The sequence below is a fragment of the Ricinus communis genome, chromosome 2, assembly GCF_019578655.1.
Source record: "Ricinus communis isolate WT05 ecotype wild-type chromosome 2, ASM1957865v1, whole genome shotgun sequence".
NCBI lineage: Eukaryota > Viridiplantae > Streptophyta > Magnoliopsida > Malpighiales > Euphorbiaceae > Ricinus > Ricinus communis.
In genome coordinates this window covers 5,035,001-5,170,012 of record NC_063257.1, presented here as the reverse complement: position 1 = coordinate 5,170,012, position 135,012 = coordinate 5,035,001, and the positions used below count along the sequence as shown (strand labels likewise).

The 135,012-nt window shown below is 34.7% G+C and overlaps 20 protein-coding genes and 1 pseudogene across 42 annotated transcripts in view; 11 read left to right on the top strand and 10 right to left on the bottom strand.

Moving 5' to 3' along the window:
- The window catches only part of LOC8268410 (histone H3-lysine(4) N-trimethyltransferase ATX1), a 3,589-nt gene extending 1,332 nt beyond the window's left edge, over nt 1-2,257 (bottom strand). The window contains exons 1-7 of one of the 4 annotated variants that reach the window (XM_048371189.1): nt 1,691-1,874; nt 1,121-1,296; nt 942-1,030; nt 810-852; nt 645-701; nt 465-519; nt 1-50 (exon numbers count right to left, since the gene is read on the bottom strand). The exon at nt 1-50 is cut by the window's left edge and continues 745 nt beyond it. In XM_048371189.1, coding sequence (XP_048227146.1) covers nt 1-50; nt 465-519; nt 645-701; nt 810-852; nt 942-1,030; nt 1,121-1,296; nt 1,691-1,694 — 474 coding nt within the window. In that variant the 5' untranslated portion in view covers nt 1,695-1,874. The other 3 variants (XM_002513990.4, XM_048371190.1, XM_048371188.1) reach the window with 3 other exon arrangements.
- Nucleotides 2,258-4,235: 1,978 nt separating this feature from the next.
- Nucleotides 4,236-10,555, bottom strand: LOC8268411 (MADS-box protein SVP). Of its 2 annotated transcripts, XM_015715969.3 has the most exons (9): nt 10,400-10,555; nt 9,875-10,074; nt 6,192-6,270; nt 5,989-6,050; nt 5,762-5,861; nt 5,644-5,685; nt 5,197-5,238; nt 4,906-5,063; nt 4,236-4,656 (listed from the first exon to the last, which is right to left on the bottom strand). In XM_015715969.3, exons 2-9 carry the CDS (start codon nt 10,054-10,056, stop codon nt 4,644-4,646), a joined length of 678 nt encoding a protein of 225 aa, XP_015571455.1. In that variant the 5' UTR covers nt 10,057-10,074; nt 10,400-10,555; the 3' UTR covers nt 4,236-4,643. The 2 variants fall into 2 exon arrangements, with proteins under 2 accessions (XP_015571455.1, XP_002514037.2); XM_002513991.4 differs by lacking the exon at nt 4,236-4,656 and having other exon boundaries at nt 4,902-5,063.
- A 6,454-nt stretch (nt 10,556-17,009) lies between these two features.
- LOC8268412 lies at nt 17,010-18,575 on the top strand. The gene has a single exon (XM_002513992.3). It carries the CDS (start codon nt 17,206-17,208, stop codon nt 18,301-18,303), a length of 1,098 nt encoding a protein of 365 aa, XP_002514038.1. The 5' UTR covers nt 17,010-17,205; the 3' UTR covers nt 18,304-18,575.
- Nucleotides 18,576-20,241: 1,666 nt separating this feature from the next.
- LOC8268414 (probable ubiquitin-like-specific protease 2B) lies at nt 20,242-30,171 on the top strand. Of its 4 annotated transcripts, XM_048370737.1 has the most exons (17): nt 20,242-20,500; nt 21,815-22,152; nt 22,265-22,355; nt 22,455-22,504; nt 23,111-23,296; nt 23,380-23,446; nt 23,960-24,068; nt 24,543-24,602; nt 25,049-25,177; nt 25,493-25,693; nt 25,784-25,839; nt 25,916-26,009; nt 27,213-27,303; nt 27,987-28,106; nt 28,442-28,867; nt 29,030-29,642; nt 29,718-30,171. In XM_048370737.1, exons 1-17 carry the CDS (start codon nt 20,362-20,364, stop codon nt 29,978-29,980), a joined length of 3,033 nt encoding a protein of 1,010 aa, XP_048226694.1. In that variant the 5' UTR covers nt 20,242-20,361; the 3' UTR covers nt 29,981-30,171. The 4 variants fall into 4 exon arrangements, with proteins under 4 accessions (XP_048226694.1, XP_015571551.2, XP_015571550.2 ...); XM_015716065.3 differs by having other exon boundaries at nt 22,265-22,352; nt 29,030-30,171; XM_015716064.3 differs by having other exon boundaries at nt 20,243-20,500; nt 29,033-30,171.
- Nucleotides 30,172-33,986: 3,815 nt separating this feature from the next.
- Nucleotides 33,987-37,758, top strand: LOC8268415 (O-fucosyltransferase 31). Its single transcript, XM_002513995.4, has 10 exons — nt 33,987-34,430; nt 34,538-34,600; nt 34,712-34,796; nt 34,910-34,980; nt 35,065-35,153; nt 35,242-35,445; nt 36,011-36,272; nt 36,633-36,860; nt 37,009-37,206; nt 37,402-37,758. Exons 1-10 carry the CDS (start codon nt 34,302-34,304, stop codon nt 37,630-37,632), a joined length of 1,560 nt encoding a protein of 519 aa, XP_002514041.1. The 5' UTR covers nt 33,987-34,301; the 3' UTR covers nt 37,633-37,758.
- Nucleotides 37,759-38,221: 463 nt separating this feature from the next.
- On the bottom strand, nt 38,222-45,011 carry LOC8268416 (mechanosensitive ion channel protein 2, chloroplastic). 5 transcript variants are annotated; one of them, XM_048370738.1, is made up of 14 exons: nt 44,582-45,007; nt 44,063-44,250; nt 43,884-43,949; nt 43,472-43,623; nt 42,757-42,880; nt 42,542-42,639; nt 42,347-42,460; nt 41,905-41,965; nt 41,219-41,368; nt 40,844-40,954; nt 40,446-40,613; nt 40,218-40,331; nt 39,605-39,661; nt 38,222-39,250 (listed from the first exon to the last, which is right to left on the bottom strand). In XM_048370738.1, exons 2-14 carry the CDS (start codon nt 44,138-44,140, stop codon nt 38,432-38,434), a joined length of 2,112 nt encoding a protein of 703 aa, XP_048226695.1. In that variant the 5' UTR covers nt 44,141-44,250; nt 44,582-45,007; the 3' UTR covers nt 38,222-38,431. The 5 variants fall into 5 exon arrangements, with proteins under 5 accessions (XP_048226695.1, XP_002514042.1, XP_048226696.1 ...); XM_002513996.4 differs by having other exon boundaries at nt 43,472-43,629; nt 44,582-45,005; XM_048370739.1 differs by lacking the exon at nt 40,218-40,331 and having other exon boundaries at nt 43,472-43,629; nt 44,582-45,011.
- A 4,988-nt stretch (nt 45,012-49,999) lies between these two features.
- On the top strand, nt 50,000-58,080 carry LOC8268417 (kinesin-like protein KIN-4C). Its single transcript, XM_002513997.4, has 27 exons — nt 50,000-50,470; nt 50,566-50,723; nt 50,826-50,972; nt 51,065-51,217; nt 51,310-51,569; nt 51,713-51,891; nt 52,054-52,178; nt 52,527-52,563; nt 52,687-52,778; nt 52,864-52,980; nt 53,059-53,172; nt 53,283-53,360; nt 53,460-53,667; nt 53,799-53,899; nt 54,209-54,307; nt 54,383-54,496; nt 54,562-54,678; nt 54,762-54,914; nt 55,014-55,107; nt 55,197-55,228; nt 55,341-55,426; nt 55,686-55,757; nt 55,897-56,124; nt 56,288-56,432; nt 56,545-56,640; nt 56,774-57,343; nt 57,495-58,080. Exons 2-27 carry the CDS (start codon nt 50,595-50,597, stop codon nt 57,819-57,821), a joined length of 3,873 nt encoding a protein of 1,290 aa, XP_002514043.2. The 5' UTR covers nt 50,000-50,470; nt 50,566-50,594; the 3' UTR covers nt 57,822-58,080.
- A 701-nt stretch (nt 58,081-58,781) lies between these two features.
- LOC8268418 (kinesin-like protein KIN-4C) lies at nt 58,782-63,048 on the top strand. The gene is made up of 12 exons (XM_002513998.4): nt 58,782-59,107; nt 59,589-59,708; nt 59,800-59,925; nt 60,043-60,123; nt 60,487-60,558; nt 60,668-60,761; nt 60,848-60,879; nt 60,979-61,052; nt 61,330-61,392; nt 61,532-61,670; nt 61,868-62,272; nt 62,458-63,048. The coding sequence occupies exons 1-12, from the start codon at nt 58,964-58,966 to the stop codon at nt 62,641-62,643; spliced, it is 1,536 nt and encodes a 511-aa protein (XP_002514044.2). The 5' UTR covers nt 58,782-58,963; the 3' UTR covers nt 62,644-63,048.
- A 333-nt stretch (nt 63,049-63,381) lies between these two features.
- LOC8268419 (argininosuccinate lyase, chloroplastic) lies at nt 63,382-67,197 on the bottom strand. Its single transcript, XM_002513999.4, has 6 exons — nt 66,737-67,197; nt 65,896-66,276; nt 65,278-65,426; nt 64,554-64,845; nt 64,082-64,246; nt 63,382-63,964 (listed from the first exon to the last, which is right to left on the bottom strand). Exons 1-6 carry the CDS (start codon nt 67,100-67,102, stop codon nt 63,701-63,703), a joined length of 1,617 nt encoding a protein of 538 aa, XP_002514045.3. The 5' UTR covers nt 67,103-67,197; the 3' UTR covers nt 63,382-63,700.
- Nucleotides 67,198-69,166: 1,969 nt separating this feature from the next.
- On the top strand, nt 69,167-72,789 carry LOC8268420. Of its 4 annotated transcripts, none has more exons than XM_002514000.4 (3): nt 69,167-69,357; nt 70,149-70,630; nt 72,143-72,789. In XM_002514000.4, the coding sequence occupies exons 2-3, from the start codon at nt 70,168-70,170 to the stop codon at nt 72,190-72,192; spliced, it is 513 nt and encodes a 170-aa protein (XP_002514046.2). In that variant the 5' UTR covers nt 69,167-69,357; nt 70,149-70,167; the 3' UTR covers nt 72,193-72,789. The 4 variants fall into 4 exon arrangements, with proteins under 4 accessions (XP_002514046.2, XP_048227092.1, XP_015571624.2 ...); XM_048371135.1 differs by lacking the exon at nt 69,167-69,357 and adding an exon at nt 69,388-70,015; XM_015716138.3 differs by lacking the exon at nt 69,167-69,357 and adding an exon at nt 69,388-70,048.
- A 932-nt stretch (nt 72,790-73,721) lies between these two features.
- Nucleotides 73,722-77,630, top strand: LOC8268421 (protein NETWORKED 2A). Its single transcript, XM_002514001.4, has 2 exons — nt 73,722-74,397; nt 74,794-77,630. The coding sequence occupies exons 1-2, from the start codon at nt 74,304-74,306 to the stop codon at nt 77,487-77,489; spliced, it is 2,790 nt and encodes a 929-aa protein (XP_002514047.2). The 5' UTR covers nt 73,722-74,303; the 3' UTR covers nt 77,490-77,630.
- A 436-nt stretch (nt 77,631-78,066) lies between these two features.
- On the bottom strand, nt 78,067-83,107 carry LOC8268422. 2 transcript variants are annotated; one of them, XM_015716017.3, is made up of 6 exons: nt 82,314-83,107; nt 82,019-82,214; nt 81,843-81,929; nt 80,585-80,968; nt 79,432-79,585; nt 78,067-79,268 (listed from the first exon to the last, which is right to left on the bottom strand). In XM_015716017.3, exons 1-6 carry the CDS (start codon nt 82,388-82,390, stop codon nt 78,337-78,339), a joined length of 1,830 nt encoding a protein of 609 aa, XP_015571503.1. In that variant the 5' UTR covers nt 82,391-83,107; the 3' UTR covers nt 78,067-78,336. The 2 variants fall into 2 exon arrangements, with proteins under 2 accessions (XP_015571503.1, XP_002514048.1); XM_002514002.4 differs by having other exon boundaries at nt 82,019-82,211.
- A 140-nt stretch (nt 83,108-83,247) lies between these two features.
- LOC8268423 (NADPH--cytochrome P450 reductase) lies at nt 83,248-89,465 on the bottom strand. Its single transcript, XM_002514003.4, has 18 exons — nt 88,781-89,465; nt 87,883-87,942; nt 87,712-87,788; nt 87,565-87,622; nt 87,383-87,466; nt 87,228-87,264; nt 86,968-87,037; nt 86,634-86,825; nt 86,457-86,549; nt 85,503-85,728; nt 85,324-85,407; nt 85,066-85,217; nt 84,881-84,977; nt 84,582-84,731; nt 84,424-84,501; nt 84,211-84,333; nt 84,010-84,123; nt 83,248-83,802 (listed from the first exon to the last, which is right to left on the bottom strand). Exons 1-18 carry the CDS (start codon nt 89,081-89,083, stop codon nt 83,722-83,724), a joined length of 2,079 nt encoding a protein of 692 aa, XP_002514049.1. The 5' UTR covers nt 89,084-89,465; the 3' UTR covers nt 83,248-83,721.
- A 1,563-nt stretch (nt 89,466-91,028) lies between these two features.
- LOC8268424 (protein ECERIFERUM 2) lies at nt 91,029-94,892 on the bottom strand. The gene is made up of 2 exons (XM_002514004.4): nt 94,049-94,892; nt 91,029-92,183 (listed from the first exon to the last, which is right to left on the bottom strand). The coding sequence occupies exons 1-2, from the start codon at nt 94,478-94,480 to the stop codon at nt 91,305-91,307; spliced, it is 1,311 nt and encodes a 436-aa protein (XP_002514050.2). The 5' UTR covers nt 94,481-94,892; the 3' UTR covers nt 91,029-91,304.
- Nucleotides 94,893-97,165: 2,273 nt separating this feature from the next.
- Nucleotides 97,166-101,543, top strand: LOC8268425 (VIN3-like protein 1). Its single transcript, XM_002514005.3, has 5 exons — nt 97,166-97,697; nt 98,765-99,434; nt 99,860-100,179; nt 100,338-101,178; nt 101,356-101,543. Exons 1-5 carry the CDS (start codon nt 97,643-97,645, stop codon nt 101,408-101,410), a joined length of 1,941 nt encoding a protein of 646 aa, XP_002514051.3. The 5' UTR covers nt 97,166-97,642; the 3' UTR covers nt 101,411-101,543.
- An 891-nt stretch (nt 101,544-102,434) lies between these two features.
- LOC8268426 (protein SICKLE) lies at nt 102,435-106,736 on the bottom strand. Of its 4 annotated transcripts, none has more exons than XM_025156399.2 (5): nt 106,501-106,736; nt 105,566-105,673; nt 104,871-105,133; nt 104,081-104,336; nt 102,435-103,498 (listed from the first exon to the last, which is right to left on the bottom strand). In XM_025156399.2, exons 2-5 carry the CDS (start codon nt 105,579-105,581, stop codon nt 102,804-102,806), a joined length of 1,230 nt encoding a protein of 409 aa, XP_025012167.2. In that variant the 5' UTR covers nt 105,582-105,673; nt 106,501-106,736; the 3' UTR covers nt 102,435-102,803. The 4 variants fall into 4 exon arrangements, with proteins under 4 accessions (XP_025012167.2, XP_048227064.1, XP_048227063.1 ...); XM_048371107.1 differs by lacking the exon at nt 105,566-105,673 and adding an exon at nt 105,296-105,384; XM_048371106.1 differs by lacking the exon at nt 106,501-106,736 and adding an exon at nt 105,296-105,384 and having other exon boundaries at nt 105,566-105,659.
- A 6,076-nt stretch (nt 106,737-112,812) lies between these two features.
- LOC8268427 lies at nt 112,813-113,619 on the top strand (annotated as a pseudogene).
- A 290-nt stretch (nt 113,620-113,909) lies between these two features.
- LOC8268429 (double-stranded RNA-binding protein 1) lies at nt 113,910-117,613 on the top strand. 2 transcript variants are annotated; one of them, XM_015716041.3, is made up of 4 exons: nt 113,910-114,218; nt 115,046-115,153; nt 115,586-115,848; nt 116,511-117,613. In XM_015716041.3, the coding sequence occupies exons 2-4, from the start codon at nt 115,138-115,140 to the stop codon at nt 117,303-117,305; spliced, it is 1,074 nt and encodes a 357-aa protein (XP_015571527.2). In that variant the 5' UTR covers nt 113,910-114,218; nt 115,046-115,137; the 3' UTR covers nt 117,306-117,613. The 2 variants fall into 2 exon arrangements, with proteins under 2 accessions (XP_015571527.2, XP_015571525.2); XM_015716039.3 differs by lacking the exon at nt 115,046-115,153 and having other exon boundaries at nt 113,915-114,218.
- A 347-nt stretch (nt 117,614-117,960) lies between these two features.
- LOC8268430 (geranylgeranyl transferase type-2 subunit alpha 1) lies at nt 117,961-122,632 on the top strand. 3 transcript variants are annotated; one of them, XM_048370732.1, is made up of 9 exons: nt 117,961-118,218; nt 118,297-118,459; nt 118,619-118,779; nt 118,858-118,962; nt 119,240-120,034; nt 120,128-120,302; nt 120,842-121,028; nt 121,236-121,658; nt 122,025-122,632. In XM_048370732.1, exons 1-8 carry the CDS (start codon nt 118,103-118,105, stop codon nt 121,622-121,624), a joined length of 2,091 nt encoding a protein of 696 aa, XP_048226689.1. In that variant the 5' UTR covers nt 117,961-118,102; the 3' UTR covers nt 121,625-121,658; nt 122,025-122,632. The 3 variants fall into 3 exon arrangements, with proteins under 3 accessions (XP_048226689.1, XP_015571478.2, XP_015571477.2); XM_015715992.3 differs by having other exon boundaries at nt 122,018-122,632; XM_015715991.3 differs by having other exon boundaries at nt 121,979-122,632.
- A 1,166-nt stretch (nt 122,633-123,798) lies between these two features.
- LOC8268432 lies at nt 123,799-124,767 on the bottom strand. The gene has a single exon (XM_002514012.4). It carries the CDS (start codon nt 124,590-124,592, stop codon nt 123,948-123,950), a length of 645 nt encoding a protein of 214 aa, XP_002514058.1. The 5' UTR covers nt 124,593-124,767; the 3' UTR covers nt 123,799-123,947.
- Nucleotides 124,768-125,029: 262 nt separating this feature from the next.
- Nucleotides 125,030-133,098, bottom strand: LOC8268433 (serine/threonine-protein kinase CTR1). 2 transcript variants are annotated; one of them, XM_002514013.4, is made up of 15 exons: nt 131,663-133,096; nt 131,269-131,567; nt 131,034-131,178; nt 130,668-130,783; nt 130,067-130,269; nt 129,259-129,681; nt 129,100-129,140; nt 128,027-128,095; nt 127,431-127,531; nt 127,258-127,342; nt 127,079-127,177; nt 126,928-126,996; nt 126,251-126,382; nt 125,932-126,026; nt 125,030-125,541 (listed from the first exon to the last, which is right to left on the bottom strand). In XM_002514013.4, exons 1-15 carry the CDS (start codon nt 132,536-132,538, stop codon nt 125,445-125,447), a joined length of 2,850 nt encoding a protein of 949 aa, XP_002514059.2. In that variant the 5' UTR covers nt 132,539-133,096; the 3' UTR covers nt 125,030-125,444. The 2 variants fall into 2 exon arrangements, with proteins under 2 accessions (XP_002514059.2, XP_025012189.2); XM_025156421.2 differs by lacking the exon at nt 126,928-126,996 and having other exon boundaries at nt 131,663-133,098.
- Between the last annotated feature and the right edge of the window lie 1,914 nt (nt 133,099-135,012).

Sequence of the window (135,012 nt, the reverse complement as noted above, 5' to 3'; positions counted from 1 at the left end):
TGACATGTGGATTTGATTATGCGGTGATGAAAGAACATCTTCAAAACTATCTGAATGTTAGAAAATAATACATACAGTAAACTATAAAATATAGAGGCGAAGTTGAGTTCAATAAGTATCCAACATTGAAGCATAACATTTAAAACCTCAATCTCTCCAAATGCAACCATAAATAAGCAATTATTTTAAACCTTTTTGACAACAAATTTAAAATAGCCAGGTTCTTAGGAGATCCACCTACTTCCAAACTAGTTGGGATTGGATACAATAATCAAGCTCAATTCAGTAATATCCATTGGCATCGTGACATAAGACCTTGCTCTCTAGCTATGCATAAAGAGAAGATGTGATGAGGATTTGTGCCTTATTTTTCCATGTATACAATATATAGCACTATGCGGCAAGAGGAAAAAAATTAGAGAAAATACCATGTGAAAAGAAAAATGGGAAGAAATATAGCTAACCTTTAGACTTGGATACTTTCCTTTTTACTTGACCAGATTTTGACCCAGATTGGTCCTATAGCCATATCCAAGCAATTGAACAAACCAAAATTACTAGAATGTATTGTCTGTTTGCTAAAGGGGTAGCTTCCATGACATCTTCTTACGAGTAGATTCAAATGAAAGGTCAAAAAAGGTTACCTGCTCCAAAGATTTCCTAAATATTTCTTGATAACAGCCATTGTTCTGCTTGAGAATCTAAGGATTCAAGGATACAGAGAAAAAGAGGTAGATAAATAAAAGCTGTTGAAACTACATACAGTATACATAAAATACAATAAGAAAGAGTTCTATATCAGTACTTACAATCTGAAACTCAAAATGCCATTTAAAAGGATCCACAGACATGCTACAAATGGAAATACAAGACAAGTTAGTCTTTATATATAGATTTGCCAGTAAGCACAGCAAACACTTAATATGGGAAAAAGCACCGACTATTTATAGCTCCCGTAGAGCCTAACACGAACATTCCCCGTTAATCTATCACCAGATCTATTGCCCTTGTCGAAATTGTTACCAACAACCTATCAGAAAAATAATTAGTAAATATTCCAAAGGTTTGTGAACATAAATGTTGCAATAAAACCAGTAAACACTCTATGCAAGCCTACTACCACTGCAGGCCACCACAAGCTCCTAGGAAGCTTGATCCAAATTACATCCCCAATCGAGGGTTCCTTGTCCAAGTTCTCAGCTGCAACTTCTTTTACATCATCATCATGGTTATCATGAGTTTGGCTACTTGTACATATTTTTCCTTCCATAGCCTTTCCTTTTAATTGATAATGATCTAGATTCAAAAGCAAATAAGTCCATTAATACAAAAGTCACTATCTTTCAACGACAATAACATTGCACATTTTTACAAAAACAGCACTTATGTGCAGCAATTCTTTTTATTTTTTTTCAAATAATAATACGTTTGCGTTGTTATATTTAGAATACACTGTCAAGGTTGCAGATTGCGAAAGATTCTACTGCTATACTAAACAACATATGATCTATTAAAAGATACTCAGATTATCCCTGTAAGAACACACAAACAACAAGAGTCGTGTCCTGTGATAAGCGATCCACCCAAAGATTCAAAACCCAGAGCACCCAAAACGCCAAAACTACAAATTTGACCAGCTAATAAAAATACATCACAAACTCGAGAGTTTTCAATCAAATGAAGCACAAACCCATTAGCTTCTTTGTATGAGGAAGACATTTCTTCTAAATGATCATCTTAAAAAATAAAAAAGAAACTATGTAATGAACTAAAAAGATCCCATCTTTATAAACACAAATACAGAGAAGAAAGCCAAGGAATTCAATCAAGATCACAGATCATATTTTTTCTTCAAAAGAGAAAACAACAGGAACAATGGGTACTTACCACTGACAAAACTCTGAAGTGAACTTAGTAAAACAGGTACTGAATAGTTGAAGTCATGTAAAAAACGTGAAGATCAGTGGAGATGGTGGAGAATAATAGTGACTTTAGACACTGACAGTAATGGAGATGGTTTTTTAATTAAAACAATAAAGAGAAAAATGATTTTGATTGGTGGTGCAGAGTGACAGCTTAATTTGATGACAAAGTAGGTTCCTAATAAGGCAATCAAGGTGAAATTTTAACATTCTAATCTCTCGTTTTCTTCAAATAATTAACTCTCTTCTTTTGGTTTGCGTCTTCTGGTGTTGATACCCAATCATATTCTCTTTTTTCTTTTTTTCTTTTCTAGAAAATACCTCATCATATTCTTAACTTTTATTTTGTAAATTCACACCGACAACTAAATAAAAAAATTACATCATAATCATATATAATCTATAGATGCTTTGGCAAATTATCAACAGTGAATTCGTGATGGTAAAATATGCAAAACATAAATTCGACACGTATATGGAAATTTCATTCAATAAATAATATTTTCAAAGTCCAACTTTTTTTTACTGAATAAGAGTTCTTAGACAATTAAAATGTTATATCAAAAGACAAATTCAAGAGCCAAAACAACTATTTCACCTCTACACCATCTTTAATCAAAATCAGATTATCAATAACATATTAAAGTTGAGATCTTGACTCCATAAAAAGATAAATCTCTCGTAGTAGAGAGAGATTTGTTCCGCTATGGGAGCTCTAAAAAAAGCACATCATATTTATTTATAATATACTTTTAATTAAGAAAATTCAATTAATTAAAAATATATATATAATATGTAACTTTAGTTTCTAAACATCTATTTTATAAAGCAATTTAATGATTTAGTTATTATTTCTTAAACAAATTAATTTATGAAATCAATGACTTGACAAAAAATATTAATTGAGCACAATATATAGTGGTATATACTTAAGATATTATTATTCTTTTAACTTTAATATATTATTCAGACAAATATATATTATTAATCTATATTTTCTCAAATCTCTATAATTCGGGCTGGGCTAGAATGAGGACTAGGAAGCAGGTGGGCCTGGGCCTGATTACAGTTGGCCCTTGTATAAACAATAATTACTACATCAATACTATACTTGTCCACATTCATTAAATATAATAAATTTTTTTCTTTAAATATGACAAAATGTTAATGTGTTGGTCCGAGCAAATTAAATATAGCGGTAAGACCATTCAAAATTCAGATTTTTATATATCAAAATTATTTTTTATATTAAGAAAATTAAAATTTAATATTTTTTTTAATATTTTTATATAAATTTAGTGTATATATTACAGTAAATAGTTAAATGATGATAAGCATTATGAGTATTTTATATTTTATTATTCGATGATTAATATATATTTTATTATTTAAAATTAATAAATATATATCAATTATCTACTAAAAAAAGATATTTCAATTTATTTTAACTTTCATTAGTGATGTTTTTACCCGTCTCTTCTCTTGGTTACACAGTTTAGACAGGCCCTTAGATTAGAGTTTCATAAAGAGAATTACTATGGTGGCTTCCACGATCAGCGGAAAGTCGCAATTTTTGTGTATTTCGCGTAAAATATCTATGAATGTGCGTTAGTTTACTGTTTGTTTTTTATCTTTTAGTTTGTGGTAGTAAAAGCACAGCTTTGAATCTGATTAGATCCGACTCTCTTACCAGCTTAAACCTTTTGGTGCCGCCTAGCAACAACAACTGTTAGGGAAGGAAAGAAGACGCTGGCAGTGGTGATGAGATTGGTGCAACAGAAGCCGGTGACTATTGATGCATATTCATATGCCCCAAATGAGTTATCAATTTGTCAAACACAGGAATCCCCCAAAACTAATCAAACAGCAGCACATTCACTAAGAACTAATCGCTCCAATACTCTAACTTGATGATCACCATACACATTACTTATATTGTCGTAACATTCATTACATGGTTTTTATGGAAAACAAAAGGAAAAAGATATAATCCATATTCTTATATTTCCTTAGAAGGTAAGAAATCGTTTAGCATCACTAAAATGTTCATCAAGGGAAGCAATTCCTGAACCATTTTTATAATCTTTTGGCATATCTAATAATGTTCAAAATCATTAATTGCTAAATAGATCATAAAACTATACATCTCCACCATTATACGCCCATGACTCTTGATGTATGGAGATGGTGAACACGTCCTAATAACAACTATCAATCTCGTGATATTCGACTCCTAAATTTTCTCAGGATCGTTGGGATACTGGTTTGAAATCGAATCCAAGCTCAATTAACTAAATAAAATAACAGCCATCATTATATTAATACATATATTTATATAGAGTCTCGTGGCTTTCATCATCTTAATTCATACAAATATTAGCAAAGTTCGATAACTAAATCGAAGTCCTAACTGTAACATTTATAATCGGACAAGCTAGCCCTGTTTTACGTTTGATTTTTCTCATACATATACTCTCAAAGACAGGTCGAATGAGAGGGAGACTAATAATCCACAGGTAAGAGAACAAAGTGATCGATCTTCACCTGTATGAGGATTCAAACAAACATAGAAATATATATATATATATATATATATATATATATATATATATATATATAGCAGAACCACAGAAGGCTTTATATCTTCAAAAGACAGTGGCCGGGCTATCTTTATTCCTTGTCAGAATCTACATATCTTCACAGCACCAGATCCCACTATCTTCAAAAGGGCAGCCTGCAAATGGGTTCGAGGAAAGTTTCACATTCCACAGCACCAGTTCTGTGAAAAAGAGGACTAACAATAGAGAGGAACAATATATAATTGCATTCATATTATTGCAGGCTCGTTTTCTTCTTTTGTTATTCCTTTTTTTTTATTTTTAATCCCCTCAAGAAGAAGAGGAAGAGCTGATCAACTTGTGTAAATATGTAGGCCTTGAATGTGAAGAAAAGTGGATGTAAAGCAGATTCTTGGTAGGCTTACCCTAGTTTGAGAGAAGTATCAGAACTATCATCATCAAGAGGAGGGCCACTGCTGCAGCTGCAAACATTGGTGACGGACTCCGATGATAAACCTTCTTCCTGGACAACAATATCTGACTCCAAAAATACAGGTCTTTTTCCCTTGCATAATGCAATCATCTGCATGAACGTAGAAAAAACAAAGAAAAAGGAAGACGAAGCACCTCAGCTCTCATGTTAGCCTATCAATTATATATACGTTAATTTACGTATCAGTAAACTTAAACCAGAAACAATATATAGTTATCCTTACTTTCTGCTTTAGCTGTTTATTCTCTTCTAGCAATTGTGCTCCCTGTGAAGACACCAGGCCAACAAAGAAACAAATCAGAATTTTATCACTTGCTCATCCATTTTATGCAAGAAAAAGAAGTGTAAAGATGAACTTTAATTTAGAGTTCTCCAGTGTGCAACAAATTGTCCAATCAACTATCAGCTCCATCATGTGCCTTATGGCAGTGTGTGTTAGCTACTTATTATTAGATTGTCATCTGTCTCGTGATGTCGGGGTCATGAAGCAAACCCTAAAATCTCCTTTACAATGCCTTTCAAGTGACAAAGGTGTTGTACAAGTAAAGTTCAAGAGTACGATCAACGTCCACATGCTACTGGTATATTGAAATCTAATTACAGATTAAGAAATCAGTTCAGAAATATAAAAAAAAATAATACCCAAATACGACCAACATTGCTCTCTAACCTTCTTTTCAAGTGTAGAGATCTCATTCATAATCCGTTCTCCCTGAGAAAGAAGGAGAAATGGTGATGCAGAAATCCACGTTTACAAGCGAAAAAATGCATAGAATACGTGTGCAAACCTTAGTTTGAAGTACACGGGTAAGTCCTGATTCAAGCATCTTCTCCAATTGTTGCAATTCCTCTATACTTAGTCCTTGCAGATCCTCTCCCCTCATCTGCCTATTACCAAAGGAAAACTCCCGTTTACAATTACCGTTCTGATAATAACTGATCAAATGTTAAATTTAAGGAAAAGCCGATCTGAATATATCTTTATAACAACCGCACAGAAGACATATTTAGCTACCTTAGTTGATGGGTCTTATCAGCAACCTCCTTGCTCAACCGGATGTTATTGCTATTTTCTAGCTATAATTGTAACAATGGAAAAATAGAAATACACAGACAAAGGAACGAGGAAGAAAGAAATTAAACAGTTTGCTACATCAGATAGATGGTAAAAAAAAAAAAAAAGAAAAAAAAAGACACAACTGATAAAGAAGTTGTTACCTGCAATTCAAGAGATGGCTGATCAAGTTTGTCCAGGTTATTGGAGTGCAGATTATACCTTGTAATTGTCTCCTTCATACTTCAAGAAAATTATACAGTTAATATACATCCAATTGTTTACCATATATATCCTTGCAATTATCTACAATCATTTTACAGCCTGCAAACAATTTTACATGATGATCGCTGTCATCATCATATATTTATTTTAAAAAATTCTTATATAGACTTATGTATGTTTCTATATACATTAAATAAATAGATGATTGATATATATTTATTAGTTTTAAATGATAGAGGATGTATCAATCATTTAATATTAAAATATAAAACATTCATGCATACGTATTACTCTCTTATTAATTGTAGTGTATACACCAAACTTATGTAAAAATTTCTCATTTATTATTGGTTAACTACGGGTAGTTATATTACTATATTTTATATTTATTCTTCAATTACATTTATTCCTATTCGTTATATTTTTTTATAAAATAAATAAATAAATAATTTTCATATCCTGTTTATTAATTGATATTCGAAAAATTCTAATTTCTCTATCAACAAGTTATACTATTCTAATCTCTTAGACTTCGTAGATTTTTATTTTCATTATTTGAATTCTAGTTACTCATTTCCTAAAATTTAAATTTTATATTTATTTTTATTATATATTAATTCTTATTTATACTATGTGTATATACTGCTAATATAGTTACAGATATTTATTGATTTAATATATAAATGGAAATATAATTTAAACAAGACTTAGAAAATTGTATCCTCTTAAGTATGGTGAGGTATTAGAAAATTATTATAAACAATTTTAATTATATAATTTAAAATTAATGGTTAAATTTAATTAAAAATCTAATTTTAAACTCTGAATGAACGGTTAAGGATTGAAGGATAAAAAGTAAATCATTCATTTTGAATGAAATAATTGAGTCTTACAAGTATAATTTTTCATACTGACTTATATATAAGAATTTAAATATTTATTTAATACATTGCCTTAAAAATTAAGAATTTTAGTTCTTTTAAGAGAGTTTTTAATAATATTTTATTATTTAATTTGTCAAAAAGTTTAAATTCTTCCTTCAAATTATCTAAAGGTTAACAAACTTTTATAAAACCTAACAATTCATAATTTCTATTTTAATTTCCTTTGGAAAGAGGAGACCCTAATAGAAAAGGCTATACCATGAGTGTTTTTTAATTATAATTTCTATTCATGAAATTAATTATTGATTTAAATATAATAGACATATATATATATATATATATATATATATCAATCCGTTTAATTGTAAGTCAATAGGTAGCCATCTCCTTATAAACCAATTAAATTAAGTCTATATATGTAATTAGCATCTTCTCAAAAAAGAAAAAAGAAGTCTAGATTGAACCATCCAATTCATTAATAGCACTTTATTTCCTTTAAGTATCACCAAATATAATTTAAATGCTAAAAAACAATCAAACACATAATTATTTCAATATGATGAAAGGATGATATATAATATCTTATTTGCTATTATTATTAGACGACCAGGATAAACCATAATTCAACATTGATACATATGGCAAAAAAAAAAAAAAAAAAAAGGGAAAACCTTTTACTATAATATCAATGCAAACCAAAACTGGGATGCAAATTTGAGGATATCCATTCACAAATTAAGTGATATGAAAATTATTACATAGTTTAATAAGCATAAGATTCTCTTCAGGAAAGTTTTATAATTTATACAGGAAAAAGAATATCGTATCCCCATTGTATTTTGCATAAAAGGGAGCTAACCCATTTGTACAAAAGAATTTAAGTTTACAAAAAGAATTTAGATATACATATTAAAGCTAAATCAAATGCCCATAATTTAGGGGATCATAATCTAATCCTAGTGTCATTTTATATTACATTTCCTTTAATCTTCTCCAAGTCCGATCAAAATGTTTGGCCATAAGCCAAATAGAAATTGAAATTGTTGCTGAAGAAATTTTAGGTAGATTAAGTCTACCCACTATACTAAGACAAATTAAATTAAATATGGATATGTTACTTTATTTATTAAGTGTTATATTTGCATTGATTGAGTTATTTATTACTATCACATTTATAAATTAACCAATACAGATACAACAACTAATAGATAATGTCATATATAATTATACAATCGGTTTTATCTATAAATACGGTGATAAACAGAGTCTATCTAAAAATTTCTCATTATTAATGCAATTTTCAGAAGTTACATTTTATTGGTTAACAACATATAATTATCTCTTTCTATTGTTTGTCTAGGTGGAGTTCTCTCATCATCTAAAAAGGGTCTTCATTTGGATGAGTTTTCTATCTGTCTTTCTATTACTTCCTTCATATACATATCCTAAAACTACAAGAAAGAAAATTGAGGTTCCATTATTTCATGAGTAAGGCTGTTTATGAAAAGAATTCTCCCCCTTCAACATAGGGCATTTCGTTAACTATACATTCTAACAATGAGAAGGAAGTTAGAGCATCTAAAATGTATGGAATTCCTTCCTTTTCTAAGGAGGAAAAAGAAACTTCAATGTAAAATTAAGAATTGAGCTGGATCGTATCACTTAGCCCACATTATACATATCTAGAATTTAGAAATCATTGTGCTTTAATTCCTAAAAGTGTAAAACAAATAGGAAGAAGCAGTAGCACTTCTATTAATTCTGGTTTCTATAATCTACACTTGAAGCCCTTTCTTGATTAGTTGTTATCAGTGTAGAGTACTTGAGACCATGTTATAATTTCTTAACTAGCTCTCACCACCAGCTCTTCCTACAAACTTCTTGAAGCCTACTCATATACCCTAAAGATCTCACCTACACTAACTGGTGTCAGTCCACAGTGACTGTCTACTATCACATCCATATTAAAGAAAGAAAGAAAAAGATTGGCAAATAGAACCCGAGTTTACTGTTGCTGACAATGAGTTAAAGGCTTAACACAAGTCCAGTTGATCTCCTTAATATACAATGGTTATTCAACAAAAGAAGCAGCTGGTATAAAAAGGGCAACTAATCATATGTTTCATCTTCCATTATTATAATTAATAAATATGTAGATAGTGGTACTGTAGATTCTACTTGAATAGTTTCAGTAAGAAAAGGGTCATTAGCAAGGTACCAATCTAAGCAATAATTATGTATTTTTATATATAGCAAGGATATCTGTGAACTAAATTAGATTTGGTTTCCCCAAAGAATCATATTGCACATCAAGGGAGGTACACTTATTAAACAGTACAACGTCGGGAGAAAAGAAGCCAATTTTATTTTATTTTTTTGGTGAGAAAAGAAGCCAATTTTCAGAACAGAAGATAAAGAACGTACAAGTTTCCCTTTATTTCTTGTTATAGAAAGAAGGGATTTACCCACAAGTGGAATGCTCAGTATATGTAGTTTCAAATAATGTGTCATCGCAGGTGTTTACCCAAAAATATCTAGCTACCAAACTTTAAGAAGTAACTACTTAAAGGCTGTGATTAGTACTGATATTCATCTCTTTTTGTATAGTTACTAACGTTCATGAATTATTCAAGTGTGTCTTCATTCTGCGTAAGTCAGCAAGAAACGGGGTCTTACATTGATGATGTACAAGGGGATCTACGCCATTAAAGGGCTAAAAAGAGGAGTTAAGTAGATACCTTGAGCTAGAAAACTCAAAGAGTTTGCCAGTTGCAGAGAAAATGATGAGAGCAACTTCAGCATCACAAAGAACAGAAAGTTCTTCAGCTTTCTTGAAAAGTCCTCGTCTTCTCTTTGAGAAAGTCACCTGCCTAGCAGTAATGTTATCAATCTTCTTGATTTTGATCTTTTCTCTAGCCATTGGATAGAGATCCTCCTCCTTTTTTTCCGGAAAAAGAAAAACACCAAGATCTCATCAAGCCTTCACATTGTCCGTACAAATAAGAAATAAACACATAAAATGGCAAGGAAAAAGAGCTCAAGAAGGTGAAGTTATGCTAATTCAAGTCAAGAACGAAGCAAAAACCCTAGAAGTAAAAAGCTTAGGGCATCAGATCCAAACACAAAAAGAAAAAAATAAAAAATAAACATCAGGAACCCATTCAAGAAAAACATAGAAACACTTGGCTCAGAAACAGGCAAAGAAACACAAAAGAAATAAAGAAAAGAGAGTGAAGGGCTAATCTGTTAGTATAAGAACGTACCTAGTTTTTGAGTTTCAGGAGTTTAGGTTAGATCAAAGGAACCAAAAGCTAATAGAGATTGGAGAAAATAGAAAGTTTAAAGAAACTCACTGCAGAGGAGAGAGAGAGAGAGAAATGTGTTCAAGAAAGGAAAGGTTGCATTCCCTTTTATAGCTAAACAGGACTATACAAAGTCTTTTCCTTACAATTTTTCCCTAAAGGGTCAAAAGAAAACAATTAAAAAAATCTATTTATATTATTACATGTATAAAAGTATGTTGAGGTGATCATTCCAACCGACAAAATCATTTTTAATTTATTAACTTAGGATAATAAATTCTTCTCTTATATGAATCACTTATAACTCAAATACTTGGTGAATTAGATGAAAATTATTCAATTCATCATAATTCTTTAAGAACTGAACTTAAATTTATAGGTTTTAAAAACCATTACTTTATATTCATTTTGTAATATTTACTCCATTTATCATATATTCAATTAATTAATCATATTACTATAAAAAAAAAGATAAATATTTTTTATTAATTATATTTAAGTGATTCTATGAATATATGAGAACTTTTTAATTATCGCATTTATAAAAAAAGTTAGAAAAGAATAAAGACTAAATATTAAAATTCATTTATTTACTTATATATGTTATGACACAACTTATGATTTTCTTTGGTGATTTACTCAATAATTTAACGATTTACATATAAAAATTTAAAATACTATATTTCATTATTTAAGTAAATAGCACTCATCTCTCTTTTAAGAAAATACAATCGGGATTATACATCATTTATTTAATATTTTACATGCACTATATATATAAATTTATAATTGTCGACGTGCATTAATTTATTAATATATTATAAAAGTTGTCTAATTTTATAAAAAATAATTTTATTTTAAAATTTAAAATTTAGAATTTAATTATATTTTAAATATTTATATTCTTAAAATAATTTCCAGCGGTATTTGTATTATTAAAAATTATGGATTATGAAAATATTAAGAGGTTAAAGAAAGGAAGGTGTGTATTAGGTTTTAAGTTTGTATGTGGAGGAAGAAGGGTTTCCGTACAAAAGAGAGTCAGGGGCCATCACGTCACAGGCGATATTTATTTTAGTTTGGCCCCCCTTCACCTTACCCATTCATTGTTTCCTCTTTCTCTCTTCATCCTCATAATTTCTAACCAATAGAAATGACTTACGAATCATGTCACTTTTTTCTTTTTCTTTTTCAACATTATGTCTTCCCGTTTTATTTTTAATTAATAAATTGGTCTCTAATATTTATAATATGAAACACTTTAATTCCTAATCGAAATCACATTTTAAAGCATGAATGTCTAATAAAAGGGTTTATTTGAATAAATTAAGCAATCAAAATAAAATTAAACGATTAAAATGTAAAAGGATTGATTTATATAAGAATTATGATATATAATTGTGTGTGAAGGATACATCACATACGTCATTGATATGAAGCAGTGAGAAGAAAAGAAGAAGGGAGAAGGATGATTTTACATGTGCAAATAATAAAAAGGATGGCCAATATAATCCAAAAAGGTGTCTTATCTTTAAATCGAGTGCAACAATAACATTTAATTCCTGGGAATCATAGCCGTCCATAATTATTATGATCTCCTCTCATACACACCTATCATTTTTTATTGCACATGGAAATCATGCAATTTCTTTTTAATTTTATCAGAAAACAAAAATAAAACTACTACCACATATGAATTATTCCTGCATGCTTCATTGATTTTTGACCTGCATTAAATCATCTCATTTTTATTTTAATTTATTAAAAAAATTTATATCCTTTATATTTTGTAACTTAAAAAGGAAAAGAGCAATAATAAAAATATATAAAATGTGGTTTAATTATTCTTTTAACTTTTTTTAATAAATTGATAAATTTTTTGTTTATATTTTCCTATACAGACTTAGCACATTTTTTATAGAGATAAAATCAAACTGGGTTTTTATTTAAATTTAAATATATTTATCATCATATTAATGTTGTAGATAATTGTTTTAAACTATAAGACAATATGTAAATAAATTATGCTTTTGAAGTTTAATCTAGTGATAGATGCATGTTTATTTCAAGATTGAATTCCTTTTTTAAAAAGAAAAATTAATAAATTAATAATAGAAAAGGCATAAAATTTATATGAATTTGTGATTTAATCTAATTATTCTAATTTTGGCAAATATGGACATACCAAACCTTAACATTTATTAACAATTTTTATGTAACATGACCTTTCCATGCCTTTTGTAGTTCTTCAATGTAAAGTAGTTTTCTCAGTTTAACTCTTTATATGTGGTCCTAAAAGTAGTCCCATTTTGTTATTTCCACTTTCAATTAAAAAATAAATAAAATATCAAGGTTCCATCTATTTGTTTATACTTTTATATCTCCATAAATGTTGGGGTATGTGTGTGTGTGTCTGTTTCAACTTTGGAAAGAAAAGTCCTTTTTGCCAATTAGCAAGTTGCAGTACAGCCACAGTTAAACCATCCAAGGGATGATGCCAGGACATTATTTGGCAAAACTGCCCTGAACATTGGCCAATGGCAACAAACCTTTGAAGGATAAATGTTGATGATAAACTTCTTTTTCTTTTTTCTTTCTTTTTATTTGAATTTGAAAAATGTCATATTAGTTTGTTAACAAATCAATTAAATTTTATACTTCTTTTTATATATATTTAAAATTAATTTAAAACATATGTCGGGATGATATTTATAAGTGGTAAATTATTATTGAAATTTTTTAACATAATTGCATGTTCAAGATTTAAATTTGAAATCCTAATTAAACTATATGAGACTTTTATCGTCTCGTTTACATATTTTTAAGTTGGGTTTTGTATTTTTATAATTCAAGCATATCACTCTTTATTTATTAAGCTTCTTTCTTTCTGAAGGGACGATAGCCTAAAGTTAAGAGTGATGGGCTGTTTCAACAATTTATATAGCATTAATCAACTTTCATATGTTCATACAATAGGGATCTCATTCAGTAAAGAAAGTTGGAAGTGGCCAAAATACGATGCCACATTTTTATGCCATTTTAAGCCAACTCAGTTAGTCTTTAGCTTTTCTGGTTCTGCTAAAGGAGGAATCAAAAATCTTTCTCGAGTACACATATATGGCTATCTAGCAAGCTACTATCCATCCGAGAACTGCTTTACACACTTTCTCCTAATCTTTATATGCCTTAGAGAGAATATATTGGAGAATATGAAATCATTCATGTCACTCTCCGATCTTCTTTTTCACTAATAAAATCTATTCTATCCACATTAAAAGATCCATCTCTAAATATTTTGAAAGATGAAATCTAAAGAAAATATGATTTAAATAATCTTAAAGAATATTTTTAAAAATGTCTCTTTTAAAATTTGAAACTCAATTCTTATAGCCATGAGGAAACACTCCAAACACTACACTATTGTCTGTCCTTGAATATTTTTTTTTTTGGTGGAAGAAAAACTAGGCAAAAGCCCTAATAGTCTCTATTCTTTCCAAATGATCATTTTGGACCATTTTTTATTTTTTGATTTTAGTTACTTTCTTTGTTTTCAGAAAACAGGAAGAAGCCATGCGCATATATGTCCGCTAGGGCTGAGCACAGATTGGTCCAATTCGGTTATTTATAAATCACCAATACCATACCAAATCTCGGTTCTTTTAAAATTAAAGGTGCTAGTACCGTACCAAACATAAAATGATCCGTATAATATTGTACCAATTTTTACGGTTAAATACAGTTCGATTCGATACTATTTTCGGTTCTAAAAGATTAAAAAATACAGCTTTAATCTCATTTTTAATCAAATATATTTAGAGAAAATATGATTACCAACCTCTGAATTAGAATTTCAATCACATTCTTGAACAACCTGTTTTGCAATTCAGTCACTTGCAAGTATAATAATTCATTCAATGTTCAAATATAAACCATTAAAATATATGTTACTGCTAGCATAAAAATATCTTTCATATGACAATCATTAAAATAAAATATTTTTCAGAGTTGCAGCCAACAATCTACCCATCAAAAATAAAAATAAAAAAATAAAAAAGAAAAGAAAAATATCCGGGACTGAGCAATGACGACACAATTATAAAAAGAGAGAGCACTAAAGAGGAAGAAGTCTACGCGAGCCAATTCTTACTTCTGCCTTTCTGCGAGCCAATTATGTGTGACGCTAAAGAGGAAGACGTCTAGGCGAGCTAATTCCTTCATTTTTCCTTTTAATTTTCTGTCTAGAAATTTACCTTAGGGATTTTGTCTTTCTGAATTGAAAATTGAAAGGTGCGGCGGTGTATTCTAAAGAGGAAAATGTCTACGCGAACAAATTTTTTCTTTTTTTATTTTTATTTTTTATCGAGAAATTTGCCTTGAGAATTTTTTCTTTCTGAATTATAAAATAGGAAGTGCAGCGGTGTATTCTAAAAAGGAAGATAGTGTGTTCAAATTGTTAGATGTAGGCTTGTAGTATGTGGTAAGAAAATGTATTAATATTAAGTTAATAGATAATAAATTATAAATTTAGTATTAGAGTAATATATATTAATATCGATTATACTATATGATATATTAATATATAACTTCTATTTTTTTATAGAATATAAAGTACATTATAATATTATAGTTATTTTTAATATGTAGTATTTTTTTTCTTATGTCGATAATAATTGCTTAAATTATATAAAATGATAAATGTAAAATAATTTTTTAATAGAGTATAAAATATTTTATAATATTATAGTTATTTTTAATAATAATTATTTATATAATATAAATAATTACTAATAAATAATTTCGGTTCTACGATTTGGTCCGAATCAGTACAAGACAGATCGGTTATGGTACGGTTTTTACTAAAGACCCAGTACCATATTGTAATAGAAAAAAAAATTGGATAAGTTTAATTCGGTTATAAATTTTTTTGGTTATTTCGGTTCTGGTATTTTTCGGTATGGTTATTCGGTTTGGGCGGGAATCACCGAAATCCATACTCAGCCTTAATGTTTACTTTCAATTTCAGTTCGTTCGGCTCTTCCGAGGTTAGTTTTTGTGGATTTCTGTTGTAAGTCGCAATTTCGAAAAGAAAAATCTTATGTTTTTCATATTTCGCATGGAGAGCATTATTTTTCTTTTCTTCCCTTCTTTTAATGAATCGAATTCCACTTGTAACAATTCTGATATTATTAATAACTTTGCTCAGTTAAAAATGAGTCAATATACATAAATTTAAAGAAATGTTTTTAGAATTTGCACACTTGAACACAAGAGAAGCCAATTTCGGAACGAAAAGAAAAAATGTATATGCTACGTGGTCTTCTTTCCATTCTCCACGTAATCATATAATAAATAAATTGAATAATATAATAGATACACGTACACGTTTATTTATATATTTTAAATAAGGTATTTTATTTTCATAACATTCTAAAGAGATGAAAATGGGGAGTGGAGCAGTCGATGATAAAGAAACACACAAGACCCAAAGAATTGATAGCTTTCAGCAAAGCCAAGGCAATTCTGGAAATTTTATACCCCAAGTGTGTTTTGTGTGCTTTACCACTATTAATCTAAGTCAATTTGGCTATTGAATTTGCAAAAAACAAGAACTAAAAACACCTGAAACAAGAACCCATTAAAAAAATTTGACAAGTTTAAATCCCAAGACGGCCATTGCTGCTATTTAGAGGCCACTTGTCAGCATTCCATGTGCATGCGTAACTAAGACCTGCAAATCCTTTGAAATTCTCCAATACAAACTTTGATTTTCTTTTTCCAAGAGATATTTCTTTTCTGTAATCTCAGTAACCATAATAGCAATAATTATCCAATACTTTATTGTTTAATTTGGTGTTTGAATTTTAATCATGCCGCCCCACGAGTGGTGACCTGCTACATAATTCCAGAACACTCCTTGTTTTTACTTTTTACTTTGAAAACGACTCGTTCTTTTCCTAGCATGCAAAAGTTAAGAAGTACACTGTTTCCCTTTCCTTTTCTAAAAATAAAAATACATATCAATCAATCAATCAACAATTAGCTAAATTATTGCCAAAACTATAATCACAGTCCAATTGTAAATTTAGGCATCCGTGCAGCTCCTTAGTCCTTACCTTTATTCAAGGTGCTACGCTAACACTTTCATGGGCTTTATAGATTTCGCCCCACGGGCCATGGCATTACCATAGTCTTAGATATGTTCAGCGCGGAACACGTTGAGGCCTTCGGTCCAATTGTTTGAGCCTAAAACTGGAAGCCAATACAAAATGAATCATGCTGCCCAAGCAACGCAACAATGAACAGCCTACAAAAAATCGCCCTGATATCTTAAAGATTCAACTGATTTTTTAAATTAGTTAAATCCTATAACTGTTTGATAAATGAAAAAATTAAAATAAAGTAATAGTCAGCAGCAACAAATGTTAAAGAAAGATTAATTAATTACCCTTTTTAATAAATTAAATTCAAATTATTAATATGATTAATTTTTTATTTTTTTTTGCATTTAAATATTAATTAGAATAGATTTTATTATATTATATAAATGAGAAATACTACTGTTTTGATAGCTCTTCCTGGTACCTAATCAACTCGCGAATCCGCAAAACCAACCCCAATCGGTTAACTTGAAAGGAAAGAGAATGGCGTGGAGCCACTGATTGAGCATCAAAAAGACAAAATATAAATAGAAAAAAAGGCGCCCATAGTTTTCCTTCTTTACCATTTTCATTTCTGAAAAGCCAAACCCGACCAAACAAAAAAAGAAAATGAACGAAAATCCCAACAGAGCCGAAGCAGAACGGCTGCTAGGAATCGCCGAGAAGCTCCTCCAGTCCCGCGATTTCAATGGCACAAGAGACTTCGCAGTTTTAGCACAAGAAACAGAGCCTCTCCTGGACGGTTCAGATCAGATCTTAGCGGTGGCAGACGTTCTTTTATCATCAGACAAGCGCATTAATAATCACCATGATTGGTACTCCATCTTACAAATCGATCGGCGTTCCGATGATCAAGATCTCATCAAAAAACAATATCGTCGTCTCGCATTACTCCTTCACCCAGACAAAAATAAATTCCCTTTCGCAGATCAAGCTTTTAAGCTCGTCGCTGACGCCTGGACTGTTTTATCAGATTCTTCTAAAAAATCATTATACGACAACGAATTGAGTTTGTTTTCGAGGGTAGATTTGTCTAATTCTGCTAAATTACCTGTGCGGAGAAGCCAGCGTCCCGCAGCCGCGAGGAAACATACAGAGGAAAGGGTCCAAACTAATTATAATAGTATATCGCAAGATCGGAATCAAAAGATGAAACTGTCTTCGTTTTGGACTGCCTGTCCCTACTGTTTAATATTATATGAGTATCCTCGTGTTTATCACGATTGTTGTTTGAGGTGTCAAAATTGTCAGAGAGCGTTTCACGCTGCCTTGGTACCGTCTTTGCCGCCTTTGGTCCCGGGGAAAGAGGCGTATTATTGTTGTTGGGGATTTTTCCCTCTGGGGTTCATGTTTGATGGAGAGAAAAACACTGCAGGGTCCGGGTCGGGTCAGGCGGGTGTGTTCCCTAATTGGATGCCGCCAATTTTTGGTTCAGGGCAGCAAGTTGGTGATAAAAATGGTGGTGGGACCCCGCAGACGCCAGTGTTTGCTGATAAAATTAGCAATGTAAATACAAGTGGTGGTGCAGCACCATCTAGGACTGTTGTTGCACCGGCTGCAGCTGTAGCTGCAACTTCACCAGCCGCGGCTGCCAATGTAAGAGCAGCTGTGGGGAGAGGTGGCGGAGTGGTGGGGAATGGAACTGGGTTTGCTCCAAAGAAGAGAGGAAGGCCAAGAAAATATCCATTACCAGGTCAAAGTATTTAAGCTGATCGAGGGTATAGAAGGTTGAAGGAAAGTGGTATTTGTAACTGCTACACTCGGCAAGGTATATGGGTGTTGTTGTTGTTGACTTGTTATAGCTGTACTTCTTGCTTTTCGTTTTCTTAATTCTTGGTTGTCTGTACAGTTGTTTAGATTTTCTTTTTCTTGCAACTGACTTGTTAAATTTAAGGTCATGATATGTAGCAATATCATCGTAGCAAGTCCTCACTATCAATTGGAGCATGTTATTTGATGAAAATTGTACATTCTGAAAATGCCTCGTGTATTTTGTTCTTGTTTTTCGTTTTTTCCGAAATCCAATAGAACTTTTTCATTAAAATGAACTTTCAAAAAGCTAGTACACTGGCAATAAAGTAAGGAGGGGAAGAGAACCACTCCTTGGGACCTGAAATAGAACGAGCAGCTTGAGCAACACAGTGAGCTAAATGTAAATTGCACTCGCCTAATATTAATCAGATGCTTGCCGTCATCAATTATTAAATGAAAACAAGAGTCACTACTCATCTCATAGAAGCTGTTGAATAACCTGAAGAGCATCAAATTCAATAATCCAGCGGTCTAGTTGATGCTGCAGTAACTTAAGGACTTTCCTTACACTGATCGCCTCTGTTTCTGGAGCAGCAAAAGATCGAAGCTCTCGCCATAACCATGCTTGAATGGAATCACGCACTCCACAGCCCACACCTATACGGCTTTGATCATCAAAAATTGCTGCATCAACGTTCACGTTAACCCAATCAGCAGCTGGTTTGGTCCAAGCAATATTCCGTATAGTAATCACCCTGCGACGGCATGCTATCAACCACACTTCGAGCCCCAAGTGATCGAGTCAAAGCTTGCTCAGCAAAATTAAGAATACAGTGAGCAGAGCTCGCCTTCTTGCTCCAAATCCAACTGCTACGATGGTTCCAACGGATCATCGAAAACATAGCAGAATTCTAAAGGGAGTTATTGGGCGAAGAAGGAGCCCACCCAACCAGTAAAAGAGACCAAATATGGAGGGTCTACATTCAACCAACAGTCGGGGCCAGTCGATAGCCAAACATAGCATAAAGGACCGACTGTCATTCCCCCTGTCACAAATAGGTCACAGAGGGTCAATAGACACTTGGCTTGCCCGAAGCAAGTCAGCACTCGGCAGTAAGCAAACAACCACAACATACATGCAACACAAGGATTTTTCACCTCAGCATGGATTTTTCAAAGCCCAAAGCTTCTTTCAGAACTGCTCAGTGGCACCCCTACATTCTATTTTATATCACAGATTGCCAGCCGACATTGGCTCTAAAATATAAAACTATTATAATTGAAAAAAGTATATACATTATTAGAATAACACATAGCAACCAAAATTGGCCTCATCTTGACCTTCAAAGTTTATTCTCAGCTAAAAATCAAAAGAAATTATATTACGGAATTGACTGTTAATATGAGATATTAATATAAAAAGACAAGTCGCTAGTAAAATAATATAGGATCAGAAAAGTATTTTATATATGTTTGATAAAAAAAAGTGAAAAATAGTTATTTTTTCATAAGCCATAGGTAATTTTAATTTTATTTTTTCTACAATTTATGTTATAATTCAAATACTAGACCCATGATATAATTTCTTTAAAAGAAAATAATGAAGGGTGGAACACAGTATAAAGAAAAAGATTCATCCAATTCTGTTCCATTTTGTCCTAACTAGTGCACAATCATCTCTTACTACCTACAACAACATTCAATCACTACGCGCTACCACAGTGGCGTAACACAACATCCCCATATCAACACCATCCAATCACAGATCCTCTCATCCGAATAGAACCGTGCTTCTCACAATCACATCTCGCGCGTAAAATCTATTTCTCTAACAGAAACGTTTTCCAATTTTCTTTTAACAACTGGCTTATTAGATATTTATTTCCTTCTTTATTTTATTTTATTTTCTTTCTCGTCTCGATCGCCAACACTATATAGATGTCAACTCAGCGAGTTTCTCCTTTTGTCTCAACCGAGTCTCCAGTGTTGTTGACTCGTTGATCTCTCTCGGCGATGAAGAACGGACTCGAAGTCTTCGATTTCAAGGAAGAAGACGAGCTTGCTGAATATACAGCTGGCAAAATTCTCGGCAAGTTCAAAAACCCTAATCTTGAAAATCCCGCCTTTTTGGAGTGCGACTTTAATGAATGCGGTACCGTTTTTTCCTTCTCAAAAACTTTAATTTTCTCTATTTCATTATCGTGACATTTATTCTTTTTCGTTTGTTTGTTTGTTTAGAGGTTGTTTTAAGGCTTTCCTTATATATAGGAAAGTCTTGGTTCGGTATTGCAATTTGAGGGTAATTTGAACTTGAACTGTAATTCATTCTCTGTTAGGCGTTGTTGGATAAAAATGATGTGCAAAGAATTCAATTGGATTAAATTTGTTGAAAATTATGTTATCTTACTTCTCTAAAATGCAATTTTTTTGTTCTCGTTTTTTCTACGTTGAAAATATTGAATTTTAGAAACTATGAACTTTTCAAACATGAGAATTGAGTAAATAGAATTCAATCGCATTTTTAGAATTTCAAAATACACTCGTTATATTCATGTATGCTGTACTCTTAGCTATTCTTAAGTACATATGCGGCGTTAATTAGGGCCACTTTTGAATTTGTATTTCATCAGCTTAATTCAGTTTTGGAGCTCACATAAAAGATGTGGTGACCACTTGAAGCGGTAATCCTAAATTGTTATGATTTTGTTGTTCCATTACTTTTTGGAGGATGAGAGGGGATAGGCAGGAGTTAACTTAGTGCACAATGCGTTGACTATGCTTTTAACAATTTAACGCAAAAGTTTTTCCTGGTGGAATAAAAGGAATTTATACTAAAAAGAGCTTGAGCTAAAACATAGCCAGTCCTTCATTTCTGCGGTTAGGCAATTCTATACTGGGATATGCAGTTTGCATGTCTTTGTCTAATTTGGATTATTGTGTTGGTTCCCAATAAGATTTTGTTACAATGCTGTATGGTGTTAGATACTCAAAACTGCTGATTCACTGGAAGGGGATTAAAGGTCTAGGTGAAAGCCATATGTCTTGAGGCTGGTATTTATACAGTTACTTTGGTGTATTGCTTAAACTCTAGAGCATTCCATGATACATTTTATTCTTTTAGAATTTTCTTTTTTCTTTCTTACAGTTTTAAATGCGCTGTTAATTTTTATTTCTTTGGCATTTTGTGTCTTAAACCTGTTTAGGAGGATTGTGAGCAGTTTCAACATTTTGAGTTTGTAATAATAAATTCTGACCGTCATGATGCTAATATGGAATTTTGAAGAGTCTGAAACCATTTTAATCCAATTAATAGATTCCACTATCTCGACTTTGAATTCTGCTTTTCATGTAAATGTTTGTCTTAATCTCATTTTTGTTTAGTAAATACAATTGGAGATTATTGATGTTGCGTTCTTGGTAAACACTTGCTTTTATTCTATAATAAATTTATTGGCGTCTTTTCCAGTTTCCCAGGGATCTGAAGTTGCAAAAAGGGACATTGGCACTATAACTTGTGTAGATGTTGATGCAATGGAATGTGAAAATAGTTCTAAAGATGCTAGTACACACGCCCCTCCAGGAATTGTTAGAGCAGACTCAGCCACTGTTGATGAGAATTCTGACACAGATACTGCTTTTCGATCAGAACCTATGAGTCATGAAAAAGATCCTTCTTCTATTACGGATTACCATGAATTCAAAAGTTCTTTTACTGAACAGGAGGCTGTGGTGTCATGTCATGCATCACTTTCACCTGGGAGAATTCAATCAAATTGTGGCATTGCAGACTCTCCTCCATCCAATGTATATTAGCCTTTCATATGTTTACTGAATTACAATTTAAACCAGATATCAATTTGTTTTTGCTTTGCTATTGTGTACAAATTCATTTGTATTTTGCCTGTAAACTATGTAGAGTGGACGGGTCAATGAGAAATCAGACGCTGATAAAAGCATGAGTGAGAGTTCCCCATCAAGTCCTGCTTCTGATATTGCTGATGATGGTGGTATTTGCTCGAGATTTTATTTATTGCAAAATGTGTTATTGATGGACTTTTTAATAGTCTACTTAGTATCTTATAAATTTTCCTTCTTCAAAATTCCAGCTACTGAAAATGATCACTCATCAGATAAATATTTCAGTGCATCAGAAATGGTATGATATTCTCTTCTCCATATAATTGATTAAGTTCATTCTTAAATGAAAAATGAATCAGATTGCAATTTTATCCTATGGAGGTCCCAGATTTCGTATTCTTAAATTTTGCATTAGGTTTTTGTAATTCGTTAATTTTCTCATTTTGATTTGCTTGTAAATGCTTCGGAGGTCCACTGTTCTGTATTTGCTCATACATGCTTGTATATGTCTTCTGTCCACATGATATGTTGGTTTTTTCCCCTTTCTATATGCTTGTGTAAGTGAGTTGCTTGACTCTTAAAATGTTTTATCTGCTGCTTAATGTAAAAACTTATCTTTCAGCTTACCATGTCCTTTTTTCATTAATTTTTTATTTTTTCTTATATCAGTCATTAAGTGATGCCTATTGCAATATATAGACACGGCTATTGCTATTATTGTTCACAGATATTTATGGTGTTGTCACTATAGAAATCCCGTTCTTGCTTGGTGTGGATAAAGGAATGTACTTGCGCTCAAAATAAAGTACATTGTGCCATCATTGTAGATGTGTGCTTCTGTCCAATTATATGCAATGGTCAGAAAAACTTCAAGATAGTCTAAACCTTTTTGTGCAATTGACAGGATATAATTGATATGGAAGTTGATTATGTTGTCTATCGGGGTAATCACTGTACCGGGTGCCTGATAACTTTTTCTTGTGGCGGCATTAAAGTCAGTGGTATGTCTTCACATGGAGATGAAGGAACTTTCAGCTTTGAAAGGGCTATTGATGATATTATTCGTATTGAGTCTCAGCAACTTCAAAGGGTGAGCCACACTGACTTGTGTTTGTCCGTGTGATATTGGTTATATTTAGTTTATTCAAGCTTTACTTTTTGTATTTTGTGTAGTTTGGAACTGTCACTGTTAAGCTCCATGTACTATCGAAGGATGCTGCGCAAGCTGCTAATGCTTATGGTGGGTTAGTGGCCCTATATGGTTCATTTGCATGTCCACAATTTATCACTTCCTGCATTTTTTATCTTTAGAATTAGAATATTACAGCAGTGCTGATAGTTTTCCCTAACATTTTGGAACTTGTGCTGACCTGTCCTTTCATTCTTCTGGCTTTGATATAATAGACATTAGAACATTATTTACAAATATAAAAGGAATTGTACGATGAATGGAGTTGAAATATCTTATATGTAGCACAATCATGTGGGTATGCGTCTCTCGCAGTTTTGGTTGATAATCTCTTAAAGAGTGTCAATAGTGCTGATTATCAATGAGGGGGCATTAATATTTTAACTTCTGGGTAAATGAAAAATTTTATCTGTTTAATTTTGATCTAGTAAGGTAGTTTATTTTTAGTTTCTTTTTGGTCAAAATATCCATGTTTGTTATTCTATGTTTTCATTCTTTCACCCTTTTTTGGAGGTCAAAATTCTAGTTTTGCTGATTTTCTTTTTCCGTTCTAAATGTCATTAGGGGTTGAGCAGCTGGAGTTTGTTGTTCTTGAGCCCAACTGGTCTGGGAAATTGGAAGAGATCGGATCTCTGAATGTCAAGTATTTAGCTTTATCTGATACTGTACGCGAGTAAGTTTTTTGAATTGCCACAGTATAATAGTGTTTGTCTCTGGGCCCCAATATAACTTTCTGTAAATGATTAGATACTTCTTCTTCCAGTAAAGATTGGATGGTGAATTTTAAAATTTCATTCCAGATCTAGTTGATTATTTATGGTGGATGTAGTTTTCTATTTTCATGCTTAAAGCTATCTGAGGCTTGTGGTGGTATCGCAATAAACTTTTTATTACTCGTGACATGAGTTCTTGCTTTCCCTTTACTGTATGGTGATGCATCCTAATAGTTGACTCTTCAATGACTATGCTTTACCCATTTATAGAAGTCATAAGAATTTAATATATTGGTGGGTAGAAAATTTGATTAATCATGGAACGGAAGTTATCTTGATGTCTTTTACTTATACTGTTTATTTTTTCCTTTTTTTGTTTCCTTTTCCTTTCCCTAATTTACATTTTCTTGACCCTTTCATCTGTTTGCTTGTAGTTCGGATGCCACAATGGTTGCAGGAGCGCACTTACATCGGAAAAGGCCGTATTTTCCAGTGTAAATGAGAACAACTTTTTTTCAATGGAAAATGTTATTTTATAGGCATTGAGCTGGGAATATTTTTACTGCAGTGGTTAAATTGTTATTTTGCACTTCTTTTGCTAACTGTCATGTTGCTTCTGCTGCCATTCCATAAAAGTTTCTAGCTCTATTTATGGATTAAACTGTGTTAAACCTCTATTGTACTTGTCATCAGAAATTCTTTTTGACAGCAAATTCATCATAAATATTTTTTCTTGGCCAAAATGCGACCTTGTTTGAAGATTTTGGATTTTTCTTTAAAGCACTGTATTTGAACAAGCATATGATGTGGTGTGCTTTTATGCGTTGATTTTTATCGTTAAAGGAGATTGTCTCTCATACAAGTTGTGTGTGCTACTGGTGAATTATTATGCATGTAAACGGACTATAATGTGTTACTGAATACTCTTAGGATATTACAGTTTTGAAGCTGTTGAAGATGTTGTCTATCCAAAAGGGGATTCAGATGCTGTTTCTATTAGTAAGAGAGATTTTGACCTACTACAGCCCGAGACATTTATCAATGACACTATTATTGACTTCTATATCAAGTAAGTTTTTATGCATCAAATCCTTTGTTTCAGCTATGATATATTTGTTTTCCTATCTTTGGCTTTATTTTAGACACCGAGTTTCTAACCTTTTCCATAATCATTGTTTTATTTTTGTTTCGTTAGTTTACTGATTTTCATGGAGATAAATGTTTCATTTAGGTCATGGATTTCTCCATCAATTTGCATGTAGTTGACCTTGAATTGAAAGTAGATAAGCTGATAGAAATGGAGGTCGATTCCAAGATTATTTACATATCAGCAGCTATGATTTGTTTCTACGCTTAATGTTTTTTCCCTTTGAATTGATTTCAGGTATTTGAAGAACCAGATTCCACCTGAGGAAAAGCATAGGTTCCATTTTTTTAATAGCTTTTTCTTTCGGAAGCTTGCAGATCTAGACAAAGATCCATCCAGTGCTTCAGATGGCAGGGCTGCTTTTTTACGTGTTCATAAATGGACAAGGAAAGTGGATATATTTGGAAAAGACTATGTTTTTATCCCTGTAAATTTCAGGTATGCAGGTGCTTTGCAAACTGTCTTCATTAAGATGTGCCATTTATTGATTCTTTGGTAGTGTGATGAATGTCTGCTTTTTGATGATAGCCTTCACTGGAGTTTATTAATAATATGTCATCCTGGTGAATTGGCTGGCTTCGGAGGTGAGTTCTTGCTGGATCTTATGATGTTTGATTAGGGAATTCTTCTTTAATACAAATATTTTTCACTCTTCGTCAGATGAAGACTTGCGAAAGTCTCCTAGAACACCATGCATATTACATATGGACTCTATCAAAGGAACTCATGCGGGTCTAAAAAACCTTGTTCAGAGGTATCATCCAAGTTCCTCATAGTTTGCAATTTTCTTTATATTCTTTCAGATAATATGCACTCTGGCAATACTGCATCATTTCAACATGATATTCCTTTCTATGCACTGTCTGTTTATTTTTGTGGAGTTGGGGAACTGAGGGGTGAGTGAAAAGCATTCAAACTGTTCTATTCTTGCAATGGTCAAGACATGTGCCCAACACAGCTACATGCCCAGCACACGCCCAACAAGTGTCTAATTCACGTCCATACATGTTAGAATAATTTATTTTAAAATCAATATTGAAATATAATATTGAAATTGAAAAATTAAAATTTTATATGCTAAATCTAAAAATAATTACATAATACAAAATGTATTTGGTAATTAAGCCTAAAATTATTGACATTAGATTAGTTATTTGATTAGATTGCTTTGAGATATCAATTGATATTTTTTTACATTAAAAATGAAAGAAAAATCAACATGGCTAGGACAAGTTTAAGACACTTTTAGGGCACAATGGGGCAATTTTATAATTTTAAAAATTAGACTGTTACCCTCTAAATTTACAGGCGATCCCAAAAATAGCCCTAAAAAGCAAAATAAATTTAATATCATTAGTCCATAATATTTACTAATATAATTATTTTTAATGCAATTTAAAAATTAAGATACACACATAAAAATTTATTTTCAAATATATTTAGGATGTTAAAAATAAATTAAACTCTATTTATATGAAATTATATTTTTTTATTTTATTTTTTAAATTTGAATAATAACATATTTTATATTTTAAGTATAAGAAATATATATATATTAATTAGCATTTTTTTCTCTTTTCTTATCCTAAATTCTTAGAAATATTTATGCGGTGACTGTGCATGTTCTAAGAATTTTTTGTTGATTCCTTGGTGGGAAAATTGAAGCACCATATTTGGCTTAGCTAGTCCTGTCTTTGAAATGAAAAAGGATCTTGCTGAGAGTTAGACGTCTATCTTCATGCCCAAATGTATAAATTCAGCTAAAATTCTACTTTACCATTGATGACTTGATATTGCCCTACAAGTTAGTTATATACATAATTTATGACATGCAGTTCTCCACTTCATCCTGCATTATCCTTTTCTTTGATGGCATTTTATTTGCTTAAAAGCATACTTTTCTAAAAAGATTGACCTTGTCATTTATTAATTTATTGTTCTTACCGTGGATTGACAGTTATCTATGGGAAGAATGGAAGTCTAGGCATAAGGAGACATCAGAAGATTTGTCTTCAAAATTTTTGAATTTGTGGTTTGTCCCGCTTGAGGTATTGCCTGGTGTTATTGATATGCTTACTAGCTACTTTATAGTCAGTATTACAGAGTCAATTCACAAAAGGCTTCTTCTAGCTATTGAGGTACCATAGGAAGGAATAGTGTGAAAGGGTTGATTTGGCATGTGATATTAGTATCAGGCTTTGCATATATTTACTAAATTTATTCTTAATGTTTCTAAATTATAGGTCACGATTCCCTTGATTAGGCTTGCAATTTATTGATACCAACACTTGAGCCTGTTTGTATTCTTGCAAATGAAAAGGACTGCAGTCTCTTAGTGGCATGTTAAGCTTTCTGCAGTTCAGGCAGATGCTACTAAAGCAAAATTGAATTTCTATATTCATGTGATTACTTTTTATAGTTGGAAAGTTCATGAATAGCAAATAGATGAATGGTACCATCTTATAGCATCATCAGCTCAAAACCATTACTTAGGTTAAATTAGCTTTACTTTTTGCAAGCAAGCCCAATCTCATTAAGTTGGCTATCAAATTTAATTGCTTTTGACTCATGATGCTTGAAAGTTCAACATGAAAATGCAAAATTTTTATGCTTTACATATAAGTCGCATCTCTATTTGTGCAGCCCTTGTGCTATACCTTAGCCTCTGTATGTGCATGCATGTGTATACAGTATACTTGTTGCTCTGACATATTGTTCATGTTCATATCAGTTGCCACAGCAGGAAAATTCATTTGATTGTGGCCTGTTCCTGCTCCACTACCTGGAGCTTTTTTTGGCAGACGCCCCTGTGAATTTCAGTCCATTCAAAATAAACAGATTCTCAAAGTTTGTAAGTATATTTTACTTCATTGCAAGTTTCTCAATGTTATTATACTTTAGGGAAGGCTATAATTCAGATTCTACCATATGGTCACAATTACTCCACAAGTGAATAAAAGATAATACAGAGACTTGATAATTGGACTGAAATGTTATAATAAGATGGTTAAGAAATAGATATATAACTTTTTTTTTTGGTCAATTATAGTCGACAATTAAGGTGCCCTGAACTTGGTTGTACCATGAACATGTTCCAAAATGAAGCTATGATAAGTTAATGAGTAATCATTTGTCTGATCTAGATATATATGGTTAATAATCATTTTTTTTTTTTTTGTATAACAGCTCAATGTGGACTGGTTTCCTCCTGCTGAGGCTTCTCTGAAGCGTACTCTTATACAAAGGCTTATTTCTGGGCTCCTTGAACATTATTCTCACGAAGTTTCCTCTGGTGATTGCAGTGACAAACCGGAGTCTAATTTTCTAGAAAATAATGGGAAAGAAATTAGAGTCCAATTTGTTTCAGAGAGATGCACCCAAGCTGTAGCTTGTCACGGCAATTTATCAAGTTGTAATGCCAATCAAGGGATTGAAATCACTCTGTTGGAAGCATCTTCTATGAGGAATTCTGATTCTGTTAATGACCCTGGTTTGGTTCTCAGGGAATTCTTTGAGCCAGGAGTTCCTGCAGGATCATTACTTGCACAATGTTCATCCTTTGACCAGCCATCTTATTACCGTCTTAATGGTGCTATATCACACCAGATAGAGGTATGAAGGTTTGTTCTTTATTTTAGCAAAATAATATATTCAACTCTTTTGAAAATGATAGATGACGTTACAAGGCTTCTATTGGAAACCAATTCTGACTTAGTGGAAAGTGATACTGGTGCTTCTACTTTTTCAATACCTTGTATTATTTTCGTTTTATAGCAGGATGATGCAGAGGCCAGGGAGCAGTTTGTATATTTCCCTTCTGGTGATTCTATTTTCCAACAAGATGCTGGTTCGATTCCATATCCTTTAAGAGGTTTTGGGGCTGATTCTTCATGGAATCCTGGAGTTTCTATGCAAGGAGAGCATGATGGCTCATCCTCAGAAACATCGGAATGTGCCTCTGATGATTCTGACGTAGGGATTATTGAGAATTGCTCCATTGTGAAAGATATGGATCAAAGTCGAGAAGAGATTGGTCAACAAAGATCTCAATCAATTGAAAACATGGAATGCCTTACAGAGAGACTTGCGTCTGGCTCCAGTGAGATGCTGGAAACCTCTGCCATTAATGGTACTGAAGATCCTGATAAGATCCATGATACCACAGAGAATGGAGACCTTGCCTATTGTCAAGAAATTCCATCTACCTTACAAATTGATTATAACATGGTAGAAAATGGATCACATCAACACTATATAAAGGCAGCGATCTCAGGTGAAAGTGATGATGTGACCGCAGAATCAGATAAGAATAAAAGAATCGATGATAATGCAATGGCAGAATCAGATGAGAAGCAAAGAGTCGGTGAAAATGTGATGGCAGAATCAGATGAGAAGCAAACAGTAGGTGATGACGCAATGGCAGAATCAGACGAGGAGCAAACAGTGGGGATGGCAGAATCAGATGAGAAGCAAACAGTCAGTTATAACCTGATGTCAGAGTCGGATGAGAAGCAAAGAACCGATGATAACGGGATGACAGAATCATATGAAAAGCAAACAGCAGGTGGTAATGTGATGGCAGAATCAGATGAGAAGCAAATAATTGATGATAGTGCAATGGCAGAATCAGATGAAGAGCAAGCTCCAAAAAGGCGCCGGGTTACACCTCTCCACGAAGGGGATGGAGATATAAACGGAAACCTGTCGGAGGATATCCATTTGTAATTTAGGCTGTAGAAGGGGTTTTCCACTTGTAGATTTTTATTGCTAGAATAATGAACTTGGATTTCACTGGATTTTGAAATGCCATTCTGTGAATAGTACCAATTGTCGTAAGTCACCATGGGAAAAAGAAAATATATGCAGCTTCTGTGTTAATAATTTAAGTAATCAAAAGAATGGAATTGTCTAGGAAATTGCTGGCACTTTGCTTATTTTATTTCCACAAAATTCATAGATTTTAGTTCTCTCGCTTGACACATTTTTTAATGATCGGAAAGGGTTGCGAATACCGGCAGTTAAAATCTCAAATTTCAGACATTTACTCTTCAAATGCAGCGATTTATTCTTTTTCATTTAAAAAAGAAAAAAAAAAGGAATTTTCTACTAAAATAAAACTAGGATCTCAATTCTCAATGCATCGTGTCACGGGCTTGGAGTTTGCTACCAACGAACCGTGCGGCACTAGCTACTTTCTCGCGGAAACAAGTCAGCTAGTCAGCCTACTCCTCCTTATGCTAGGCAAAATGCTAGCTAGAATGGCAAGAAGAACAAAAGGAAGCTTAAGAAAGCTTAGAGAGAGAATTTCTAGAGAGAGAAACTACTTGCTCTTCTATTAAGCTTGAATAGCTTGATTACAACTTGATCTGCTTGATACTTACAAATGAATTCTCTAAGCTATATATAGGCCTCCACCTCCTCAATGGACGGTGATGATACATTCGATCTAATGGCTAAGATTAAGTACTAGAATGTTCTACACACTTCCATACTTATCTACACATTATACATGCATTCTAGATTATTCTAAAATGTTCCAGATGTTTCCAGATGTCTCCAGATGATTCTAGAATGTTCTAGAATCCTCCCTTGCTTTGTAGCGAACTCTGGAGGCTTCCTGGGCCATTGAACCTTCGTGCGAGAAGGGGAAATATACGGGCTGTGACATTCTCCCCCACTCATTCTGGCGACGCCCTCGTCGCGTCCCTGCTGTATGCCTCGATTATGCCCTTTAAGTTTCTTAGCAAATCTTTGGCCTTGATGGGGAAGGAGCTTTACCATCATTAAGCCTCCCTCCTCAAACTCTGAATGACTCTTCTTTCCATCCGCCCACTTCTTCATTCTCTTGGCGGCCTTGGTTAGAGGAGCACATGCCCTGTCGGCTTTCTCATGCCATCCCTTGTACTTCGGTAATGGCTTTGACAATTCGGTGGGCTTGTTTCGTTCCACCTTGCCTTGGTCCAATGAAGGAAAGTTAGCATTAGTGGTGGAAGCTAACTTTGCCTTGCTACTTAGCGCATCGGCCACTAAGTTTGCCTTTCCCGGCTTGTACTCCTTTGCAAAATCGAACTCCATGAGGATGCTTGCCATCTTTCTTGCCTTGAGTTGGCTTCTTTTGCTTGAGTACCGGTGGTTCACATGGAGCCTTGGATGGCCTAGTGTGGCTAGCATCCAACAACTCTTTTGGTTGCCTCCATGACTCTTGAACTCAAGGGTGCCATACTATAAGGGACTGTTGTAAGCGGCCTTGTACCTTCTACCAACTCCATTTTCTGATCCACCTCTCTCTTCGGTGGGAGCTTCTTCGGTAACTCCGCAGGCATTACATTCCCAAACTCATCTAGGACCCCTGTTATCTCCTTTGGCACTTTATCTTGTGGCGAGACTGCCACTTCTTCCTTTAGTGCCGCAAGGAATGACGGCTGAGCCTTCTCTACCCGCTCAGACAATTGCATGGCCGAGATCTTCATGGCTTTTACCTTGGCTTCTCGTTTCAACGGTACCATACAAGTATTCCCTTGCTCCAAGATACACATGGTGTTGGCAAAGGGAAGTGGGAATGCATTCACTTTATCCAAGAATTCTATGCCAAGCACCATTTCATAGTCATCCATTGTAATAATGGAAAAGTCTAAGAGGCCAGACCACTCACCGAGGCTTACTTTGACATCTCGCGCAAACCCACATGTTGCGTTCGGCGCCGAGTTCACAGCCTTGAGCCACCCTTGCTCCTTTGCATATTTGATGCCAAGTCTTTCTGCCTCCTTTACCTCGAGGAAGTTGTTGTTAGCCCCGGTATCTATCAATGCTTCTACCGTACGGCTTCCAACCTTCGCTTCCACGAATAATCGGCCCTTCTTTTTGGACTCGGGCATCTCAAATTTGGTTTTGATGGCACTGAGAAGTTGTAGTGAACCCATCTTAGACTCCTCTTGCACTCGTTGGTGTTCTTCCCTTTCTTCGACCAACGCAGAGAGCTTGTTCTTCGTAGGGCACTCTCTCGCCTTATGCGGTCCGTCGCAGAAAAAACACTTGATACGGGGTCTGTCTCCACCCTTGTCATTTTTGTTACCATGGTTGCCTCCCTCTCTGGGCTTGCCAAACCTCTGGAAGCTTTCCTTCTTGTAGTGGCGGTCTCCCCCACTCTTTTCTTTGCCACTTCTATCTTGGATGGTCTTGGGCTTGTCTTGCCTCCTCATCTCTATCAAAGATTCGGTGACGGCAATTGCGGAGTTGAGATCTTGGACCCCTCGGCGCTCCAACTCCAGCCTTGCCCAAGTCTGCAACCCATCCGTGAATGCAAACAAGGCTTCTTCATCGGTATAGTTGGGAATTTCAAGAAGTGTGTCGGTGAATTCTTTAACATACTCCTTGATACTTCCGTGTCACGAGTCGCATGAACTTGGCCCTTGCATCTCGAATAGCATTCTCGGGGTAGAATTGCTTCTTCAAATCTTCCTTGAATTCTCCCCACGAGCTAATGGTGCATGTACCCTTTTCCATGTCGCCACTCCTCCTTCTCCACCACAACATTGCGGTATCTTCTAAGAAGAGTGCGGCAGCGTCAACTTTCTTGGCTTCTTCTACTAAGCCAAGTGCCTTGAAGTATTGCTCCAAGCTCCATAGGAAGTTATCAATTTCCTTCGCATTCCTCGAGCCTTTATAAGCTTTAGGTTTCGGAACATCTAACTTCGATGAAGTGGAGACTATCATCGGCACACTTCCACCTCCCTGGATAGCTGCCTTCTTACAAAGGATAAGTTCCTCTTCGGTTGCCACCAACCTAGCAACCATTCCATCAAGCATCTCCTCAGCGTCCTGACCTCGGCAAGGAGAGTTTTCTCCATGGTCTTGGCTTGTTCTTGACACTTGGACATCCCTCGTTCAAGGCGTACTTGCATCCCTCTTGAAGCTCCTCTCTTCCATTCTCGAGCTCCCCGTCGTTGCTCTAAATCCCAGGCGTATCTTGTCCTCGGCCACAGTTAGCTCTACCTTGGCTAGCCTGGCTTCCATGTCAGACACAACATCCCTCGACCTTCCTCTCTCCTTCCTTGGTGGCTTGGACGCTTCCGGCTGGTCCTTCACAACTTCACTATGGAGTTGCCTTACCTCTTCCGGAACTCTAGCAGCCTCACTTGCTCCTGATGTCTTTGCCATTTCAACGATTGTCTAACCTTGCTCTGATACCAACTGTCACGGGCTTGGAGTTTGCTACCAACGAACCGTGCGGCACTAGCTACTTTCTCGCGGAAACAAGTCAGCTAGTCAGCCTACTCCTCCTTATGCTAGGCAAAATGCTAGCGAGAATGGCAAGAAGAACAAAAGGAAGCTTAAGAAAGCTTAGAGAGAGAATTTCTAGAGAGAGAAACTACTTGCTCTTCTATTAAGCTTGAATAGCTTGATTACAACTTGATGCTTGATACTTACAAATGAATTCTCTAAGCTATATATAGGCCTCCACCTCCTCAATGGACGGTGATGATACATTCGATCTAATGGCTAAGATTAAGTACTAGAATGTTCTACACACTTCCATACTTATCTACACATTATACATGCATTCTAGATTATTCTAAAATGTTCCAGATGTTTCCAGATGTCTCCAGATGATTCTAGAATGTTCTAGAATCCTCCCTTGCTTTGTAGCGAACTCTAGAGGCTTCCTGGGCCATTGAACCTTCGTGCGAGAAGGGGAAATATACGGGCTGTGACAATCGGCATTGGGCTGTGATACTGGCAGGGAACGCCTCTTTTTAATCAGAGAATTTCTGAATTCTGAGACCCCATACTAATTATTATACTCCCAAAACGAGAAGGTGCAAATAACAAAGCCGTGAGAACGTCCACAGGATAACCTTTCTCGTTCCCAGCACCACCAGCAAGCAAGTAAACAAAAGCAAACACTTTCGGTTAAGTTAATGTCTGATCTCATCTCTCTTTCCTTCATGAATCAATTCAAGAGCAACAAGTGACTCCTGCTTCTTCCACATTGCCGTAGGACAGAACTTGAAAAGAAATTAGGGTTAGTTTTGCAAATCGAGCAACAATGCTGAAGCAAATGCTGTACAATGAACAGCAAAGAGTGGCAATTGGTGGTCTTCTCATCCTTCTTCTTCCCATGTTCTTCCCCAATCTCTTCCGTCCATTGGGCCGAGCCTATCCTTCTCTCTTCTCCGTACGTTTCAATCATTTCTGTTCTCTCTCTCTCTCTCTCTCTCTCTCTCTCTCTCTCTCCCATTTGTAAACGACCTCGTTTTCTTTTTTCTGTGTTTTCATTTGTAGGAATGGAATGCTCCGAAACCTAGACATTTTCCGCTTTTAAGAGCTGCCCTAAATCGCCCTATCGTAAGTTATCCTTTTGCGAATTATATTTTTATTCATACTATCGTTAGTTATCCTTTTGCGAATTATATTTTTATTTGTTTATTTATTCATCATTCTTTACTTTTGTTTTAGCTGAGTAGAGAACAGTCTGAGCTTTGGTCTCCATTGCCTTACCAAGGATGGAAACCTTGTACTGAGCCCAATATTATACAACCTTGTAAGTGTTCTTTTAATAATAAATTTGACATCTTTTTCGTTATTATATCATTATTATTAATAATAATGATGAACGATGATGAAAATAATTTCTACTTCATATATTTTTTGAAGCACTGCCTCAAAAATCTCAAGTGTACATTCAAGTGTTTCTTGATGGTGGATTAAACCAGCAAAGAATGGGAGTAAGTTACTAATTGGCCAAGATACACTTCAATTGATTTGCCTTGGATTGATTTTTCACCTTACTTGTATCTTGTTTTTTTAAGATATGTGATGCGGTTGCTGTTGCTAAAATACTCAATGCTACCCTTGTCATTCCTCATCTTGAAGTGAATCCTGTCTGGCAAGATTCTAGGTAATTAATTGCCTTTCAATACGTGTTTATTCCCTTTTAGAATTCAGACCTTAAATTAGATATCGTAAAATTGCTTCGGTTTCTGCAGTTCATTCGTGGAAATATTTGATGCGGATCACTTTATTGACATCCTGCGTCATGAAATATCTGTTGTTAAAGAGCCTCCCAGCAAGTACTCTTGGAGTACACGTGAGTACTATGCTACAGGTATACGAGCTACAAGAATCAAGACTGCACCTCTTCATGCTTCAGCTAATTGGTATCTGGAAAATGTTTTGCCTGTATTGCAGAGGTCAGTAAATTTCTGTTTGGTCGAGAGAAACAGTTAAGTTGTTGGAGTTTCATAGTCAGACTATTCCATTCCATGTGACTTGTTGAGTCGTTTGTTTGGTTATTTCTCTTGATTGTATACATCCTTCATTTTCTTATCTGTTTCTGCCAGTGCTGCCATTTACACCTTGCTCGCTGTGCTATTCTGTCTGTTGAAGTTATCATGCAAAATCATTGTCCTTATGCCATCTGTGTGCTATGGAAGGACCATGTGCAGATACAGTAAAGTTTATTAATAGAAGAAAAATGAAAATGTTTCAGTTAGTCTGGTGCCCCTTTTCTTGGTTTAGGAATCTTAATAAATGCTTACTTCACATCATGCTATTTGATGATCTTACCTGCTCTTATCTTTCTGTCATATTTTATCACATTTTCCTAATTTCAAGACTTTGATGGCTTCCCTATGGATCTCATCAGAATTTGTGCCAATACCATTTGAGTTTTTTGGTTGCCTTTGTAACATTTTCTGCCTAATTATTGTTTAATTAATTCACTAGACATTGACTTTTGCATCAGTTTGATTGCAGTTATGGGATAGCTGCTATTGCTCCATTCTCTCACCGCTTGGCTTTTGACAATTTACCTACAAACATACAGCGCCTAAGGTGTAAAGTCAATTTTGAAGCCTTAGTTTTTGTTGCTCATATAAAGTCGTTGGGAGATACACTTGTTAACCGTCTCCGCTATCCTTCTGGCGCCTCAGGAACTGAGTTTGTGAAGGAGAGAAGAGGTGATACTGGAAAAGAGGGATCTGGAAAGTATGTTGTATTGCATCTTCGCTTTGATAAGGTATGATCCTCAACTTATGTAAATAATAGGCAAAAAAAATTTGGGATAGACTTGTGAAACCTTTTAGAGATTTGGGACTATGCTAGGCTTAATATTCAATCGCCTTTAAGTTTGAAAAAATAAAGGAATATGTTTTGCTTCACATTTTACGAACCATGGGATGTCATTAATAATTCTGATAGGTCCATATTGTGAACAGATATATTGTTATTTCCAGGTTTAGAAACAAGCAACATATTGCTATCAGTTTATTATCTCCTTGATATTTGATTTGTTCTCTATCGAGTATCTATATTGCTCAAGTTTCTTTTTAGCATTAAAATTTTATATATCCTCTTCCTGTAACCTGAAATCTTACAGGATATGGCTGCTCATTCATCCTGTGACTTTGGCGGGGGGAAGGCTGAACGACTTGCTCTGGCCAAATATCGCCAAGTGCTTTGGCAGGGAAGAGTTTTGAACTCACAGTTTACAGATGAAGAGTTGAGAGGTCAGGGTCGTTGCCCATTGACTCCTGAAGAGATTGGATTACTACTAGCCGCTTTAGGTTTCAGCAATAGTACTCGTCTCTATCTTGCTTCACACAAGGTTAATCTTGTACCTTCTCTTTAGTAAGGAAGTTCTATGTAATCTATTAATATCACAAGTTGGAGGCAGTTTATCATCTGCCTCGGTAAAAAAGAGACCTGTTTTATCCTATGGGAATCTGACACTTGAAGAAATTTACTTTTTTCAGGTATATGGTGGAGAAGCAAGGGTCTCTACCTTGAAGCAATTATTTCCCTCAATGGAAGACAAGAAGAGCTTGGCCTCTGCAGAGGAATTGGCTCTAGTTGAAGGCAAGGCGTCTTTATTGGCTGCAGTTGACTATTATGTGAGCTTGCAGAGCGACATCTTCATATCAGCCTCTCCAGGAAACATGCATAATGCTTTGGTAAAACAAAACAAAAAAATGCTTTATTTGGTTTAACATGTATTTTCTTAAATGCTGTAGGACAATCTTTCACCTTAGGCTGAATCCACAGGCCACAAATTTCTGGTGGCTATTTGTGTCATTTGATTCCAAGCTGTCCATGTATGTATGAAACTCCATGCAGTGTATGATGATAAGATGTTACGTCAATGGCAGGTGGGACATAGAGCTTACCTGAACCTGAAGACCATAAGGCCAAACATGGTATTGCTGGGTCCGCTTTTCTTGAACAAGAGTGTTGAGTGGTCAGAATTTCAGACTGCTGTGGTTAAGGGCCATAAGAATAGACAAGGGCAGATTAGATTGAGAAAGGAGAAGCAATCAATTTATACATACCCTATTCCTGATTGTATGTGTCAATTACAGTCGGAAAAGATGCAGAAGTAAAAGCTTCATTTTTGTGCACATTTCTTGCAACCGGTACTATCTTTATTTGTGCATAGCAGAGTAACTAGACAGTTGTACTTTTGTGTTTCTGTTACTTGATAATTGAGTTCACTCCTACCCCACAAACCTGGTGTATTATTTGCAATCAAGAGCAAGGAATTGACAGCACGACTGGCTATAATAGCCCTAAAATGACATTATGTTGAGCGGAGGGTACTGGAACTTGCTATAAAAGACCTTAAAACGACATTGAAAAGCAAAGGCTTTTTAATGGGAAATTTATTAAAAAGAAATTCAGCAATACTCTTAAAACTTAAAAATTTATCCCGCTTTGAAATAACAGTAATAGCTGGACGAGTGGATTAGGTCCACCTTCAATTTCCTCAAGACAGGAACACTCGATAACAAGAGCTGAGATGAGATAATCTGAAAGAAAAGCTGAAGCAAAAAGCTCCTCAAATGGCATACAAGGATGATGAAACTGTCTCCGTTTCTCTCTGTGAAATAGAAACTACCAATTATCATAACTGTCAATTTTCACATCTGAAAATCAGAATTGGTAATTAAATACTTCTAACTGGGACATTAATTAAAGCTGTAACTAAATAGGCTTACTTGCCTTGTCAACTACTTTTCATTTTTCAGATTAGCCTGTAACAATAATTATTTACAAAGGGCAATTTCGTGAGAACATATGAACAGCATAACGGCAGCTTTAAAAACACAGCTCCCGCCTTCCTGCACAATCCCAGTGGTCAAGAGTCATATACAACTTCACCAAGAATTCTTTTTTTAACCATTAATCAACTTGTGAGGCACTTGGAACTGTTGGCATCTGACTATCTTTCTTATCCTTCCCAGCAGTAAGGGACCCTCCTCCATTCCTGCTGGCAGCCAATTCCTTAGACTCAGAGGAGAAAGGCGATGGGTCCATTTCATCTTCAATTGGAAGTGTTCTCTTTGAGCCCTCTAGAGCAACACCAAGGACGATGTTCTCCTCCAAGGGAGGCCTGGATACTGGTGGTGGTGTGACAGACCTCTCTACAGCCTCTTGAGCCTGTGAAATGGCTGAATATTCTTCAGATGTTGACCTTCCTAGGGTTAGGTCTTCAGAATTTAGCCCCATTTTCTCATTCCTTGAACCTTCCATGCTTCCACTAGGTTCCTGTGTTTCAGCATTTTTTGGCACTGAAATCTCATGCTCTGATTTGCCAAGTTGGGAATCAGATGCCGTGGTTGCTGAACCCTCAGGAGTAATGCTGGAGTCAGATATAGTTGTTGCTGCAACCTTGTCTCTTTTTAACTCAACAATTGGACTTGATCCTGCCTTGGCATCTGCTAATGTTGAGGCAGCTTCAACATTACCATCCTTTTCCTCATTAGTACTTACTGACTGTGTTGAAGCTTTAGTTTTATCGTCGCCATTGATTTTATAAGAGGGTTCAATCAGTAATAATGGGCGGTTAGTTGCTGCTCTTGAACGAGCAAAAATTGTGTCGGCAAATGGTACATTATCCAAATCAGCCTCATTGTATATTTTCTGAACAGTACGAATAGGTGTGGCGAGCCGGGCCCGATGGTGGCTTAAGACTCTAAGAAGATCCAAGAGTACTGCTTCCTGTCAGATTGCATTGTCAATACCAAGTCAGCAAAATTTTAGAACACGCATCGTTGAAGCTATGGCATCAAAACTCAGATGTAACTGGAAAAAAATAATGACTGCTAATAGCATAATGCCCCAGTTTGTCCACCTAGATAAAATGCACAGATCAGATAGCGGATAGCTGACATAACCAAGGTTTCAGTGGCTCAATATTTTATTATTTATGGTCTCCAATCATTTGAAATAAATTCCATAAAACTTTGATTAATACCGAAAAGAAAAAAAATAAGAATAGCTTCAGATTCATTTACTTTTCTGCATTATAACATTCTTCAAAAATGAAGCAATTTACATCAGGCATACTCTTACCTTTACACAGAGGTACTCTTCAAAATGTGAGGTTTTCACAAAGCATGACACCAAGATCTGCAACACAGGTCAATGGACAGACATTAAACAATGAAGAACAAGCAAACATCAATTTCTTAACCAAGACCAACATACAAATATATATGCAATATGTAGATGCACTTTTCTATATTTTAACGCAAAGCTTTAAAAATGAAATCTTTGGTCTGTGTTTACAGAGATAGACTTTTCATGTTAGAGACAAGATATTTTTAAGAGCAAACCAAATAAACAGTTCAGCTAATTGTGATCAAGGAGTCTTTAGTTCTATAACACACATGAAGCTATCATACATCAATTATCAACTGAAACTACAATCTATTCGTGCAAAAGTAAGCCCTTAATGGCTTCAAGACTAAAACCAGACATAATCTCCAAATATGGTCTTTATTCTTCATAAATTGAGCTAATTTTAAAATAAGCTAAAAAGGGAAAGGGACAAGGGAATGAGTTCTCAAAACATCCTTTTCTAAAGGTGCCCTCATATTCTGATAATGCACTTCATATATATCTTCAAAAGAAAAAGTATGAATATCTTAATTTCAAAAGGTAAAGAAGGCAACTTAAGGTTTACCATAAGAGCCTGATTCTCAGGGTTAATATTATCCAAGAAAACTCTTCTGTGCAACCTTTGCTGCTCTACTTGAGGATTTTTTGCCAAAACTTTGCGCATATCAGCAACAATGTTCTGAACATGGAAAATGCAAAATTCATTATTCTGGTAAGGGTTGAAAAGAGATTCCAAAAGAACCTAGATTGCAAGCACGATGCTTAACAAGCATGCAATGACATTGATTCTCACATTAACTTTGTTAACATCCAAGTGACTGATGGCAAGGTGGGTCTTAATGCGCCAATGAGTCTTCTGGCTAAGATTTCTCACAACATTCACAGTAAATTTATGGTTTGGAATGTGAACGGCTTCACGATCATCGCCTCTTATGACTGTTGGTGACCACCAACCCACATGCTGGAACAAGATAAAATATCAATTAGAGGAACAATCAAACAACCTTAAATGGTTCAAGAGTTAAAGTGCTACCATTTCTTGTAAATTGGCAAAAGAACCAAATCTCTGACTGCCACTTCACTTTTGAGCAGAGGCAGCAGGAGTAGACATGCATGCATTTCCTTTTTTACACAAGTAAATTGCCTATTCCTTCTTTTATAAGATATAAAGGAAGGAGAGAGAACACATACCTCAACAGTGCCAGAAACTTCATAGCCTTCAATCTTTGTTTGAATCCATTCATTCACAACAAAGGGCCGTGTTGCATGGATCATCACACTTGAAAGAAAATTTGTAAGTATCTGAATGTACAAAAACACAATGTAAATAAATATCCACTCAAGCAGACTTGAATTCTTGCCCTATGAACGCATAAGCAGGTAATGAGTACATGTGTTGAGCTACTAAGGAAGTATTAACCCCTATCAAACTAATCTTATTCTCGGATATTGTTGATGAGATTTCTAAATATTACCGAGAATAGGTACAAGGAGGAACTACAACCAATAAGCATGAGAACTGCAGTGCAATTCTAGTGGTAATACATACAAAACCAAGATGTTTACCTCGCGTCCAGCAAGGGTGATCAATACTGTACCAAGACCCCCAGCAGTAAGCCACTTTTGGGTAGAGAAACCCAGCAATTCCATAAACAATGATACAGCAGCAATCCAAACTGCACTATAAACAGCTTTTCCAGCAAAACTAAAGCCCATCTGCAGAAAAATAAACACTTGATTAAAATGATACTCACAAGCCTAGGAATCTGCATGCAGCCTCACTCTAGCTAACTTCCCATTATGTTGAGACTCTGATCCCAAAATTTCATATGACCAGGTGAGCCAAATAACATTAATATGCTTCTCAAAAATATCTGATAAGATACAAGTAGCATTTCATTAAATGACACAGCTTTAAAGAGCGTTGATAAGGTAATTCCTCATTTCAGAGTATGGCATGACTGAAGACCAATGCATAGGTCCAAATAATAGAAGCTTGATCCAGCTATTAAGGAAACATGAGACAAACACAATGCTTGATGGATGAAAGAAATTCAGTTCAAATAAATGACTAACTGTAAATAGAAGAAATATTAGTGCTCATATTATCAACAGCTGTACTCACTAGAGATGGGAGCTGCTTGATATATGGTAATTCACCATGCAACAAAGATGAATTGTTTTGTTATGCAGGACCGCTAGCAGAACTAATAAAGGCATGAAAAAGGAAATAAAGACAGTAGCAAACATACATTTCTTGCATCACTGGAGTCATTCATTTCTGTAAAAAACTTTTGTGCCTGTTGAATCAAGCTGTAAAAGGAAGGTCAAGTCCTTAAAAATAAAAATCAAAAGCCTAAATGAAATCAAGCATACAAAATACAGAAATAATCAGCAACAGAAAGAATGAAAGCCGATATTGAGATATCATAAAATCATATGAAAACCTACAATTCCAGAAATGAAGAGGGAACTCAGCACCAGAAGCAATAGACTCATGACAACAGAAATGCCAAGAACCACTTACCATAACAAGGCATTAAAATTATTAAACAAATTTTACAGCTTAAATGCTTTTGATTATACTGGCAAAACTGGGGAAGCCATCCCCTTAAGCAGCCAAGCGCTTGACCAAACTGAATCTAAATATCAACAGCCCATGAAAAAGCATACTGCAGTACTAAGCAGACAAACCTTGATAAACAGTAAGCAAATGCCATCACAGTTGATAATGAGCGCACAAAATTCAGTAGTCGTTGCTTCACAGCTTGGTTTGCTTCTGACTGCAGAACTACAGGATCTAATGCTCTGAAATATGCAGATCTTAGTTAGCATTAATTGACATAGAATTCTAAACTTTAAATATTTGACTCGACTTTCCTCAAATACCTGCAGACGAGTATTGCTCCAGTCCATAGCAACAAAGGTTGAAGATAAGACGTCAAAACATAATGTGTACTACTTTTCTTCCAATTGTTATCAGATCCCTGTGAAAAATTGCCACCAACAAAAAAGTCCCATGAGATGCAGAACATTAATAAAGTGAATACTAAGAAATTAAACCATTGCTTAAGGTTCAAATAAAACACATCAAAAGTTAATACATGGAGAAAAATAATTCTGCCCAGACGCAAGAGTGGACCTAGACCCCATGAAGCAAAAGCAATGATACTGATTGCTGGTATCAATTTAAGCACAAGAGGACTTCCAGATAGGGCATTGTACGACCTACAAAATCCACCAGTATTGAGAAAAAAACTCTGTCAATACTATCTATTCCATAAAGAGTGGAAGAGAGGAATGAAATAATTGGAGAAAAAGGCACCAATCAATTATTTAATTGGAGTATTTCCTGGCTCATTGATGAGGTGTAAATTTATGCTTATGTGTAAGTAAAACCTAACCTCAAATCAAAGAAATCTATATACATTTAAGCATTTCATTTTCATGTTTATATCCACAAAGTTTTTATCATAAAGGCGGGAGGAGAAGTTAGAGTTAAAGATCAATGACCAGAAAAAAAGGATAGTGACCAGAACAATGACCTATCTTGACAAAATTAGCATCTTACTATTAAAACTACAACAGAAACACAAATGACATATAATAGAATGCAAAGAATTATTCTTAGATATCAACAGCCACTGAAAAATGGTAATATTGCAACATTTTTCCATCTGCAACTTAAAACAAAGGCATAAACACCGTAAGCATACACTTACACTAGCACCTAAATTTGAAAAATGCAGACTTATATGGGTATTATGCGTAACAAAATTCTCCAGGGGAGAAAGGATTCTAATAGCAATTGGAAGATACCTCGTCAAGACCACAGCTGCAGATTTCACAAGGGGAATCTCTGTTCCTCCCTGGGATGTCAGAAGAGATTGGCACACCAAAACATTGCATCTAGAAGGTGCAGGTCTTATTGGCTGATGCATGCTGCTTAGAAAATGAAGAGTCCAAGCATCCTGTCGCTAAAGAAGTAGCATACAGAAATTTTGCGAGGGTATTAAATTTTACAAGTTCAACAATTTGTAAACCCAAATGCAAGGGGGCATACATGCATCAGGAGAGTGAATTAGATGCACTTATAACCTTCACTAAGTACACTTTAAAGCACACATCTAACAACAACCAATAATGCTAACAAGATCTATACATAACAACAAAGCAGAGAATAACAGTTATTGAAACATAAATTCGATGTATTCTTAAATTTTTTACATACCAAACCATGTGAGGAAAGGGTGACATTAGCCAAAAATAGTCTGCTCTTTCCTTTTCCCAAAACAGTCTGCAGATAACAGATAAATGAAAAACAAAAACCCATAGTATTAGAGACAAGCATTTAGACTTCAAAAGTGATACTTAATTGAGATCAAAATTCAAAAAAATAAGGTCACATACATTCTGTTGGCTACCACATCCACGACTAGTGTAAATCTTCAATTCTTGAGACAATTGGATTGAACCGGTACAAGTCATGGCTGGTTCCCAAGTAGAAAATAAAAATGCCACAGAGCTCAAATTGTTCCAACAAATTTTTTTACCCAAGTGATCCTCAAATATACTATACTAACCAAGCAAGTATACACCTGACAAGAACCAAGAAATCACACAAAAAATTCAGTGCAAAAACAATCAAATAAATGACCTGACAACTATAAATCAGGCAAAAGCACTAAAGTGAAAGAGAATAAAATAGAAAATCCATACAATAACAGATCCACTTCCTAAACAATTAACATAACTATCTCAAACGGTAGCTTTCAAATTATCCTTATCTTGCAAGCTCCAATCTAAACTCAAAACCCTAGTTCTCACAAATTTCCTTAAAAACACTCCAAAGGTTACCAAATTGCTTCCAATTATACCTACCAGCGCACACACATCAAACTAAATAAAAATAGAACACAAATTACCAACCTATAGAAAAGAAGCTTCCAACTCACAGCTTCACTTATATCGAGGCTGCAATCAACAAAATGAACGAAAACAAACAGAAAACAATCTTACCGGGAAACTCGGTGAGAAACTCAAGAAACAGAAGAATATAGTAATAATAATAAATAAATAACACAATACAGTGGCTTTATTAGTATTACTAAAATTGTTTATCCAGTTCAACAGTTGCCGAACAAAAAAGATGTTACTATGTAGCTTCTTTTTCCTCTTACTGCAGAGAGAGAAATGGAATTTTACACACAAAAATGACGTTTTTGGAGGAGGAGATTGCCAAAATGGTTTGCTACTGTGCTAGCGTGCACCGGGGGGCTGAATTGAATTTTCTCTTAACCGACGTGGTCCAATAGGACTGTACGGTTTTGGATTATGTGAATTTTAGTCTTTTTTCGTTAATTTCCTTATCTTTTTTTATTTACTGGTGTGAATTTATGTGGCGACTAGATGATTTTTTATTTTTTTTTTAACTAGAATTGAGCTTACGTGGCGAATTGCGGCCTACGTTTGGTTGGATAGTTATTGAGTTTAATTTAATCCACCTCTGTTCGACTTTAAAAGCCTCAGCTCAACCAGTGATAATATCGCAGGAAGATGATTATTCCTATACGCAGTTTTTTATTTCCATTAATTTCTTATAAATAAAAAATATATTTTTATTTTCTAATATGATTATTTTTTAAAAGAATATTTAGATAATTTACCGTTATAGAAGGAAGACTTTTAAAATTTGTGTTGACACCAGGTAACTAGGATTGAGATATATCCACATCCAATTAGATAATAGATTTTTGTTACCTTGAGATTTTAATTTATCTTGATGTGATATTATTTGTTAGTTAATTAATTTTTATCAATCACAATCCTATAAATTTTATTTGTTTATTCGAATTCAATCATATTTAACTTTTAATTTTTATTTTTAAATATAAAATATTTCTAGAGTTAAGTATTAGTAAATTATAATTTTCTTTTGATCGGTCAAAATTTATTTTTTATCAGTTTTTTTATTATCATAATATTTTAATTGTCAAGATGTTAATTTCTAAAATTATTTATTTTCTAAGTTATCATAATATTTTAGGTTTTTTTTGTTTTACGGAAAATAATTTGATTATATAATAAATATTATGAGAAAAGTATTTTTTAATATTATTAAAAAGAATCGATAATAAAACTAAAAGGTGAAAAAGAGATAGCATTATGCGCTTTAAAAAATAGTAAAAGTATATAAAAAATTTATATCGATCAAAAGATATATTTTTATAATTTATTTAAATATTTAAACACACAAATAATTAAGAAATATTTTCTCGATAAATATTTTATATAATATAGATAAAGCTTTATTTTATAAATAAATTTCAATTATAATTATAGGAAAAAAGTAAAGATTAATTTATTGAAGTATGAGGTAATTAATATGTACTTCCAAAGTATAAAAGTCAACTTTAGTATAAATATAATAATTTTTTTCTATAATGATACTATATACACAAATAACATCTATGTACTTATAAAAAAAATTTACTATAATTTAAAGTGCTTATAAATAGAAATAAGCTCTGTATTATAATAAATTATAAAAATTTTAAATTTCATCTTAAAACAATATTCTCTTATATAATAATATTATTATATATTTTTAAAAATATATATTATGCTATATTTAGTCTTATTATATTATTATTTTATATTCTTAACATTATTTAAATAATATGGTAAGATTTTAATATATGCTTACTGTTATTTCACCAAAGAATATTAAATATTAAGTCAAATAAAAATAAAAATAAAAATTACTAAAAAATTATAAAAATAATATAAAATATAAAAAAATTTATTGAATTTAAATAAAATATTTACTCTTATATTTAAATATTTTTAAAGATACTATTTATAATAAAAATTATATTTTTAAATTAAAGCACCATTAAAAATACTCATAAAGTTATAATTTTTTATAGTTATAAATTTTATACAATTTTGAAATATAAAATCATAAAAAAGTTGTCCTATAAATATAATATTTAATTTGGATAGAATTTTATCAACATATTTGTAATTTCGAAGAAAGTACTGGTAATATATGTATCTCATAAGGTTTTTATGCATCGTGAGATTTTATGGTACATATATGGATGGATCCTGCATTATCAGCACTTATCCATGAAAGAGATGGAAAAGACACGTGTATGGCATGTTGATTGTCTTCCCTCTTCGTTCATGGCGGTCGGACAAGGACTTTGTAAATCAAATGCCAAAATTAGCCTGGATTTATGTCGGCTGTACCATCACTTACTGGATAACTATGCCTGTGTTGTATTTTGTTGTTTATGATTTGAATTTTAATAATTTTTGAATAAATTATATTAATTAAAATTTTATTTATTCAATACTATTATTTTAATATTTTTTTTACTTTTAATTTATTTAAGAATTTAGTTTTGATTTTGATTAGTTTTTACTTTTTATAAAAAAAATTAGAAAGAAATTTTAAACGATTATGAAGGGTTATTTCGTTGCTTAACACGGGCGTGCTTGTGTCCATGTTGCACTCTAGAAGAAGAATCATAAAGCATGACTTGACATACGGCCATGTTAGAAGTCGTGTCCACCACTGGATTCTAAAGAATATGACATACAGGCGTGCTCCAAACCATACTTGCTTCTGCTCATTTTAAAAAAGTTGTGAAAACACGGTATGGAATCACAGAAGGGAATGTGTCAAGCTGTGCTATAAAGTAAAGGACGTGACATAATCATGTGTCAAGCCGTGTCAAATAAAAGAAAGTTTTCTTTCACATGAAACTTGAAAATTTAAGGTAAAATATTTTTTTTATGAGTTTTGACTATAAAAAGAATGACAAGTAATTATTTAAAAAAAAACAACTGTAATAGATTAAAGCTTTTAAAGACTCATTTAAAGAGATTAAAAAAATTTGTGTAAAGATTTAAGAGTTTGAATTATCTATTTCTTTTTATTTTTTGATTTCTTGAATGATGTTTATGCGTATTTGTCGCAATCATGCGTGCTGAACTCTTCTTAGGGTTTGGATTTGCGTAGTTAGTCTATTACTTGTTTAAATCTTTATTTCATTTCAATGAATTAATTTCCAGTCAATTTTATGAGTTATTTTTATTTGTTCTTGTATTTGATTTTAAGGCTGCTTAAATACATAATTTGGTAAATCAGAGACAACGAAAGTTGCATGATTTATCAGCTCATAGATTTGTAAAGCTTAGGAACATCAATTACGAAAGTAGACGAATCCTTTACGAGCCATAAATTGCTAAAGAACTTAATAAATCTTAATTAATTGACATGACCATTAAAATAGGTTATAATTGACTTTAGTATTCTTAGATGAATTCGAAATAAAATTTAAATAATTTGAGTGATTTACCCTTGACTAAGTTAATATTGTAAAAAGATTATTTAATATAAGTAATAGCGAGTGAAACAAATTCAGACTATAGCTTTATTTATTATTTTTGTTAAAAAGGAATTATTATTAACTTTAAGTTTTATTTTCCTATTAATTATTTATTTAAATTATAATTATTCAATTTTGTTAGATATGAAAATAAATTAGGACTGACACTTAGTAACAATGTCCTTGTGAGAATGATATCCGTGCAAAATCTATCTAACATATTGTATTATGATAAAAGGTGTGCATGGATGGTCCATGTAACATGGAAATTTTATGGAATCCTATTTTGGTTGAGCTATTGCTGCTTTTCTATGTATTGTGGATGAGCCATACATATAAAATAAGTGTAATTTATTTATTATTTAAATATAAACACTTAAAATATATTACTATATGCAATAATTAAATATAAAATACTACAAATATTAATTGTTTAAGATACATACTAGATTCGCTTAAAGGAATAATTATGATAATAGATAGTATAATACATTAATTTGAATTGTATAATATAAATTTTTTATCTATTTCAAAACCGTTCGATACGATGAGATTAAATAAATTCAATTCACGTTATATATTTGTAAAATAAAAAAATTAGAGATAAGTCTAATTTTATGTCCGAAAATTGCTTTGATATTTAAACTAGTAAACATATGAGTTTGGAGAAATATTTTTAGAATTGTAATTTATGAGTGCAATTCTCTCATGTTTTATGGAGTCTGCTTGAAAGAGGGGCCATATTTTTCAAGGAGTGAAAGTCGTATCCAAGGCAACAGGAAGCCTATTTTCCTATATTTTTCAAGGAATTGAAAGTCTTTCTATATAACTCACTATGAATTTCAAAAATAAATGAATATGCAGCGTAGGATATTCTTGCAAGTATATATAATTATAATAATCAATAAATCTTTTTAGTGTCGACAAAACTTATGCTAACTACAATTTGAATGAATGATCAATTATTGCTTTCAAAATAAAGATAAAATAGAAAATAATGAAAAAGCCATGGCTATCTTATTATTTTAATATTAAGAGCGAAGACAAAAAAATTATAAAAATTGATAAAATTATCTATTAATTTGAAATGTGGCCGAAAAATCAAAATAAAAATTAATGAAAAGAAAAAAGAACTTTTTACTTTGAAATAAGCGAAATGGCTAACCACTGAGTCAATAGTTTGATGGTTTCAATTTGCACTTATTTGTTTGGTTATGAAAAAGTGAAGGGTTTAAAAGTTAAATTTGAACTTTTCCTTAAAAAAAAGAAAAGAAAAGAGTTTTAATTTGAACTTTCAAGCCGCCAGTTGTACTGAAGAAGAATCACCAGGAAACCAACGGTTTATAACTACTTGGGGAAGAGGGGGACCACAACACAACGGTAGGCTTGCTGGGCTTTGAATTCTTGAGTAATACGTATACAAGCCCACATCATCATCCCATAATACAAAACCATAACTATTACTATTTTATATAAAGCCCGAACTTAAGTCTACATGAATATTCACCGTTAAATAAGTATGTCTATAATATTTTGTTCGTATAATAATTAATTTATAAACAGTTTTTGTTAAGTATATATTTTCTTACAAATATTGCAACTTACTTGAATTTTCTGAAAATCAGTTTTAATTGATGAATTTTTTTATATAATATTTATGTAAATTATAATAAGATATTAATTTAATTATTTATTTTATAACTCTAAGAAGGTACTTGTATAGTCAGTTAAGGAGTTAAAATGATAGATTAAGATTAAATAACTACTTACAAAACATAAATATTCTATTAAAGTACTTATACTAATACTATGTTTGGTTGAAATTTATAAAAAAATTATAATAAAATAAAAATAATAAAATTAAAAGAGATATTTTTATATTATAAAATATGTTAATTTATTAATATAAAATTTATTTAAAAATTCTACTTATTTTATTAAAATTTAATTTAATTATAAATTTTATAGATTTTAACTAAACACTATCTTAATAAATAAAAAAATATGGTTACAAAATATAAACATAAATAATCAGTTAAAAAAAAGAAGAAGAAGAAAGAAACACTATCTAATCAGTGATGACAAACAAACACATTCCTTAGTGACCACCAAAATATCATTACAGCCTAAACTTAGAGCTAAGCTTGTCCGGATAATATGTTTCCAAAAAAATCCAAATTTCACAAATAGCCGTTACCCTATACCCTCACATGCACCTCACGTGACCTTACAATTTGAATTCGGACCTGAAGTGCCTTTTTCTCAATTCCAATTTAATCACCCCTTTCCCATCCAATATTTCAAAAAACGCAGCCACTCCTCTCTCTCTCTCTCTATTCCATTCAAAACTAAAACAAAACTCAAAACCAAAATATTAAAAAGAAAAAAAAAAAGATTCAATATCTCCATCTCCGATTAGGTATTTTTCAATCTCTCTTTGTGTTAGATCTCAATTCTCCAATCTGTGCTGTAGAAATGTCGTCTTATGCACCGAAACCTTTTTCTCTGTTTCAGGTTTTTCGAATCGGGATTGTTTAAAGGCGATGGATAATAATAACAATAATTGTAATGGAGAGTCTGTTAGGGTTGCTGTTAATATTCGTCCTTTAATCACGTCTGAGCTTCTCAACGGTTCTACAGATTGCATCACCCTCGTTCCAGGAGAGCCTCAGGTATTTGATGATGTTTTTTCCTTTAATCTTTTTTACATTTAATTCAATTTATTAGCTTAGGTCTTTGATTTATTTTCTTTGGGTTTAAACTGAAAAAAAAAGGTCAATATCGGATCACATGCGTTTACTTATGATTATGTATACGGGAGCTCCGGATCACCTTCGTCTTCATTATACAACGATTGTGTTGCACCGCTCGTTGATGCAATCTTCCATGGCTACAATGCTACAGTTCTTGCCTATGGCCAGGTTTTAATTTAATTTATTTTTTTGGATGCTATTGTTGATTGAAATGTAGATAACAAAATTGAAAAGAACTGTCTGACGTTTTATTTGATTAGACTGGTTCGGGAAAAACATACACGATGGGAACTAATTATACGGGAGAAGGAAGTAACTGCGGCATTATACCAAAAGTGATGGAAACTATATTCCAAAGAGTTGAAACTATGAAAGACTCAACTGAATTTCTGATCAGAGTATCGTTTATTGAGGTAAATGTTTTAAAGTATTTGTTAATTATCATTGTTTTAGTTTAAACGATCGGTATTTGAGCTAATTAGTCATGTAATAATTTAATTGACAGATATTCAAGGAGGAGGTGTTTGATTTGCTTGATTCTAATTTAGGAGCTTCATCAAAAGGTGAAGGAGCAGTATATATTGCAAAGCCCGCGGCATTGCCTACAAGAGTTCCAATTCAAATCAGGGAAACAGTGAACGGGGGAATAACACTTGCTGGTGTTACTGAAGCAGAAGTTAGAACTAAAGAAGAGATGGCTTCTTATTTATCGCGCGGTTCCTTGTCCAGAGCCACTGGAAGTACCAACATGAACAGCCAATCGAGGTATTGCAGCTGTTAGTTTGATCGAATTTCTTATTGGTATTGGATATGTTTTCTTCTTTTAATTTGCTTCATGCATAACATAAACTGCTTTTAATTCGGAAAGTCTGATGTTTCTGATGTAGCTTAATGTTTGTCTTTCTTAGTCGTTCGCATGCTATTTTTACCATTAGTATGGAGCAAAAGAAGCTTAGCCATAATGCAGATGAAACAAATCATGATGATTTTGGCGATGACATCTTATGTGCGAAACTACATTTGGTGGACCTTGCTGGTTCTGAACGTGCAAAACGAACAGGTGCAGATGGCATGCGTTTTAAAGAAGGTAACTTACCTGCACTGGGAATGATAGCCAGACCGAAAATGTTTCTAGACTGAAAATTGAGCTTTGGACTGGCTGTCTAATTGGTTTGAGTTGTGTTTGGAAATATTTCTAGATATAGAATATTATGTTCCTTTCTGAGATTTAATTCTACAATCTTATTAGGCATTCATATCAACAAAGGCCTACTAGCTCTTGGCAATGTGATAAGTGCCTTAGGAGATGAAAAGAAGCGGAAAGAAGGGGGTCATGTTCCATATCGTGATAGCAAGTTGACTCGCTTGTTACAGGTTGATCAGCAATTCTTTTTTTTTTTTCTTTACCAAATGCCTTTTACTTCACCAGCTCATCTATCGAAAAAAATATTGTTGTGCATTGTACTTCATGGTCATTGTTGATCATCACGCTTATTTTCAGCTGTTGCTGTCTTGTAAAATGACTTTAGGTTTAATTATATTTATGAAATTTTAGTGCTTATTATGTTTTATATGATAAAGAACACAAATATTAATATGAAATTTAGAGCTAGTCGCATAAGCATGTAATTCACCAGGAGACCGTGCTTTTGAAAGTCAAAAAGTATATTAATCTTTGTTGATACATTGTCTTCTCTTTGACATTCGAATTTCAATTTATAGGATTCTCTGGGTGGAAACAGCAAAACGGTGATGATAGGTATGCCATTTCACAAATCTAATTCAGTCAGAGCATTTAATGCTCCTTTGTGTTCTACAAATGTTGCTTCATTGATATTCTGATGATCTTCTTCTTTCCAATTTTTTGTCATATTTGTTATAGCATGCGTCAGTCCTGCTGACACAAATGCCGAAGAAACTCTGAACACATTGAAATATGCAAATCGTGCCCGCAACATTCAGAATAAAGCAGTAGTAAGTTTGCTTTTTCAGCATTTTTCTCGGTCTCTGCTTGCACTAGTCTCTTCATGACGATGCCAAGGTTTACATGATTTACAAGGTGAACCGAGATCCAATGGCGGCTCAGCTTCAAAGAATGAGGAGCCAAATTGAGCAATTGCAAGCTGAGCTACTGTTTTATCGTGGAGATGCAAGTTCACCGTTTGATGAACTTCAGGTGCCTGTCGATAAGAAGTAAATCTTGTGTTCCTTATCTACTGCTTCAATTGCCAAACTAATGCATTTCTTTTTCCAGATTCTCAAACAGAAAATTTATTTGCTTGAAGCAAGGAATGGGGAATTGCAACGAGAGCTTCAAGACCGTCGACTCACCTGTGAGCACTTCTCGCAAAGTGCTCTTAATGCTCAGGTTACTCTTTTTCTTTTGGTTTGGATATTATAATTTATTTACGGGAGTTCTTTCTGATGTTTATGTTGCTCTGGTAAAATGGCGCATGTAACTTCCATCTATTGTTTCAGTTTGAAAAAGACAAATTGCTAATGCAAATCGAATCAGCTCGTCAAGGGAAATCTTGGGATGATATTGAATCTAATCAGGTAAAGTGAAGGTGATGGTTTTTTCTTGTATTATTTGCAACTTTCTGGTGAAATGATGAGTAGAATTTTTTGTTGACATAAAGGTTTAAAAAATTTCAGGATCTTGATATGATGAAAACTTATGTTTCAAAAATCCAAGAATTAGAAGGGGAATTGCTGCGCTTGAAAAACTTGTCCAACTCAAAGTGTGGTCGATTTGTTAATTGTGCTGACTCTGATGAGGAAGGTTTAAATTCAAAATTTGTTTCATTTTCATCTCTAAATGAGCTCGCATCCAATTCTGATTCAAAAGCTGTGGATATTTCAGGTAACATACTTCAAGCTTTAATTTTCTAGATTTTTTAATTTGTGGCATCTTACTGTCTTTTTATTCTTTGTCTTATTTCAATTATGAGTGATGGTTGTATAAAGCATTATGATCTTTTGGTTGATTTGCAGGAGAGGTTGAAGATGAGGAAAAGGAGCTTGAACATTCTTCTCTTCAAGAAAGATTAGATAGGGAACTGAAAGAATTGGATAAAAGACTTGAACAGAAAGAGGTAAACGTGCCATAACTCCTAATTGCTAGTGATGTACAAATCTTTGCTTTTTTTTACCATATTGTCAGGAGATGGACAAGAAATTTTCATTGATATATAGTTTCATGAATAATGTGCAAGAAAATATTCATGAATCACTTGATCAAATGTCGAAGAAAAAATTTTCTGAGTACTTCATCTAATTACGCCCTTGTATTTTCTGAATTCTGTGTTTTTCTTTTACTTTCTAGGTTTTGCATGTATTTATTCTCAATACTGAAGCATTTTGTTTACCGTCTTTTCGTCCTCCTTTTATTTTACTTGTTAAAGGCCGAAATGAAGCGTTTTACAAGTGTTGATACTTCAGTTCTTAAACAACATTATGAGAAGAAAGTGCAGGAATTGGAACAAGAAAAGAGAGCTTTGCAGGTTTGTGCAAGTTGAAACACTTAGTCATGTTTGTTTATATTTGTATCAATATTTATTTTTGTCGTCCTTTGGCAGAAAGAGATTGAAGATTTGAGATGCAATCTATCAAATATATCATCCATTTCTGATGATGGTGCTCAGAAATTGAAGGAAAATTATCTTCAGAAGTTGACCGTCCTTGAGTCACAAGTAAGTTCTAAACGAGCTTCTTCCTTTTGTTGCAAGTTCTCTAACATGCATGTTCTGTTTCGCAGGTTGCTGAGTTAAAGAAGAAACAAGATGCTCAAGCTCAGTTATTAAGACAAAAACAAAAGAGTGATGAGGCAGCGAGACGACTCCACGAGGAGATTCAGAAAATCAAGACTCATAAGGTGTCCTACAGTTGTATAAAGAAGTCTGTTTACAATTGTGTTTGAAATATAGTTTTTGATCTCTGCCATTTCATGCCATTTAGGTTCAACTACAGCAGAAGATCAAGCAAGAGTCTGAGCAGTTTAGATTATGGAAGGCATCACGTGAAAAAGAAGTTCTTCAGCTAAAGAAAGAGGGAAGAAGAAACGAGTATGAGATGCACAAGCTGTTAGCTTTGAATCAGAGGCAGAAAATGGTAAAATAATATGCATCTTCCTCCTAGGGTACTGAACTTCTCTTTTTTTTTTTTTTTTTGAGGGATGCTCTATTCATTTTCTTTAAATTCTCACTTTAGGTTCTGCAAAGAAAGACAGAAGAAGCTGCTATGGCCACTAAAAGGCTAAAGGAGCTTTTAGAATCTCGAAAGGCTGCCTCACGCGAAACTTCTAGTGAGTATATTACTGCCTTGTTCGCTTCATTTTTGTTTCATAATTACATCCGTTGCTGACAGCCTGACATTTTAATTTATTCTATGCAGGTGCTGGAAATGGCAATGGTCCTGGACTACAGGTAATTCTAACAAATCAATATATGGAAATGTCTAGTTTGCTGGCATATAATGAGTAATTTCTGGAGATTTGGTTCTTCGTATTGCGGATTGACACATGTTTTTCATGTGAAGGCTCTGATGCAAGCGATTGAGCATGAGCTTGAAGTCACAGTACGAGTACATGAAGTTCGCTCCGAATATGAGCGTCAAATGGAAGAGTGAGTTCTATTTGGCACTATTACCTCATTATGACAACAAAAGTTTTAGTCTCTCGTTTGATGTCAGGATATAGTTTGGGTTATTTATTTCGCTCAACTTAGATTGAAGAGTATAAGGTTCCGTATTGCTCTCTTACTGCCATGCAACTACCATAATGAATACCATGTATTGTCACGACATTAATGTAGTCTTGTGCAGCTATCTATTGAACGTGTTTTTACTTGAGATGCTTACAAATAAATAAACTTCTTATTGTAGGCGGGCTAGAATGGCCAAGGAGGTAGCAAAATTAAAGGAAGAAACAGTGATTCTTAAACAAACTAATTTAAGGTGAGTTTTTCTTTTCACTTCTTTCTTTTTTCCTTTCTTGTGTGTTCCTACCGTCCTCCAGCATTGACGCGATCTTTCTGTTAATGTTACTCATATCAATCGGTGTTTGGATATTTAGCTTAAATTATATCAAATGCAGTAATTCTCCATCAATGATGTCTCCTGGTGCAAGAAATTCAAGGATTTTTGCATTAGAAAATATGCTTGCTGCCACTTCTAGCACGTTAGTTTCTATGGCATCCCAATTGTCAGAAGCTGAAGAGCGTGAACGAGCATTTAGTGGCAGGGGTCGCTGGAACCAAGTTCGATCTCTAGCTGATGCAAAAAATGCGATGATATATCTGTTCAATTTAGCATCATCCTCCAGGTGATAATCCTTTCTATTAACTTATTTTTATTCCTCCAGTTATTAGGTCAACATATTTATGTGGAAGCTAGATCCACCAGTAACTCTTGTTACTCATAGATTGCCTGACTTGGTAAAATTGCATTTCTGATGAACTGGTCTGAGTCTTCCTTTGCTTTTAAAGGTGCCAATTGCGAGATAAAGAAGTTGACTGCAGAGAAAAGGATAGTGAAATAAGAGACTTGAAGGAAAAAGTAGTGAAACTCAGTAGTTTAGTTAGGCATTTGGAAGTTCAGAAGGCAGAACTCATTCAGCAGGTTAAGTCACAGGTTAGTTTCATTTTCTCAAAAAATAAAATTGGAAAAGTACAAGGTAGTTTGAAATGGAAGAAAAAGATGCAGATAGAAATTCTTATAACATTATAAATTTTGATAATGCCAGAATTCAGCACTGAAGAAATACTCCACGCGCAATGAAGAAGATATTGGGGTTCATGACATCAACGGTGGGGAACGCAAGTATGGATTGCGCAAGCAGGTACATATTCTTATCCAACTTGAAGAGCAGAGGAATGTGTATAAATATTGTTGCTTCCTCTTTCATAATCAATTTATATTTGAGTCTGTTGCTTAGACTATATATGATAGGATTAACAGCCCTTTCTTAACAGGGGTACCGTAGCTCCGTCTTATTCTCTGAGGATATGGATACATCTGAATCAGAACATTCAGAGGGAAATTGTGATGTTACTGATGATGAAGATAATGAATGGGAACCTTCAGCACGACCAATGAAACGGCGAACTAAAAAAAGAATTTCGAAAGGTGGAAGCAGTTCAAACATGGGAGATATTAATGATCCAGAAAACTCAGATTTGGATTTATCAGGTGAAGGATTCACCGTTGTGGCGGAAAAAACTGCAGCTGGAGTATGTTGCACTTGTAGTAAATATTCTTTATGCAAGACAATGAAGTGCCAGTGCCGGGCGGCTAGCGGTCACTGTGGGGCATCATGTGGCTGTGTGCCAAGTAAATGCTCCAACAGGGAAGGAGCTCTGTTGGAGTTAGATGAGTTGGCTCAGTGTGCTGGGACTGGTTCAGGCTCCGATGAAGCAGAGAAGAGCGATCTAGCTTCTCATGGTGCAATGCTGCTTCAAAGTGCACTGGTTGAGCAGCCTGCTGCGACAAACGATGATGTTCCGGTCAGAAGGAAACCTTTGTCAGACATAGGGAATACAGTGGTATGTTCCGTTAAACATTGTCTGAAATCTCCATGAATTTCTTTTAGGAAAAATTTAATTTTTTCCGGATGCTCTTTCGTATCTTTATAAGAGCATCTTAAAATGCCGTTATTCTGTGAGTGATCAACTGTAATTTTTAAAACCCTTGCAGGCCAAGTCCAATGCACCAAAGGGTGATCAGAAAAAGAAATGGCGCAAATCTACTATTCAGCTTGTCCCAGTTGTTCCTCTCCCCACGACCACACAGCCAGAAAAAACAGAAGCCGCCCAAAAGCCAGATAATAATAGTGCAGGTGAGGTTGATGGTCCTTTGAAGTTACCTAGGGCTATAGCTGCATCAAATAGCAGTGGCCTGTTGAGAGAGAGGAATGCTGGTCAATCCAATGAAGTAGTTAACAAGGAAAACGCTGTACATCCCACAAGAAGTCCTGCTCGGCCGCCAAGAACATCTGAGGAGAAAGAGAACTATGGCCGCTAACTCTAAAATCTATTTCCTGACCAACAAACAAACCGTCCATTACACTTACCATTATTGATTCTTGTATCAGCGGGTTTACTGAAGGAAAAGAATTTATGATTGTGTGTAGGAGAAAAGAGAATGTGAAATTGATTTCTTTCTAGAAATCCAAAGAAGACGGACATGTTTTTAGACTAGGAAATGTTGTTTTGTTGTTTTGTCCCGTCTGTCATTGTTGTTTCGCTGCTCTATTAATGGTATCACAGATTCATTGGTCCAATTCAGAGCAAGCATATTCTTCCGGGGAAATATAATGAAAAATATACACAAGGAGAAAACTTTTGTAAAACAGAAAGATGTTTAGAAAATTGGAGCCAGTCAAATTTAACTGATCAGAGAATTTAAGCGGAATCGTATTAACTATTATTTAATTAAATTACTCTGTTTGGTTTTATTCTTTTTGTAAGGATTTAATTTTTGGTTCGATTTTCACTTTAAATGAAATTCTCATATCTTTTATAATTTTTCTAGCTGACGAAAAAAAATTATTATTTTTTTATAAATAAAAAAAGAGAAAAAACAACTAATGATAGTAATTTATATAGATTCTTTTTTCTTATAACATGTTCATAAAAACATAATTATTTTAAAATGAAATACATCACTAATTTTGAAGCTAACTATAGGAAACTCAAATAATTTTTTTTAAAAATATTTTTTGAATTTTTTTTTTATAGAACCATTCTCTAGAATTTGAATTCAAAACCCTTATAACTTAGTAAAAGCGCTTCCAACTGTTGTGCTGCCATCTCAGTAATTGATCTAATAGTTTTTAAATGAATGGGGCTCATCTTAAGTGAACTCTTTTTGAGCAGTAATATGTCAAAAGTAAATAGTCTTAATAAACGACCATGCAGCCGGAATACGACAGTGGGAGCGGTCTTTGAACGACATCTCAAAGGATCTAAATCATAGTCGTTTATTATTAGATTGGCCCGCTCCCTCGGCATGTAATAATTTCAAATAAATAAATACATAAATAAAGAAGAGGGAATCAAAAACAAAATTCAAAATCTCCTATAAGTTTCTCCATTGATTGGAGAAGCACACAAGCGTTGCTAATTTTGATATTCATAGCCTAATTTAGATCAGATAGCCAGAAGATGAAGAAGCCGAGTCGCAGATCCAAGCGAACCAGTGTCGCCGATTCTCCACCACGATCATCCATATGCGACGATAAAGAGCGACAGCAGCAGCATTGTGATAAAAGAGGTGACGAATTGGAGAAAGAAAACGAAGCTCTCAAGGTTACTCTTCTTCTGCTGCTTTTCTTTTTTGAATATGATATCATTATTGAACAACTTTCTCTCGTTTAGTAAAAATGATGCATTTAGTTTTAGTTTTAGTTTTAGCTATTTGAATATGATTTTCTGCCATATTGTAGCAATGTAGATCTGAAAATTTTAGGTTTTATTGCATTTTTTATTTAAGTTTTGCAAGAGAGGACTTCAAGTTAAGGGTAATCTAAGCATCTTTTTCTTATGCCAATTTTTATTGCATTGTTTATATAGTAGGACTTCAAGTTAAACGAGACAGCAAGAGAGCATCTGGGAGGGATTTTACTTTTGGGTTATTATTACTTATTTAATTCTTTTGAAGTTTAAAACAGTTACAGTATTGTAAGTTAAAATGTCTCAATGCTTGTTTTCTGCGTCAAAAAAAAATCTTAAAGACTATTATTCTGTTTGGAAATTTCCGGATTTGCATAATTTTTATGTTAATTTACAGAGGGAGATTGAGGAGCTGAAGAGCAAATTGGTTAATGTTTCACCGAATTTCAATGATAGTCTTCAAAAGCAGAAGAAAGATGATGATAATTCTCAAAAATTTGTCGCCCTTGAAGAACAGGTAAACATTTTTTTTACTTCACACTTTCAATTCATATGTAAAAAATTGTATGATATTAGTAGTAGGAATGTCTAATATTGTATTCATTCAGGTTATGCAGCTGAAGAAGAAATTAAATGGACTATCTCAGCTCTCAGCACAAAAGCAAAATTCATCACAAAAGAAAAAGAATAGCGACTCAACTTTTGAAGAAATTCAGAGGTTGAAGGCTCAAAAGGTGACTTCCTTTTCTCTATATATAATATGCTAATGCAAGTTTATTAATTTTTATGTTTGTTAGCTTGCATTGCTTATACTAATAATTGCTGTCCTTTTTGCCCCTTTATTCCTAAAGGTTCAACTTATTTGCAAGATGAAGCTAGAGTCTGTACAGTTCAGGCTATCAAGGGCTTCACTGGAGAAAGAAATTCTTCAGGCATGTGGTTTTGTTAATTACTTCTTTAATAATATTAACTTTTTATTACATTTGTTATAGCAAATTGTGACTTGGGTTAATATATGCTTTGGGCTGTTCAATTGGTTTTCAAGTTTATTGAGCTCTGTCTGTTCATTGCCACACTTGTATGTACTTATTGCCTTTTAAACTAGTTTAAGGGTAATCTAAGCATCTTTTCTTATGCCATTCTTGGGTTCCCACCTTTTCTATGGAAGCATCATGATTCACCTATTCCTTTTTATTGGCTAAAAAAAACTGTGTTTCAGATGATCTGGAATGAAAATTCCAAATAATGCAAGATACTAAATTTTAAGTATTTGTATCATGTTCTCCTGTTAACAGCTCAAAAAAGATCAAAGGAGGAAAGATTATGAAATGCGCAAGTTGCAAGCTCTGAATGAGAAGCAGAAGCTGGTAAACTGAGAAACCTTTTAAGTTTCTAGACTCCTATTGATGCTCCTTTTGATTATATGAAGAAACTGTCAAGAGAATCATCATCTAATTTCTTATGCTTTAACATCAGGTACTGCAACGGAAGACAGAAGAAGCATTGATGGCTACTAAGCGGCTAAAAGAGCTATTAGAATCTCGGAAGGCTTCATCTCACAGAACTTCTGGTGAGGATTTATAGTGCCTTTTGCAGCTTGTCTTTATTAGTGTAATTTGGGTTATTGACTTTTCATTACCTCATAATCCCATATAGATGCTAAAAGTGGCCAGAGTCCTGGAGTCCAGGTACGTATAACCCAATACTGTATGATCTGTTTGTTTCAACATGCTGATCAATAAATAATAAGGCCTTCTATAGTAATATGTTTGGACACGCTGGTTCAGGGTATAGAGCTTGAGCTTAGAATTGCTGCAAGGGTGGAGGAAATACGCTCTGACTTTGAGCGCCAAATGGAAGAGTAAGTCCTTGTAGTTTTATTCGAGGGTAGATTTATTGTTGTATTTCAAATTCACAATTTCTTGGTCAATTACTTAGATCTGTACATCAATAATATTTTGTAGGGTTATTAACAATCAACATGTTACTGCTCTGTGAACCTTGGTTATAGCTTCAATTTCATGGATTTGAGTTTTTCAGATTTTTCTTATGTTTTATCGAATTTTGAGATGGATGTTGAATCTGTTAAATTATTATTAGTTTATATTCAAATTTATCCAAGTATTGCATTTGGCTAGGATGGCTAATGAGGTCAGGAAGTACGAGGAAGAAGCCGAGATGCTGAAAGAAGAAAAATTTAGGTAAGATGTTGCTGAACCTTTTTTCTAGTGGTTGAATTTTCTTCCCAGAAATGTCATAAATGATCATTTGCTGAACAACTAACTGAACCTATTCTCTGTGTTATATGACCACCAAATGCTGAAACTCTTCATTATTAAGATGCTTGTTACAGGACAAAGAAGTTGACTGCACGGTGAGGGTTTCAGAGCTAAGAGACCTGAAAGAAGAAATAGTCAGGCTAAGTAATGTGGTTAATCAACTAGGAATTCCAAAAGCAGAACACAGAAAGAAGCTAGATGTAAGTGCCCATATGTGGTTTCCATTTCTTGCTTGTTCTTGATCTTCCCAACTCTTACTGCATTTCTATGCTACTAGATCTTTGTTAATATGATGGAGCATTAACCGGAAAGAAACTCTCATACTAAAGAAGCAAACTTAAATTTTGCATATTGATTGTGAAGATATGGATTTGATTCAATGATTTTTGTTTGTCAGGTGGATCTTGTTAAACCTTCTGTTTCTTTTGGAAGTAGAATTGACTTCATGGACACCCCTGAATTGGAAGATTGTGGAGGAAAGAATGTTGTGGTGGGGAAATCTACACAAGGAGCGGGCTGCTCTTGTGGTAAAAGATCTCTTTGCAAGACATCAAAATGTGCGTGCCTGGCTGCTTTTGGCAGCTGTGGTACAGGATGTGGCTGTACAGCCTCTAGGTGCACCAATAGAGGAGTTTCTTCCATCAAGATGGATGACTCACTTCAAAGGGAAGTGACTCAAGATATGATGCATAGTTCAGCCACCTCAGAAACAGAGAAAGGCACTGTTGTTTTTCAACCTGCTGATTTGGATAATGATAATGTGCCAAGAAGGAAGCCTTTATCTGATATTGGAAATACAGTGGTATGTTCCTTTCCCACTTTCCTGTAAACTCTTCTCTTATTTCTTCAGTTTCTGAGGACAGCAAATGATTTTTTTCCTATTTCTTTTGCGTTCTTGTTTGTTCATTTGCCTTCTTTTTTTCTTTTTGTCTGTTCTTTCTTTTGCTTTCCTCAGCAGCTTGCTAACAGAAATAAAAATATCTACAGGCAAGTCCAAGTCCTAAAAAACCTGGAAAGAAAATAAGAGGGCGCAAAGCAGTTGCTCAGCTTGATATTGTAGAACCGTCTTTCTCCATACCAGAAGTTGCTGTAGGCCCCAAAGAAGCAGAGAGAACTGATCCGGCAGTGGCAGATAAGCCTATAAGGTTAACTAGGGCTAAGCGGTCAACTTGAAATAAGGATGCTTAAACACAGAATAAACTTCTGGTTAATATTTTGTTGTAAACCACATGGCGACCCTGCTACAGGAAGTTCACCTCGCAGGCCAGAACGTCTGATGATTAGAGCAGCAAATTTTACATTGAATGTCGTGGTCTGTATAGTTCCCCAAAAATTAATTCTATTAAGGGGGTCCAACAAAGAGGTTTCCAAGTGGAGATTGGGGATCTCTTAATGATAGTGTTTTTATTTGAGATATGGCAAATGCATGCCAATAACTGAACTTCTGTTTTGTAATACTGCTAAAAAGTTTATATGCTCGCTGAAGTGATTGATTTTCTGCTCCATTTATCTTTGGAGCAAAGGTGAACCACCCTCTTTCTGAAATTGAATTGATGCTATTTTATTATTCTCGCATCATTGAAGGAACATATATAATCAGGTGAAACTGATGTGGACCTACCATTTTTAAATTATTCTCGCCTGTCCATTCCTAACAGTGGCTCCATTTCATGGAGGACACATTGTGCCATGTTTTTAACAGGCTGAACAAATTGCCTCCACGATATTGCCACTTGAGAGAACACTCGTGCCTCTGCATTTTATTTCTGGCTGTAACACCGGTCCTCCAATGACCAAAAAGATCGCTGTGTCAAATTTGACAGGCATCAATTGTTGAAAAAGATAAATAAATCTTGGAGAATTTGCACTCAGTACATGCAACTTATGACAGCATTTTTATGAAGATCAGGGTATTCAAAAGTCATTGGGAAGTTCATTCAATAACAAGGGAACAAAAGAGCACATACATTCGTGCAAATGTCTTCACTGCTTGTACTGCACCTTACAAATTGGTTAATTAAAATTGTAAAATCACTAACTCAGTTCCTGCCCATGGTGCATCCCTCTTGCTGGTGATGTTCTTATCCTGAAAGCAATCATTGTAACTCTGTATCAACCAGTTGCTCACTCTAGCACTACGTTAACCCATTGAACATAGTGTTACACATCCTCAAAGGCGACTCTCGAAAGTCTAGATATTAACTCCATATATAATCTCCAACACAGTTGACTAATGAGGTCTGCTTCTGCTAATTTCAAGTTTGGTAACCCAATAATCAAGTTGATCAGCAACACAAGCAGACCCTGTGGAACCATAGGAGACAAATTTCTTAACAGCATTTTCTACTCCAAGATATTCATACACGTCCTCTTGGAAAACTGGACTTGTACTTCTCATGTCATCAAGACTTAGATCCTGAAGCTGACAGTTCTTTGAAACACACAATGCAACAGACCTTCCAACAATGTCGTGCGAAGTTCTGAAAGGCATTCCCTGTAGAAATTATGGAGGACGTTTGAGGTAAGGCATTAACAATCATGTTGACAACTTTAAAGCTGCAGAAATGTAAGCTCTTCTAAACAGTGGAAAAGAACGTAGAGTTCGACTTGCCTTCTTAACAAGATAATCGGCAAGTGTTGTGGCATCGAGATAGCCAGCTGGCAATGCCTTTTGGATTTTTGAACTGTTAAAGGTAATGTTCTGTGCAAACTCAGCTGAAACTTCAAGCATCCCTATAATTGTCTTAACGCTGTCAAATACAGGTTCCTTATCTTCCTACCAGAGAGAAAGGATTAATCAAAATCAAACATGTTTAGAATTGATAGAAGATACAGGAGGTAAGAATAGACAAGAGCATAGACAGAATATGAGGAAGAAACAAGAATATGCAAGTATATAAAGGTAAAACCAAGTCCTATAGACAAGTATAAAGATACAGGTCTGAAATGTAGAGCAACTGAATGGAAAAGCCAAAGCATCGATGACTAGAAACAGCCTGTTGTCCTAAGAAATATGTGAGATTGACACTCTACCCTTTCATTTTTCAACTATGAACAATCAAATAAGTGTAAGAAATGAGTACCTGCAAATCGCGATTATAAGCAAGCGGAAGTCCTTTGCACAATGTGAGAAGGGTAACCAGGTCTCCAATAACTCTAGCAGACTTTCCTCGAACAAGTTCCATAGGATCAGGATTTTTCTTCTGAGGCATTATGCTACTTCCAGTTGAAACAGAATCACTTGGTATGATAAATCCAAACTCCTCTGAAGCCCACAACACCCATTCTTCGCCCAAACGAGAAAGATGAACGGCTGTGATGGAATTAGCAGAAAGAAACTCCAAGACAAAATCACGGTCTGAAACTGCATCAATGCTACGAAAATAATGAAACATAACCAACTACCCAAGGAAGCAATATATCAAGAATTAGGGGCAATATACAAGCTGTAAGGAAATATTATCTCAATGATACACTACACATGCAACAGAAAAGTACTGCACTTGGCAGGGCCAAAAAGCTGATATCATATAAGTCCACATAGGAAGTGTTGCCTTCATAGAGACATTGTACTTAAAAGTGCATTTATATTTGCATCACAAGACATGAAAAAATAAATGAAAAGAGACTGGATTTGTGCTGATAAATCAGAAACTAATATAAAAGAGGCATTCAAAATATTTTGGCTAAATAATTTAAAGCAATAGTAATTTTCTTTGAATCCTGTAAATTTGAGAAAAATGATATTTAGGTTGTTATCAAATTTGACATCTTAAATTAGTAAAATATCAAAAACTGTGCACATACCTGTTCCTCATTGGGGCAGTGAATCCTAGAGCATCAGAAGTCATAAACCTATCAATGGGTAGACCCGTGCCCGCCAATGCACATGCACCCAAGGGGGAGAAATTCAGCCTAACTCTACAATCGTGTAAACGACTGGCATCACGTTCAAGCTACAAGACAGTATCATGGAAAGTTTACTTTCTATGGAGGCACCAGGATTTATTTAAACAAAGTTAAAAACTGAGTTCGATTAAGAAAACATTATGATTAATCTATTGCAAAGTAATTTCCAACATACCAAGAAAAGAAGATCTGTTGCAAAGTAAGCTAACATGTCCCTTATATCCAGAATCCAAAAGAGATGTCACAAAAATCATGTCGAAATAAAGATAAAGTTTCCTATTTCTTGGGATGCGTAGTGTGCATTCCTTTGTTTTCTTATTAATTAATGCAATGAATGCTTCTAGTGTGAGTTTAGATCTAATAAATATGGACTTTAAAATATGCTTACCCAGTGTAGAAGGGAGAAGTACGGAGGAGGAAAGCATCTAATGTCCGATTAACACAACTACAAATCTCAACTAGATCATCCATGAAAGCATCAATAACAATTATACTGTGTGACAAACAAATGAGTACCTGCTCGACATAAGCCAGCAGAAGATGCGATAATAAAACGGGCTGTGCCCTTTGCAAATGGGTATAACCAGGAACTATGAGCCCCTCATTGTCCAAAGCCAAAGTCACCAATGCAACTTGTAGATGTTTGATGGATACAGCGATTTTATCAATAGCATTACGACACCATAGGCGAAAATCAGTCAAAACTTGATCATTTCTGCTCCGAGCTGTATGCAGTTTTTTTGCCGGCTCACCAATCATATCAGTGAGTGCAGCCTCAATATTCATGTGCACATCCTCCCTGTCTGTCCTCCAAACAAACTCCCCAGCTTCAATGAGTTTTTGAATCTCATCAAGACCTTGTAGAATGCTATCCCTATCGTTGACACTCATCAATCCCTACAATCACAAAGGAATATGACATATACATTTCATTGAAAAGGACACTGTATACAATAGCAGTGATCAATCCCAGTAGTTCAGTAAAAAGTTGGCAAATTTACATGCACTGCGTTTTGGGTTTACACAGAAATTTCTAGGAAAAACCAAAGAATTAACCAAAAATGAAGCCCATATACAATCACCAGCATTGACCAATCCCTCCAATTCAGTAAAAAGTTAACACATTTAGATGCATTGCATTTTGGGTATACACTGGATTTACAGGGATAACTAAAGAATTACTAACGAAAAACGTTCATCAAACTCAACGTTTTTGCTTTGTTCTTTCCGCTTCTAAACCACATTTTCTCAGCAACCAATAAAAAAAGATTATACATTTACAAAAAAAAAAAAAAAAAGGAAAGATCGTATACTTACAGACGAAAGAAAGAAAGATAGAAAAAAAGAAAAAAATAACCTGTTGGCAGAGCATTGAAGCATGAGCCTTGCTACCCATAATATCTTCCTTATAGAGCTCCTTATCAAAAGAAATAGACTCAGTAAATTTCTCTACAATATCGGTAACACTCTCTTCAAATCTTCCCCCCCACAACTTAGTCTCCTTAGTATGCTTTTCCTTTGTTTCATTTTCAGATTTTGATGATCCACTCATGGCTCTAGTGATGCATAAACCCTGAACCCTTCCCTTTGATGTACTCTTGGGCTTTAAAGAAACAAATGGTATAAAGTATTTGAGACTTGTTTGAGTATAAAAGGTGGTTGCAGATGAAGAGTAGTGAAGTGGGTACGCAGAAGAAGATAGTACAAGTGACTGTGATTTCATCTTTGGAGACGGCAACACAGACAAAATTGGGAAGTGTTTAGCAGGGTTCTTGTTCTCGACACATAGTTTTGGATGTGACAAAACCAGTGAATTGTTTGTGGCCTGTGGATTATATATTTTGGGTTTTTGAGTTTGGGCCAAACAAGCCTTAACTGTTTTTGGGCCAATTTGCTATTTAGATCTCAAACATATATGGATTAAAATTTATCTTTTAATTTTTTATTTTTCTTGTCATTGAAATTTTAACAAAATTAAAGTTTAAATTTACAAGCTAGTAAATGGAAAACATTTATTCTCTTTATAGTAGGCTTAGCATGCAAGAAACTGTTGCTTGCTTAACTTCTTCATGCTTCATCTAATACTCATTGCACTAAAAATGGTTTACTATTGCATTTCTTTTTAAGAAACATATTTCAGGCAGGTAGACTATGCCCAATGTTCTTATTTAAGAAAATCTTGGAAGCAACAGGTTTCTTGAAATGCCCTTCTCCTCTTTCTTATTTTTCTTTCTTCCACTTAACTTGATTCATATTCTCATGATATTGTATATACATAAGTTAATCTTTATGCCATTATATTAATAACTCGATCATTAAGGATTTTTGTGTAGAAATAAGTATTAGAAATTGAAAGTTCAAACCCTATGTTCCTTACAAAAAGAATCCAAAGCAATAATAAAAGAAACATAAGTAAATATTTGTATGGAATAAGAAGCTAACATGTAATTGTCACAAAACAGGGCCTGAAATAATTGAGAGTGAAATATAATGGAATTTGGTATAGGTCCAAATAATATATTATTTTTATTCATTAAGCTGCCATATATTGCCAAATCATCACCACAAAACTTTTTTTAAATGATAATCTTAAAGTCATTATCACAAAACAATAACTTGCCATGTGTACCCTTAATTAGTTGATGTAACCCAAGATTATCCTTCCTATTGGATGACAAACTAGTCATAATTAGATATTTTCCAAGAGAAATAAGGAAGCAAATATATTGGACCTCCCTTTACATGTGGAAAAATGAGAGCCTACCAAAGAAATGCTTTTGTCCCTGTCTTGAGGAGTTTGTGGAGAGGAATGAAGAAACCAAAGCTGCAATACTTTATATGATATAATTTGGGTGAAATTATATGTAATTGGGCTTTGGAAGGTAATGTCCAATATGATGTGGCAGTTATCTAATGGATAGGGTTGGAGGTTATTAGTGGTGTAAATGATAATGATGAAGTTTTTATATTTTTGTATTATGTTAATTACTCCTTCAAAACAAAAGCTATAACCTTGCTTTTTCTTTTTTCTTAATATTTTTATTGAATTAATGAATAAAATATTTGAATGATTATTGCCAGGCACCAACTTGTGAGGATTGTTTTCATGTGTTGACCAAATAATGGTTAAATCCAAGCTTCTCAGAAATTCAATATCACCTATTGAAAAATATATGATGGATGCTAATTAAATGATTAATTATAGCACTAACCAAAAAAAAAATAGAAAATATTATATTAAGGGAACATTTGGCATTGTGATTTGAATTTTTTTTCAATATTATTTTAAAATAATTGCTCTTAAAAAAAAAATAAGTACATTGATTATATTTTCAAAAACAGATTTGAATGAAAAAGAAAATATTTAAATATTTAAATTAAATTTTTAACACGCAACAAGAATTTCAAATATGCCCAAGTCATTATGCAATTTCCAAAAGATACATATTGACATATAATATTAATGAAACAGTGTCAATTGAATGGTGTTAATGGAGGAGGAGTTTATGACTTTGCTTGAACCCTTCCGACCACTTTCACAGGCAGGCTCACAGCACCTCAACTCTGACCTGGCACTCTCTCCTCTTACTCATCTACATCCATATCCACAATAACACCTACCATTATTTACATAATTATCCTCCACATCTAATTGGAAATACCCCGATAGACCCCACCTCTTGTACACTTGTATACGTGTATGGTGCAAATTGTTTGTCTCACGGAACTTTGATTTTTTTTTTTAAAAAATTTCTTAATGAAATAACAATAAATACAAAATTATTGAAAGAGTTCATAAACATTACTACTCCTCATTAGAAACAGAAACCAAAAAAAAAAGCTCTATTTTCGTGAAGATTTTTAATCTAATATCTTTCTATTTGTAAATTCATTACCTTCTCTCTTACGATATTTATATATATAGAGAGAGAAGGGATAACAAGTTAGGTTTTCTGTATTCCAATTCTGCATTTTAAGGTATCTACATTACACTTTTTTTTTTTTTTTGGCTTTTTGAATATCTTCTAATATTCCATGTTTCAGTGTCAAGTTTTTTTCTTTTTGTTTGTTTGGTTGGTTGCTTCATCATAGAATTGGGATTCTAATAGAACCCAGAAGATAAAAAAGGGAAAAGATTGAGTTTCGATAATTTTGATATCTTTGATGCAAACTAAAGTTTTTTTTTTGGGGGGTCTTTATATAATTTTATGTGTTGTTTGATTTTATAGATCTATTTTTGGCAATTTTTTGTGTGTTTTCTGTCTGTTTCCCAAAAATTTTGGGTAGTTTAGTTTTAGTGTTTGGTATATAAGTTGCCAAGCTAGATTGCTGTTCATTTCTTAGATGTTTCTCTGATGTCTTGATTCATTGTATTTGGTAGTGTCAGCTTAGTTGCTGGTATATTATAATGGGGTGATCGCTTGATGGGAAAATTTGAAGAGACAAAGAAAATGTGAAAAAAAGAAAGAAAGAATTTACTAAGAAAAACAGTTCCGCTTTATGTTTGATTGTTATTTCATCATGTTAAATTAGTGAGAAGTTTTGTAAATATCACTCTAAAAGAATTGTCCAAGGTTTTGCTGAGATATTTGTTTTTGGTTTTCTAGTTTGGTGAAAGAAAAGAATTCATACGAAGGTTTAATCTTTCTTCTTTTCCTTTGATTTGCAAGTAATTATATCTTGTTGCTCTTCGCTCTGTGACTTTTTTCTTTTTGCATGGGGGTTATTATGTATGTTCACTTTGTTCTTATTATCAATTCTTTTAACAGGAAGAAAGAGCTATCTGCAATGGCTGTGGCATTTACTAATCTCTCATGGTGGTTGTGGAGTGGAAAGCATCAGGATCCTAGAATACCAAATGCATCTTCTTTAAACTCTAGACCTGATTTGGACTTGTGGGAATCAGATAATTTGAAATTCCCTTTGGTTCGGAGGGCTAATGTAGCTTCCTCATCTAGAAGGGTTAAACGAAAATGGCATAGCCGGGAAGAGAGAAAAATTGATAGGGAATATGATGTTGTTCTTGTGCCGTCTGATGGTGGCTGTGTTTCAGGGTCTGAGTCTGACGATTCAGATTATTCCATTGGATGGTTGGAGCCTCATGGAGCTGGATTTCAGAGTGATGATGACATGGATAGCAGTTTTGCTGTATTGGTTCCATGTTATGGACGTGCTCAAGATAAAGTATTTGAGGACTCAAAGAACAACATGTTTGGTGCCATTGTCAATATTCAAGATGGTTTCTCTAATGGTAAGAGTGATTTGCTGTCCCTTTTTATTTTCTTTCTTATGTGCATACTTTTTTTGCTTATATTCCTTGTTATTTGTGATATGTAAGAAGGCTGTGCAATGTTAATATTGTATTAGTCATGCCGTACTATTGGAGCTTCTTTTGTATGTATATGACAGTAGCTCACATATAAAGACATGTTGTTTGAGAGAGCCTTTAACCCACAATAGAAGGTGTATTTTATTATGGTGATCCTTGACTTACAACGATTTCTGGTTAAGATAAGTTGGAGAGATCTAGGTCAAAAGCCTTGATAATCAAATCTGAACTTTTTCAGTCAAAGTTTGATTAAGACCCGGTTGGATAAGCTGTTTGCATGGTTAGTTATTGACCAGTTGGCAGTCACTGCACTTACACTGAGCAGTTCACACTTGATTGGGTACATTTCAACGGCAAAATGTTCAACAAGCGTATAGTGCACCCAAATGGTATATGACTGTTCCTCTTCTTTGTGCTGCCCTTTCTCAACCACCAAATGTAGCCCTTAATTTCCGGACCTAGAAGTCTAGGCAAGCTGCCTGTATAATCCTAGATGCTCTATCACTTGCACTTATGCAGCGTCTGCCTTTCAATTAAGCATCCTGAAAACCCTTCTTTTTTTTGGTGAACAACCCTAATTTTTATGCAGCCTGAGAAACCTGGAACTAGAATCTGAAATTCCAGTCCCGGCATTGACATTGTTTGGTTGTTTTGCCTCAAATATCAATCACTTCAACCCTAATTCAGCTTACAAATTCGAGCTTCTTGTTTGTGGTTCTGCTTTATATACTTCTAATTAATGGAGCTCTAGCTTACTATAAACAGACAAATATATTTATCCAAAACTGGCCTACTTCATTATGAGGTGTTTGGGACTTATGAGGCAAACTTTTCTCCCTTGCAAGGTCAGGATAAACATATGTTCCGTGCCTTGCATTCTTTTCTCTTTTTCCTATTCAGCTACATAATTGATTACAGTTGTGTCTCTATTATCTCTGTCAACATGCTCTATCTAATGCATTGTTGTTCTGACCAACGCTATGTTAATAGGTTTTATTGTGGAAAAGTTATTTGCTAATTGCCAACATAACCATCATTGGGCCAATTTTAATTTTGATTTTTCCAGTTTCTTTATTGTGTCATGAGAATATTTCCACAGTTAAACCCTCCTTCCTGATTATACTACTGTTAATACTCGTTCTCCTCTCATCCCATTCTATAACGTCTCTGTTCTCATCTCTAGGTTATCTAACTTTGAGATTTGCTTTTGCCAATGGATTAGTGGAATGTTGAGTGTATGTCCTCTGATGTATGCATAAGAAATGAAAACTCTACTACTTTGGTCACTGTATACTTTCCTACTTCTCAACCTTTCATTGTTTTCTTCTCATTGCCATAGGCATCTAAATGGACACGAGCAAATGTTAGTTCCCTTCCCTTTGCTCTATGTTAAGTGATCGGTTTTTTTTTTTTTTTCTCAAATTCAATGTGCAGAGAGCAAAAGGTGCATGGAAGAATGGCTGTCTTCGCTCCAGAATAGCTGACTTTCAGTGCTTGCTAATAGTTGCAGTTAGGTCTTTCTTTGCGGCTTCTGTGGCTGCTGGATCCTCTGGAAGAACCCAACCTGCTGATATAATAACATAGAAAGATATTATATAAAGATATAAGCCGAACCTGTAAAACTTCAATGGTGAGAAAAAAAAAAAAGGAAAAAGAAAAGATAGTAACTTGTGTAATTTACTAAATGCTGAAGAGGATTGGCTAGTGTTCCTGCTCTAGCTAGTGTTGCTAATAGAGAGACAGGAAAGGATGAAAGAACGATGATATGGTCAAAACGCCGGAAAGTGATGGCTTCTTATATGATTGCTAAACTTAGAAGGGGTTTTCTCCTGCTGTCTTCCCCACCTCAACAGCTACAATGAATGAGACTATTCTGCGATGTAAAATACTAAAAGAAGAGATAGAAAGCGTGCGTGTGTTGTGGAATTCTTTGATGTAAATATCCATTGTACATATAAAAGCAATTTGAGGCTTCATTTTCTTGCTGTAAATTTTAAGTACGTAAATGAACAGTCAATAGTTGTATTATTTGTAAGTTGGTTCTCTCTTAAATCTTATAAGAAAAGTGGTATATTACCATACGCAAATGGCTTGTTTTTGCTTATGTTATGCATCAGAAGTAAAGCATGTGCTATAATCCTACACTGCAGTCGGGTTGTTGGAATCCTCTTCTCGTCTCAATCATCCTTGAAATTCGGATTCGGATTTGGATTGAGATCTTTTCATGTGCTTGTAATATATATCTTCAATTTGAAATGTTTTAATTGATCATAATAAATTATATTTGTAATATATATATATATATATGAGGGTTTTTTGTTAAAAAAATGTGAATTTAACATTTAGAAAATAAGTTTTTATTTTATTGGATAATAGATTTTAACTATTAATTTTAAATTAATGATTAAAGTTATATATATTATTATGATTTATCATGTTTAATTTAAATATGAGAAGATCTTAATCCGATTTGATTCAGTGTATAGAGAAGTGAATAATAATAGTTGCAAGCTCCATATATTGGTTAATTACTCCATTCTCTAATGAATTGATTTTTCAGTAATATCTTGAAAGTTGATACTATTAATAGTATATACCAATAGATCGTTTATTCCTATTAAATTTAAAAATAAGATTTTCACTCAATCGATGATTTTTCCCAGAGATTTATTTTTCATCTGTTATTTATTTTAAATAAAATAATTATATTAAATTAATATAAAAAAATTAAAACTAAATTAGGGCATAATTTGAAAGACATTCAAATTAAAATTTGTAACTGTAAGTACACAAAATTGGAAAAAGAAAACAAGAAAGAAATTGTTTTGGTGCACATTTAAGAAATCTTCCATCAGGAGTGGAAGGAAGTTATATTATATATATGGATTGGATCAAGATCTTGGAATTGGAACATTATTTTTTAAACAAATAGATAGTGTTTTTAATAATTTGTAGACTGTTTTAATAAGCATTCCAATCTAGACTTTAGAATATGTTTTGCTTGTGAGTATTATCTATTTTGGGACTTGGGAATGGTCAAATAGGAAAATTAAAGTAAATGCATCTTGAAAACAACAAAATTCATTTGTTGTAGGCAGCAACAATATATGCCAAGTGTTAGGTTATGAATTTAATAGTCTTTCAAGTTAAAAACTATAAATAGAAAATGTAATTAAGAATAATAATATTATTATTATTATTGAATTAAAAAAAAAAAGACCATTTATTAGCCTAAGTTGTTATTCTTACATGGGGGTGAAAAAGACAAAAATCCATTCAAGAATTGCACCCAAAACAAACAGAAGTGGAGGAACATTCTTCCTTTATTCTAGTTTTACTGACCTGGCAAATCAAAGAGTTCAGGGTCCTACATTTTGTTAAGGTTGTTATAGGATCCTAAATAGCCTCTCCTCCATGCCTGGCTCGTCTTGACAAAAACAAAAACAAACAAACAAAAAAAAAAAAAACCTGTGTTTCCCTTTACAAGATAACTTATTCTTTTTTCTTCTTTTATATGTTCAATCTTGAAGATCAACAACTGCTTTTTCTGTAATGGGTTGAATGTGTTTTACATTTTAAGAAATAGAAACTGAGAATGCTGCAAAGAGCAGCTAGCAATGCATACTCTTGGTGGTGGGCAAGCCACATCAGGACAAAACAGTCAAAATGGCTGGAAGAAAATCTCCAAGGTATATTTCTCATTTCTCTATTTGGATTCTTTTAAGATTATTTGATCTCATCTTCTATTCCTCCAATATTGGTTGCTTTTTCTTCCTTGTGATTTGAGGAACCTTAGCTTTAACCCGAAATTAAGTTAATAAAGAAGTTTTACATTGCTATTTCTTTTTTGTTCTTTATCATTTTCATTGTCAGGAACGTATAGTTTTACACTGATAACAAAAGATGTAATATATTTGTCTTCAACAATATCTGTTGAATGGCTTAGGAATTCTTCTAGGAGAGAGGAAGATGATGTAACAGGCAATACTAGCATCAGAAAGAACTATTACCAATACCAATGGGAACGTACGAAAACATTGTCTCTTTGTGTAACAGGCATCTGATAAGCATTTTTGTAATTGCAGATATGGAGGAAAAGGTTAGCAACATGCTCAAAATCATCGATAATGACGGGGATTCCTTTGCTCAGAGATCTGAGATGTACTACAGGAAGAGGCCGGAGCTTATAGTCCAGGTGGAAGAATCCTACCGGTCATATCGAGCATTGGCAGAGAGATATGACCACCTGTCGAAAGATATGCAAAGTGCCAACCGCACCATTGCAGCTGTCTTCCCCGAACAAGTGCAGTTTACGATGGATGATGATGACTATGAAGGAAATATTTCTACAGCTTCCACTTCTCCTGATGATACAAACAAAGCTTATAAAGCATCTAAGGCTAACATTCCAAAAGTCCCCGCCATGCCAAAGAAAGAATTCCGGAGCCACTCCGTGTTACTGTCGAGAAAGGGGCAGCAGCAACAGCTGAATAGAACTGTCAGCCTTGCAACTAAAGCTGCCCCTCCAAGTTCAGGCCTCACCCGCGAACAGGCAACGGAGGAAATTGATAGGATTCAGAAAGACATTTTGGCGCTACAGACTGAAAAGGAGTTTATACAGAGCATAAAGGAACGTTGTTCTGCAAAATGTAATGAAATCGAGAGCCAGATAACTGATATGCAAGCAAGAGTCAGCAGCTTACAAGATGAGTTTGGTATTGGCAGTGTTATTGACGATAACGAAGCTCGAACTTTAATGGCAGCCACAGCTCTGAAATCATGCAGGGAGACCTTGGTTAAGCTGCAAGAGAAACAAGAGCAATCAGCTGAAGAGGCTAAAGTAGAGAACCGCAGGGTTAAGGACCTCGTCAAGAAGTTCACAAACCTTCGAGGTGAATTTCATTCCAATCAAACAGATATGCATGTACCATATAATGAACAAGAGACTGAAACAGAAGACTTGGATCAACATGATATGGAAATAATGCAGCAGAAGTTAAAGAGAGAGGTGGAAGTAGATAGTAGTTCCTCCTTCACAGTGATGCAACTAGCAGAAAGGATTGATGAGCTTGTTGAGACGGTTGTTCGGTTGGAAACTGAAGTCTCTTCTCAGAATGCTCTTTTAAACGTATTAAGATCAGAAGCAGATGGACTTCAGGAACGCATTAACACCCTGGAAGAGGAAAAGAAGATTCTCATGGAAAATTCGGAGCTTATGAGCAATAAGATGAAGGAGTTGGAGGAGGAGCTGCGCAGAGTGAAAAGCCTTAACCGAAGTTTCAATGAGCAATTTGTCCACATTCAAACACACGTCACTGAAGCAAGTTGTAACATTGATCATTTGTCAGAGAAATTAGAAAATGTGAAGCCGGATGAGGATGTGATCGAAGAAATGGAGGCTGCTCCTGATGCTGAAACAGACAAAGACAAGAAAGATAGTGTTTCAATTATCGGCAGTTCTGTTGAAGAAAAGGGATCTGAGCTAAGCGAAAACCTTGATATCGAGTCTGAAAATCATCAGCCGCTGCCAAAAGATGAAAAGCAAGATTTTTCGGAGACGGGCACTAGTGTTGACAACCAGCAAGAGGAAGTAGGGATTGATGTGGAAGAAGATGAAGATGAACCAAATTGGAGTCGTCTGTTAGCAGGTGGGTTAGAAGACAGAGAAAAGCACCTAGTGGAAGAGTACACTTTGGTCCTACGGAATTATAAAGACGTAAGAAAGAGGCTTGGTAATGTGGAGAAGAAAAACCGAGATGGGTTCTTTGAGTTAGCATTGCAGATCAGAGAACTGAAGCATGCTCTTTCTATAAGAGATGAAGAGATACAAGCTTTGCGGAAAACGATTTCTCTGAGAAGATGTGATGATGAAAATCCTCCAAGGTCTCCTGAAAGCATAATGCAAGCACCTAGCATCCCAGATTCCAGTCACTCAACACTAGGTTCACCTCAGCAACGAATTTTTGGTTCTGAGCATGAACATCATGCAGAGTCCAGAGGTACAATTGATCAATTATCAATTGAAGACATGAAGATCTCCAGTCCAAAGAGGATGGGGAGTGCGAGAAATATTGACGCAGGCCAAGTTGCTTCAGCTATTGAAGAAAAACTCCGTTCAGAAATTGATGGACTGCTGGAAGAAAACCTCGAGTTCTGGTTGAGGTTTAGCAGCTCATTTCATCAAATACACAAGTACCAAAGTTCAGTCCAAGACCTGAAGGCAGAGCTTTCAAAGCTGAAGGACGGCAAGAGGGAAGAAGGAAGCGGTAAAGGTCAGTGTGTCATGTTAGAAGCTCGGCCAATCTATAAACATCTGAGGGAGATACAAACAGAGTTAACATTATGGTTGGAGACCAATTCAGTATTGAAAGATGAACTGCAGGGTAGACATGCATCTTTGTCCAGTATTCAGGAAGAGTTATCGAGAGTTTCGAAAGGGGAAGAGGCAGAACTAAGCGAATATAAGGCAGCTAAATTTCAAGGTGAGATTCTTAACATGAAACAGGAAAGCAACAAGGTCTCAGACGAGCTGCAGGCAGGGTTGAAGCGCGTGAATGTTCTCAAGGAGGACGTTGAGAAAACAGTGTCAAAAATGGACGAGGAGCTTGGACTTTCAGCGGCTAAACAAAGAACACAGCGGACGAGGATCCCGCTCCGGTCATTCTTATTTGGCGTCAAGTTAAAAAGGCACAAGGCGCAGAGGGCATCACTCTTCTCATGTACAAGTCCCGGGTTTATTGAACAAGACAATGACCCTCCGGTGGACGGACCCCAACAATAGATTCACCTGTCCGTTTTCCTTCCTTTCCTTCTTCTATCAAAACTACTGAAGAAGGGACTTATTCTTTTATTTCCCATTTATCTGGGCTTGATTCTCATAGTATTGGATACGTTAATATAGGATATGTTCGTTTTATTGTTTGTTTGTATATTGTTCTTTTCGATTATTTCTAATTATTAATAACTATGTGATCCGCTCTACTGTTACATGCAAATTCATGGTAGCTTCGATGCCTTTACTAAGACAGGCGTCAACTGGTGTAAACATCACCAACATTAGACCTAGATTTTCAGGTCGACCCTCCCTATTTTAATGCAGTTATATATATATTCGTCTGTGCATTATACTAAATATATCTTGTCTGTCGAATCAAAAGCAGAGCGTTCTGATGAAAATGTATGTAACCGAAGGCAGAAGTTATAAACGGTTCCTAGTACTACAACTGAGAAAATGAACAAATGCAGCCTCACATCAACCAACTTTACCGAGCAGACATAGAAGTTCAGAAAAGAAAATGCTGACGACTCAGGCATTTTTGCTGTTACCTTTAAGCAATCACTGATGAAAGTGTACACAATGAATTGAATATTTCTCAGATTTATATATTACTGGGGCACCTTAGCACCCAAAAGAACTTTTTTTTTTCTTTTTCTTACATGCTCACCTGCAATCTCTAAGCAGACGGTAACCATTTGCACCATTGCATATATATGCTTTTAATCGTTTACTTCCCACACAATTCTCTAACTAATTTACACTAATTAATACCTCAAGGTCATTAAAACACAAATAAAATATTTTGCGGAAAAAGAAGGAAATTCCCTCCTACTTTGCACAAAGATTCTCTTTAACTTTCTCCCTCTGTCATCACAGTATCCGGCTCTGATTTGCTCACAGCTTCTATCTTTTCGCTGAACTTATCAATCGCCATGCTTATCCGATCTGGTTTGTCACTCGTGATCTGCTTGTCCCCATTCACCTGAATTGCAGACATACTATCTTCTGTTTTAACTGATAAACACGTGATTATATTGCTATTAGAATTTTGACTCCCTTCAGCTGGCTTGCCAAGGACATCCATCATGTTACTATCAGCCATCTCCAATTTTGATGCAGCACTAGAACTCTCAGAAACAGCCAACTGAGTTTTACACTCAGCTTCTCGGTTTGGGAAGGCTGCTTTTTCTTCTTGAACTTGCTTGCTTAACTCATTTCCTGAGACACAAGCTCCATGTTCTTTAACTTGCTGTTCTTTCGCATCTTCTGACAAAATTTTGATTGCTCCAGCAGTTTCAGTATCTTTCCTTGCAGGGAGTTCAGCATTAAATTGTTTGGCTGATATGTTCTTAGCTGTATCAGAAATTGATGGAATATGTTGAACAGTAGAAGAGGCAGCAGGTCGTATAGCACTGGGTGAAACAACTGGCAGGGTGGAACGTGACCCAGCTGCCAGGTCATTAGTGTGAACATTAGGATGTGCTTCTGAATGGTTGGATGCACCACCAGGCAATGCTGATTTCATTGAAGAGCCACCTGTGGGCATGATATGGACAGCATTCTTTGCCTGAGCAGCCTTGAGCAACGAAGCAGCATCTGATTGAGTAGCAATACGAGCTCCAGCAGCAACTGCAGTAGCTCTTACCGGATCTGAACTTAAATCAGGTTTTGCCGGTCTCTTCACAGCTATTTGTGATTTTGGTGCAGAACCTAATGGTACCATTGGAGATGATTTTGCTGCAAATGGGCGTTGGGACTGATGTTGGGCTGGTGTAGCTTCACCTGTACCAATGATCATAAGAAATAAATGCATTGGAGTTATCAGTTTCTCATTAACGCAAGAATCTTGCTTTTACATGTTTCCAGATTAGGTGCATCATTTCTTTTATATATGTATGTATGTATGCATGTATATGTGTATGTATAAGAAGGCAAAGAGAATTACCAGAGATATTATTAGTAAATTTATTCTTAACTGGCGGATCAAGGGCTAAATTCATTGCATGACGCGCTGCTCGCCATTCCTCAGAAAGTTGCACTCCGCTTGTGTTACCTACTGGATTCCAGTTGCCATGCCGCTTCCGAATAATAGCCCACCTCTGCTTGGGAAAAATTATGAGAATTAGGAGAACAGAAGCACAGAAAAAACTGGCTAAAAGGATCTGCAACTGCGTAACCATTAAATCAAGCCAGCCCCAACACACAATAGAATTCACCTTGAACCTTGAATATCAGTAACAGAACAAGCAGGGAAAGAAATGTAGCAAAGATGACCACAAGTGAAATTTACTGGCATTAGAAATAACGTACCAGATTCACAGTAGTTACTACCAAAGTGTAACATGTAATAATGAGAGAAATTCCGTTGCCGGGATTTGAACCCGGGAAAACTGGGTGAACCCCAGACATCCTGACCGGACTAGATGACAACGGATTATTTCTATGGCAGTATTCATTTTTCAGTCCAATGTCAGATCAAGAAACAAAGCCACTAATGCAACTTACAAATATACATCCAGTTAACTAGACCTAAATTAAGAACATCCTTTTATCTAGGCCTGAAATATTTGTAGTTTCAAGTCACAGATTACTAGCCAATATTGCAAGACCAAATATTTATAAGAGACAGCATGTACAAAAGGTCACTAATTCTGGCAGCTTATAAAATTAGAAAAAGAAGCAGAACTAGTCATTATGACCAAGAATTGGCTGGTGATATGTTAACTTAGTGTGCCTCTAAAGATGAATCCATAGAAGCCAATGCAAGTAAATCATAACCCAAGAATAATTCGAACAACCTACTTTGTACGCCCGGTGAGCCATTTATCAAGGCATACCAAGTAAAGAACAGAAGTTTCAAATCTTTACTCCGCATAGAAATTGATAAATTAACAGAATATACAGAGGCGTATAGATTGTCAAAATGAAAAGAGTTAAAAGTACAACATCACATGGTTCATACAACCACCTCATATATTTGCTTCTGGCAGACAAAACTAAAGAAAGGGAATACATATTATTTAAGAAGGAAAATGCAGAATGAGGTAGAAACCAGAGAATATAAGGATTGCATGTAAAGTTAATGCAAGGAAAGCAACCTGAGATAGCTGTGAAGCAGTTCTGTCCCATGTGAATTCGCTCCGTAAGATATTTGCCCAATTTCCTTCACCATATTTCTGCACAGCAGCAATTAATTCCAAATCCTCTGCTTCTGACCATGGTTTTCTTTTCCTTCGTGGAGGAATATTGCCATTTCCTAATCCATTCCCATCAAACACTTCAGTGGATGCCACTGTGGGCAGGGGCTGTTTCTGAATAGAAACAGGAACTGTAATATTCATCCCTCGCATGGTAGCAGGTTGTGAATTCTCTGATATAGCTCTGGCTGACTGCCCATTAGGTATATTTATTGTTAAAGGAGCCTCGACTGTAGCGCTATTTGGGTGGGTGGAGTCACTTGTTGCACCAGATGCAATCAGGACCTAACAAGACAACCACGGTGCATTAAAATGCAAAAAGTTGTTAAGTGCTACAATTTTTGTAATTACATTTATCTAGTATTAGTTGTGGAGACTTGACATGCCATCCCAATAAATATAACCAAGAAAGCTATCATAAATTACATTGCCATGCACTCTTAAAGTTCTCCGCTGTACCTAAGGAAATTTACAGACCCTCCTCAATGTCGTATCTCTACCAGCATCTGAAAAAGTGTTCCCCAAGATGGCTGGATGAGAGAGAGAGAGAGAGAGAAAGCTGGAAGGACCAAAGACACTCAAATCCATGACTTCCCTAAGTATCCCCAACGTTCCTATTTTGGTAGGAGATCGAGCATCAGAAGAATTCACTCAGGACCCAATTTTTCTTTCATGCCCATCATATAACCATCAGCTACTCTTGATGATACAATTCTAACTGTAAATCCTCTTTCTGCCCACATATTGAACTCTTAAAACATGTAAAGTCTACTAATATTTCTTTCTTTCTTCTTTTTTTACCTTTCATATATTTCCTTGGCCAGCAAGAGAGCTCATACAAGCCACTGTACGTTCACTACAACATATCAAGTTCTAAATCTGCTTGGGCTGTTAGAAAGAGAGAGAGTGGAATGCCCAAAGGTTGTAGAATAGATCAAAAGAAAATCCTCCAGAAGAAGTGAAATTCTAATGCATCATAATTTTCAAAGTAAATATAGATATAAAATGTGTGTGTATGTGGCATTTGACGATCCCATTAAGCACATATGAATCAAAACATCACAGATTGTGGATTTAAAAGGAAGAACCGTTTTTCTATAAATCTAAAATTACTAAAGCAAATATGACACATGGCAACCAAATTTTATTAGAGCATTACCTTGACACAAGCTGCAGCCTCGGCCGAAGCTTCACTGCTAACATCCGGAAATGCTTCCAATTCATACTCCAAATCACTATCATCATCCTGTACAACACAATAATTTATTTTTAAAAAAAAATTATATATATTTTCTGAAACGAGAAATTTTAAGAATCAGAGGCAAGCAAGCAAACCAGAGGCTGAGCTCCATCATCCAAATTATCAATCAAAGTATGTTTATAGGCCAAGTGCCTCCATAACATTTGATATTCTCTCACATTCTTAATCCCTGTTGTTGTCTTTTTAACAAGGGCATTCCAATCAATCTTCACTCCTTCGAACTGAGCTACTTCTTGTAGTAATGCCAATACTGTATTTGCTGTATACCTTCTTAAACCACCAAAAAAAAAAAAAAAAAAAACCCTAAATTAACAAAATTAAATTTAACAAAAATCAAAAGGAGAAAAAAGAAAAAGAAAAAGACGTTACCTTTGCAAAAGAGACGAGATGTCTTCTTCACTAATTAAACCTTTTCTGCTGTTGTGTTTCTTTGATTTCTCAATCATTGTATTACTTACTAATAATAAAATAGAATTGCATACTATAAACACTCGGATTCAAGAATCCCCAACTATCCAAAACCCTAGCCAGGGTTTTACAATGAGAAGGTTGGAAGCGAAGAATTGAAGACGGATAGGGAGGGTGTTATGTACGGCGGATGACTGACCGTTGAAGAGGGTGGAAGGCACGTGCCTACGCGGTTGAAATTTTTTTTTTTTTTTCCTTTTAACGGTGCAAGGTGTAGTGAAAAATAGAAAAGGTTCAACTATGGAGCGCGGTTTGGGGCTCGAAGAGGAAGGATGGAGCTGTTTAGTGACGATGATACGGTTTGCGAAATCTACGGAGGGGATTTAGTTTCCGTGCTGATTTGTGGGAGACTGGAGGATTACGATTGAGGATGCAAAGTTGCTATTATAGCGCGACTAGCATAGAATCTAATTTTGTTGGAAAATATGATAATAATTGCACTGAATCGCTGATTCCTTTTTGGTTAGGTTTGGGAACATTATTGCTAAATCCAAAAATTAGAGTGGAGGAGAAATATGCCTTTCTATTTATTTATATGAAGACAAATAAGAGGAATAAGGCTTTTTTAGAACAGAGGCAGGCATTTATATAAGATTCCATAAAAATCAGAAAAGGTCTATTAGATGAGAGTAATATAGTAAAATAAAAGTGAAACATTTTAAACACCAAATCATACTCGTGAATTTTGATGTAATAGGCGCATCTTTTAACTGGTTATTTGCTTTAATTGCAAAAATGGTAAAAGAATAGCAGTGAGAGAAGAGAACACTAAAAACAGTGTTTTCAGGAAGTCATATCAAACTTGAATCTTAAGGGTAATGTAAATCACCAGAAATTCACAAACTGGATACAAGTTTATTATTGCGTTTAGTTTTTAAAGCTTATCTTCAATTTATGCTACGTCACCATCGTTTTGTTTAACTACAATGACTCGTACATGCCCCCGCGCTATCATCTTTCAACAATTTGTAACTAGCTACATGCTATTACCTGTTTGATTTTTTTTTTAATTTAGGACACTCAGGAAATTACCAGATCCTTGTATTTGAAAAAAAAAAAAAAGATCAAAATATAAAAGTTCAAAACCATGAGAGGGTAGCAGGTGGAGAACACAATTTTAGTTCTTTTTTTTTTTTTTTCAAAGGAGAGGTCAAGTTTTGGTTTCCACCATCATTGTCAACCTTGCCGGAACCCAGGGCCGGTAGGTATATACTGGTCAAGAAGCTGGAGCAAATGGATGAATGAATTCAATGCTATACCCATAAGGTCACTGCAAACCACCACCTTAGCTTGAATGTTAATGGAGCTATCACCAGACATCTCTAAGATATCGTCCATCCATCTGTAGCTTCTTAACCATAGACTCTGTCTTAGATGAATCTAAATTTCCCTGAAATAACAAACAATATATTCCTTAATAATATTGGGAATAAACAGCAGCAATATCGAGCATCAGAATAGGACACACTTCATATGCGACCAATTCCCCAAGGATGAAAATCACATCCTTCACGGAATACTACTGGAATGTAAAATCAGAATGGAAGATAGTCCTACAGCCTAAAAGATAAAAGACGTGCTGGAGCAGAGGTATTACCTGCTCCTGAACAATAGTATGCAAAGTCCGATGAACATCCCTCGCCATACCCTTGGCATCACCACATACATAAATATATCCCCTCTCAGAAATTAGGCTCCAAATTTGTGCTGCCTGCATCATTGCATTAAATAATTCAATACAAAGCCTATGTTCAACTTATCAAAGACACCCTTGGTTTATTGTCTATTAAGTGCTTACTTTATCCATCATCTTATGCTGAACATACTCCTTTTGTGGTCCTTCCCTTGAGAATGCAACAATCAGCTCAGATATCACACCTTGTTCGACAAAGTAGTTGAGCTCATCCTCATATATGAAATCCTAAAAATAACCAAAGCAGGAAACCATTTAGCATAGGCATGTGATATCAGCAGTAATTAGTAAAGAACTATGCATAGCAAAGGTCCCAACCATTCGGCGATTTCTACATCCAAAGAAGAGCAGAGCAGGACCAAGCTGAGCACCATCCTCTTTCAGGGCCATTCTTTCCTGATAAAAATAGGAGAACTATTTGAAGTCTTCCTAGACAACAAACAAGGAAATTCATACACCACAGAGCAATAACAAACCTGAAGAAATCCTCTGAATGGTGCCAATCCAGTACCAGGGCCCACCATGATAATTGGAATTGAAGGATCGGTTGGTAACTTGAAATTAGATGTCCTAATAAAAACGGGAGCCCAACTAGAGTCATGGCTTTTCTCCAAAGGAACTGCATTCTGTTTTTTAATTTTCAGAAGAAATTCAGATTTACAAAAGCTGAAGTTCTGTTGCTAGGGTGGTAAGCATGCAGTGACAATCTGGTCATAAGAATACAGTGCAGAACGAGTTGTCCTGCAGAATGAAATGTATTAAGGCCTATCATTACCTTCATCCAGGTTGAGCACACCCCTTTGTGAATTCTACCAGTCGGCGTTGGACCATAGACCAAAGCACAAGTCACATGTACTCTACTGAGTGCAAATCTGCACAAGGTATCATGAGGAGTAATGTTTTTGCTACACTAACAATTAGGTAAACTGCATTTTGAATAATTACTGTGTAGTAAATCACCTAGGAGAGGATGAGATAGAATAGTAGCGAGGTTGTAGACGAGGAGCAATTGCTGCAAAAAATACACCAAGAGGAGGTCTTGCAGATGGGAACTCAGCCATTACCTCAAGGAGACTTCTCTGACTGCCAACAATCCACTGAGAGTACTCGTCCTGAAAATTTAACAGAATGAAAAAACATAAGCAAGAATAGACATAAAAAGATGCTGCTGAAACTCTCAAATAAGCGATTAGCAAATAGCACGAAAGATCCATTAACCTTGCCCTCTGGCGACGATAAATACTTGAGTCTCTCAGCCTCACTAGGTTCACTGGCATGAGCAGCCAAAGCAATCAAAGCAGCCTGATAACATGATAGTTTTTTCAGATAACAATTATTTCAAAATTCTAAAATCAGTAATTAGTTCGACATAACAGGAAAACATGTCAAATCATCACCTTTCGTGGAGGATTCAGGAGATCTGCATAATGTGACAAAGCAGTGCGGAGTGTGCAAGGCCCTGGGAATGGAGGAGCTAATGAGCTTCCTAGGGGTGCTCCATCTTCATTGTCAGCATGAATAGAAAATAGCAAATCTAAAGGTTGACCCAACAACTTCCCTGCTTCTTCCACATTTTCTTCAAAGTTTTCAGCATAAACACCAACATGGTCCCCAGTTTCATATCTAAAGAAAGGAGCAAAAAGATAGAAAATGAGTGAAGTGAGTATGATGAAGACCAGTGTTAAGGTCTAAAGAAAGGAGCAAAAAGATAGAAAATGAGTGAAGTGAATATTATGAAGACCAGTGTAAGGTCCAATATGAATTCTCATAAATGAATAAAGATGAATAACAAAATTTAGAATTAAATATCAATAGTTCAGCATTGTACCATAAAAATGCAAATGTTAGCACTCTCTTAAATGCAAAAAGCGCATTAATAAAACCAAAAGCTATTTAAAACTAGAGTAGTGTCCAAAAAATAAGAAATCCTCAAAGCAATATGATAATTTCTTACATATAACCTTCATGGGAATAGCATGCAAATAGAAAATCTTATGCAGAAGAAAAATTGAAAAACAGATAATATTAGTTAATCCCACATAAAACAGCCATATCAGAAACTGAGCATTATTTATATGAAAGGAATTCAAGTTTTCATTTGCTGCGTGGGACAAGGAGCAGCCATTGGCTTGACCTCAATTGCCACAGAAGGGCAGGGTGAAGTCCGGATAGGTTTAAGGCAAAAACTCAGAATTTAAGTGGGAAAATTTATGAAGTGAGAAGAAGAAAAGACTAATGTGTATTTTAATGTACACAAATGTTGAATTTTACATAGTTTCATTCCGATAATATTGGAAAAAGACAAAAATAATGGTGGATTAATTAGAAAGTAACTGCAGAAATGGACTTACATAATGCCAGTCCCTGATATATCGAACTCCAAATGTATGCATGACCTGTCAGATTCTGGTTTGTGGAGCTCTTTTTGAACGGCCACATTAACTCTTCAAGAAATGAGGGAAAGCCGACATCATAAGTTTCAGCAGATAATGATTATTGATATTTGCTACATGCAAATAACTGAGTACCTGCATGGATGGTGAATATCGATAGAAGTATTTCCATTTTCCAAAACTGATTTATCCTCACAAGATGTTGCAGAAGCATCATGAATTACCACCCGGTATTCAGGAATAGCAGCTGTATAAGGAGTAGATGCACCATTCACATCATCTTCATCTCTAAGTAAATTGTCTAACTCAGGCCACAATAACTCTCGCCTAAGGAAAAGAACAACAGTACAGTTACTGCAGCATACTTTGAAAGAAGCTCCATCCTCAAAATTGGAAACACAGTATCATTTTGAATGAATATTGCAATGAATCCAATAAAGGAATGCCGAAATCTAACTATATAGTATACCAAGCAGTAAAATCATCTTCAATGCATTGATCATCGTCTCCCAGACCAACAGGAATAAGGCGTTTTGCTCCTATATAAACCAGCCAATGAAAATATATTAGAGAAATTGAAAAATTTATCTTCAATCCCTGTAAACATCCACACACCGCACCACCACGCGAACACACCCAGAACAAAGACGCACACACAAAAAGAAAAAAGGAAAAAAAAACAGCAGCAACAGCAATAAAGACAGAAGAAGTCATAAATGGAAAATAAACCTTGTTCGTTAAGTTGTTCATCAAGCACCTTTGCTATCTGCTTTGCAAAAATGAGACCATCAGATTATAAAATCAAAACATCATATACACACACACACACACAAACTGAAGTAAGAAAAAGAAAGAAAGAAGATAATATATACTGAACAATTTACCTTATTAAAGTGTTCATATTGACGATTACCCAAGCCAAAAATGCCATAAGTGAGCTGTTGAAGCCATACTCCCCTTTCATGTTCCTAAAATTAAAACACCATCATCACAGCAAAATATAACATAGGAATAGAATGTTTCTAGAGAATCATGTGCATCTTAAGCATCACAGGGAAACACAAACCTCAGTAAACCACTTATAGAATCTTGCAGCATTATCAGTTGGCTCTCCATCTCCATAACTGCAACATCAGGCTTACATGCAATGAATAAAACCCGAAAATATGTTTTAGGTCCTCCACAAGACAAGTAAAAATAAGGATTATCTTACGTGGCAACCATGAAAAAAGTCAAAGTCTCCTTCTTCAATTTTTCTTCATACTGGTCATCATCCATTGCATAATCATCCTAATTTAAGCCAGACATACAAAAAAGTTTTACCATTAAACTCCATATAGGCAAATTTTCTCGTGCAAGAATGCAACAATCCCATTCTTTATACCAGGTCAACAACTTTAACAGCTGCTTTCTCATATCTTGCCTTAATCTCCTCAGCTAAGGCCTGCATTTAATAATTAGTTCATGAAAAGCATAATTAATGCAATTACATAGATCATAGATAAATAGTAAAATAAAGATACAATGATCAACACATAGGATTCTGCAGTCACAACTTTGATTCGGAGGTCAAAAACTTTAACAACACCACAACCATGCACATTGAACATATCTATACTCGTGCGATATCTATTGTAACAAATAACGATGTAGCAAAATGCCAATAACTCCCCCCACACCAAACACACACACACACACACACACACACCAGCCCATATGGTTTTCAGTTCTTCCATTATTTCGCTTTCACTGGTCACTGTTCACAAGGTTCCACATTTCAACAGAATGTACCATGAGCTTTGTCATAATCACAAAACTGAAAATCACTATCGTTAAGACTCCAAATATCTCAATTAGATAAAGCACAAACTTAACTGAGGTACTGTATAATCTAAAATCAGAAAATCAATAATTTTGTTCTTGAAATTGACACAGCTACTTCGAACAGTTAGTCAAAGGAAATCTCTGATAATAACTGGGCATAATTCAGCTCCAATCAAAGTTCATCCCAGCACACTCGGTCAAATTATATGCCCAGAAAATATCAGCCACGTGGCCCACTTCTTTTTTTTTTTTTTAGGAACAAAGATTAACCAACAATGATTTTACATTTCTACAATCATATCCTTGATCAGAGACTTTGACTTTCCAAACACACCATCATAATCAAAATTATCCTACTTTTGAGCAAATAATAACCAAATCCTCAATCATCAAAACTCGAATCAAACGCCAAAAGACACAATTTACCAATAAAAGTAAAAAGATTAATTGATGATTACCTTAGCAAATCCCTCGGCAGTACCAGTCTGAGTACCGTAAAAGATAGTAACTTTAGTCTTACCAGCAAGAGTCTCAGCTTCATCCTCCTCATCTTTCACAGAAAGTGACTTTGGAACCACCAGAGGCGTTACCTCTTTGCTCCGATCCGATGATCTCTTCCATAAAAACACCAACAATCCTATAATAACCGCAAACGACGTAGTAATTATAACAACAACGGAGTCAGACATTGGACTCCCTCCCAGTTCAACTCCCAGTACTGACTCAATATACCTAACCAAATCCGAACCCGAAAAGCTCATCTTCTGATCTCTGAGAAGTTCAAAATAATGAAACTTAGGCCTTTTGGGAAACAATTATTATCAATCAGGGATTGGATTATTGGTTAGGTTTTAGTTTGCTGTCTTTTCCCCTGTGTCACTCTCTCTCTCTCTCTATAATTAAGCCCTAGAAGATTGGGGGTAAGTAAAACAGAGAGACAGAGAGAGAGAGAGAGAGAGAAATGGTGAAGACAAAGAGAAACAGATGGTGCAGTGTGTGTTAAATGGGTCCCATTCAGATCTTGACTTCGTTGTTAAATATATAGTCCTGTTTAAAAGAATATGGAAAAAGAAAAAGCTATTCCCATCTTTTCGTGTCTTCAGAGTTTTGTCAAGAAACAAAAATGAAAAATGTATTTTCTTTTTTCCTCTTAATTTCCTTTGCTTTTTTTCTCTCTTTTCGTTTCTTTGGGTCATAAGAGAGTTCTAGTGAACTTTTCAGTGACTGACTTTTCCAGGGCAAAAAATAATGGACGAAGAAAAAAAAAAGCCTTTCTCCTGGTGTGTGTAGGGCTAAAACTCATAAATTAAATCAGACTATTTTAGTTATGTCATATATTATTTTAATTTAATTTTGGTTTGATTTAAATATTTTATTTCAATGAAAATTAATTTTATAACACATCAACAAAATTATAATATATTAATAAAATAAATAAAACATGCACATTCAAGGTAGAAGTCTTTCTTTTGTTAATAGACTAAACACTTTTAAATATATGAATGGTTATTAGATATATATTCCTATTTTGTAAAATAAAATGCCATTCAAGGTAAAGGCTTTCTTCTATTTTCTTTCCCTTTTCATGCATAGTTATTAAATTTATTATCGGACTAAATCTATATGTATTAGTTTTATACATATTGACTTTGATTTTTTAGTTAGAAAATTAATTAAAATAACAATAACATAAATTCAATTAAATGAGTAAACCTCTTTTAGCTTGGCCTAACGTGCAAGAAAATAATTACTCATTTAATTTAAAAAAAAAAACATAATTTTGGTATATAGTAGCTTGAGTTTCTCCTAATTAAAAATTTGTACTTAAATGCAAATTTAAGGGTCAAATAATTACAGCATTAAAAAGAAAAGATGCAAATCAGTCAGGTGTCTTAATTAAAAGTCATTATAGCATAAAAATAGAATATATATTCTATTGCTATCTCAACGAATATAATTATATTAGTAAGAGTATAAAATACGGAAACTGACTTTTGATTTATTTTTTGATAAATAATTACCTTATGATCGTAGCTTACTCGATTAACACTTTATTGTTAAAAATGTTAATGCCTTCTTCTTCCATTCATGTGATTAATTTTATTTTTTAATTACAAGTCTTGTTTTTTTCTTTATAATTTGATACCTTTTGTTTTTTCTTTTAACACTCTACTGTTATATCAATGACTGTTTTCTCAGAAAAAAAAAAGACTGTTATTAATATTTTATAATATTATCGCTAAATTAATTACAAATACAAATAATTTTTTAAAAAATAAAATTTATAATAAAAATAAATATAATCAGACACGAGATGTGATTCGCTGGGTGTCAAAATGAGAAAAGTAGGAGTAGCCCTTGACCTCACTCACCCACATTGCCTGAAAGAAAGAAAGCAACATTTACTTTGTCTTTGTTTGTCTATTGCATAATTTTCAGACAAGACAGGGGAGAGGGGACTGCAATTATTTATGGTGCACCGCCCACTTTACTCATCATCTTCCAGTTTTTGGGGCCAACCCCGAGTCCCCCCACTCCCATTAATGGGTGGTTTGACACTGGGGTTAAAGAAAATATGTTTTCTTTTTTTAAAGCTTTGAATGATATTAAAAAAGAAAAAAGAATCGCTTTAAAATGCAGGACTCTACTGAGTTTGGCCATCAAAGAAGCAACGGTTTTTGGATCAACTCGTTATAAACTTAAAACTATAAACAAATAAAAAGCTGTCGTTTTTGAATTAAAAAACGAATACACACCCGACCCTTTAGCTACTCTCTATATCAACACTCCCAGTCAAATTACAGAATATTTCATGTACTACTACCGCAAGCAGCCCATACATTTGCCTGCTGCACAGAATGGTACATTTTCTTGGTACTAGTTTTCGCATCTTATTTTCATCAACCAACCCATTGAGATATGCCACAAACTATAATAAATATTTTATATATATATATATATATATTTGTGCAGTGACTTATTTTACCTTAAAACAGTACCCCACTCTTCTCTGACCATATATTTTAGCTCTTTCAGTTGATCTTCTGGTAAAATCAGTGTCACCCTCCTCCCGTTACTACCCTTATCAGGCCCGGCCGGAAGCACTATAACTGCTCCTTCGTCACCGACCCCATTGATAGTATAATTTGCATAAACAGGCTTATGTTCCTTCAACTCCAGCCCGTAAATATTCGCCTCTTCCATATTGACAAATGTCAAGTTTGCACCATATGCTATGTAGTTCGATTGGTCATCGCCTTTGTCACACTCCATTATTCCTTCAATCCATCTATTTTCACCTTCCTGTTTTTCTGCAATCAGCGCTGCCAGTTCATCGACACCGCCTTTCGCCACCGAGAAATCTGCTCTCACTGTGCTGAACACCATCTTATTGCTCGAAACTTCATTTTCATGGTTGCGAGATTTTCTTGTACAAATCGTCGCGATTCTTGGCCCTGAATCTTCCCTGATCTTGGATAATAATTTCCATATTATTGCGGAAATGACTTCGAAATGCGAGATCTTGCTCGTCTGGAAAAGATCAGAAATGGCTGATTCTGATAATATGGTGTCGAGTTGTTTTGCAGTGAAAACGAAAGAATAAGTTTCCATTTTACAGTTATTGGTAGTTAACCAGTAGTCTCCGACTGGATCGACCCGCTTTAAAGAAAATGGTTCCCTCGGAATTGAAGGTGGGCATTCGGGTTCGTTCGTGTTTGGCACGTGAAGAGACTTGCATGGCACGTGACCTTGAGTAAATTGGGCCCAGTTGTTAATGAAGTTTGAAGCTGAGAATGGGTCACCAAGAACATGAGCCCAGCTGAGTCCTACAGACAGTCCTCCGCACTTGAACCAAGTGAACTGATTCTCAAACAGAAAAAAGGAGATACAAATATCAACTAATTTAATACTATTAAATACTTTTTTGTATTCCATCCTAATAGTCATTTTTATTAGTTTATTAAGAAATATTTAATAGATGTAATTATATAAAAATAAATTAAATTAAATTACTTTTGTATAAATATTGTAAAAATTATCACATCTATTTCAATATAAGAATAAAATAAAAAATTAATATTTAATATAAAAATGATAAATAATTAAAATATTTTTAAATTTAAAAAAATTATAAAATGAAAAAATAAAAGAAGTAATATAATTTTTATTTCTAATAATAATTAATGTTAACTTATGCAGAAATTATATCAAACCGCAGTGGTATCTACTTTATAGTGTTACTATTTTCCTATTTTTTTTATTAAAGTTTGGATTCTAAGGGAAATTAATGTAGAATACATGTTCATATATTCAAAAATTAATCATGCATTTATTTACTGTTTGGGATATATAAAGAAGAATTGCTTTATCAATAGGTTATAAAATAAGATTTATAATATTATTTATTGAAATAAAAGTAGCTATTACTCGAAAATGGAGAAAGATGCTAGGATATAATTTTTAGCTAGGTTTTATGTATACGTAATAACTAAAAAATGGATATATATATATATGAATGTTTGATATTTTAGTATTAAATAATTGATATATACTTAATCATTTAAGACTAATAAATATATTTTAATTATCTATCAATTTAATATATATATAAAAATTATAACAAACTAATAATATATATATATTAATTTTATAAAATTAAATAGATATCAAATATTTAATAAAAATGTAAAACACTTTCTTATGTATATATACTATCATATTTAAATTCAGTATAGATAAGAATTTGTATAGACTAATAAAATCTAAACTTTTCTGAAGTGGTCCTTAGGAATTATATTATTTAAGAATATATTCTTAACTAAGTTTTGTGTATACAACAAAAAAAGAAAACGTACTTATGAGTATTTTATATTTTAATATTAAATAATTGACACATATTTTATTATTTAAATCTAATAAATGTATTTTAATTATTTATCAATTTAATATATAGACAAAAATATATACTAAATCTAAACAAGAATTTTGCATTAATTAATAAGTTATCTTTTTTATTTTATTAATTCACTCTAACTATCTGGATTTAGATACATTGTGATGCTGGAGACAATATCAGTCTTATATTAGCGGTCCATCATAATTAAATTAACATAATTGATACTTAATCTTTTTATCTATACTAAATTTATAAATAAATAATACATATATATATATATATATTTAGATAATTAATTAGATATCAATCATTTAATAAAAATCTAAAAAACACTTATATATGTATATATACTATCATACGATAAAGAATTTGCATAGACCAATAAAATCGTAGTTCTTGCCAGTTACAGTGCTATCCGATTCTGGATATGGGATCTTCAAGTTGATTTCTACCCAAAAGATTATTTTCTTTCTAAATTATTTGGGTTTTCTTTTCCGAAAAAGAAAAATCTGGATATCCATAAACAGAATAACTATTTCTTTATCCTAACTAATCTCCATCCCATTTTATTCTACACGTTTGTAAAGAACTCAGTTCTAAAGTCAAAATAAAACTCTTCCAAGCACTTAGACTTCAGAAGATAATACATATTTGTATGGAAAATTTGTCACTGTTTAATACGTACGAGCAGAAATTCTACAATTCTCTTAAAGGGAGAATTCAAGAGAAAGCAAAAGGAGAGAGTGACCCTTGATCTATTATGCAGTATTTTTCATAAATGGCCATGCATTGATGCATTATGCCCATAATAACTGGGTCTGGAATTTACCTGTATATAGACAAGGGGGGTGAATCCTAAATCAGGACCAAGAACTTGATCATGGGCAAGAAGAAAGCTATCCAGATCATTATCCGTTGCCATCCATTCCTCTATCGTTCTGTCACAAAAAGCTTCGACAATCCGGACACCACTATCGTTACACTTAATGAAAGGTCTGCCTGTTTCAGATCTCCTGATCCTTCCTGAAGCAGTGTAATAGACAGACAGGCATGGAAACATCGGCCTCTTCAAGTCAGAAGTGGTCAAACCTTGAACTGCTTCAGCTGCGAAGAAATACACACCTTTTATATAATGAAGTTTCAAAGCCAAGTCCATGTTTGTTAGCTTATAGTCCTGGTTACTCTCTCCGGTGACCTCCGCCGGAACGACCGTGGACAGCCTAACGCCGGAAACTGGGGTGGAGGGAGTTGGTGGCGCCATGGTCACCAAAAAGATTAAGAGAGAAAGAATACAGCAAAAGTATGTGCGTATGTGAAATGAGTTAGGTGCTTTCTTCGTTTTGCTGCTAAAGAGATGGAGGACAGCAAGGGGAGTATTATATTAACAGCCAAAACGAAGCTTCACTTTCGATTAGGAACTACGGCAAAAGGGGAATTAAATACCCCCTATATTTGGGGGGTCACGTAAACAGATGAAGCTAATTAAATTCTTGGAAATAGTTTTGATCTTCTTGTGTGTTTGTGCTATTGGAATTCATGGAACAAAACATGACATTTGACCTTATCTTTTCAGCTAGTTAAAGTAGGATGATGCAGAAAAACGTGTGCAGTTCATTAGGTGCAAGAGAAATGAAAAAGAAAGAACTTGCGGGGTTACTAGAGAAGAACATGATATATTAAAGAGCAACCTAATTATGGTAGTTGGGGAGTTGCATAACACATCATTAGGTCTAACTCTAACTCTCTCATAAACTCATCGAGATGTTGCCACGTATAAAATAGGGCCCTCAATACACAATTCAATAACAATATCGTTACCGGTGGACCTTGGAATGGCAACTGGGGCAGAGCAGGTTAGGTTTTGAGAATTTCATCGTCGTCCATAAAAATTAAAAAATAATAAAATACATTTTTATATAATATGTGTCTGGGTTAATATTTATTTATTATTAACTAATTTTAATAAAATTAAGATACATTTAAAAAGATAAATTCTTTATATAATAATATTATCAAGAATAGTTCACTTTCAAACTGATTAAGAAATGAAAGGGAGATTAGTGGATCACAATTAATATCACGTGCCCAGAGCAAGCAGGCAGTTGATAAAAAAAAAAGTGGAAATTAGTGATAAAAGACACAGTTTAGCGAACAGAAACTAACCACGTAGCAGCTGAAATCTTAGCCGTTCAATTTCTCAACCATTTTCAAATACGTCATCAAATGATCATGCGTTGATTGGATTTATAACTTTTTATTTTTTCAAAATGCACTATAATTTCTTATGTCCGCCAATAAGAATTTGACACCTGAGATTTAATAGAATTTATTACTGGCATGTCTACTTGATAATATTACAGCGCAGTACATGATTTACATTTAAAAATAATAGAAATAATAAATTAGTCGTGGCTTTACCTAACGACAAAAAGGGTTTATTTATTTTTTTTAAGTTTTAATATTGTGTTTCGAATTTAGTTATCCTGGCATGGGCTTAGTGGTTGGTCCGTTTAATGCAATTAAACTGGACTCGGGCCGGCCATTAGTGGCCTAGTCAAAAACAGCCCAGGCTGAAATTTAGCAGAGAATGGTGAGGACAGGAATTTAATTATTCTTTTTTTTTTGTAAGAACAAATTTCTCCATCTGTTTAATTATTATGTTATGTAATTTTATTTTATTAATTTATGTGGGAATTTATAAATAATTCTTTATCGTCGTACATTTTAATTTCAAATAAAACTTTTAAAAAATAATTGAATCTGCTAGAGATAAAAGTACGATTGAGTATAATAAACTCTAATTTTAAAAATTGTTAGAATTGAAAAATTTTGTAGATATTTTTCTTTATATTGATTTGATATTTGATTGGTGAAGACAGGAAGTGAATTTTCTTATTCTTTTATAATAATTAATTAATTAACTATCCATTTTATTTGTCATGATTGCTCATAAATGAGAAAATATATAAGGAATCATTCTCTATTGAGTTTTATTGACATTTTCGTGTGTTTTCTTTTTCTTTAGTTTTATGTATAACTAAAAATACTATTTTGAATTTGATTTTCCATTTTCTCAAATGGAAAGGCAGTTTGTATTCTAAAACATTAAAAGGGACACAATACTATTTAAAATTTTTAATTTTAATAATTTAGTCATTTTAATATTTTAACTCTTAATTTAATCTAATAAATATTAAAATTTTCTTTTATAATCTATTAAACACTTTTAATTTACCTGACATCTAACTTTTGTTCAATAATATTATTAAAATACCTATATATAATAATACATTGACATGTTAAATAAAGTCACATATTATAAAATATGAGTTGAAATATTTATTAGATTAAATTGAAAATTAAAATATCAAAGCGATTAATTCATTAAAATTCAAATGGCTAAATATGCATTTAGCTATTAAAGATTATTTTTGTTTGGGTAAAAGTGTAGGTGTGTAATAAGCAAATTTAGAGGACAATTGGTGGTTTGGAAAAACTAATGGTAATTATTTATTTTGTGTTTATATTATTTAAAAAAAAAAGAAGAAGAGAAAGAGTAAAAGATAATAATTATTATTTTTGTGGTCTTAGGCTTTAATGTTAAAATAAGTGCCCGGAGTTCTTTATTTTTTTGGTCTGTCCATTCCTCTATAAACTAAAAGGATTTAACTGACATCTTTTAGAAATTATTGGGTTATATTTGGATAAATAAACATTTAAAGGTCTAATAAGACAATTCGAGCAAATAATAAGATCATATTTGAGCATGACTATTTGTTGGGACTCACACTCCAAATCAGACGGTTACGATAGGGTTCACGAATGACTTAAACGTACGGCAAGCATAGCAGGACTTACGGAATGGCAAAAAATTTGTTGTACCCACAGAAACATAATCTCTCTCTGGTATAAAAAAGTTGGACCCCACTCGGGTCACGTCTTCCACAACAAAATAGTAAAAAGAACCCGAGAGAGAGAGAGAGAGAGAGAGAGAGAGAGAGAGAGAGACTGACCTGAAACTGGGCCAACTCTCACTCCTCACTCTTCGCATCGGTTGCATCACACATAGAGTCACCTTCGCCTTCCGCGGCGCGTGGGCTAATGCATCATGCACTAAACGCACACCCATAAAGAAAAAGCTAAACACCTAAAAGAATTGCATAACACCCCAAGGAAAGAAAAAAAAAAAAGGAAATCAAGAATCCTTTTCCTTCTAAAATCGCATCAGACTCTCGTATATATTCAGTCACATTGTGCCGATTATCACTTATTTCTTTTCTTCTTTTGTTCCTCTAAAATCTTTCCTGTTTCCAAGTTTGTTTCCTTTTTGTTATTATCTCTAACCATTTAAGACTCCTTTTGCTTCCAACTACTAGTTATACTGCTTTAGTTGTTTTTGTTGTTGCCGTTTTTGGTTTCTGCTATGACTAAACCAGAGAAGAAGAGACCATTAGACATGGTCTCAGGAGAGTTTTCAGGTAAGTTCTCAAATTTGTTCCTTCTTTTTTCTTTCTAGTTTGTGTTTTTCCCCCCTCTCTGTGTTTCTTTTTGGCTTTCTTTTATGGGTATTCACTTTTACAATTAGTGGATAAGTTTTATGACCATTTTAAGTGTTCTCTTTGACAATGTCTGTCACATTTTTGCCTTTTCTCATCTGGGTTTTTCTTCCTCTCCGGTACCTTTCTTTTTCTTTGTTAGACATGTTCATGGCCTTCTCTCTCTCTCTCTTTTTCTTTTCCTTCTGATAATGTATGTCGGGCTGTTGTTGTAATTTGCTGGTCTTTCTCATAAACTGACATATATGACTATGTAATGTATCATTATGATTGTTTTTGGGCCAATTTCTGCGTGGTTTTGAGTTGTATCAACGATATACTAGAACCATATATCAATAGTTACCGTATATCAGTAGTTGATTTTTATGGATCAAACTATGCTTGGTAGTTCATCTACCCAGCAAGTCTTAATGCTCCTTCCCTCACCCGATTTTGTGTGTATACCTTTACTGGGGTAATCCAGATTTGGCTTAATTGTATATACCTTACATGAAATGAAACATTAAGATTAGTAATAAAGTCCTTTGTTTATATACAAAGGTTTTATCTTTTTCACGAGTGTTGAAGATGTGGTTTCATCTCAGGCATTTATTCTCTTGCCTTCCCTGGTTCAAAGGGAAAAGCTTTTGGCACGAGTTTAACATGATTAATGCCAACTGGTTGTGGGACATTGTTACACTGACCTAATTGGCCATAAACAGCAAAGCCTGAGATTTTGGCATCAATGTGTTTCACAGGGTCAATGTCATGTTTAATAAGCCAGCTGCATTTCCTTAGAGCATGTCCTAGGCTAGTGATATAATAGCTTGCTTAGTTGATTGTGTGCTTTCAGTATTTTATTTGCGCTTAAATAAATGTTATAGTTAGAATAGTCATCCATTCATCCTTTTGTTGTTGGATGGAGTAACAGTAGCTGTTAATTTTGCTTGCATATGCCTTTAGGATGGAGTTTAGCTTATTGATTTGAGCATTTGGTTGTTGTCATTCAGGCTTTGTGCTTGATCCTGCACAATGCAGTCAGCTAAGCATGGGGGAGAAAAGAGAACTCATTCGAGAGATTGCTCAGCGGTCTGAAGATGCCACAGAGATTCTTAGTTCATTCACCCGCAGGGAGCTTCTTGAAATTATCTGCGCTGAGATGGGTAAAGAGAGAAAATACTCGGGATATACTAAACTTCGGATGATAGAGCACCTTTTAAAGTTGGTTTCACAGAAGTCCAAAAGGAGCAACATTAATGATATTATTGCCCTGTCTCCTGCCAAAACTGAGGCTGGATTTAAAAGGCAAAGGAAGAAAGAATCACAACTTCAACTATCAACTGACACAAATCTTGTTTATGAGGAGAATAACAAAGAAGAGGAAGAAGTTAAACTCCATGTCTGTCAGAATATTGCGTGCAAAGCTACTTTATCTCCAGGTGATGCTTTTTGCAAGAGATGTTCTTGTTGTATCTGTCACTACTACGATGATAACAAGGATCCTAGTCTATGGTTAACTTGCGGTTCTGATTCTCTTGATGAGAAGTCATGTGGACTTACTTGCCATTTGATATGTGCTTTGAAGAATGAAGGAACTGGAATTATGAAGACTGGTTGTCATGCAAAGTTGGATGGAAGTTTCTACTGTGTTTCTTGTGGGAAGATTAATGGATTAATGAGGTAGGTTCCACTTTTTTCTCCACAAAACATTCTTGACCACTGAACTTCTTGTTTAGCTTCATGAACAATTGGTATTTGTTTATGTTATTTTGGTAACAAATTGAAACAAATACAGGGTTGGCTGAGTTTGAGCTGTGAAATTGAGTTACCAACTCTTGCATGTCAAATATGTGTTCAATTAAATTTTGTGCTTATCACAGTCCATCTCAATGTTGTAAAAAGATCACATATTCAAAACTGAGTGGCTTTCTTAATCAAATATTTATACAGTGAGTATCAGAATCTCAAACTGATTCCAGTGGTTACATGTGGTACAAAATAATGCTGGTAGACCTAATGTTGCCTTTGTACTTTTGTGCAAAATTCTTAGATTGTTAACCTAGAGGAGAAATCAGCTAATGAAATGGCTGATGTATTTTTGTCAGAACCTGGAAAAAACAATTGTTGATTGCCCAAGAGGCTAGAAGAGTTGATGCATTGTGTCTGCGTGTCCTATTGGGTTATAAGATTCTCACGGGGACACAGCAATACAAGGAAATGCAGAATAGCCTAGAAACTGCTTTGGAACTGCTGAAGAAAGAGTTGGGACCTCTTGATCTAGTGTATGCCAAGATGGCGCGAGGAATTGTTAAAAGGCTCTCCTGTGGTGCTGAAGTTCAGAAGTTGTGTGCTTCTGCTGTGGAAGCTTTTGATTCAGCATTTTCTGACTGCTCTCTTAATCATGTCAAAAAGGTAGAGCCAACATGTAAGTTCCTTTTCCTAAAAATTGCATATCTCAATCAATTTATGGATTTAGGAATGAAATTAATTCAGTTGGTCCTGAAGTGAGTGATAAGATAGGGTCAGTTCTTCCAATTTGAATTAAATATCTAACATTCTATGATGTTGCTTGTTGAACTCTAGTGGCTTCAGCTTGTCAGATTAGATTTGAAGAATCCTCCCCGACATCTGTGTTTGTTGTGCTTGAATACATAGATAATCTGTCCGAGGACTTGTTAGGTTGCATGCTGTGGCATCGTGGGTCTACAGTGAAGGATTATCCACACAAGCCCACTCATATTATATTGAAGCCAGAGAAAAAATTTAAGATAACTGGTTTAACCCCCTCTACTGAGTATTGCTGCAAGGCTTCTTTCTTTGGCAGCACAGGGATTCTGAATGTTTTAGAAACTAAATGGAATACACCTACATCAAATGATGGTGTTACAGCTCTAGGTGAAAGTGCAGAGGAAGAAGATTCTAGAATAACACGACTTCAATCTCAAGTGAAATCAGCCAACTCCAGAAACATCAAATTAATTGGGGACCACTCGACAAGATCAAAGTCTTTAAAGTACATCAACCAGAAGAAGAATGAAAGATCATGCTCACTGCCAGCTTCCACGGAAGTTGTTTCGTCAATAAGCATTGAATCACTTTCTCCTTCCACCCCTTGCAAGTCTAGTGAAATGCAAGATGTATCAGCCTTGGGCTGTAAAAAGCACAAAGAGGAGAGTGCTTACGAATATTCAGTGAGAGTAGTGAAGTGGTTAGAGAGCAAAGGGCACATAGTAGAAGATTTTAGAGTAAAATTTCTAACTTGGTTCAGCTTGAAAGCCACAATGCAAGAGAGAAGGGTGGTCAACGTCTTTGTGGAGGCTTTGATTGATGATCCACCAAGCTTGGCTGGGCAGCTCATCCATTCCTTCACGGACGAGATTTGCTCTGAGAGAAAAACAACTCCTGAGCATGGGTTCTGCACCAGGTTGTGGCATTAGATACTGAAAAGGGATTACAATTTTTAAAGAGTACTTAGTGTTCTAGTATTTTGTGGTGGGAACTAAAAGAAATTATCACTCCTTCACAGTATTTATTGATGATAAGTTAACATACATACTCTGCACCCTTGTACTTAACAATGCACGGTATTTCCATTGTGCAGAAATTCATGGCATGCAACATCTAAGGAGGGCGGGCTCATAAATACAACATTGTGATCATTGTACAGTAAAACTCTCTAGGAAAATGTTTTGCAGAAAGAATATTCAGGAAAATGTTTCCTTGAGGGACAACCGAATTGAAACATCTATTGTGGGTATTATTTTAATCATAGTCTGTCTTTGCATCTAATAACTGGGTCTTTGGAAGACTGCTTATAGCATAATTCTTGCAGTTTTATATTTGGATGCTCAGACCATTTACAAACACTATTCTTGTAAACCTTACATGATGGGGATTTTCCTATTCAACTAGGCTGTATATACTGGGAGGAAAGGACGCAAGAACCCATTCATTAAGCCTAGCAGTAATTACCACATTCTAATCCTCAGACCCTCCCTGTTAGGCTGAATCCTTTTCACCTTAAAACATTCATTTATAACTTATAATTGGCCGTGATTAGTTAGAAAATCTTGTTCCACGAGATATTTGTTGTTAGTAACCTCTACATATGGGTACTAATTTATGGTATGAATTACAAAGTTAGTTCTCGCAATGTGAAGATCTGTACTTTGTCTTTATGGCATCAGATAATTCTTCTGGAGCTATGATTGGCAGGTATACCAGTTATGAGAGTATGCTAATGCTGTGCCTGGGCTGTCCTGTGGGCCTAGGTAAAAGACAATGAACCACTGTATAAAAACTTATTTGCTTCTTAAAGCAGAGACCACCAGCCTTTTGGGGAATTGAAAAGGTCCAAATCTAAAGCACTAAGAAGCCCTGTAGGACTTCTGACTAATAAAAAGAGGAGAAGCCCTGTAGGAGTACGTTCCTGCTTACATGTTCAAACAGTCCTTTCCCTGCCTCAACTGCTCTCTAAAATTAGGGTTTTTTATATTTTTCCCCTCATGTCAATCGATGTTGCTCTCACAGTACAGAAACAGAAAAAGAAAAAGTAACCTTCGAAAACGACATTCCCATCCCCACAATACCAAAGGTGTTGCATGTCATTTCCGTAATTAGTAAGAAGTTGAAGGACATATACAAGAACCGTGAAGAGTAGGTAAAAATGACAATCTGATATGCTGCTAAGAGAGCCAATGTAATTTTCTAATCACGAAAAATATACATGGAGGTCTTCGCTCCACTTAGTATAGATCAATTACAAGAATGAAATTTAACGAACAGCAGGAGAAACATCTCGCATAATTTATAATATCAGATACTGAAATCTACCTAGCAAGCCAATCTAAAATTAGATATTGCATATTTCCTTTCTCAAGGGGTGTTTGTAAACCTTTTGGTGCCTCGTAGAACTGACATTAAGGAGAAAAGTGGTGAAAGAGCAAGCTACGCTCCACTAAATGATTGTTTGGCCTCTTTAGCTGAACAAGGCAAACAAATTTCACTTCTGTACTGTTAGAAAAGTTCTCCATGGAACTTGAGCATCAATTATACACTTGGCCCATCTTTGACAGCTTCATTAAATGATGCAGCAAGGTATTCCGCAAGGCTTTGTTTAGAATTGGAATTGTTAGAAGACTCTGAAGGTCTTGGTTTTTTCCTGCTAATGGATTTTGGAAGCCAGGACTTTGAAGACCCAGGAACTCCCAGCATCTTCCATACAACAGGTTCCAATTGTTTCCATGGATCCTCAACCATAGACTTTTCGTAGAAAGATTCTGGCCCAAATGCCTCACCTGGTGCAGGACCACGAGAATGGAAACCTCTTCTGCCACTCTGCCCAGAAATCTGGCCTCTGCTGCTGCCATGCCATTGGCCCTGTCCTCTTCCTGAATAGGTAGAACTGCCTCCATGTACTGATCTAGGACTTGGACTGTTGCCACTCCAGGGAGGCCTGCCTTGTCCATAATTGAAACTAGGGCTCCCTGCTGGCTGAAACCCTGGGTTGCTTTCATGGATGGGGTATGGACACATTCTACCTCTATAAGGAGCAGCAGCAGCTATACCACCAGGTCCATTCCATGCATCAGGGGTTCCTTGGTGCATGGGAAAAGGACCAGCTCTTGGACTCCTATAGGGAACAGCACTGTTATAAGGACCTTGTTGATGCGTTCTCTGATTGGGTAAATAATTGCTTTGCATCTGATAAACAGGAGAGGGAGTCATACCAGGGTTCCCGGGTCCTGATAGATTAAAAAATAGGTTAAGAGATGGGAGGATAAGATCATTAACATCATATAACTTCATGAATGCACACAAAGAGACATATATAATATATTCCCTTCAATTGGTTAACTGAAATCAATGGGCACATTTTGAGGATCTTGCCAAATCAGATGCAAGACATCAGGTAAATGCACACTTGAATCCAAGACTTCCCATGGTTACTGAGACAACTATAAAGACATCTATTAAAATTTTCCAAGCCCCCAGTGATTTTGCCATGCTAAGCTACGATTAGTTCACGGCTGTTGACCTGCAGGTAACTGAAGGTTCCTTTAATCATCCATTTGATATCTCTAAAGCCCCATTACTTACAATTACAATATACATCAAACACTTAAAAACCAGCATATAAAGATAATGCCAATTATCTCTGGGAAAATAACATCCTCATAAAAAAAAAGTTTTCTTCAGACAATTACTCACTATCATAAAAAAAAAAAAAAAAAGAAACAATGACAGCATAATCCACCACTGAATACAACAAATTGAAAGAAGCATATATGTAATATTAATAAATGGATGTTCAAGCAGCACTCTACCTGGAACAGGAGATGAAAACCATGGCATGGGACCATTATTACTTGGAGGAATAAAGTATCTTGGTGCAGGCTGGTTAATAGAAGCAATCCTTTTGTCAGCAGAAAATGCAGCCATAGGATTTGTATAAAAATCAAACCTTGGAGTTGCACTTGATTCCTCTTTTGCAGGAAAAGTTGCAGGACTCTCGAGCAATGGATTAGTAAGAAAACCAGAAACTGCTGAGGTTTGAACATGACTGGAACATCCAGCCTCAGCCTGATGAATGTGGGCATTTCATGTAAATGGATTATAAGAATTCAGGGTAAGAAGCATAAAACTGTACAGTCCAAATCAACTATCAGCAGCAAGATATCATTTGACAAACAACCAACTCAAAAATAACATTTCAGGAAGATGAAAAGGAGAAGTTTTTTTCTTTATCTTTTTAATCTTTCACCGTATGCAAGTGCATCAAAAAGGGGCTTAACTTCTTATCAGGTTCCCAAATCAATATTTTTTAAAAGTAAATAAATAGAAACTAAATTAATATCAATTGATATGCAATTGACTTAAAGAAACCTGCTTAAATGATGAAACCTGAGAAAAAGAACCTACATCAACCTACAATTTATTAGTTTTAAGCAATGCATTTTAGTAAAGGAAGCAGATACAGAAAGGGGAAGATAGGCAGCAATCATTGTGAGTACCTATTAAATAAATCAGAAATGTAAAACAAAGGGTATTAAAGCGACAAAATTACCAATCATCTAGTTTCCAATACCATTTTAATAAAAGACAGGATAGACTTACAACAGGCTGAGAAATGCAGTCATTAACTTCATCACATTTAGCCAACTCCATTAGAGCAACCTCTACAGCCGACTGCTCTGCAGCTTTCCGATTGAGAAAACCAGGCAAAGAATCATACCTAATATCATTGACAATCACAGTTGACCTGAAGGAAGGCTCATGTGAAGGGCCTTCTTTAATTGTCTCGTACACAGGTGTAGGCAGTCCCTTTTTTTGTGCATATTCTTGTAATCGGCGCTTAAACACATAGCAATTGGATACACCTGATAGATTCTCAAAATCATGCGATATTAATCGCAATTTAAAATCTAACAAGAATTCATTCATTTAAAAGTTCAGGATGCTACTGTTCAACTAAAAGAAGAACATTTAACTACTGTTCATGATATTTCTAAAAGAACTCGAGCACATGGCTGGAAGAGTACCCATTTTATTTGTATTAAGCTTGCTTAACATCGCATGTGGGAGAAGAGTATGCTTCTTGTAGCTTCTTATCTAGCTGGCACAGCAAACCCTTTTAATAACAACAAGATGGTTGAGCAATGAGGAAGGTGAAAATGTAATTTAAACCATAACACTTCTCTCATGCATTGTATATATATTTTATAATAATGAAATAGTTCATCACTAGGAGATTGTGCTTTGTTTGCATTGTACAGACAATAGAAAGGCAAGCCTAGTTTAAGGTGCCCTACCCTTGACTTCAAACATGTTTATCTCATGCTTATGCTGTGTCTCAGAAAAGACCTCATCACTTTCCTGATCTGCATCTTAGAAGCACCTCATTCCTAATGGGATATCACCTAGTGAAGCCACATGTAAATACCGACCATTAACAGCTGGTATACGACAGCTATATGGCTTAATACTTGAAACAGAATTCTTATTATTAAGTTGAAAAAGAAAATTATCAAAAGGTAAAAAAATTTTGAAAAATAACATAATGATCAAGACTTTGATCGCTACCCCTCGAGTTCCTAGACAAAAGAATTACACTATAAATTTCCTGATCTAAGTATTCCTTCCTTCAACATTCTCGAATAGCCATCACTTTTTCAGCTAACCAACCAAAGAGGCATTTTCATTTTTGAGAAAAATTCCAGCAAACTGTAGGGGCAACAAATACAAGCAACAATGACAGTTACTGCCAATTTGCTAAAGCCGCATTGTAACAACGCCGATACCTATTATAACCAGTGAATATCAACGAAGCGTAAGTCTAATTTTCTAAGAGAAAAAGACCCTATCTTGAATAATACTTGGCCATAAGAATTTGCAAAAGAATTACTTCAGCTTAAATAGAAGAACCCACATCCATATCCAGTTAGCTCAAAATCAATACGATTGTGCTTCACAAAACAGAATCGATTTACATTATACTAGAAATCACTCACTTAAATCTCTTCTTTTAGAAAAGAGAAAAGCAAGATTTTTCAAGAAGAAGCTGTACAGAGGAGCAATTAACTCAAATTAGTTTTCATCCGTTTCTGATCCCAAAAAAGATTCTAACAAGCAAGCTTGGGCAAATAAGAACACCTAAAGAAACCCATAATATAAAAACAAGAAACAAAGCACAAAGATGCAAGCATAACTAGAGCTCTTAAAAAAGTTAGCAAATAAATAAATGTACCGGAGAAGCCATCGTTTGTGGGCATAGCGACGAGACTTGTACAGAGAAGCTTTTCCTCTATTGATTGATAAAAGGAAAACCAAAAGAAAAGGTGATCTTTTGATTATTTTTATGTTTGGTCTGCGAGAAAACTAGGTGTTTCACAAAAAGAAATGCAGACTCTTGGTTAAGTGAAGAAGAAGGAGAATAATAATTATAATAATAATAAGGCAAGTGTGATAAAGAGCTCTCAAACGTGCTCGATGCTCTGTTTATTGCCGATGGAATGTAACTCGCGAGACGCCACTTTGGTAGATAGTGTATCGTAGCCGTTCGATGCCATTGATCGGACGGCTTGTTTCAATGGAGAAGTTTGATGAGCCTTTGGGGAATGGTAGATTTTCTTTTTCTTTTTAGATTTTAATTGTTATAAAAAATTAATATAGAATTAATAAAAAACTTATTTATGACAAATTCTTAATTTTTTATTTAAAATTAGCAGCCAATTCTTAATAAATAAATAAATATATATATATATATATATAAATAAAGAAGAATTTTAATATACTTTTAAAATATTAACAAGCCAAACAAGCATCAATTATACACTTATTCTATCTTTGATAGCTTTTTAAGATATTTATTTATGCAGTTTTTTTTTTGAGATTGTATTATAGTATTTTTAATAGTTTATTATTATTTTTAATATATTTTTTATTATTAAATATAATTTCTAGTTTAATTTTAATTTTATTTTATTTTTTAAAATATATTTAATATATCTTAGATATATTATAGTATTTTTAAATATATATTCTTCTATTATCAAAACGTGCTAATCACCAAAAAGAATATGTAACTTATAAATATTAAAATATAAAAAAATAATAAATTTACTTTATAGGATAAATTTTATAGAAATATAAATTAAAATAAATTCTTTTGGTATTTTATAGATGTATTGTTAGTAATTTTTATAATAAAATTTTAAAAGAAAAAGTTATAATAATATAAATTAAAATAAATAATATTTTGATATTATTTAGATATACTAAAAAGTATATTATTCTGATTAGATTTTAAAAAATATAAAATAAAAATTGGAGCTACAATATTTATAAGATTAAAAGAAATATTCTTAGAATATTTTGTAGGTATACCTTTTTTTTATAAAATCTAAAAAATATTATAAAAATAAAAAATTTAAAAATAGAATTTTTGACCGTAAAAAGATGTTCAAAAAAAAAGTGCGATGAAATTTCTTATTAAAATATTATAAAATTAACAAAAGATATTATTTTTATAGTATTAAGTTCGTTTCAGAAATATTATTTTTTTATTTTATTAATTATTTTCGGTTACTCTATCTAAAAATAATTAAAAAATTATTAAAATTGTAATCTTAAAAAATAAAAAATAAAAAAAATATTTTAACACTTTAAAAGCAAAAGAATAAAAATACATCATAAATTTGATAAAAAAAAACAACATAGGTTCATTATTGCCCAAAAAAAAAAAGGAAAACTAATTACTAATTAGGCGAGTTTACTTTTGAGGCATTGATTGAGAAAAAATAGAAAAGAAAAAAAGAGAAAAAAGGCTCAGATTGCATTTTTTTGAATTTTTGAATTCTGAAAGCGAGATGGGCATTTCTCTGATGAAAGACATGTCAGTTATTATTATTATTATTATTATTATTATTATTATTATTATTATTATTATGGTAATTTTTTAAAAATTTATAGTAGAAAATAAAATATCCTTGTTCTGTTTTAATAGGTCCTCAAATAGTCGAATATTTTCTAATTGGTTTGATTAGGTCTATATTACTGCTAATGTTTAATGTATGTTACAAAATATTATTTTCTGGTTATTAAATAACGTAGACCTCATTGTCGATGATTGTACAGATAAAATCATACTATGGCATTTCTAGAAATTATAACACCCGAAATTATTTATATATTTAATAATGAGTTTTTATTTAAGTTAATTTTAGCTTTATTTTTATTCGGTTTAATTGGAATGATTTAAATACAAATTTTGAATGTTCATGTTAGATAAATAAATGAGTTATTTTCCATATCGAATTAGTTTGATTTTTAAGGAGTAATTAAGTAAACTATTTGAGAAATGATTATATTTTGGTTATTCAAATTTTTTTCCAAATGCATATTTATATAAGTAAAATTATATATTGGAAAATTATGGTAGAATTGTAAAGGATGTTTATAAAAGAATTTTGGGAAAATTGGTATTATAATTGATTAGTAGTATTAAATTTTAAGTTGGAAATTGATTATTTAATTTAATTGTGTTTTAGGACTAAATTGGAAATTTATTTTGGAATAAGGATTGAAAGTATAATGTTATTTTTATGGGGTTTTAATGGAAATTTGTGAGCTTGGTATTTTTGTAAATAAATATGTCGGTCAGGGGTATTTTTGTAATTGTGTATTTTCAATAATTCGAATTTGGCCCAAATTAATTAGTTAAGGGCTTAATTGAAAGGCTAAAGGAAAGTTTGTGGGTTAAATTGGAATTCTGCAGGATGAAATTGTAAGTAATTAAGAAAGTTGAGGGACCAAATTGCAATAAGAAAAAGTTCGGGGGCCTAATGTCGATATTGAAAGGAAAGAAAATCGGGGAAGAAGAAAGGAGGAGAGAGAGAGAGGGAGAGGGCGAGAGCAGGCCCCTTGCGGAAGAGGGGGCGATGGCGTGACTGCAAGCCGACGCCAGAGGGTCTGACCGGCGGCAACAACCAGCTCATTGGCGCAAGGATTATTACAAGGAAAGCCCAGGCAGTGGCTTCCGAGGCATGTTTCTTTTCGGCGTTGTTGGTAAGGTTGGCGACGCCGCTCTTAAAGCTACAACCGCCGGTGGTGGTAAGATCCGGTGGAGAGAAAATGGAGGCAACCGAGGTTTTTAAGTTTTTCCGGCGAGCTCCCGTGAGCTATGGAAGATCAGAGGACATATCCCGACTCTCCTCAGTTCAAGCTTCGAAATGGCACCGGTTTTGTGGCGATCGGGCTTCGTTTGCAAATCGACGGCCGTGATCGTCCGCAAATTTCTCCGGATGATCGGTTGTCGATCAAAAATCGGGCGAGGATCGTCTTGACTGCCGTTGTGAGTTCGATGGTGTGTTCGGATCGTCGATTGGACTCCGGCGGCCGGAGGCGAGTCGACCGAGCGATCGAGCGTCTCGGTAATTATCTTTGGCCCGTTAATTTTGGAATTCTTGGTTTAATTGTGTCTATTGGATTATATTGAGTATTTGATGATATTTGTGAGTAAAAATAATTGTCATCCGGTTTACGCCTCGTATTTTTGTCTTTGTGTGGCGAGTCGGAAATAGTGAAGTTTGGGGACCCGACTCCCGTTGTTTAAATTGTTGGATATTTGGAGTGTTTTGGCAGTCCCGGACCCGCTTTTTACGGGGTAATGTTCGTGTTGTAAGGGAGGTTCACGGGATTTTCGGTAGAATTCTCCTCGAGTCAAGATTCTTAGACAGTCCTAGGAATCTAGACCTAGGATCTATTGTAATTGTTTCATCGTTTTGATAAATTATTTTCCGTGACTAGATTGTCGGTTAGTTCTTGGCTCGCTCTCTACCGAGGCACGGGAGCGAGCAAGAGGTCGCCAAACCTCATGAGTTAAAGTCATTTAATCATTGCACTATTGCTAAGTCCGATTTTAATATGCTATTTTGGAAGTTTATGTTTAACATGGTTATTAATATCTCAACGTCAATAATTTTACTGGATTATTAATTATTGAAGATAATATGAGTATTATTATAGTAATGTTATAATAATTCCAAATATTATTAGTTTTCCACCGAAATTTACTCGATGTTTTACTCTTAATTGTTAATCATTAATTTGATATGGTTGAATGACTTCATTATACAATGATATTTATTAAATGGATGATTGTGTCTTGGGAAACGTGGCTTGTAGAACATGCCACCGATTACATCGTGATCAGCACGGCGCCGGTAATGATCATGGACATGTAATAAGATTTTCATGGGTTTGCCCACAGTGAGCATGGCTCTCGGGCCGATTTGAGTAAATTCGTCGGAGGTAAGGTCCCTGGTCGAGCATTGCTCTCCGGGCGCCCGATCTTATTGGATTAAGAGAGCCAAAATGGCCGATAGAATTTGGAGTTAGGGTTCTCACCGAGCCACTTGTTCGGTAAAAGTAAAAATATATATATATTTTTTATTTTTTTATTTATTCATTTATTTATTTATTATGGTATGATTGTAATATGGATTGTATTTACGTGCATGGTTGATATATTGATTCGAATGATTAATATTTTCTGTGAAGAAAGTAATAGGGTATGATTACAGTATGATTGGTATTTATATGCATGGTTTGATATACTGATTTGAATAATCTATGTTTTCCGAGAAGAATGCAATAGTCCCAGTTATTTGATTTTAACTTACTCTAACCGATCTCCATTTTATGCTTTCAGTCGATTCGTGGATTAGTCCTCTCGCGACTCTTATTCAGTAACCCGACTCTTTCATCATCGGGTGATGTATTTGATTTGGTATGTAAATTGGTAAATCTTAGATTCTCCGCAGTAGTAATTAGTAGATGTATCAGTTGTAAATTTTATGAGTTTCGGGTCTCGCCTAATTTTTCTAGCAGACCGAAGTATTTTATGTAGAATGTAGCTATTAAAATAATTTGTGGTTTTAATAATATAAATTTGAGATGAGATTTGTTTAAGTCAGTGAGTGTCAGGCTTACTACGGGTTTCGGTGGCTTACGCCTACCCATTCCCTAGTGCCGGTCACGGGCTCACGGGTGGGTCGTGACATAAATCTTCTGATAAAGTTCAAAGATGATGCAATTGATGAAACCTCAACATTAGCTCAGGTGCTTAGTTCAGAATTAGTTATTAGTTCAATGCTAGACATGTCAATTCGCTCGTTACCAGGAGATCACGGGCTTCCTTTGCAACAGGAAAAGTTGCACTAACATGCTAATAGTTTCCCCTGGATGCATTATGCTATGCCCTCCTTGCAGGACCTTCCTGATGTCCCACCAGCAATGGCAGATGCAGTAAACCGTGGCAAATCTGACCGTAGGAACACCATGGGAGACAGTTGCCAAAGAAGTAGGGAGCACATTGGGTGTGGATTCCAGGATTCTTCGTGCAGAAACATCCAAAGACATGCACCTGCTTGTTGATGTGATCACTTCGTGGATCGCCTCCAATACAGGTCCAAGACTTTTGAGACCATGATGAGCAGTAGGGTACGAAGATCAAGCAAGCCAAAAGGAAAAAGAAAACAAAAAAACTGGGAAGATACTGGAAGGATGCTATGGTATTACTAGTATGGTGTTTCATATGGTATCATCGACTCACTGATACAAATGTGTTTCTCTATGTTGTTAGCTTTGTATTTATAGGTTATAGTAGGAACACACGCATGAATTCATTTAGAAAAGAGTGAACGGAATCTTGGTAGTATGTACAATCAGCGATGGAAAAACATTAAACCTTCTGCTAAGCGGATAAACTCTCAACCTAACTTTTATTTATATTATTAATTTTTTATTTTTTTTTTTTAAGAACTCGCTGTTAATTTTCAATAAAAAATTAAAAATTATCATAAATAGGTTTTTTATTAATTTTATATAACAATTAAAATCCAAAAAGGAAAAGAAAATCTACCATTCCCCAAAGGCTCATCAAACTTCCCCATTGAAACAAGCCGGCCGATCAATGACATCGAACGGCTACGATACACTATCTACCAAAGTGACGTCCGATTCTGTTTTGTGAAGCACAATCGTATTGATTTTGAGCTAACTGGATATGGATGTGGGTTCGTCTATTTAAGCTGAAGTGATTCTTTTGCAAATTCTTATGGCCGTGTATTATTCAAGAGAGGGTCTTTTTCTTTTAGAAAATTAGACTTACGCTTTGTTGATATTCACTGGTTATAATAGGTATCAGCGTTGTTACAATGCGGCTTTAGCAATTGGCAGTAACTGTCATTGTTGCCCCTACAGTTTGCTGGAATTTTTTTCAAAAATGAAAATGCCTCTTTGGTTGTTTAGCTGAAAAAGTGATGGCTATTCGAGAATGTTGAAGGAAGGAATAGTTAGATCAGGAAATTTATAGTGTAATTCTATCGTAGCTTAGCATGGCAAGTCAGTGGGGGCTTGGAAAATTTTAGTAGACATGTCTTTATAGTTGTCTCAGTAACCATGGGAAGTCTTGGGTTCAAGTGTGCATTTACCTGATGTCTTGCATCTGATTTGGCAAGATCCTCAAAATGTGCCCATTGATTTTAGTTAACCAATTGAAGGGAATATATTATATATGTCTCTTTGTGTGCATTCATGAAGCTATATGATGTTAATGATCTTATCCTCCCATCTCTTAACCTATTTTTTAATCTATCAGGACCCGGGAACCCTGGTATGGCTCCCTCTCCTGCTTATCAGATGCAAAGCAATTATTTACCCAATCAGAGAACTCATCAAGCACAAGGTCCTTATAACAGTGCTGTTCCCTATAGGAGTCCAAGAACTGGTCTTTTTCCCATGCACCAAGGAACCCCTGATGCATGGAATGGACCTGGTGGTATAGCTGCTGCTGCTCCTTATAGAGGTAGAATGTGTCCATACCCCATCTATGAAAGCAACCCAGGGTTTCAGCCAGCAAGGAGCCCTAGTTTCAATTATGGACAAGGCAGACCTCCCTGGAGTGGCAACAATCCATGCCCTAGATCAGTACATGGAGGTAGTTCTACCTATTCACGAAGAGGACAGGGCCAATGGCATGGCAGCAACAGAGGCCAGATTTCTGGGCAGAGTGGCAGAAGAGGGCGGGGTTTCCATTCTCGTGGCCCTGCATCAGGTGAGGCATTTGGGCCAGAATCTTTCCACGACAAGTCTATGGTTGAGGATCCATGGAAACAATTGGAACCTGTTGTATGGAAGATGCTGGAAGTTCCTAGGTCTTCAAATTCCTGGCTTCCAAAATCCATTAGCAGGAAAAAACCAAGACCCTCAGAGCCTTCTAACAATTCCAATTCTAAACAAAGCCTTGCAGAATACCCTTGCTGCATTATTTAATGAAGCTGTCAAAGATGGACCAAGTGTATAATTGATGCTTGTTTGCCTTATTATTAGTGTTCTCTAATATTTTAAAAGTATATTAAAATTCGCCTTTATTTATATATATATATATATATTTATTAATTTTTTTTATTTTTTAAGAACTGGCTGCTAATTTTAAATAAAAAATTAAAAATTTATCATAAATAAAATTTTTATTAATTTTATATTAATTTTTTATAACAATTAAAATTTAAAAAGAAAAAGAAAATCTACCATTCCCCAAAAGGCTCATCAAACTTCTCCATTGAAACAAGCCGTCCGATCAATGACATCGAACGGCTACGATACACTATCTACCAAAGTGGCGTCACGCGAGTTACATTCCATCGGCGATAAACAGAGCATCGAGCACATTTGAGAGCTCTTTATCACACTTGCCTTATTATTGTTATAATTATTATTCTCCTTCTTCTTCACTTAACCAAGAGTGCATTTCTTTTTGTGAAACACCTAGTTTTCTCGCAGACCAAACACAAAAATAATCAAAAGATCACCTTTTCTTTTGGTTTTCCTTTTATCAATCAATAGAGGAAAAGCTTCTCTGTACAAGTCTCGTCGCTATGCCCACAAACGATGGCTTCTCCGGTACATTTATTTATTTGCTAACTTTTTGAAGAGCTCTAGTTATGCTTGCATCTTTGTGCTTTGTTTCTTGTTTTTATATTATGGGTTTCTTTAGATGTTCTTATTTGCCCAAGCTTGCTTGTTAGAATGTTTTTTGGGATCAGAAACGGATGAAAACTAATTTGAGTTAATTGCTCGTCTGTACAGCTTCTTCTTGAAAAATCTTGCTTTTCTCTTTTCTAAAAGAAGAGATTTAATTGAGTGATTTCTAGTATAATATAAACCGATTCTGTTTTGTGAAGCACAATCGTATTGATTTTGAGCTAACTGGATATGGATGTGGGTTCGTCTATTTAAGCTGAAGTAATTCTTTTGCAAATTCTTATGGCCGAGTATTATTCAAGATAGGGTCTTTTTCTCTTAGAAAATTAGACTTAGGCTTTGTTGATATTCACTGGTTATAATAGGTATCAGCGTTGTTACATTGCGGCTTTAGCAAATTGGCAGTAACTGTCATTGTTGCTTGTATTTGTTGCCCCTACAGTTTGCTGGAATTTTTCTCAAAAATGAAAATGCCTCTTTGGTTGGTTAGCTGAAAAAGTGATGGCTATTCGAGAATGTTGAAGGAAGGAATACTTAGATCAGGAAATTTATAGTGTAATTCTTTTGTCTAGGAACTCAAGGGGTAGCGATCAAAGTCTTGATCATTATGTTATTTTTCAAAATTTTTTTTACCTTTTGATAATTTTTTTTTCAGCTTAATAATAAGAATTCTGTTTCAAGTATTAAGCCATATAGCTGTCATATACCAGCTGTTAATGGTCGGTATTTACATGTGGCTTCACTAGGTGATATCCCATTAGGAATGAGGTGCTTCTAAGATGCAGATCAGGAAAGTGATGAGGTCTTTTCTGAGACACAGCATAAGCACGAGATAAACATGTTTGAAGTCAAGGGTAGGGCACCTTAAACTAGGCTTGCCTTTCTATTGTCTGTACAATGCAAACAAAGCACAATCTCCTAGTGATGAACTATTTCATTATTATAAAATATATATACAATGCATGAGAGAAGTGTTATGGTTTAAATTACATTTTCACCTTCCTCATTGCTCAACCATCTTGTTGTTATTAAAAGGGTTTGCTGTGCCAGCTAGATAAGAAGCTACAAGAAGCATACTCTTCTCCCACATGCGATGTTAAGCAAGCTTAATACAAATAAAATGTGTACTCTTCCAGCCATGTGCTCGAGTTCTTTTAGAAATATCATGAACAGTAGTTAAATGTTCTTCTTTTAGTTGAACAGTAGCATCCTGAACTTTTAAATGAATGAATTCTTGTTAGATTTTAAATTGCGATTAATATCGCATGATTTTGGAAATCTATCAGGTGTATCCACTTGCTATGTGTTTAAGAGCCGATTACAAGAATATGCACAAAAAAAGGGACTGCCTACACCTGTGTACGAGACAATTAAAGAAGGCCCTTCACATGAGCCTTCCTTCAGGTCAACTGTGATTGTCAATGATATTAGATATGATTCTTTGCCTGGTTTTTTCAATCGGAAAGCTGCAGAGCAGTCGGCTGCAGAGGTTGCTCTAATGGAGTTGGCTAAATGTGATGAAGTTAATGACAGCATTTCTCAGCCTGTTGTAAGTCTATCCTGTCTTTTACTAAAATGGTATTGGAAACCAGATGATTGGTAGTTTTATGGCTTTAGTACCCTTTGTTTTACATTTGTGATTTATTTAATAGGTACTCACGATGATTTCTACCTATCTCCCCCTTTCTGTATCTGTGCATTACCTTTCGCGTTCCTTTACTAAAATGCATTGCTTAAAACTAATAAATTGTAGGTTGTTGTAGGTTCTTTTTCTCAGATTTCATCATTTAAACAGGTTTCTTTAAGTCAATTGCATATCAAATGATATTAATTTAGTTTCTATTTATTTACTTTTAAAAAAGATTGATTTGGGAACCTGATAAGAAGTTAAGCCCCTTTTTGATGCACTTGCATATGGTGAAAGATTATAAAGATAAAGAAGAAAACTTCTCTTTTCATCTTCCTGAAATGTTATTTTTGAGTTGGTTGTTTGTCAAATGATATCTTGCTGCTGATAGTTGATTTTGACTGTACAGTTTTATGCTTCTTACCCTGAATTCTTATAATCCATTTACATGAAATGCCCACATTCATCATGAAATTGTGGTCCGCCACATGGTAAATGAAGCAGTAGGGTTTCAATCCATCTGTAATCTTTCCCTGTTATTTGCTGTTCCTAATTCATAGCTGACCATTGCTTTTATTTGTCAGCATGAAACAGGACTTTGCAAAAACTTGCTTCAGGAATATGCTCAAAAGATGAATTATGCAATTCCTCTATACCTGTGTCAAAAGAATGAATCCCCAGGTCGAGGGACACTTTTCAAATGTACTGTTGAGATTGGGGGTATTCATTATATTGGAGCATCAGCAAAAACAAAAAAAGAAGCAGAAATTAAAGCTGCTAGAACTGCATTGTTAGCTATACAGTTGAGTGCTTCTGAATCATCTCATAATTCAATTGGCAACTGTCAGTTAACAGTAATTCCATTCAGAAAGAGGGGAGCAGAAACTGCTGCTGTCCTGGAGGAGGCAATGAATGTTCCTAAGGCAAAGAAGGCTCGATTTAGGAAAAAAACATTGAAAAAGAAACACTCTGGGAATAAAGTAGATCATAATCAAGGTGAAACTATAGGTAATAAGAAGGATGGGCAAGCCGGATCAGAATCGGATAAGAATGATGCTTCTGTGGTCCAAGGAACAGGTCATCAACTGTTACCGATGTTATCCACGAGTAATTCAGAAGATGGGAGGTTAGTTCCCGAGTCAAGCGAGAGAGAAACAACAGATGTGACAGGTGCTTTGGTCTGCCATATATCTGGTGATTTTGGAAATGGATTTGCTGCAACTGTGAATTTTGATCAAAGCAACCACGGAGTATGTGCCGAGACTAATGGGGACACAGCTAAATTTTCGGGAGCGACCCTGGTTCAGATAGGGGCTGCAACTGTCATGGCTGGCTTAAATCCAGCGGGAGAGAGAATTGAGGCAGGTGCCGGCCAATGATAGGATTAGGAATAGATAGAGTTCCTTTTCGGGCGGCTGTAGGACGGTTTAATTGCTTGGAGTCGGTTTTGCAGTTTGGAAAGTAGTATGATTCTGAGGATTTAAGTTTGCTAGTTGATTAGGATGCACTGGAATTTTGTAACAGTATGCATTGTTGTATTGGTGGTGGTATTGGTTTTGCACTGGGTATAGAGAGAAAGAGTATTTAGTTTTGAGTACAGATGCCTGTATTCTTCTTTGCTGCTACTGTTAAGGTAACTAAAGATGTGACTAAAGAGCAGTTGATTTTTAAGCTTTTATTGGGATTATTTTTTGTTTGTGATGTGAGCAAAATGCCAATTGAGCTTTTAAACAAAATAAAATTGAGAATTACAGATTCATCCATATATCATTATAGAAACCCATTTTGCAGCTCTGATCATTTTCTTTTCATAACACATTCTGCAACCCTTCAGAGCTAATCACAATTTACAGGATAGATCCATTTTGGTGAAGGATAATGTTGCAAGTTTAACATAGCCCGTATTTATATTAATTAATTAATTACTTTTATTTAGTCACTAACAAATTAGTTACTAAAACTCAACAATTGTAGGCAAAAATAGGCGAGTCCTGTTTCCTTTTTTCTTTTACTGAACCAACGACGCCGTATCTACAATGAACCAGACGGTTCTCTTCTTTGTATCTCACAACTGCGGAAGTCTTTTACTGTTAAAAGTCTTCGGTCTGTCTTCTCTCCATTTAAACGGCAAAAACACCATTTCCGTATCGAGTAAGTCAACAGAAATCAGAGAGAAATGCACGGGCTGCCTCGCAAAGTCCCAACGGCAGAAGAAGCAGCAGCTTCTGCTGTCAAAGCTGAGAAGCTACGGTGTCTCCAGTCTCAAGTCCTCTCCAATCACCATCATAAAATGTATGGTTTTTCTTTTTTTCTTTTTTTCTTTTAATCTCCATTCATCCCTAACAAACATCTTTTCATATTATTCATCAGTTATACTAAAGAAGCTGTAGAAGCAAGCGCGAAACTTTTAGAAACCAATCCAGAATGTTACACTGCTTGGAACTATAGAAAGCTCGCCGTTCAACACAATCTCTCTCAATCCGATTCCGATCCCGACATCGTTAAGTCAATTCTCGATCAAGAACTTCGAGTCGTGCGTCTTTCTCTCCCTCCTTTTAGATTAATCAGCAAATTGCAGCCTTTTCTTTTCTAACAGTGGTGCAATTTTAGTTAGTTCTAGGCCTTGGACCGGAACCTCAAGAACAAAAAGGAAAGAGCTTAGATTATTATTTAAAATGAGAACATTTTGTAGGTAGAGAGCGCATTGAGGCAAAATTTCAAGTCATATGGAGCGTGGCATCATCGTAAGTGGGTGTTATGTAAAGGTCATTCTTCTATTGACAAGGAACTGAAGCTTCTGGACAAGTTATTCACTATTGATTCTCGTAATTTTCACGCTTGGAGTTATCGAAGGTGATACTAATTGTTTGTTGGTTTGATTTGATGTCTGCAATTGTAATTTTTTATAGAAGTACCCTTCTTTTTGTGTAGATTTGTAGCACAATTGATGAACAGATCTGAGAAGGATGAGCTAGACTACACTGAGTGTCTAATTGGAAAAAATTTCAGTAATTATTCTGCTTGGCACAATCGAAGGTGTGATTTCTTCTTTTCTTTTACATCGACATTGCTTTTACTTCTTCAAACTATATATAATGAAAAATCGCTTCAATCTTCTTTGCTTACAAATATATCAAATAGATGCTCACTAGAGATACTGCTTATAACTTGGTAACTTGGGAGTCTTGTGCATTTGTTTGTTTAATCTATAATGTTTTCAGCGTGATGCTTATTGTTTGGAGCATGTCTAATGATGTGTCATCTCCTGTTTTGCTGCACACTTATATTGTTACCTTGGTGAGCAACTTTGCAGTTTCCTTCTGTCTAATTTGGTGAAGAAGAGTGTTGAAGGTTTTTCCGAGAAAAATGAGGTCTTAACTAGGGAGTATGAATTGGTGCGTGATGCTGTTTTTACTGATCAGGATGATCAAAGTGGTTGGTTTTATCATCTTTGGCTTCTCAAGCAAACCGTTAATACGGAGGGTCCTATGCTTGTTTCTTCATGGCCTGCTCATCGTTCTGATATCATTCTATTGATAGATAGCTGCCTGGAGGATTGTGCTTCCTCTCCATTCAGTACCTTCCAATTTGATTCAGGAACATTTCCGCTCATTCTTTTCTTTAATCAGGCTGTTGAAGGTATAAACTCATCAACAGTAAAAGTTGCATCTGGATTTAACTCAAATGAAGATCTTACATGGAAACCTGTTTCAACACATATCTCTCAGGCTGCCCAAGTTTGGGTCACAGAATTAAGTTTTCCTGATGTGAATCTCCATTCATTAGAATCTTATCCAGTGGAGGTTAGCTTTGGACAATATCAAGGAATCGTTTCTTCTACTGGCTCTTACTATAGCCATCCTTCTCATCTTGCATTTACAGTGCGTGTACAATCAGTCAAAACAGGACTTGCAGAAGGGGCAAGTGTAGCGAGGATCTCATGGACAGATAATAACTTTCATCTATGTGAACCTCATTTGTTGGAATCAGATTTAGTTGCTTCACTTGATAACTTAAGTATAAAAAGTAAGAATGAGCCAGCGGCTGCTACATGGCAAGAAAAAATTATAGCAGAAGAGATTAAACTCTTCCGTGAGTTGTCAGACTGGTAAGCCTGCTTTATCTGATGAGCAACTCTTAAATTTGGGAAGCCTCTGTATTGTTAACCCTGCATCTATTTATTATTTTTCCTGTTCTGCAGTAAAATTGGTAAGCTTACACTTGCAAGATTATTATCTGCTCATGATGCATTAGTGTCCTCTGACAAATCAGCCCATTCTGAAGAAGTTCTTAGATTATATTGTCAATTAATTAAGTTGGATCCAACACATGCTCGATACTACAAGGATGTACACAGCTTGGCTTTATTGCAACAGGTATTTCCCTTTTACTTCAAAGACAATCCATCTTTAAACACATATGAAAGCCTAACTTCTTAGGTTCAGGCTATTGAATGCCTGTGAGATTTGGAGACTAGAAAGTTGTTACATTTTATGGTTATCCCATCTGCTTGTTGCTGTTAGATTATTTGATTTTTATTTGTGAAGGAAAATGTCATAGGAGATAAATTTACCTCTCAAATTTTCCTTTTATAGTTGTTCTGACTGCTAGATGAGCTGACCGTTACTTGAGAGGGAAATAATTAAGCTAGTAAATAAAAACGTTTTCATATGGAATGAGAAAAAGGCAGTGTCTTGCTTAGAAATCTCAGCACGAACAAATTTTAATCACATTCTAGATCTCTGCAAATAGAATTTGGTTTGTGTACATTTATGAACTTTAAATTGCGCTAGTTTTGGATCAAGAGATTTGGTTACAATGAAAGGACAAGATTTTCAATTAACTAGAATTTAGTGTATTATTATACTAAATTTTGCATAAGGTGAACTGATTCTTGTTGTATATGATTGTGCAGGTGACGTCTAGTCAAGAGTCTGTGCTGAGCCGCTGCTTTCACTATAGGGACTTGACTTCATTAAGCAGTGGCTATCCTATATGTTTACGACTGAATAACTTGTCCTTATCACGAATAGGGGCTGTTGAGAAATTATTGTGGGTTCAAATGCTAGATCTGAGTTGCAATGAACTTCAATCAATCGAAGGTAAACTGCTTTTACATGTTAGAAAGGTCAACCACTTGTATACCTCATCAATTCAAAGCCTTCTTTGTGGTTCTTGATATCTTCTGGAAAAACTTGTGTTCATTTTTTATTTATTGTGTATCAGTGACCTAGTCTTCCTGTTTGAGAATTCCTTCTATAATTTTGATCTCCTGATTAACTCTTTACTCCTGACATTTGTGGTGGCAGGATTGGAGGCTATGCAGCTACTTTCTTACTTGAGCTTGAGTAGAAATAAGCTCTCTAGCTTTACTAGTCTGGAACCTTTGAGACAGTTGAAGTCACTGAAAATGCTGGATATTTCATACAATGAGATAGGTCTGCACTCAATTGACACGACAAGATATCTGTGTTCCTCTCCTTTGTCTCATTCAGTTGGAAATGAGTGGGAGCAAGATAAAACTGTGATTTATGGAATCGACATGACAAATTACTGGGAAGCCTTTTTTGTGTTGAAAGGCTTGAACTTGACACAACTAGATGTGCTGGGGAATGCCATCGCTGATGAAAAATTTACCTCATTTCTGGTTAAGGTTCTACCTAAACTTAAGTGGCTGGATGGTGTTAAATTGAACTGAGTTGACTTTTAACCAATTGCTTAGACCCTACCAGGTATGCCATTCCGTAATTTATCTTGTGGTGAGATTGTTGATTATAGGATCCAGCTCTCTATTTGTTCATCCCTTATGGTGTTCTACAAATTCGATTTTTTTTTCTGTTGGAAATGCTTGTAAAAGAGAAAGAACACACTAGTTATACCGAAGTTCTAGCCTTTTTTTTTTCCTTGTCATACTCTTTTTTTACCTTCTTAGCATTCATCAATTTGTCCATAATTCTAGTAGTTATTGATTTATGAGGATGCATTTTTGGTTGACTAATCTGTGCCCGTGTATGGTAATGAATCTTTCTGTTTCTGTTTTTTTGGGGTAAAGATTATTGCAGATATGAGAGTAACATTTCTTTAGATGCAATCACTAGGTTATACAACAAAAGTATCAAATTTGCCAATTTAACTCCTTCCATCTGGTGGAAGAAATTCAGTGTCAATCTCCTGATGTGAGACTATTGATCTGTGAACTAAGCTGGTGTTGGAATTCTCAACTGTTGATGAGGGCGTGAAGTAGTTTCATGAATGGGTGAGCAAAATGTGTGAAGATGATATTAAAATGGATCACTAGTGGATAATATAGCTCGCATAAACGCTGCCCAGAATAGCATGGATGATGCAGATCTTGGAGACTGCCAGGATGATGAGTATCTGAATGACAAAGCTTTTGCCACAGACATGCAGAAATATGACTCCCCAAGTGACGATGATATTGCCGGCCAAAGTGGTGCGGCCATCATAGTAACTTGGCAACATGCCCTGAACTGCATGTATAGACGACAAGAGAGTTGGCAAAGAAGTACTAAGGAGCTATCACTTTATGTATAAAACCTGGGCAAGAAGTTGCCTTTTTATCCACTACTTGGACAAGATGTAGCAATAGTGTAGTTTCCAGAAACTAGCTTGGTATTATTGTACTTGGAGAAAATCTGTCAGTTTATTCATGGCTAAGCGCAAAGATGACTTTCATTAAATCTAACAGATAAGTTGAACTAGAAGTACACACAGTCCCTCACTCACCCAAATTGAAACGTAAGTGGGCTTGATTATCATCTTCCAAATTATTGTGTAGTCCATAAGAGTATTAAGCTAAGCATAGCACCAGCAAACAAGCTTAATAGGACATGGAGATAGATGATCCTGTTAAAATTGTTCGTCTTTGAGGCCATCGTAACTTGAACCCTTTCTCAGCTTTTCTCTTCGAGCAACTACAATGCAATGAAGAGATCAGATGCTTGGACTGTTTAAATAAAGCTAGTCATTTTGGGTGTATGAGAAGCTTCTTTGGTCAAAACATGTTTGTTTAGCCAGACTGAAGAAGCATCATTGAACATTTATTTGCTTCTCTCCTTAACTAACTCAATGATAAAATAAATAAATAAATGGATATCAGGCAGGCTGCATAGTCAACTGAAAGTTGCTAATAGTTAGTTAACATCAGAAAGGATTGGTCAATTACAGAATTTAAGTCTTCGGCAGCAAGGAGTCGAAACAAAGCAGAAATAACAAATAACAAATAGTTGTCTTGAAGGGTACGCTGTCAGCCCTTATTTTCTTTCTTAATATAGTCGAGGAAGATGAGAGATTGGCTTCTGACCTATTCCTATGCTTACGTAGTTAGGTTACATTACAACATTATCAATTCAAGCTTTTGCCGAGTGGCCTAAGCTCTAAGTTCGGGAACCGTTAAAACTGTAAATAGTAATGGAGAAAATCATTAGGTTTGGACAATTTACAGAGCCGAGACAACAAATATCCAAAACAAAGCAGACTCCAATTTAGATGCAGAACTTGACCTGCTGCTGATATCTATCGGAAATAACCATGATGCAATTGTAAGCAGTAAATAATATAATCCACTAATGGGTGATGGACAATGATCTTTAACGATTTAGTTTCTTAATTGAGAAGCCGTTTCCATGTTTAAGTACCCAAATTTAGCAGATACTCGAGCAACATGCATGCCATGGTAATTTAGAACATGAAACTAAATTAACACTTTCTTGACCCAACAAATTTGCTCCATGATTAAAAGAACAAAAACAAATTTGCTCCCAATCCTTATAAAAGCCCTCCCATCCAAACAGTGTATATTGTTTCTGCCATTGTTTCAGATATCTCATGATTTATTAATTGAAAGCACTGTTGTCTAATATAGAGATTTTTATAAGAAAACTTCACTGCAATTTCTCCCAAATGTTGATTACATTATGTACGCCAAGGCGTCGAATTTATCACAACAACAAATCTCAAAAGTTGATTACGCAAATATATAGAAGTTGATTACTGATGCTCTAAACTCCCAACCTCTGAAGCGCATCTTTAGCCAAACCCAAATCAGGATTCAATCTCAAAGCTTCTTGATAAGCAAATTTAGCTTCTTCACTCATTTCCTTCACTTCGTAACACTCCCCTAATAACCTAAACGCATTGGCGTTCTCTTTACTCAATTCTACAGCCTCTTTCAAGTCCTCAATCGCCGACTCAACTCTCTTTTCCTTCTTGTTCATTCCCATGACTAACTCCGCTCTCTTAAACAGCGCATCTCCTTTTTCCCTCTCGCTCAAGGACTTCACTGCCAACGGAGACAAGGCCACGTCGAGAGAATCCAGAGCCGACGATTTAAATCCTTGCAGATCCAGGGATAGGGCTTTTAAAATATGAGCTGCGGCGTCTTTAGGATCGAGGGAAATAGCTTTGATGGCGGCTTCTTCGGCTTGTTTGGCCAGTGAGATTGTTCTGGAGCGGGAGTTGGATGGAGATCTGGCTTGCGCTAAGATCTGTGCGCCGAGGACGAACTGGCGCTTGGCCTCGGCCCCGGCTCGGCCACGGTATTCTCGGAATTTAGCAAGGGCTTTCTGAGGGATGTTGTGCATAGCTAAATACATAATTACAGAAATCAGAATTAGAGCTGCCTGTATAAGGATATCGCTCATCATCTTGCTACGGTTAATTAGGCTGTTTCTGGGATAGATAGGGTTTCTTCGGAAGGGAGGAGATCAAGAGGACGGAGATGAGTTTTATTGGCGTTCGGCCACTGTTTTTGATCTTATATAGTAGCCGCCTTGTTTGACGCCCCAGAAAGAAAAAATATATGAAATACATATTATATGGCTTCTTTTCGGAACATATTATTACAAGATTCGCTATTTCTATCCCATGTGTTGGATATTTTGAAAGGGTCTTTAAATTCCCAAAATTTCTGTTAAAAGACCTTCTCTAATTATTATTAGTTAATAAAATAATTATAAACATAAGAAATATAACCACCCCCTCTATATCATCACCCTACTTTCAGGTGCTTATGTCAGAAATTTTTACTGCTTTCATACATAATGCAGTAATATTTCCCTTAACACAATGCATTATCAATATATACAGAGAACCAGGAGCTTGATTCTATTATTACATCATCATGCAACTGTATGAACAAATTGAGGAAGCTTCTCTCATTAAAGCCCAATATTACAGCGTCACTTTAATTTAAAACAAAATTACATTCTCGATGAGGCTCTGAAATTTTATAACACTGAGAAAGGCTACCTTATAGAAAACCTATACAGAGATGCAAGCTACTTCTCTGCCAACTTTAAACAGCAGCAGGTCTCCGCTTTCCCGAGTTTCAGTGCCTTTCAAATCGGGTTAGATCGTGAGCAACAAATCTACAGTTGCCTGGAACCCAAAAAAGGGGTCCTGTTAGTAGTACATTGCTTTAGAGGCGTATGATTTTTACTGGTGTTACAAATTGAATTAAGATCCCCGGAGTCCTCCATCCCGGTGGAAAGTACTCGTCATTTTCCACCCATCTGTAACAACTGGAGTGGAGACTTCAGCAACTTCTTCAGCGACTCTACTATTTTACCAAAAGATGGGCGCTGAGCTGGATCACTGCCATTCACAATAGGTCAATCATTGGAAACAGAACGAAAATTATACGAATTTATATTGAAAAGGGAAAAAAGCAGTCCGATATGTAACAGCTATTGATCATTCAACACAAAAACAGCAGTTAGTAACCTCCCTATTAAGCAAAGCGAAGGTGCATGTACTGAATTTTAAGATGCGATCAATTTAATTATTAGTTCAAATAGAAACTTGCATGAAGATGTTATATATTTGCAGTGGATTTAATGGCGTGGGAGAAATGCCGTACATTGTCAGTCAACAAGTACAAAAGAGCAGACATCATATGGCAAAGTGCACTATTTGCCAAGAAATTGTATTATAAATGCCCTTCATTTCGGAAGCGCAAGGATCAATAAATTTAAGCATACTTACTCGGCCCAGCAAGATTCCATGAGAGAAACCAGCGCAGGAGAGGTGTTTTGCGGTATAGTAAGCCTTCTGTTCTGGAAGGCTACAGCTCCAACCACCTGAAGCACCCAATCTCATGTCAGATCAATCCAAAATAACAATGACAATTATAATAATAATAATAATAATAAATAATAATAATAAGTCTTGAATGCACTTTCTGAATGACACTGAGACCATTAACAATTTCAAAATATTTGAGCAAATGACAGCTGAGAAGGGAGCATGAGATGAGGAAAAGCAAAAATGGAACAATCAGCTACTAAATGATCGTGAATTATACCTGTGCAGGACTAAGCCCATTCCAAGGTTGTTGCATGGTTACCAGCTCCCATAGGATGACTCCAAAACTATAGACATCTGATTTTTCATTCGAGGGCTCGCCACGAAGGAATTCTGGAGCCATCCACTCAGGCTGAAAATAAAAGCAACAGAGTTACATGCTGATTGATGCACTGCGAAATAAATTTTCAACCTGCAAGATATTGTGAATATCTGACTTCTGTGCGATAGAGGAAAAGAGCACATAGCTGCTGACTGAAAATTTTATCTCAAGTAGACCGCCAAAAGCAAATTAGGGAAAAAAAAAAAAAAAAAAGAAGGAAAAGCTCGGTGATGATGAATGAGGATCTCATGACACTTCGGCTCCAATGTACTACACCACCGAACAAATCAGGGAGGAAAAAGACAAAACCTTGATGATGATGGATGAGATTATAATAACACTGAACAGATACAGTTCAATTCCTTCCTAGCATAGGTTTGATTATATTTTTTAAGTCTAAATGTGGTGATGATTTTTTATCTGAACACTTGGAAACAACTGACGGGAAACTGAAATGTAGCCATCTTCTAATTACTAATTATAATCAATTAGGAAGACATCCAGCCACAAGATACAGCTTAGGGCAGTGTGTATATATGAGAGAGAGAGAGAGAGAGAGAGAGAGAGAGATATACTGTTCCAGCAACTGATTTTGATGATAAAAATGTGTTTGCTTTAAATCTAGATAATCCAAAATCACACACCTGAGAAAGGAACACAAATTGAGTTACATCAAGCTGCTTGCAAAAAGAAAAAAAAATGGAATATGGACTTGCAATCCATTACCTTCACTGTCCAATTTTTATCAACCAACAGATTCGGAGATTTAAGGTCCCAATGAACTATGGGAGGGCTCAGACAATGTAGATAATTGATGCCCTTCGCCTGCACCAGTGAAACAATATCAGTGCTCGCTACAGTAGGAATTACTAGTTTAAAAAAAATACCGAGTTGCCATCACATACCACATCCAAGGCCATGCGTAACCGCCTCCTTTGGTCCAACATTTCTCCAGCAGTTGGCCTGTGTATGAGGCGGTATAAACTACCCCTGTTCCATGATATATCGATTAGAGAACTATAGTTGCCCATGCAGATTAATATCAAACAGAGTTACTACACCTAGTTCAATGATTTACCTGGGCAGGTATTCTGTCACTATTGACAGATGAGGACGCTTTGTAACGGCACCCATGAACAGGACCACATTTGGATGGCGGACACGTTTCATAATTGCAACCTAGAGGAAATGTACATTAGAACAATCTAATTGAAACAAATGAGAATAAGAGATCTTAAAGCCAGAAAGAATTTTCTTTTTTTTAGAAGAAAAAATAATGAACTTAAAAGACCACCTCAAGATCTAATAATATAGAATACAACTTCAAATATGAACTTTAAACTTGACAAACGGTATAAAATGAGAGATCATAGAAAATGTTGGTCTTGAGTGCTCCACTAAATTCTATAGAAGACAATTGTCACCACAAAAGCATCAAAAGATACCCACCCATATGATTAGCTACAATAAAATATCACCTGTAAATCATCCTCTAGCAAATTCATTTAGACAGGCAGACTGAAGTAGGACGTAAATGAATAATGTTCAAGAAACAATAAATGCATTAAGAAAAATGAACATGAGAAATAGACATAACAACCCCATTATTATAGTACTGACACAGAAAATGAGCAGACACACGTGATCCAGTATTTATTTTTATCCAGTACATACCTCTCTTAAGAACTCCCTCAACTGATCATCGTGAAAATCTTGAACAGATAAAACCTTGACAGCAACATCCTGAATCGTCAGAAGAAATAATTGTTTGACTAAGGACAGATACAGACCAGAAAATAGCCGTGAAAAATGAAAGCCATTTAAGTTAATACCCACTACATATATGACAGTGGAAAAATGTAATTATTCAGAATAAGAAAACCCCCTAGCCAGTGGCGGCGCTTGACTTCAATTTTAGTGGGGGCCAAACTAAAAATTGCGACAAAAGATTTTAATTGAAAGAATTTTACAGAATACCACAAATAAATGATTTAATATTTTCATTTGAATTTGGGGGGCCTCCCCATTCTCTCCACGAAGCTCCGCCTATGCCCTCACCTATCAAGCTTCCCTCAAATTTATAGCAACCCCCCTCTAATAAGGGGAAAACACCGCAGAATTTGACTCTGGATAACAGAAAGATAAAAAAGCATTGTGCACATACTCAACAGATAGCATTTGCAGGGGATGCAAAACTGCATAACGAATTAAGAAAAAAATTGTGCTTAGCATAATTGATCCAATTAAGTTGGTCAAAGATGATCCAACTTGTTTACAACTTTCCGAAGGGGATGCTTATTGCTACCCCAGAGCTTATTCACAAGTATAACGATCCACCGATGATAAAAGAAACTAAATAATAACGGTCTATGATGATAAAAGAAGACTAAAGGTAACATCTATTGTGATAAAACAAGACTAAAAAGTAACGATCTATGATGATAAAAGAAGACTAAAAAGTAACATAAATGCAGAGTAATTCAACTGGATTCTGTTTCCACATGCAACTCTGGATGTTGCTTCATTCAGGCACAATTTTGAGGTCCATGGCAAGAAGGATTACAAAGAGTAATTAGTATCCAAGGGAATATAGGAAATTAAACGAGTTCCTATGGTACTAGTCCCCCGACATATTCAATTGAACAAATTATAACAAAAACATAAAAGCAATACTACTGGCAATCAGTGGCATAAAGGAAACATCAAATAGCATCCATGAATAATATTCTCAGGTTCATTATACTAACCGATCCATGCCATTCAGCTCGATGCACCGTTCCAAATGAACCTGCAAGGATTAAGAAAAAGGCATAACACCTTCACATAATTGCCTTTAGAGAGGAGCAATATTTAAACAAGCGCGCGCGCAGACATATATATATCCAATAAAGCAGCAGCATATGTACCGGCACCAACACGCTCCTTGATATGTAATTCATCCCATGAGATCTCAAGCCAGTCCATAGCAAGTGAAGGTTCAAGATTCAAATATCTCGGGATGGACAGAGCAGGTAACTTGCTTTGACCGTCAAGCTTACTATCTACCTCCCTCTTGTTGGACTGACATGACAAGTTCACTTCAGTTCGCTTGAGAACACTAGGATTTCCAGACATTACAATCTCTTTTCTGTAAGTTTGTTGTATTACTACTTGTTCTACTTCAAGGTCAGAACGCTCGTGTATAGATAGCCCTGATACATCAAGAGATTCGGCACTCCTTGTTAAATCCAAAGGAACCAGAGATGAATCATTCCCAAGAGTAGCCTGATCAGCTGAAACGTAAGTGGACAACTTGAGATTCCCCATTGATTGTCGGCCTTCTTCCCTGCCTGCAAGAGGTTTGATCTCCGTAATTATAACTGGTTACAACTTAATGTGCTAAAGTGGGTATGTAAGATCATATCCAAAATCTTTTAGGTTTTAATAGAAGTGAGATCAAAAGCTAGAGAAATGCAACATCATCCATGACCTGTTAATTGCAAGCAATTTCAATAAGAATGCCATATTGGCTTATTCAGTATCAGAACAAAGGATCTAGTTCTTATTCCCAGTGATCATAATATCAATGGCAAAAGATCCTGATATGGATTGTAAACATGCCTTGCCAATTGATTTACCATGCCTCCGGCTTAAATTTTTTCAGGCATCATTCAGCCCTTTCATGCATTAACCATAGAAATATCAGAATTCGATGCATGCTAAAACATGGCATACCTGAATAAGGATTTACAGGAACAGCACACAATTGCTTTGATACTGAAATCTGACGAGGTGTGTCGTCCATGCAAGGATGTTGGAAATCTTTCAGATGGGAAATTTTAAATGGTGAAGGAATTGAAGGTATGAACCCTCCATTGATTGTGGAATCTGGGCCATGTATATTTCCTGGCTGGCCTACTAGATCAACCACATATTCCCTGTCAAAAAATACACACACATACATGAACAATAAAGAGAGGAAGAAAAATAACTGAATAACACAAAAAGTTCGAAGACATGTAAGATTGTTGTAGTCATGATACTAGTTACAGTTCAAAGATCAGGCTGCCATAAGGCATATTAATTAGGAAAGATCATGGAGCAGGAGCAATGCACGAAGATAATGATTACCATATAGATATCTAAGAAAACAAAGCCTCCTGAACATATAGAAATAGAGATAGTGGACATATAAACCAATTAGAAACAAACCATAAGAAAGTTATACAGAAGAATGGAACATCCTCACACTTATTATTATATATAGAAGCATTGGCATCTTGCAGCCATTCTTCTTATATTTTCAGGTATCTAGATAAAATACGTGTTATCAAACCTTGACAACTGTTTGTCATCCTCAATTTTGACTAGGCAAGACGAACGGTGATCTGCTACACAATATCTGCAACCTCGAGCTATCCGGCATGGCAAACCTATATAGTCTGCCAATTTCTGCATATTCCAGAAAGTGCCAACATCAGTTAAAAACCTCCTAAAAGAGTATCACCTCAAGCTATCCAGTAACTTCAAGATCATAGCTTGCCGCAATTAACTTGCAGAACTTTGAGTAAACGGGAAGCACCCTTCCAAGGAAAGCGTTCACATATGACAGATAGATTACCATGATGGACTTGGTAGAACTTTTTCAGGGGTGGATGAACTACATAAGTTTAGATAAAAGGAACAGGGAATCCAAACTCACCTTGAATAGAATTGCACGATGCCTGCAGAGTCCCATGGAAAGGCTGCCAATGGGGAGAACAATACACTTGTGAAACTCCCTTAATCTCTTGCTGACTATTTTCCAGCGTTTATGAAGATCACCTTGCTCCACCGGAAAAGTCCCCCTAAAAATTATTTACTCCATTAAAACCAAAGAAGCATATGCAAACACTGAAGCAGCAACTAATACAGAAAGAAGAATATTTATAACTTACCCCATGCAAACAGCAACGAGCTTTCCCAATTTCTCCACTAACACCAACGTATTTTCTGATGCACAATAGAGTTCATGAGCTTTATCCTCGAGCTCCTTAAGGCGAGAATCGCCAAGGCCATCAACAAGAACCACCTCCATTGATGTGTCACTAGGTTCAATTTCTTTAAGCGACATTAAAGGCGGCAACCGTCTTCCTTCCTCTTCATCATTGCACATAAGCCACAGATATGGATTCATTCCAAGAATGTTATAAAATCCATCCGATATTCTGTCACTGTACGACAAGCATCCAGTAACCTGAAGGGAAAAAATGACAGAACAATAGTACAAATTCTTCATAAGAATGAATAAATAACAATATTGTAGGAGGTAGGAGCATAGTCAGTAATTACCCAAAGACGATAGGAAACCGTTTCAGCATCAGGGAACTCGGGTCCTTCTTGCAAAAGAACAATCTCACTAGCAAGACCAGATTGGAAACTAAGCCTTCTAGCTAAAGCAAGCTGCAAATAGTAAGTTTCTCTTGTCCTTTGCGCTACCTTCTCATCATCTTTCTTCTTTTCCTCCTCAACCTCCTCATCCTGCCGAACACTTTCCTTTATCTCACTCAGAAAGTTCCCGTCCAGTGTAGTTCCAGAAAACAAGCTACCAGCATAACTACTCCCGCTTGATAATCTCGGTAAAGAAACCTGACGGTCAAACTTTCGGTCGACATCCCTAACCTCTGGAACTATCTCCGGGACTATCTCACCAATAATCTCTGGCTCTGGAGCTGGAGGTGGTTCGGGTGTGAGTAAAAGGTGACGATCTTCATCGTCATCATAGGATGATAACCTTTGCAACTTCACGTGACTAATAACTGATCTCTTCTCCGCCTTTTTCTCGGCAAGCCAATCATAAAAAGCAGCAAGTTGTTTCTTCTTCTTCTGTAGCTTGTCATCTTCACCAAATTGCTTTTTCTCCTTTTGGTGATACTTCTCATCATCGCTGCTCGTGAAAAGATCGAACGCTGGAGTTTGTGCAGTAGCAGTTGTTGTTGGACTCGAAGTAGTTTGGATTTGAGATGTGATATTCCCATTTCCAGCTGTACTATTACTACTGCTACTCCTACTAAAGTCTTTTCGAGGGAGGTCGTTATCTATGTTAAAAGTGTCTTTGATTAGTTTCTTCTTCTCGTGATCTAACAACTGTTTAGTAGAAGATGCATCGAATCCAGACGACCGATCCGGAAATTGCCTTGGAAAGAAGTAAGTCGTCCGATGAGGCATTTTTCTTTTTTCTCTTTCTGCAACACGGACTTCACGACAGCAACCAACAGAAACCCGCACGGGCACTCGCTCTTGCTTCTAACTGTTCTAAATCTTTCTCTTCCTCTTCCTCTCAAAAGCTTAGGTCACGATAATCCAACGAACTAAGAAAATAAACAAATAAATAAAAACACCTGTTTGACCGTGGAAACGCGTGAAAATTAATCTGATCCAAAGAAAACAAAACCTAAGAACCAGATACAGTTATCGAATATTGAATACAATCGGAACCTTTTTACAGGGATCCACTTCGGTGCCTCGCGAAGGATCCGGTTTTGCAAAGGTAATGGATCGAGCTCTTTTATAGAAATTGTGCTATGGCGGTGTTTACAGCTTATAGAAGACAGATAAGGGCGGTGGCGCAAAGAGAGAGAGAGGGGGGAGGTTTGTTTCAGAGTGTAAAATAAGGAAAGGAAATGAGAGAAGTGGATAGAGAGTGTATGTGGAAGTTAGAGCAGAGAATCGGTGGGAAATTGGAATTGAAAATTAGTAGCGGCAGATATAGAGAGAGAGAGAGAGAGAGAGAAATATGCAATGCGAGCAGGAGAGCACACGTAAAATTTAGCACGAAAACCGTTGCGACACGTAAGCTCTTATGGCGTTGGGCAAGCACCACCCTCCCAGGCGTACGTTAGCAGCCTTTGCTACCCAGCGCGGGTTTCATGTATGTGTTCGGATTCTCAGATTTTGTATATATCTAAGGAGGCAAAAAGAAAATAAAAGAAACATATATAATTTCGTCTATTGGTCATCGGAATTGGGTGCGATATTAATTATTTTATTTTTAAAAATCTTCTTGACTGCTTTAAGTTACATATACATTTAACATAGAATATCTTTTAATATTAGTTAAATATGTAGAATAGTTCATTTTATTTAAAAATATAAATTAAATTAAAATAATAAAAATTATAAAATATATATTTTAAAATTATAAAATATAATAACTTACTAAGTATGAAATTCATTCAATTATACTAAATTTAAATTAATTTTTATTTTATTTAAATAATATATATATATATATATATAGTATAATCCTTTTTATACGATAGAGTTTTATTTATATACTAAATATATTTATGCACATATTATTAATATTTCATATAGAATAAGATGAGAGAACAAATCCTGAAAAACCAGCTTGTCATTGGAGAATATTCATAGACTCATGAGGCCAATAATTTCTTTATTGTCCGAATGCAATTTATATTTCCACGTCGTACTCTCTTAGTCTAAGCTTTTTCACAAAAAAAAAAATTAAAAAAAATAATAATTAATAAATCATAAAATTGGTTCGCGAACAAAAGGCATGTCGTCATATTATCATAAATATTAGACCTAGAAAATTTGGCTTTTAACACAAAATAAGAAAGATAAAATGTGCATTAGAAAGATCAGTTTGTTAATCTATCCGTAAAACTTTTTTATTTCTTTTCAACTAAATTGAATTGCGTTTCAAAGAAAATACTTGAATTGAAATTTTGGTATTAATAGTAAATAATTATAATAAATTTATTATATAATAAAAAATTTATATATAGATTTGATATATGCATCACAACTAATAAAAATGTGATATAAATAAAATAATCGATATATATCATCTTACTTAAAATTAATAGATATTTATAAATCATCTATCGATTTAGTGTATAAATAGATATATACATTAATTTATAATAAATTATATTTAAAAAATTTATGAAATTTTATAAACTTGAATCATCTAAACGTGCATAATTTTTTTTTTTTTAGGATTTCATTTTTTGTTTTCTTAATTGTATCCAATTATATGTATATATAGCCTTCTAGATAGTCAAATGGTCATATCACAAACTAATTAATATTGATATTTAAATTAGATAAATTTTTTATAAATATTAATATATGTATCATATTAAATGAATCTTAAGTGTACATTTGATGAATTCATATCCATGAATACTAATTTGTTCATGCTCATACTTTTGTTAAATACTTATTAATTATTTATTATTATTATTAGTGTCATGTTCTTTAAACATGAACTTCAAATTCACCACTTCTAAAAGTGTACATTCATTTGTTATTAATGTCAAGGTTATTAAACATAAATTTTAAGTTCATTACTTATTAATTATATAGTCATATGTTATTGATATAAGGTTTATTAAATATAAAATGTATATTCATTAATTTTATTCACAAACTTGCTCTTAGCATATGAATATTTTATTTATTACTTATATTCATTGCTTATAAATGGTATATTCAGTTATTATTAGTTTAAACTCATTAAATATAAAGTGCATATTTATTAATTTTTATATATGAATGTGTTTTTTAATTTATAATTCCTTAGATTAGAATATATAAATCTCATGTATATATGGAATGAATCACCATTACAATAGGGGAATCTACAAGTTATATTATAAATTTAAATCATATTA

What these genes read in the sequence shown, in the direction of transcription:
- LOC8268411 (XM_015715969.3), bottom strand. Translation starts at nt 10,056, where the DNA reads ATGGCTAGAGAAAAGATCAAAATCAAGAAGATTGATAACATTACTGCT. An exon ending in TTTGAGTTTTCTAGCTCAAG is followed by an intron (nt 6,271 to 9,874) that starts GTATCTACTTAA and finishes ATTTTCTTGAAG; the next exon opens with TATGAAGGAGACAATTACAA. An exon ending in CCCGTGTACTTCAAACTAAG is followed by an intron (nt 5,686 to 5,761) that starts GTTTGCACACGT and finishes CTTCTTTCTCAG; the next exon opens with GGAGAACGGATTATGAATGA.
- LOC8268412 (XM_002513992.3), top strand. Translation starts at nt 17,206, where the DNA reads ATGAACGAAAATCCCAACAGAGCCGAAGCAGAACGGCTGCTAGGAATC.
- LOC8268414 (XM_015716063.3), top strand. Translation starts at nt 20,362, where the DNA reads ATGAAGAACGGACTCGAAGTCTTCGATTTCAAGGAAGAAGACGAGCTT. An exon ending in CAGACTCTCCTCCATCCAAT is followed by an intron (nt 22,153 to 22,264) that starts GTATATTAGCCT and finishes TAAACTATGTAG; the next exon opens with AGTGGACGGGTCAATGAGAA. An exon ending in ATTTCAGTGCATCAGAAATG is followed by an intron (nt 22,505 to 23,110) that starts GTATGATATTCT and finishes TGCAATTGACAG; the next exon opens with GATATAATTGATATGGAAGT.
- LOC8268415 (XM_002513995.4), top strand. Translation starts at nt 34,302, where the DNA reads ATGCTGAAGCAAATGCTGTACAATGAACAGCAAAGAGTGGCAATTGGT. An exon ending in GCCCAATATTATACAACCTT is followed by an intron (nt 34,797 to 34,909) that starts GTAAGTGTTCTT and finishes TATTTTTTGAAG; the next exon opens with CACTGCCTCAAAAATCTCAA. An exon ending in CCTGTCTGGCAAGATTCTAG is followed by an intron (nt 35,154 to 35,241) that starts GTAATTAATTGC and finishes CGGTTTCTGCAG; the next exon opens with TTCATTCGTGGAAATATTTG.
- LOC8268416 (XM_002513996.4), bottom strand. Translation starts at nt 44,140, where the DNA reads ATGACTTGTACCGGTTCAATCCAATTGTCTCAAGAATTGAAGATTTAC. An exon ending in ACTCCAGTGATGCAAGAAAT is followed by an intron (nt 41,369 to 41,904) that starts GTATGTTTGCTA and finishes ATTTTTCTGCAG; the next exon opens with ATGGGCTTTAGTTTTGCTGG. An exon ending in TGGATGTTAACAAAGTTAAT is followed by an intron (nt 40,332 to 40,445) that starts GTGAGAATCAAT and finishes TTCCATGTTCAG; the next exon opens with AACATTGTTGCTGATATGCG.
- LOC8268417 (XM_002513997.4), top strand. Translation starts at nt 50,595, where the DNA reads ATGGATAATAATAACAATAATTGTAATGGAGAGTCTGTTAGGGTTGCT. An exon ending in CAGTTCTTGCCTATGGCCAG is followed by an intron (nt 50,973 to 51,064) that starts GTTTTAATTTAA and finishes TTATTTGATTAG; the next exon opens with ACTGGTTCGGGAAAAACATA. An exon ending in TGAATCAGAGGCAGAAAATG is followed by an intron (nt 54,915 to 55,013) that starts GTAAAATAATAT and finishes TTCTCACTTTAG; the next exon opens with GTTCTGCAAAGAAAGACAGA.
- LOC8268418 (XM_002513998.4), top strand. Translation starts at nt 58,964, where the DNA reads ATGAAGAAGCCGAGTCGCAGATCCAAGCGAACCAGTGTCGCCGATTCT. An exon ending in TGAATGAGAAGCAGAAGCTG is followed by an intron (nt 60,559 to 60,667) that starts GTAAACTGAGAA and finishes CTTTAACATCAG; the next exon opens with GTACTGCAACGGAAGACAGA. An exon ending in CTGAAAGAAGAAAAATTTAG is followed by an intron (nt 61,393 to 61,531) that starts GTAAGATGTTGC and finishes TTCATTATTAAG; the next exon opens with ATGCTTGTTACAGGACAAAG.
- LOC8268419 (XM_002513999.4), bottom strand. Translation starts at nt 67,102, where the DNA reads ATGAAATCACAGTCACTTGTACTATCTTCTTCTGCGTACCCACTTCAC. An exon ending in CTTCAATGCTCTGCCAACAG is followed by an intron (nt 66,277 to 66,736) that starts GTTATTTTTTTC and finishes TTGTGATTGTAG; the next exon opens with GGATTGATGAGTGTCAACGA. An exon ending in CTTATAATCGCGATTTGCAG is followed by an intron (nt 64,247 to 64,553) that starts GTACTCATTTCT and finishes TCTCTCTGGTAG; the next exon opens with GAAGATAAGGAACCTGTATT.
- LOC8268420 (XM_025156440.2), top strand. Translation starts at nt 70,096, where the DNA reads ATGGGGGTTATTATGTATGTTCACTTTGTTCTTATTATCAATTCTTTT. An exon ending in TCAAGATGGTTTCTCTAATG is followed by an intron (nt 70,631 to 72,142) that starts GTAAGAGTGATT and finishes TTCAATGTGCAG; the next exon opens with AGAGCAAAAGGTGCATGGAA.
- LOC8268421 (XM_002514001.4), top strand. Translation starts at nt 74,304, where the DNA reads ATGCTGCAAAGAGCAGCTAGCAATGCATACTCTTGGTGGTGGGCAAGC. An exon ending in GCTGGAAGAAAATCTCCAAG is followed by an intron (nt 74,398 to 74,793) that starts GTATATTTCTCA and finishes TTGTAATTGCAG; the next exon opens with ATATGGAGGAAAAGGTTAGC.
- LOC8268422 (XM_015716017.3), bottom strand. Translation starts at nt 82,390, where the DNA reads ATGATTGAGAAATCAAAGAAACACAACAGCAGAAAAGGTTTAATTAGT. An exon ending in CTGCTTCACAGCTATCTCAG is followed by an intron (nt 79,586 to 80,584) that starts GTTGCTTTCCTT and finishes TTTCCCAAGCAG; the next exon opens with AGGTGGGCTATTATTCGGAA. An exon ending in ATTTACTAATAATATCTCTG is followed by an intron (nt 79,269 to 79,431) that starts GTAATTCTCTTT and finishes TCATTGGTACAG; the next exon opens with GTGAAGCTACACCAGCCCAA.
- LOC8268423 (XM_002514003.4), bottom strand. Translation starts at nt 89,083, where the DNA reads ATGAGCTTTTCGGGTTCGGATTTGGTTAGGTATATTGAGTCAGTACTG. An exon ending in GATATTCACCATCCATGCAG is followed by an intron (nt 86,550 to 86,633) that starts GTACTCAGTTAT and finishes CATTTCTTGAAG; the next exon opens with AGTTAATGTGGCCGTTCAAA. An exon ending in TCCTGAATCCTCCACGAAAG is followed by an intron (nt 85,408 to 85,502) that starts GTGATGATTTGA and finishes TCATGTTATCAG; the next exon opens with GCTGCTTTGATTGCTTTGGC.
- LOC8268424 (XM_002514004.4), bottom strand. Translation starts at nt 94,480, where the DNA reads ATGGCGCCACCAACTCCCTCCACCCCAGTTTCCGGCGTTAGGCTGTCC. An exon ending in CCCCCCTTGTCTATATACAG is followed by an intron (nt 92,184 to 94,048) that starts GTAAATTCCAGA and finishes TTTGAGAATCAG; the next exon opens with TTCACTTGGTTCAAGTGCGG.
- LOC8268425 (XM_002514005.3), top strand. Translation starts at nt 97,643, where the DNA reads ATGACTAAACCAGAGAAGAAGAGACCATTAGACATGGTCTCAGGAGAG. An exon ending in GGTCTCAGGAGAGTTTTCAG is followed by an intron (nt 97,698 to 98,764) that starts GTAAGTTCTCAA and finishes GTTGTCATTCAG; the next exon opens with GCTTTGTGCTTGATCCTGCA. An exon ending in AAGATTAATGGATTAATGAG is followed by an intron (nt 99,435 to 99,859) that starts GTAGGTTCCACT and finishes TATTTTTGTCAG; the next exon opens with AACCTGGAAAAAACAATTGT.
- LOC8268426 (XM_048371107.1), bottom strand. Translation starts at nt 105,326, where the DNA reads ATGTTAAGCAAGCTTAATACAAATAAAATGG. An exon ending in GCTTAATACAAATAAAATGG is followed by an intron (nt 105,134 to 105,295) that starts GTACTCTTCCAG and finishes AGAATCTATCAG; the next exon opens with GTGTATCCAATTGCTATGTG. An exon ending in ACTGCATTTCTCAGCCTGTT is followed by an intron (nt 104,337 to 104,870) that starts GTAAGTCTATCC and finishes CACATTCATCAG; the next exon opens with GCTGAGGCTGGATGTTCCAG.
- LOC8268429 (XM_015716039.3), top strand. Translation starts at nt 114,194, where the DNA reads ATGCCCACAAACGATGGCTTCTCCG. An exon ending in CACAAACGATGGCTTCTCCG is followed by an intron (nt 114,219 to 115,585) that starts GTACATTTATTT and finishes GAAATCTATCAG; the next exon opens with GTGTATCCACTTGCTATGTG. An exon ending in ACAGCATTTCTCAGCCTGTT is followed by an intron (nt 115,849 to 116,510) that starts GTAAGTCTATCC and finishes TTTATTTGTCAG; the next exon opens with CATGAAACAGGACTTTGCAA.
- LOC8268430 (XM_048370732.1), top strand. Translation starts at nt 118,103, where the DNA reads ATGCACGGGCTGCCTCGCAAAGTCCCAACGGCAGAAGAAGCAGCAGCT. An exon ending in TTCCGTGAGTTGTCAGACTG is followed by an intron (nt 120,035 to 120,127) that starts GTAAGCCTGCTT and finishes CCTGTTCTGCAG; the next exon opens with TAAAATTGGTAAGCTTACAC. An exon ending in TGAACTTCAATCAATCGAAG is followed by an intron (nt 121,029 to 121,235) that starts GTAAACTGCTTT and finishes TTGTGGTGGCAG; the next exon opens with GATTGGAGGCTATGCAGCTA.
- LOC8268432 (XM_002514012.4), bottom strand. Translation starts at nt 124,592, where the DNA reads ATGATGAGCGATATCCTTATACAGGCAGCTCTAATTCTGATTTCTGTA.
- LOC8268433 (XM_002514013.4), bottom strand. Translation starts at nt 132,538, where the DNA reads ATGCCTCATCGGACGACTTACTTCTTTCCAAGGCAATTTCCGGATCGG. An exon ending in CGGTTTCCTATCGTCTTTGG is followed by an intron (nt 131,568 to 131,662) that starts GTAATTACTGAC and finishes TTTTCCCTTCAG; the next exon opens with GTTACTGGATGCTTGTCGTA. An exon ending in TCCTGTAAATCCTTATTCAG is followed by an intron (nt 129,682 to 130,066) that starts GTATGCCATGTT and finishes AACCTCTTGCAG; the next exon opens with GCAGGGAAGAAGGCCGACAA.